A 112,866-nucleotide genomic window follows, 5' to 3' on the forward strand; every position below is an offset into this window, starting at 1 on the left:
GTCAGGCTCAGCCCTCGGGAGGACTGGGCCCTGTGACCTTGCCCACCCTCATGCTGCAGATGCCTGGGCTCGGGGGACTGGGGTGAGCGCAGCCTCGGCCCTGGCTGCCCCTTCGCACCTGTCCTGCCCTCTGGGCCATCCTTTGGGACCGTCCACGTTCTGGGGTCCAGAGGCGTCTCAGCCATGATGAGCGCACTCTGCAGCCTCAGCCGTCTCCTGATGGCACCGTGAATTGAAATACGCCCCAATTCCACTTGTGTGGCACCCGCGTCCCTGGGAAGGGCCAGGTGCCTGTCTGGGCCTCCCCGGCTCAGGGAGGTTCCTGTCTGCTGCCTGGGTGCTGGCTGGGCCCCTCGAGGAGCCCACGTGAGACCAAGTAAAGCAACAAACACACGGGCTTACCAGGAAGCCGGCTGCTCTTTTAACTCACTGGGTTTTACATGGCACCTGAGCCTGCGCCTGGAGACCCCCTCGGGGGCCCTGCAGACTCGAGCCAGGGCTTCCTGGGGTGCCGCAGGAGACAGTGGGCAGCTTCCAGCTGATCCAGGGCTGTGGCGGGCACGTGCCACTGCCCATAAATACCTTTACATAAATATGGCCGGGCTACGTGTCCAGGTAAACAGTCAGCTGAGCGTAGCAGTCCAGGGCCGAGCACCAGAAGAAACTGCCCGAGGGCAGCAGCCCCAGGCCTGCACGTGCGCCCACACCTGCCCTCAGTCCTGATCCGGGGTGGGGTGGGCGGGGCGTCCTCAGCATAGGGTGCCCAGTGCTCCTGGCGTGGCCCGAGGCCCGGCCCACTCGCCTGCGTCCCACAGAGCCGGGCTGGGCAGGGCCTCTCTCCTCAAGGGCACGACCCTCCCAGCGCGAGAGGCTGCACGGCTGTCCGCAGAGAGAGAAGGGTGGGGCCGGGAGTCCTGGGCCCAGACAGTGTCCCTCCGTAGTCGCCACCGAAGAGGGTCCCCTCGGGCTGGACCCTGGGGGCTGTCCCTGAGCTAGGGCCCCGCTGCCCTGCTGCTGCGCACGGGGGCCGGTCTGGCGGAGGCCGGGAGGCCAGCTGCTGGGGCACAGAAGAGCGCATCAGCCCAGGGTGTGGGGGTGCTCTCAAAACAGCCGGGGTCCTGGACCAATGCCTCCCTCTCTCCCACGCCCTCCCCAGGAGCGAAGCCCAGTGGAGGGAGGGCCGCCCACTCCTCCTTCCAGCGTTGGCCCCGCCTGGTCTCTGAGGTCCAGAGGCTGGGGGTCCCAGGACAGCAGGAACCTCCACTGCCCCGTGGGGCCCAGACTGTACAGACACACCCTCCCTGGGACTCAGCCTTACAGCAAGCTCAGGGGCATTCCCCACCCCCTTACCTGCACCCTGGGCTGGGGCCAGGCTCTCGGGCAGCCGGGGGGGCCCACCTGGAGGGGGACAGACAGCAGCTCACGTGAGTGTCCCACCCTTGGGCAGGAAACAGTAATGGGCAGCAAAGGGTAACCCGACCCAGGCCTGCGGGGGCCCCTGTGTACCCCAGCGGAGCCTCTTTCCCTTCCCACTCCCAGGTCATGCTGGGCCTCTCCCTCTCCCCAGTGACAGCTCCAACCCTCCCTGCCCCACCCTGCAGCACCAGGGGTGGGAGGCCGGCTTTGGGGTCAGACGGGGAAGGGCTTCACCCAAGGCCAAGCCAAGTCCACTCCAGGGCAGGGCCGGGGCCTAGGACTCCTGATGCCCAGCGAGGACCTGCCCATGTGGACCCCAGCTTCCGAGGCCTCCAGCTGAATGTCAAGGCACACCCCTAACCCTAATCCTAACCCCACGCCCTGTCCAGGGGTGCCCCGTTGGCTTTGGTGCAGTACCACAGCTGACCACTAGATGCCACTGTGTGCAGCGCTATGTCCCCAGCCTGCCCCGCCTGCCAGGGGAGGAGGGTCCTGGCTTTAAGGCTCTGGATGGGGCTGCCCTGGGGAGGCTCAGAAAGGTGCACCCACCACAGCACCAAACTAGATCTGGGGCCCCCAGGCCAAGGACCCCATGTGTGGAATCCCTGCTGCACCGTGCCGCAGAGCCCTCAGCCTGGCCCTGGCTTCGGCTCCGCTGCACCTGCTGCTCCCGGGCAGAGGCCACGCTGACCCCGCCCCGCCCCACCCCTCCCCCCAGCAGCCTGGGGAGCCCACCAGGGGCCACCAGCGAGGGGCTGGCCAGAGGGGTGGGCACCCCAAGTTCTGCATGTGGAGAGAGGGCATGTTCCAGCAGAACCTCTGGGGGATAGTGGCCAAGAGGCCACCTTCACGCACATGCTGGAGCACACACGTACCTGGCGCACATGCGTGCTCTGCAGCACACACACCAGCGCACGTGCGCGCACTGCTGTACAGACGTGTGCTGCCAGCGTGCACACATTCATGCACACAGGAGGGGCAGCTCAGCGCCTGTGCACACAGGGGATCGCCCAGCCCTACCACGGGGTTGCCGCCCTCTCAGGGCTCCCACTGCAGTGGCAGCCACCCCTGCGGCTGTCTGGGCCGGGAAGGGGCCCTGAAGCTGACACCCCACCCATCAGAATCCAGCACTGTGGGGACCGGGCAGGGACAGCCGACGCTCACTCCGGCGAGGGTGGCCCAGCCCACGGCGCAGTGCGGGAGGTACAGTGTCCTCCCACCCCTCCCAGGGAGCCCGACTCACCTTCCCGGCACGTGGGCCCCGTGTAACCGTCCACACAGTGGCACTGCCCACTGGCAGGGTCGCAGTCAGCCCCGCCCCCGCAGTCACAGCGCAGGGCACAGCCGGGCCCAAAGTGGCCGGCTCTGCAATCTGCAGGGGCGGGAGGGGCAGAGACACCTCAGCCTGCCCCCCGCCTGCCCCAGGCCAGGGACCCTGGGCCAGGGGTCGCCGGCAGAGCGTGAGGAGGCCACCCGTGTGGGGCTCTCCACGTGCGGGTGTGCGGGGCTAAGACCTCAGGCCTGTCTTCTCTGAAGGGTAGGACAGTCCCCACCCCGCCTTCCTCAGCATGGGAACGCCGGCCCCAGGTTGGCACAGGGGACCTGGCAGTCAGGGAAGCTCCCCCCAGGGCGCAAAGGGCCTGAGAGCCCAGAAGTCAGGGTGCAGCCCCAGCAGGGTGGCCCCTCCTGTCCCCAGGCGGGGCCCTCTGGTCTAGAGGGCCAGCACCCCCCCAGTGCCCCCACCCATAGCTGGTAGGTCGGGGAAGCCTTTCCAGCTAACTGGGCCTCCTCCCACCACTGTGGCCCCAGCCCCGGGCCCGACAGCTCCAGGGGTGCCAGCTTCCTGCCTGGCACCACCTGTCCCAGCAGCTGAGCCCCCAGCCCCACCACGAGGCATGGGCCGGGGTGCGGAGCATGCAGGGGGCACAGTGCCCAGCCCGGGACTGGCACAGGTAGTGCCCAACCAATCCGTATTTGCTACCGAGGGAGACCCACGCTCGTGCCACCCTCCTTGGCAGGACCCCAGACTCACCCAAGTCACACGTGGCTCCTGAGCGCCCAGGTGGACACAGGCAGAGGCCGGAGACGGGGTCACAGGGTGCTCCCCCCTCGCAGTCACACCGCTGACGGCAGCCCTCTCCGAACGAACCCAGCTCGCACCCTGGTGGGGGCGGGGGCTCAGCGTCGTCCTGTCCTGCACCGACTGGCAGGGCCGGGCGGGGGCCGCGGGGGCACGAAGCACTCACCGCTCTCACAGAACTGGCCACGGAAGCCGGCGGGGCAGCGGCACTGGCCACTGGCAGAGTCGCAGGGGGCTCCGTGTTGACACTCACACAGCCTCTGGCAGCCGGGCCCGTGGAAGCCGGGGGGACAGGCTGGAGGAGGACCGTGGTTAGGGCAAGCCGAGGGTGCGAGGTGGCAGAAATGTCCACTTTGCCCGGAGTGAGCAAAGGACCAACAACTCGGGGACCCGTGAGGAGCCGCCCTGCGCGTCCTCACCCCTCCCCCAGCCGGGGCACCCCAGCCCCCACCCTGTCACGTCACTGTGAAGCCAGGTCTGCCCTGCCCCGCACGGCAGGAGTGGACAGCCACCCAAACAGCCCGGCCCTGCTGGGCAGGGGTTCCAGCCACGACTCACGGTGCTCGCAAGCCTGGCCGTAGAAGCCGGGGCCGCAGCGGCAGGCGCCCGTGGCCGGCTCACAGGTGCTGTTGTTGCGGCAGGAACATTCCAGACGACAGTCGGCACCGTAGCGCCCGGTGGGGCAAGCTGGGGAGAGTGGGGAGGACGGGGCAGGAAGGACGGTCCCTCAGGCACTGACCTGATTCAGGTGACCCCAGAAGCCTCACCCCACCCTACGGCAGCCCAGGGACCCCACAAAGGTCCCCACAGCCTGCACCTTCTTTGAGAGCTCAGGGCCACTCCCCCCGCCCCAGAGCATGGCCCTCCCTCCCGTCCATCCAACACGAGAACTGGGACACGGAGGTCCCCTGGCCCCAACACTCACCCAGCTCACAGCGGGGCCCCGTCCAGCCCAGGCCGCAGGAGCAGCTGCCGTTGGCGGCGTGGCACAGGCCCCCGTTTCTGCAGGCGCACACTCGCTCACAGCCCACGCCGAACCGGTCCCGGGGGCAGTCTGCGGGACAGCGGGCGGGTGCTGCTCAGAGCTCTGGCCCAGGGCTGGACACCCTCTGGGGACAGCCCCACAGGCTGACATTCATTCAACAAACACTCCCTGGGGCCTCTCCATGCCAGTCTCTGCCCTCCAAGCACACGTGTGCCCGGGAGCAACACCAGCCACCTGCTCATGCCTTCACCATCTCTGGCAAAAAACGCCTGGCCTGGTTTAGGTGCCACAGATGACTCAGTGATGAAGGGGTGACAGCCCTTCAGGGGCAGGAGTTGCCTGCCCAGCCTGCAGGGAGGAGGCATGGAAGGCTTCCTGGAGGTGGCAGCACACCGTGCAAAGGCTCATCTCAAACCTAGGAGCGAGTGCACAACCTCCAGGCCTGAAAAGCAGCACAGCTGGGCCAGCCACGTGGCCTCCTGCGTGTGGCCTGGTGCCTGCCAGCCTTCCCGGAGTGAGGCGGGGCCAGGCCGCGTCCCAGCTGCAGCTGGATCCCAGAGCTCCTGACCCTCTGCTGCCCCTGGCTCCCGAGGAACCCCCAAGGCTAAGAACAGGTCAGGGGGTGGCAGCCCCTCAACAAGGACTAGGGTGGGACAGGCCACGTGGCTGTGGTCATGTGGACTAGGCCTGCTGTCACGAGCAGGAGCCACCAGGACTGTGCCCTGGGTCCCCCCATTTCTCACTCTGGCCTGAGCTTTAAGCCTCCCTCCCCTGGGGGTCCCTGAGCCCTGGGCCTGGCAGGAAAGGCTAAAAGGATCCTCTTCTAAGGGACGACACCAGCCAGCAGGAAACAGACAGAAAACAGCCGTCCGACCCCTCCTGCTCGGACCACAGGGACTCTGGGCCAGAGCCTGTAGCCACCCCCGGCCACAGGGACGCGTGGACAGGTCACTCAGGCCTGAACCTGGGGGCACAGCTGGTCGAGGCCAGGCTTGGGGTGGCGTGAGACGATCTGTTTACTGTGCAGGGCACTGTTGCCAGCAAAAGCCAGGGTGCTCACGTCTTACCTCCCAGCGTCATGTGGGGTAACCAGTGGCGCCCACCTGTGTGAACATGCCCCCCAGGGCTGGTGCACCCCACCGGCCTCCCCCGTGGCTCACTGGGTGTCATCCCCGTGAAGCACCCTGCTCCTGGAGGGGACACTCACCTTGCTCACAGTGGACGCCCGCCCTCCCCGGGGGGCAGACGCATGTGCCGGTCACAGGATCGCAGGCTGCCCCCTGCCCACACCTGCACACGTGGGCACAGCTGGGGCCGGAGCGGCCCTGTGGACAGGCTGCCAGGAGGAAGCAGGTGAGGGCAGCCACCGTGGCTGGCTCCCCCTCCCTCCCTGCCAGGTCAACCCCGGAAACGGGGTGGGGAGGGGAGGGATGGGGCAGGGGGACCCTGTGTCTGCCCCAGGCAGGGGGGAGCCGGCCAGCTCCTGTGACTTTGCCCCACCGGGCATCTCCCCTGCACCCACAGGCCCCACAGTGACTCACCCCCACCCCACGCCACCCCACTCCACCCACTCCGCCAGCTCTGCCTGGGTGGCAGACGGGCAAAGTCCCCACGTGACTCAGGGACGGGGCCCTTTCTCCGTGGGAGGCTGGGCCACAGCTGCAGCTGCCATGCTGGCCTCCATGACCAGACGTGCACAAGCCCCCACTGGACATGGCCTGGGTCAGGCTGGGCACAGGGGCTGGTGGGGACTCTGGGGTCACACAGACATCCCCAGGGCTGTGGGCCCTTCCTGCCACCCTGGCAGAGGGGACTGAAGGGCCAGGGAGGTGGGCAGTCGGGGAGCTGTCCTCCCCGCGGGCTGGCTGGCGGGGCCCTGGCCACTCACTGAGGCTGCAGTTGGCCCCCAGGAACCCGGCAGGGCAGCGGCAGGCTCCGGTGGCCGCGTCACAGGACCCCCCGTTGAGACACCTGCACAGCTGCTCACAGCCTGGTCCATACCGCCCGGGCGGGCAGGCTGCAGGGAGAGGGGCGGCAGCTGGGGGCTGGGGGCTACCCCACCCCGGTGCCCCTGACACAGCATGTCGGCTCCTGCAAGGCCCCCGCACGCCCCACCTTCCACCCCCCAGGAAGGAGCCTGCCCAGAGACCAAGGTTGCTGGGGGCAGGCATGGCAGGCAGGACCCCCAGCCCCGGGCAGGCGCAGGCAGGACTCACGTTGCTGGCAGCGGGGGCCGTGGTAGCCGGCAGTGCACGCACAGGCCCCCGTGGCGGGGTGGCAGGCTTGGTTCTTGCCGCGACACTGGCACATCTGCCCACAGTTCTCCCCGAAGGTGCCAGGTGGGCAGGCTGGGTGCAGACGGGGCCAGTTAGTCCTGGCCTAGCCAAGGACAGGAGTCTCCCAGGAGTCCCCCCCACTTGGGCCCTCCTTGGGGGTGCAGGTTTGGGGTGCACCCACCCTGCTCGCAGCCGGGGCCTGTCAAGCCAGGTGGACAGCGACACTCCCCGGTGACGTGGTGGCAGGCGGCACCAGGTGGGCAGCGGCAGCGCTGGGCACAGGCCTCTCCGAACCAGCCCCGAGGGCAGGCTGCAAGAAGGGGGTGGGCTGGGGGACGCTTCCTGAGGGGACCGGCGGGGACCTGTGGGCTAGGGCAGGCCCAGGGCAGTCCCTGTGGGCAGGACCCACCCCCACCCGGGCAGGTGGTCCCGACTCAGGCTGAGCTGGGGCTGTGCTCACCATTCTCACACCGAGAGCCCCTCCACCCCGGCGGACAGAGGCAGGCCCCGGTGACAGGGTGGCAGGGGGCTCCCCGCCGGCAGGCACAGTGCTCCTCACAGCGAGGCCCAAAGGTGCCCTGGGCACAGGCTGCAGGAATGACACACAGTCCCTCTCAAAGGGGACCCTGGGCAGCACAGCCCCTGCCCCCTGCCAGACAACTGACCCCCGGGTAAGCCCCAGCCTGGGCGTGCTCCTCGGCCCTGGGGTGAGGCTGAGGCCACCCCTTGACCCCCCGGCAGGCCCTCCAGCCCCCCACCCCGCTGCCCCCTACACTCACGGCTCTGACACTTGTCCCCAGTCCAGCCGGCCGGGCAGAGGCAGCGGCCCGTGTGCCGGTCGCAGAGGCTGCCGTTGCAGCTGCAGCTGTGCAGGCAGCCGGCTCCGAAGCGCCCGGGGAGGCACTCTGCAGGGACGGGATGGGCGTGAGGGTCCCGCCTCCTGGGTCCAGGAGACCCCGGCCCACAGTCCCTGGACCCAGGGCCGCAGCCACAGCCCAGGGTGCCGCCCCCTGGGCTGAGCACGCTGCGCACCTCCCACCTCCGCCACCCAGCGCTCACCATTCTCACAGGCCTGGCCAGCCCAGCCCTCCGGGCACAAACAGTGCCCTGAGACGGGGTCACAGGTCCCTCCATTCTGACAGAGGCAGGAATGCCGACAGTTCTCGCCGTACAGGCCCTCGGGGCAGGCTGGGGCCGGAGGAGAGGGAGCCGCTGTCAGCATCCAGCCAACTGCCCCCCAGGGTGCCAGCGTGCCAGCCCACCCCCATGCTCAACACTGGACGTTGGCTACCCCTAAGGTGACCTGCCACAGGCCCGCCCTACTCACCTGCCCAGCCTGGGGCGGGCACACTGAAGGGCATGGCCCCATCCTAAGCAGCCTCCTTGCCCCTCCCGCAGGTACCCCCGAGAGTGTGCCAGCCTTGCCCTCCCTACCCGCTGTTCCAGGTACACCCTGCCTCCACCCCAGGACACAGACCTGGACCTGGTCCCTGGACTCTTGGGAGGGGCTTACCCTGCAGGCAGGTGGGCCCCATCCAGCCGGGGGCACAGTGGCAGTGCCCATGGACAGGGTCACAGGAGGCCCCATTGAAGCAGGTGCAGACCTGGCTGCAATTGTGCCCGTAGGTGAGGGCTGGGCAGGCTGCAGGTGGAGAGGGGTGGTCAGGGCCGGGGGCTGCAGGGGCCCCGGCGGGGCTGTGGCAGATCTCAGGTGGCTGGGAAGATCCTCCCCTCCCTCCAGCCTGGGCCACCCACTTGGCAGGGTGGCCACCAACAGGAACCAGCACTCTGGCCCAAGTGGGCAAAGCGTCATCTGCAGGGTGGCTGCCTGGCAGCTTTGGAGACCCAGGACAGGCCCCAGGAACAAAACTCCCACAGAGGACCTGGCACCCCCTCCTGCAGCACCCTGGTCTGAGCGGGGACCTCACGCACGCTGGGTGCAGCGGGGGCCCTGGCGGCCACTGGGGCAGAGGCAGGAGCCATCCGCGGCGTCACAGGGGGCTCCAGCGGTGCAGTTGCAGGCGCTGCGGCAGTCCAGTCCGAAGAAGCCGGCCGGGCAGGCTACGGGCGGGGGGGAGGGGGCAGTGATGGGGAGGGGCCCAGAGCGCCCCACGACCCTGGCCCACACTCGAGACCACCCAGCCCACCCCCGGCCTGCACCGTGGCTCACCGCGCTCGCAGAAGGTTCCCCTCCAGCCGGCCAGGCAGGTGCAGGCCCCGCTGATGTGGTCACAGGCTGCTCCGTGCTGACACTGGCACCGTTGCTCACAGCCAGGCCCAAACTGGCCCTGGGGACACCCTGAGACACGCAGCCCAGCCCACTGTGGGAGAGGGCCTTGCTCACGAAGCCCCACCCCACCCTAGGGGGGATGGGAGGTTTACAGGAGCCCCAGGCATCACCTTTAGGATTGGGGACCTCACCTGCCCCAGGCCCACCCTGGACCCACCAACCCAGCCTTGGGGCACACTGAGGGGTGTAGTCCTTGGTCCTAAGCAGCCCTCACCTCTCCCTCCCCCAGGTGTCCTATGGGGATGGGACAGCCCCCGCCACTGCCCCAGGTGAGCCTGTGTCTGGTGCAGGTGGGTGGGAGGGTGAGGCCTTGGCCAAGGCCATGGCGGGAGCTGAGCAAGCTCAGGTGGGCACAGGAAGGCAGGCCAGGGCCCCCAGGGCAGTGCGTGTGTGTATTCACATGTGCATGCATGTACACATGTGCATGCATGTGTATCTGTGTGCATCCATGTACGTGTGCATGCACGTGTGGGGGGCGGGGCACGGCCGAGGCGGGGCCCAGACTCACGCTGCTCGCACCGTGGGCCTGTGTAGCCGGCCTCGCACAGGCACAGGCCACTGACAGGGTCGCAGCTCCCGTGGCTTGCGCTGCAGTTGCAGGGGTGTCTGCAGTCGGGGCCCCAGTGCCCGCTGTCACAGGCTGCAGCAGAGCCCGCGTCACTCCGTTAATGCCAGGTTGAGGCACGGGCATCTTGGGATGGGGCGGGGCCTCCTGCTGCCCCAATCCTCCCGGGTCCCGGGTGGGTGATTCTCCAGGGGCCGGGAGGGACAGCTGGACAAAGGGCATCCAAGGGACCTTGTACCTCTCTGGCAGCTGAGGCCGGTCCACCCAGGGGCACAGCTGCAGCGTCCAGTTCCCGGGTGGCAGTGCCCGTCGTTGGCACAGGCGCACCTCATCTGGCAGCCGGGACCAAACCAGCCTGCTGGGCACACTGCAGGTGTGGAGGGGGTGAGTGGGGGCCTGGCCCGCCCGCCTCAGTCGCAGACTCAGGGGGCTGTGGTGGGGGCTGGAGCCACACTCACCGTCCTGGCAGCGGCTGCCGACAAAGCCGGGGTGGCACAGGCAGGCTCCGGTCTCAGGGTCACAGCGGGCACCGTGCTCGCACGCCACGCATATCTCCTGGCAGCCAAGCCCCCAGCGGCCCTCGGGACAATCTAGTGCCCCCCGTGGCCAGTCAGTCCCCCGACTGCCGTTGCTGGACAGGTCAGTAAACACGTACCTAACACAGCACTGACCCCGTCGTGCCAGCCCAGGAGGGGGACCACCGTGACCACCAGAGCCTGCCTGATGGGGGGAGGGCCATGGGGCCAGCGGACCCCTGGCACCTCCAGGGCCGCAGGCTGCAGGGCGTCCACCCCTGGAGAGGAGCCCCAGCCCCAGGGACGGCTCAACAGGAAAAATGGGGAGCCCGTGAGAGCAGCCGGGAGGCCCCACAGGGTGAGCAGGCAGCTCAGGAGGTGCACGCCGGTCCCGGGCTCCAGGATGACCCACCTCGAGCGCTCAGAGCTGCTGTGGACGAGCCTGCCATCTGCACGGCTGGGCCGGGTGTCCCCACAGTGCAGGCTAGGGTCCCCATCACAGTCCTGGCCCCCCAGGAGTCGTGCAGCTGGGGAGGGGCAGGGGACACCACTGACACTCACCTGCCCCACAGTCCTCCCCCGTCCTCCCCGGCGGGCACAGACACTGCCCAGTGACCCGGTCGCAGGGGGCCCCCTCACAGGAGCAGGAGCCTGAGCAGTTCACGCCAAACGTCCCCTCCGGGCACTCTGTGGAGGGAGCAGGAAGGGCCTCAGCCACCGTGCAGAGCGGCCCCACCCGGGGGTTCCGGGCAAGTGCGCTGCCTGCCCCTCCCCCACCCGCTCCAGCTTTAGCTCCAGCGGGGGCTGCTGAACACAGCTGGGGGCCCCAGGGTGACCAGGGCAGGTCCCAGGAGCAGGTTGGCGGTGTGGAAGAGTGGGCACACAGCTGGGGGCACGAGGTGGAGGTGGAACTTCGACGTCCAGGACCCTGGAGAGTTCCCGGAGGCACGGCTGGCCCGGCTCTTTGCCCACCTTCCCTCAACCTGGGCGGCCCCCAGGGACCTCTGCGTCCAGACCAGTGTCCCCTGCCTGGCCTGGGGGTGCTGGTCCAGGCCCTCCTCTCCCCCCAAGCTGGGAGCCCTTCAGGGACTCGGCCCCAGGGGCTGGGGGAGGGTCTGCATCCATCCACTGTAGCCCCAGCGCGGCAGGCTGGGGCTGGGGCTGGGGCTGGGGCTGGGGCTGGGGCTGGGGCGGAGAGCAGGGGCCTCCTGGGGGCGTGGGGTCCCCAGCCCAGCAGGTGAGCGAGACCAGGGAGAGCAGAGGGCCCAGGAAGGGGGGCCTCGGGAGAGCCGGGTCCGCCAGGAGGGGGCCTGCAGGGGCTGCTCCCGTGCCTGGCAGGGCCTCCGCCACACTGCCCACCTGCCCTGCTCCTCAGCGCCCGGCCTCTGCCTCCTGCCCCAGGACAGCGGAGCGTGAGGCTGGGGCGGGAACTCTGGGCAGAGAAGGCTCCCTGCCTGCTCCGTGGCACGGCCACTCTGACCCTGCCTGTGGCGAGATCAAAACCTCTCCCTGGGCCCATGAAGGTGCCACAGCAGCCTCGAAAGGGTGGGCCACGGGGCCCCCAGCACCACACCAAAGGACCACAGAGCCCACTGGTCAGAACCCCCATGGCTGAGAGCCAAGGACGTGCCCTGCCTGGGGAGGGGCCTGCTGAGGCCTGAGAGAGTTCCAGCGCCAGAGGACACACCCTGGTGGCCCTTGTCACAAGAGCCCATCCCCCGTGGGCTCCCACCCAGGGGGACACCGGCATGTCAACAGTTTTGGGGGTCTGGCACACAGGCCTGCACTGGAGGGCTGGATGCATGCAGCGTGGACCAGGGAGGGTCCCAGCGTCACCAGTCACTGCAGCCCGCGGCCTCGGGGAGCCGCCGACCCCCGCTGGCTGGGGCAGCTGTGCTTGGGGCAGCGCTAGTTTCCAGACTGACACCAAGGGGGATCCTGCCATTTCTACAGCACACACTGTCACTTCCTGTACCCCCTCACTTAGGGCTCTGGTGGCTTTTAAAGAAAAAAGGTAAAGAAACAAAACGGAAGTGGTGGGGGAGGGGCGGGACCAAAGGGCCCCCTCCTGGCCTTGGGGAACAGGCTGGCTGGGGGGGGGGCTTCTCTGGCCCCAGCTGGAAGGGAGGGTCACAGGCACGAGGGAGGTGAGCTGTGTGTGTGCGTGTCTTCACGTGTGTGTGCACGTGTGTGCGTGTGTTTGCAGGGTGGGAAGAAGGCAAGGCCGAGAAGGTGTGGTCAGGAGGGGCTGAGCCCCGAGCCAGCCTGCTCCTTAAGCCCTTGTGACACAGAGACGAGACGTGGACACTCGGCTGCTGAACGCTGGCCCGAGACACGGGCTCCCGACTCCCGGCCCAGCCTGCTCTGACCCTGCGGTGGCTGTGGCCAGGGTGGCCCACGACGGCCGGCCGGAGGGTCCTCGGCAGCCGTTGCCCTCTGAGGGCCCCTCCTTGCTCCCGGAGAGGGGGTGGGAGGGGAAGGGCGGCTGGAGGAGTTTGAGCCGGGGGCCCCCTGCCACGGCCCCAGGGGAGGCAGAGGAGGGGCGCTGGCGCCGGGCTCGCTCGGCCCCTCTCCAGCCCTGGCCGTGGTCATGCGGTCACGCCGCAGGCCCCCGTGGCTGTCATCCGTCCGGGCCAACGGGTGTGGACAGCCCTCACCACACCAAGGGAGACTCCGACCTGCCTGGGCGGCAGGGGCGGCCGCACAGCTCCCTCCCTCACGCCGAGGGCTTCTTTCCTCCCCCACGAGCCGATGATGGCACTTAGGTATTTCCCACCCCGGTCATGAGACTGGGGCTGAAGGCTTGGGAGGCGTCCGTCCTGCGGCTCCGCGAACCAGACAGGCTCGGTCATCGCTTGCTGGGCCGCGACCACATGCCATTGTTCTAGTCATCACGCCTCCTGCCTGCGCGGGCTGGGGAGCAGTGGCCACGGCGCCCCCACCTTCTCAGCCTCTCGGCAAAGCCCCCAGCCCCCCACATGCTGGGCTGCAGGGGGTCGGGGGTGGGCCCCCGGGGCAGCCAGGCCTCCCGGGGACACCTAAGGACGGACCCTGCCGGTCCATCTCCTGGCACCCTCCTCTGCGTGAGCGTGGGCGCCGGAGCTCCTGGCCCGCTCATGGGCCCCAGGCTGCAGTGTCCACCTGGAGGGGCTTCGGTCACTGCCCCCCGCGGGCCCCCTGCCCAGACCTCCCTCCAAGCCCCGGCTCGGGTGGGAGGAAGGAGCTGCTGTTGCCGCCTCAGCACAAAACGCCCTCACTAGGTCCGCGAGGAGTGCAGGAGTGTGCGCGTGATTTGGGGAGACGGCCACCCCTTCTCTGGGCCAGGCCCGGGCAGACAGACCAGCTCCTGCCCGTGACAAGCCAGTGACACTGGCCGGTGAAGGCACCACCTGGGCCCAGGCGGCAGGGGCTGGCCTCCAGGTCTGTGGCCCTTCTGGGGCCCAGCCCTGAGCACAGGCGGACGAACCAGACCCCACACCTAGACCACCCGGCGCCCCAGGGGCCGGCCACTCACCTTGGCCACAGTCCTCCCCCTGGGAGCCAGCGGGACACTGCGTCCGACACTCGCCGCTCACGGGGTCGCAGGCCACGCCTGGCGGGCAGCTGCACACCTGCAGGCACCCCGGCCCGAAGGAGCCCGGCTCGCACTCTGCGGGGGCGAGAGCGGGGCTGGGGGTCAGCCGGCCCTGGGAGCAGCCCCCACCCCCCACCCCCCCGCCACAGCCGCACCCACCTGACACCGCTCGCCCCAAAGCCCCCGCAACAGCCACGCTCACCGTTCTCACACCGCTCGCCCCGGAAGCCGGCCTTGCAGGAGCAGCTGCCGTCTCTCCTGTCGCAGGACCTCGTGTGGGGCTGCACGCACCGGCACTCCTCTGAGCAGCCTGGCCCGAACGCCCAGGGCGGGCAGGCTGCGCCCACAGAACCGTGAGCGGGGCCCGCCTGCCGTGGCGCCCGCCCCTCCCCGGCTGGCATCCCCGCTCGTGGCCGCCCCTTCCGGCCCCTTCCGGGAATCACGCACCTCGCCCCGTGCCTGGGACAGGACGGTCGTACCCGTTTCACAGACAGGCACCAGGACCTCAGCAAAGCTTAGCAACTTGCCCTGGGTCACGCCACTCCCAGCTGGAGAACCCCCCTTCTCCTCCCTAAACAATCCTCTACCCAGTGAAGACAAGCACTGTCTGCAGCCCCCTGTTTCCCTCCAGCCCATTGTCCCCTTTTCTCCCAGCCCCGGGGACAGGTGACCCTGCCAGGGGCTAGGACTTGGCCTGGAGCCAGGGATGTCCGCAAGCCAGGATGAGCCCAGTGTCGGAACCGTCTGCAGAAGGCCCGCCCCGCCCTCGCCTGCAGCCCCCCGCCCCCCAACAGAGCTGGGAGGCACCATGGGGCTGGGGGCCCCCCACCAAGTGCCCTGGATGCCAGCACAGTCAGTCGAGAGGACGTGACTCAGAGTCCACAGACCTGGGTGGTCCCAGCCCCACAGCCAGGCTGGCGACCTCACTAGCCCCAGTGTCCTCACCCAGCCAGACTCTGGGCACCCTCAGCCCCTGCGGCCACCTCAGACACTGGCGGGGCAGTGGGACTCACCAAGGTGGCAGAAGCGGCCGTAGAGCCCTGGGTCGCAGAGGCAGGCCCCGTAGAGGCGGTGGCACCGGCCCCGGTTGGCACAGTGGCATTTCTTGTGACAGTGTTTGCCATAGAAGCCCTTGGGGCAGCCTGGGGGACAGTGGGACCCCAGTGAGATCCTCGGTGGCAGCTGGCCCACCCACACGTGACCCCGCACTCAATGAACCCCCTGGATGTGGCCGTCTGCACCGTCACCTCGACCCCCAGGGTCTGCGGCGAAGGCGGCAGCCAAGCACCTTCCCTGGCACACGCTTGGGGGACGCACAAAGCCCACGTCCACTCTCCCCAGGGTCTGGGCCAAATCAGGGGCACCCAGACTTCCGTCCATGGTGGTCGCCAAGCCCGACCTCAGGACCTCAAAGCAGGACGCCCAGCCCACTGGCCAGCACCCCAGGCCCGAGCCTCAGGCCTCCCCAGGCTGGGAAAGGTTCTCCCCAGATGCTTCCCTCCTGCCGAAGGGGCTGCAGTGGGTTGAATGGTGGCCCCCAAAAGCTCTGTCCATGTCCCAATCCCCAGGAGCTCAAGATGAGACCACCCTGCACTACCCAGGCGGGCTCTAAATCCAAAGACCAAGGCGCTTACCAGAGAGGCAGATGGGGAGGTGAGGCAGACAGAGGGGGACACAGAGGACAGATGGCACAAGCCCAGGGACACAGAGCCTGGGAAGCTGCGCAGGGGCCTCCTGAGCCCCTGCCGAATGCTGGCCTGCCAGGCCCATGCACCCCATCAGCTCACCTGCACAGGTGCACCACACCTGCTGGGGAACCTGGTGACCCCCCCCCCCAAACACACACAGGGCCCTACCTGAGACCCAGGTCTCTACAGTGCAAAGCCGAGCGCTAAAACTCGGATCCTCTACCTGCCAGAAGTCCCCTGTGTCACTCCCATAGCTTCCAACAGGCGGGGGGATCCCAGCCCTCTGTGACAGAGGGTTACGCGTGTTTGCCTGGGGACTGCACTGCCGCCCGGCAACCAGCCCACAGAGCTCAGCTCGTGAGGCTCACAGGCCGCCCCGGGCGGCGGGGACAGGTTCTCCCTATGACACGAGGTTTGCCATTCAGTAGCTACACCCTCCAGCCAGAGGCAGAATTTAAGATGAAGACTTGAAGATGACGCATTAGCCACCTGGGAAAACTTCCTCACGTGGACTAATTCCTCTAGAAATGCTGACACTTCAGAGTTAGAAAGGACATCAGCTTCGTCCCATGCTGCCCACACGTAATCCCTTCTGCAAATCCCACCCAGCCATCATACAGCTCTGCTTGGATACCTCCAGGAACGGGGAGCTCACTATCTCTCAAGGGAAGCCCTTCCAGAAATGCTGTTTTGTAAAGTCTTCACCACCCCCCATAGTCAGGCCCCAGGAAAATCAGCAACAGTGAAAGGCCAACGCCTCTCTCACTACAGGGCCTCGTTCCCTCTCCGCACAGCCGGAGCTCCAGAGGAAGGGAGGCGAGACAGGAACGGAGTCCCCGCGAGGCTTGGCATCACCTTCCCTCGCCCGGGGGAAGCCAAGGGGCTTAGGAGAAAGCTGAGCACAGGGAGTGGGGGGCGGGCCGCCCCCTCCCTTGCACCCCAGAGATAATTCCAGAAGGGCTGCACGCACCGTCCTCGCAATGGGTTCCACTGACCCCCGGGGGGCAGCGGCAGGCCCCGGTCACGGGGTCACAGGTCCCACCGTTCTGACAGCTGCAGGAGAGGCTGCAGTTCTTCCCGAAGGTGTCTGGGGGACAAGCTACAGGAAATGACAGGGAAGCACCCGGGTCACTGGCCAGCAGGACTCTGGCCCAGAGTCCCCACCACAGCCACTCCCACCCTGAGGCCCCTCCTGGGGCTGGAGGTACCGGTCACCCCTACAGCAACAGGGATGGCGCCCGTGCCCAGTGCCCGCCCTCACTCACGGCACACGTGGCCAATCCGTCGCCAATGCTGTCGCTCTGGAGGCCAACACACCCACTGGCCCTTTAGAACCAGCCCATGGAGCAGGCGGAGCTGTACAGACCCCGGCCTGGCTACCCGAGCCACAGGCGCCCCACCCAGCCACCTGCAGCTGACACCCTCGCTGTCCAGCCTCTCGTGTGCTGGGTTGTGCTGCTGGGCCCGGAGACTGGCAACTCGAGGGACAAACGCCTTGGCCTGCTTGTCCCCAGGGTGTCCCACAGCCTAGAGCAGTGCCGGACAGAGTGACAGTCAGCAGGCACTCGGCAGAGGAGCCACACGGACCCCCGCCCGGGGCCAGCGGGAGGAGTAAGACTGAATGTGCCGTGCACCAGGCTTGGGGGTCCCGCCTGGGGCCTCACTCTCATTGCAGATGAGCCCGGTCCAGCCCTCTGGGCAGTCACAGCCGTCCAGGCCTGGCAGGCAGGTCCCTCCGTTCCTGCAGTCGGCGCAGGTCAAGCTGCAGTCGTGGCCGAAGGAGTCGCCCAGGCAGACTGTGGCAGACAGACGGGCCTCAGAGCCTGAGCCCGGCTCACGGGCACAGGGGAAGGGGCACGAGGGTCATCCTCAGCCTGTGAGGCCCCACGGAGCTGGGGCTGGGGGTGGGGGTGGGGGTGGGAGCAGACGCTAGGGCCAGGAGGAGCCCTGACCTGGGGGCTGGGGCCCAGGCCAGCCCCGCCCAGCCCCACCCACACGAGCTGTGCAAACTGAGTGAGTGGCTCCACCTCTCTGGGCCTTGGTCAGACAAGGCCATTGCAGGGGTCCTTCCTGAAGTCCAGACCCTGGCCCAGGGGGTCACCGGCTGCTGTCCCTGGACTGGGCCCGCCGCTCACCAAACTTCTCCACGAGCGTGTGTTCGCCCCGTAGCTCCGCCTCCTCCTCCTCGGCCCCCACGTAGTTGTCCTGCAGGAGCAGCGGCAGCTCATCCGGGAGCACCCCCAGGTGGGGCAGGGGCCGCACGAAGGGCAGCTGGCCGTCCAGGTCCACCGTGGGCTCCTGCAGCGCTGGGGGGCACAGGGGCCCTTAGCCCCCACCTGCCACCTGCTGCCCCGCTCCTGGCCCGGTCACAGGCCCGGTCATCCCAGCTGCACCCCAACCCACTTCTTGGACAGAGAAGGTGCAGGCCCTGGACACCTGGCCCCTGCCCCCCTCGCCCCCAGCCCGGCTCTAGGAGACAGCTGGTGTCAGTCTGGGGACATCACCTTGGGGCCTGGTTCCTTCTCTCACCTGGTGGTCAGGATGGAACCTGGACCCCTGGGACCCCCTGTTCCCCCCCACACACTGCTGCCCATGGCAGGGGCAGGGCCTCAGGGGGTTCCCACGGGGCCCCCCAGCCTCTGAGTCGGTACAGGCCCAGCGGCGAGGGCACGAGAGGCCCCAGGCAGGGTGCGTGTGGGACCGGCAGGTGTGCGAGCAGCAGGGGCTCCGGCGGGCAGACCCACGAAGGCAGGGACTCACGGGAGCAGCCCCTGCGGTCCTCGTCCAGCCGGAAGCCGGCCTCGCAGGAGCAGCGGAAGGAGCCGGGCAGGTTGGTGCAGCGGTGCTCACAGCCGCCGTGGCCGGAGGCGCACTCGTCCACGTCTGCAGGCAAACAGGGCTGTTGGGCCTGGGCTGCAGGGTCAGGAGCTCCCCTGGCTAGACGGACACCCAGGTGGCCATGCCGGGGCCAACGCTCACCTCCTGAGCCAGCTGGTCAAGCCCCCCTGCGGCCACAGTGGCCTCCCCAGCTGTCCTCCCACCCCCAGGGTCACAGCGGCGGTGGACGCCTATGGGGTGGGGGCCAGGCTGGGGGCAGCGGGTGCAGCCCCAGCCCCGTGTGAGAGCAGCCACCGACCCCAGGCTGGGGGGAGGGAGTGGGCAGGTCAGCATAGCCCTGCATATAGCAGGCACTCAATGCACACCCTCAGAGGGCCAGAGCCAAGCCCGTGTCCCTCCCTAGGGCGGCCCTGCTGCCCTGGCCACCCCAGCGGCCTGCCGGCACGCGGCGCTCACCCTCACAGCCGCAGCCGTCCGTGCTGAGCCGGTAGCCGGCGTAGCAGCCGCACTCGTACCCGCCGGGGCTGTTGGTGCACACCTGCCGGCAGCACGGGGAGTCCGCACAGTCGTCCACATCTGCAGGCACACGCCATGAGCCCGCTGGCACACGCCATGAGCCCGCTGGCACACGCCATGAGCCTGCTGGCACACGCCATGAGCCCGCTGGCACACGCCATGAGCCCGCTGGCACACGCACACGCCCCCACGACCGACACCCGCACACACACAACCCCGCCGATCGCACACACACCCACCTGCAACCTCATGCATGCACACCCACACGCAATGACACACACACCCACGCATGTCCCCGGTGCTGCATTCACAGGCACACGCATGACATGTCACGGCCCCTGGGCCACCCTGCCTGCCGTGAACAAGGTGCTGGGACTGACAGGCTAGGGGGTGGGATCCACCTGGGAGTCAGGGTCTCCTGGGAAAGAGAGGACCCTCCACAGCCACAGCGTGGCGGGTGCTACCCCCGGGTGATGGAGGGTGCCCGAGAGGGGCTGAGGGGGCTGAGGGGGCACGGGTGGGTGCCCGGCGGGCCGAGGTGCTCCGGGGTCCTCCCCGGACCGGGACGCTGCCTCTCGCCAGGCTGGCCTGGGGCAGCCAGAGCGGGACTAGGGAGACAGGAGGGATGTCACGCCAGTGCTAGGACCCCAGGTTGGGCGGGGACGGGCATCTGGGAGGCGCCAGCTCGCACCCACGCAGGTCTTCTGGTCGGCGTCCAGCTCGTAGCCGCGGGGGCAGGTGCAGAGGGGCCCCGTGCTGGTGTGGCTGCAGCCGTGGGAGCAGCCGCCGTTGTGGGCCTCGCAGCTGTTCACAATCTCCATCTCGATCCCTGCCGTGAGACCAGCTGCCGTCACGCGGGACAGGGCCGGGGTGACCCCACCACACAGTCCTTCCTGGCCCCAGCAGCCAGCCAGGGGCCCCTGGGACACTCTGCATCCCCACTCAGCCCTCCCCCTCCCCGAGAGTGAAGCCCCTCGTCACCCACGCAGGCCTGGGGACCTGGAGAGCCTCGCCGCCACCCTGGGCACCTCCAGCCCGGGCCCGCTGCCCGCTGCCCACTCACGGTAGCACTGGCGGCCATCGGCACCCAGCTCGTAGCCCGCGTGACACACACACTTGAAGGACCCTGGAGTGTTGAGGCAGCCGTGGGCACACTGGGCCAGCCCCGTGGCACATTCGTCCACGTCTGGAGGGGAGAGACCAAGGGGAGGTCTCAGGGGTGCCAGGAGGGGCCTTTGCCCCACTGACACCCAAGGCCTGTGGCCGCGTGACCCAGGCGGTCAGGACAGAATCCCGCTGTCCCCAGCGACTGCCAGTCACGCCCCCACAGACTCCTTGGGACGAAGAAGTTGACCCTCAGTCTGGTCTCACTCTGAGCCCACAAAGCCACCTGCACTCAGAGGGACAGGGGCACCTTTCATCTGGGCGAGGGGTTCCCAGTGCCGGCAAGGCGTGGAGCCTCCCGCTCCCAGGGGCACTCTGCGGCCATCCGGCAGGACGCCTTGGAAACTGGCCACCGCCTGCTCAGGACGCACCTCGCTGCTTCCGAGACACCCTGAGGGTCACCAGGCCAGGAGAGACCCTGCCCCAAGGCCGCCCAGCCCAATCCAAACATCCCAAGGCCAAACGCCAGAAACACCCGGAGGTGCGGGCAGGCGTTAACTCGCAGCCCGGGCTGCGGGAGCGGGTTCCAGAGCCCAGCACCCAGCCTGTCAAGAAACAGCTCGGGGAGCGCGGAGCGGCGCTGCAGACGCCCCGGGCTGGGTCCGGCTGCCCCTTTGCTCGCGCCCTCTCCTCGTTCCCTCACGAGCAGCCCTTACTTCAGTAACACAAGGAACATTTTTAAAGACAAAAGCGAAGCCCGAGATCTCACACGTGCTCCTGCAGAAACGAGCCTCGGTGGGAGGCGGCTGTGTGAGCCGTGCCCACCCCCGGCAAGGGGTGAGACCAAGCGCCGTCCCAGGTCACCCAAGGGCAGCCAGGCGGGGCCAGCCCTGCTCCCAAGGGACCAGTCCAGCGGGTTCCATGGGTGTCCCCAGAGTGGGACTCAGTCCCTCCGCAGCACCGCAGGTGCCCCTGCAGACCCAGGTGGGTGGGGCGGGGGAGGGGCGTCCTACCTTCGCAGGCCTTGCCGTCCGCTGCCAGCTGGTAGCCCGCGTGGCACACACAGCGGGCGAGGCCCTGGAGCACCTGGCACGTGTGCATGCAGCCACCGTTCCTGTCCGCGCATGGGCTTCTGCCTGCGGTCACGGGCCCAGAGGAAGAGATTAGGGCAGGGGGACCCCATGGATTGGGGCGCCTGCCCCAGAGCCCCTCGTGATACCTCCACCCAGTGCTCTCTCCCCTCCCTGCTTCAGGCACAGCTGGGGGTGGGTCCCCCCCGGACATAGGAGCCCCCCAGGAAGACTCCACGTCCTCGGGACAAGGTTGGCCAGTCCCAGGGCTGACACCAGGGCTGTGACCCCCAGCTCAGTGACCCCATGCCATCCTGCTGGCAGGACCCAGGCCAGGTGGGGGGACTCTCTCAGCACCCACAGCCCCCTATTTCCACACTCTGGGGGGCTCTGAGCCTGCCCCACCTTCACCATCAGCAAAGCCCCGAGATCCCAGAGCAAAGTGCCCACGGGGCCTGCCTCCTCCCCTGAGGCCTGGGCCCGGGTCCCAGATGCCCACAGCAAGCCCTGGGGGACGTCTACGGAGCTGAGGCGTCACCCCTAACCTGAGCTTCCTGCCCCCACAGATGTGTGATCCCAGAGCACAGCCCTGCCCCCCCCACCAGGCCTCCCAGTAGTCTCAGGGCCCCCCGAGATCCCCTCCCAGCCCCAGCGGCCCAGGTGGGACAGCTCGTCCTGCGCCTGCCCTGGGCTCCGGCTGCGGGGTCCTCCCTCCCTGCCCAGGCCGGCAGCCCACTCACGGACGCAGCGCCTGCCGTCCTCCTGGAGCTGGAACTCGGGCCGGCACTGGCAGCGGTGCCGGGTCGCCGTGAGCTGGACGCAGTGGTGCTGGCAGCCGCCATTGCCCAGGGCGCAGGAGTTGATGGCTGGGGACACGAGGAGGATCCCAGCTCAGCCCAGGAGGACACACAGCCAGCAGTCCCCACTCCAGAGCAGATGGCACAGCCACCTCCTCCTGTGGGACCCTCCAGGTCCCCTCCTGGCCACTCTAAGCCCTGCTGCCATCTTTCCATCTCCATCTTTGAAGCTGCTCCCTGCCCGGCCCACGGACAGGACATGTGGGGCCCTGGCCCAGCCTCTGCATCCTCCGGCCCAGCCTGCCTGCGGGCCGGACTCAGGAAGGCACTGAGAAGGCCCAGTGAGGGGGAGGTTCCCATGTGCCGGTGTGCTCCCTGGAGCCGTCTCACTGCCTTGGTCCCCAGGTCAAGGCAAGCGGTGGGGGTGGGGCTGCCGTGGACAGCCACCATGGCACACAGGCCTGGCCCCAGCTCCTAAGGTACCAGAGCAGCTCCTGCCCACCCCGGGCCACGCCACCCCTCATACCCAACCTCACACGGTGCCATCCTCCCAGCCCCTCACACGCAGGCCCCGCAGGGCACAGGCTCTGTGGGGTCAGGCTGGCCCCATGGGAGCCTGTGTGCCCCATGGGTGGACGGACACAGGGAGGTGGGCAGAGGGCGCTGGGCCAGGCTGGGTGCCCAGGATGGGCACCGGGCCTCCGCCAGAAGCAGCAGCCGGCTCCTGGCCAGGATTTGGTGACGATCGAGTCTGCGGCAATCGCCTCGTGGTTAGCAAGGGAGTCGGTCTGAGCTGGGGAAGCCACAGGAATGCGCCGTTGCCTGTGCCCCGGCAGGGGAGGCCGTCCGCCCGTCCACCCGCCCGCCGCCTGCGCCCGGAGCGAACCTGAGCCCTGCCACTAAAGCGCCAAGATTTGGGGGTGGGGAGGCTTCACCCTGAGATGCTGCTACCTCCTGGGGGTGTCTCGGAACAAGTTTGGGGACACAGTCACCATTGCACATGGGATTGGAAACCCGGCACCACTGAGGAGCAGGCGCTCAGCGGCCGGCAGAGCGGGCAGCGGCAGATGAGAGCTGCCTCGGGCTCTGCGAGGCCAACAGACCACGCCGCTGCCAACGGCGAAGCCTCCTTCAAAGCGAGTTTGAAACCCGCAGTGCTCACAGCACCACCTGTCTCCCTGCACGTCAGCGAGGAGCGCGTGTGGAGGGTCCCCCTGCGGCAAGGCCAGCCCTCCTGGGGGAGGGCGCCAGCAGTGGCAGTGACCACCTCCTGGCTCCACCTGGGCCTGGCACACGCGGAGGGAAGGGTCCAGGGCAGAACTGAGGGGGCGCATGAGCCTCCGAGCCCCCCTCCCCACCCCCCCAACTCTGTGCTGACCCCCGGGCCAGACGGAAGCTGCCCTGCTGCCTCCCCCGAGATGGCTCTGCTCAAGCCACTGGCCGTCACGCCAGGGGCTTCCAAGCACGGCCTGAGCCGGCCCCGCATTCCTGGGGGCTGTTTGTTTATGTTCGCGACACCAACTGCATCCCCGCTTGGAACACGTAATAGAAACCAGAACCCGTTTCTGGCAGGGCCCGGCAGGCACGGAGGGCGCAGAGCCCAGGGCTGGGGAGCCAGGCTGGGCCGCACGCGGACAGGGCCCCAGGGAGCCGCGGCAGGGCCAGGAGGGAGCGACGCTTCCCCGTCTGCCCTCCAGACAGGCGGGGCCGAGAGGGACGTCGGGACCAGGCACTAGGCCCCCTGGAGCCCAGCAGTGGGGGGTGTCAGGGGCGGGGTCCCTCCAGAGCCGTCCTCTCCTCGTCAGACAGCTATGACACTCCAGATGCTCCCAGGCTGCGCACACCAGGAGCTCAGCCCAGAGTCACCCTGCACATCTCCAGCCATGGGTTCCCGGAAAGCTGAGCGAGGCAGATTTTCTCAGGCACTGGGCCACGGTCTCTATGTGACCAGGGCCAGTGCTGGTAGGGATGTTCCCAGGCCCCTCCGGTCACCGTGGGACTCAGCTGTGGCACACACAGCCCAGCGACTCCTGCCCAGGCCACAGCCAAAGGCTCACACCGGGCCGACATCCTACAAATCGGACCCAGCCCCGAGCAGAGAGGCCAGCAGGGGACGGGGATTTGGGATTTGCCTCCGAGTGGGGGACAGATCCTCCCACTGTACTCACACAGCCGTCACCCGACTCACCTGTGGAGGGACAGACGCAGGCGCCACAAGCCCCACTTTCTCTTTCGCTTCCACTGCACGGTGGCACCGAAGGGGCTCAAAGGAAAGCCCCAGATGGTGCGGGTTTGGGGGTCGGTGCGAGCAGCCCTGCCTGGCGCTTTGGCAAGCCCCCTGGCACCCCTGCCCCTCCTGGCCGAGCTTTCTCTGCCAGGGCCTAACTTGGGCCCCTGCCCACGTCCAGACTAGATGGAGTGACCGCAGCTGGGCGGCATTCTGTGTTTCGGACGGAATGTTGGAGTCCCCGTAACCACATTTGGAGACAGGGTCTTTACGGATGTGACTAAAGATAAATGAGGGCAGGAGGGCGGGTCCCTGATCGGATAGAATTAGTGTCCTTGTAGGAAGGGACACAAGAGACCCCTCACTTGTGCAAACGCTCTCTCTCCCTTTCTCTCACGCACAGCACACAGCCGCCGTCTCCAGCCAGAAAGGAGGCCCTCGCTAGGAACGACATCGGACCAAAGAGAAAATTAACTCCCGTTGCATAAGCCGCCGGTCTGCGGTACTGGGTTGTGGCGGCCAGAGCCGAGACGCCCTGACCGCACAGTCTGCAAATTCTAGAACATGTGCCCGGCCGGGGCCCTGCAGGGTCCCTTAGAGCTGGGCTGCAGCCCTTCCCTCTGCCAGCAGGAGTCGCCACCATGCAGGGAAACCCGTCAAGTGCGCGGCCTGGCGCTGTCCCGAGGGAGGGGCCTGCCTTGGGTCGGAGCCACATTCAGGAACCAGATTCCGCCAGGGCCGAGGGCCTCGCTCCCCACCGTGCACCTCCCCACCGTGCAGGTGCCGCGCTCCTGGCGAGGGCTTGAGTGAGGCCCCAGCGCCGAGAGCATCGCATGTGGCCGAGGGCCTCGGAGGCAGCGGCAGGTGGGGCCCTGGCAGCAGACCTCGTGGGCGGCTCCGCTGGCCGCCTCTGCCCCCAAGCCACCCCGCCCGAGTGCGCCAGCTGAGGGCTGTGCCGCGGCAACTTTGCCGGCACCCTGCCAAGGCCACCGGCTCACTCTGCTCAGGCTCCAAGCCCAGCCCCGGGCTGTCGGGCTGGCTCCAGGGACGATCTGGTCCCCGGGCGTTTCACGAGGTTTTGTAATTACTGCCCCCAGACTGGGCTGGTTTCTAGGTCCCCAGAGCCTCCCACCACGTGTGGTCAGTGGTCACCGCAGCCCTTCCTTCTAGGAAGCCCGCTGTCGGGGACAGGGCTGGGACGGCTGGGACGGCTGGGACGGCAGAACCGGGGGGAAGCGAGGATTCATCCCCAGCCTGGCCACGGGCAGCCCACAGTCCGCCTCCTGCTCGCTGCCTGCCCACGCCCGCTGCACGGGTGCCCCACTCACTCAGCCACGTAAGCGCTGTCCCCGCCCACGTGCCACGGCCCCAGCAAGAGAGCCCAGGCCAGCACAGCCACCAGGCGGCCGGAGCACAGAGCAGGGAAACGCCACCACCCCTCCACGGACCCAGGCTGAGCTGACCCCGTGGCCCAGACGTGGGCAAGGGCTGGGCCACCCTGCCCCCGTGCCAGGAGCTGACTGTGCTTCACCCTCTGGTCTGACCTCTGCTCCCAACTAACCCCAAGGGCACCAACTCCCCTCCTGCCCTGGTCTGCCCCGCCTTCGCCTTGCGTTTCTGGGCCCAGCCCAGGGTCTGTGGCCACTGCCCCAGCCTCCCTGGATTGGGGTGCCCCCATCCCACGCCACAACACCACACCCAAGCTCCCCCCGCCTCAGCCCACACCTCTGGGGTCCTGGACTCAGGCACGGCCAGGACAGACCCCTCGCCCTGTGCAGAAGGCTGGGGGCTGCTTCTTCCTGGCAGCTCCAGGCGGGGAAGGCAGACTGGCCTTGTGCGGCTGCAGCCGTGCTGGGCTGGGACAGATCAGGACACACTGGCAGAGCTGCGTCTGCGGCTTCACAGGGTGGGTTTTGCAGACGGGCCTGGCGGCCTGCACATGTGTGCGCCGGCGGCACCGGCCCCAGCCCCAAGACGCTGCCAGCAGCAGCCTCCCTGGGGCCTCCCCTGCAAGCAGGAGCCGAGGGAGCATTGTGGGGGGCCCTGTGCAGCCCCCCACTGCCCTGCTGCCCTGACAGGGAGACCCAGGCCTGGGGAAGGGAGGGTCACCCCGAGGCACACGGCAGGCTTGTGGCAGAGCCAGGCAGGAAGGCGGGACGGGGAGGCCTCCTCCAGCTGTGCACGCACGAGGGCCCATCTGACTCTGGGGGGAGGGGACATGGCGGGGGCAGCCACGCCACCAGGGGATGTAGCTGACAGCAGAATCCTCACCAGGGTTCACCCCAAAGGCCTGACGGGCATGAGGCCAAGAGAAGGAGGACAGAGAGCCTTCCCCTCTGTGGGGCCGGCCCCATTTTGTCCGGAGAGACCCCCTGCTCTTCCCACCCCAGAGACTGGGGGACACGCCCAGGAGGGCGCCTGGGTGACAGAGTGTCCCAGGACAGGGGGCCAAGGCCCCCGGTTTGGCCACTTCTCATGGAGTAAATGGCAAAATCCTTCTCATAAATTCTCACTTTTAAGAATGGAAGCTTTTTGTGTTTTATTTCTGTAAGCTCATTTGGAAGGGAGGATGCCTGGAGGTTGTGCATTTCCTGCCCTCTCCTGCCTCGCAGAGGGGTGCAAGTGTGTTTCAAGGCCCCCCTTGTATGTTTCAAGGCCCCCTTCAAGCACAGCCTCCTCTGGGGTCTTCCCAGATTGCTCCGGGCCCTGGACATTTTGATGTCCCGAGAGCTCATCCCGTGCCGAGAAAGGATGGCCACACCCCGCGGCAGCTTCTCCTTCCCTCCTGTTCAGTCCAAGCTGCTGGGGGGAAAGTCCGAGACTTCGGGGCCTCAGGCCTGCGCTGCCCGTCCCCGGTCCACCTGCCAAGCCCCAGGAGACGTCACGGCGCCCTCCCCGCTATGAGGGTCCCAGCAGGCCTGGGGAGGATTCTGCAGCAGCTGTGGCCCAGCTGTGCAGCCTGCCCCCTAGCTGGCCCCCAGGGGCCTGGGGGGACAGTCCCTGAGGCCCTACTGCAGTCTGGGCCCAGAAGGGGCCACTGTGAACCAGAGGATAAGGCCACCAGCCCTCCCCACACCCGACACCCTGGGACTCCTGAGGGGGAAACAAAGGGTAGGGGAGGGTCCCCTTCCCAGGGGCTGGAAGTCCAGCTGGACCCCTCAGAGCCCTGGCAGAGTCCAGGCAGCCTGGCACGGACCGGGCAGTGCCCAGGCCACGCTGTGGCAGGAGACCCCTGCAGGGCAGCCCCTCAGCCATGACCCACCCCACCCGTCCCAGCCTGTATCTCAGGCCCACTGCCCAGTGGTACCTTGGCAACAATAAGGGGCTCCCGATAGCAGGGCACCCCCAGAACAAACCCACCTGGCTCTGCCTGGGAAGAAGCCCTGAGGAGACCCCATGTCCACTCTGGAAGCTTCTCAGGCCCCCACAGGGAAGGTAGCACCTGGTGGGCCCAGGCCGACAAACCCTCACCGTCCTGGACACCCCCAGGAGACCCAGGAACCAGCAGCTCACCGGCTGGTGTCAGCTCCCAGGAATTCCTGACACGCGGAATCCGCTACCAATAGCCCCCACGCAGAGTGAGTGGCCACTATGGGCAGGGGACAAACAGGGACAACATGCCCCAGGGAGTGCTGGGAAGGGGTGTGGGTGGTGCCCAGGCAGGGACGGCCTGGGAACGGGGCAATCCTCACGGGCCCCCAGGCCAACACCAGGGAAGGCGCGGGGAGAGGAGGGCGATTCCCCAACTTGACTGGCCAGAGGCTGGTGGAACCCGGGTCCCCAGGGCGGTGCTGGCCGAAGTAAGGGTGGCCACCCATTCCCAGGGGAAACCAGCCCAGCGAGCGGCCGCCAGCGTCTTTTCGTGTGAAACAGACTGTGCTAAAGGCCCCGGCTACATCACAGCAGTGAGACTGTCACTCCGCAAAGTACCGGTGTGAAGTCCGTGCTGGCACGTGCAGTTGAAAGAAACAGGAAGTGACTCTGAGGTCACTGCTCTGCGTCCAAACACGGGAGTAGAGGAAAGCCCTGCCGGTGACAGGTGAGTCTCGCCGGGGCCCTCGGGTGGGAGCAGCCAGGAGGTGGCCCCACACCCGAGAAGGCTATGGAGGCGGCTGGAAGGCCCCCCGACCACGCACGGTGCGCACTGTTGGGGGCTGACGGCCAGAGGGGCTGGGGGGACTCCCAGCCTCCTGCCAGGCCCAGCAGACCCTGCCCAGGGGCCCCAGCATCTGACTCTGAAAAGACCCTTTCAAATGAGTAAATGCCACCAATCAAGACTTCTGGGCCCCGAGTGTGCAGATGTCTCCCAGGAAAGGCTCCCGGGAGGCGGCTCCAGCACGGCAGTGCGGGGGGTGGGCAGGGCCCCCCACCCCCGGGCTCAGCAGCCAGCGGGGGTCACTCCTTGCCCTGCAGAGCCTGCCCCCTGCGCACACTACTACTCATCCCGTCCAGGCCCTGTCCCTGCCAGGGCGTCTCAGGGAAGGCCACTGTCAGCACAGGCGGTGGAGAGGAAGATCAGGGAGTGTCCCAGCCCTGGGGCCCTCACAGCGGGGGCCAGCAGGAAGGACAAACACCCCCACCCTGGACGGGACCCCAGCGTCTGCCTTTAGCAGAGCCCTGCCTGAGACGAGGGGTAAGAGAAGGACATGCGCCCCAGAGCCACCTCTTCCAGGGGGCCTGAGGGGACCAGGGTGCCCAGGGCTACAAGGCCCCCGGCCACAGGCTCCCAGAAGCCCCCCGCAGTGGGCAGCGGCTGGGACCCCTCCCCACCGCCCCGTCTCAGCCGTCCTGAAGCACATCACATCCTGCATCTGTTTCTACTTTCTGACCCAGGAAAAGTTTACGGGGCAGCTGCCTGATTCCCACAGCGGCCGGAACATGTGAGTGTGTGTCGGGCCCCCCGGGGCTGGCGGGCCGCCCTGCCACAGAGCAGGCAGGACCGGGAGGGAGCAGCTCAGAGCCGCCCGGGCCTGCTCTCTAAGGTGGGAAGAAGTGCCCCACCCCTAGGCCCCCAGAGAAGGCACCTCCCAGGCACCGGCCAGCGGGGAGGGGTCTCCAGGTGTCACTCACCCAGGCAGGTCCTGCCGTCCGTGTGGAGCCGGAAGCCGGGCTTGCACTCGCAGAGGTAGGAGCCCGGGGTGTTCACACACCGGTGCTGGCAGCCACCGTTGTGCGCTTGGCACTCGTCCACATCTGGGCAGGAGCAGGGACACGTTAACAGCCAGCACTGCCACCTCACTGAGGACCTGCCCCCACCCAGGAGCCCAGGTGTTGGGGCCCGGGCCCAGACCCAAGACCCTCCTTGGAGCGCAAGGCTCCCCAGACCCCTCACCCACTCCTGCCGGAGCTACAGCAGAGGACACAGGGTCTGTCCGGCCACCGTGGCCACCTGCTCAGGCGGGGGACAGCAGAGGGGGGCAGGCTCAGGTGGGGGCAGCCCGGCTCCCAGAGCCTTTCAAGACTGAACTTGGAGCACGTGCTGTTTCCGTTAAGTCCAAATACAGACAGTGTCCCCAGGCAAAGCCACCGCTCCACAGGGGCCCAGGAGCCCAAAAGGAGAAAGAGACGACTTTGGAGATGACCCTGCACAGGCCCCGGGGGTGGGAAAAGGCGAAGAGCGGGGAGGGCGGCAGGCGCTGGCGCAAACGGCGTCTGCTCCAAATTCCTGTTCATCTGGAATCTCTGAACGTGACCTTAGCAGGAAACAAGGTCTTTGCAGATGTAACAAGTTAGGGATTGAGATGAGATCATTCTGGACAAGGGTGTCCTGACAAGACACACAGGAGGCCAGCCAGGCAGGAATGGCGCTGAGGCGGTCGCAGGCCAGGGACAGCCAGGGGCCTCCAGAGCCAGAAGGAAGAGGCAGGAAGGACTCTCCCCACGGGTCCAGAGGGAGCACCGCCCCGGACACCTGGAGCTGGACTCGAGGCCCCCAGAGCGCAAGAGAAGACGTTCCGTCCCGTGTGTGGTGCTGCAGCCCTAGGGAACCCACGCAGGACCCCCGCGCTGTGCCCTGTCCTGCAAAGTGCCAGCCGCCACCCCGAGCACCCAGACCCCCCAGACCCCTGCCCCGAGGCTGGCTCAGATGGAGAACTGTGCACTCACAGGTTCCAAACTCGGGGGCCCCACTCAAAGAGGGCCGGGAGGACGGGTGCAGGAAAGAGGCAGGGGACTGCGTTGGGACCGGCCTGGTGTGGAGGCTCCAGCGGCATCCACACTGCCGTGACTGCCACGGCCTGGGGACACCGGCCAAGGGGAGCAGAGCAGCAGCCTAGGGCTGTGGAAACCCTGCAGGGCCCCGTCAGCCCTGCTCACCAGCACAGCCTCCTGCCCCCAAGCGCCCTGGGCATGGGGTGGGGAGAGGGGGGCAGGGACGGGGCAGGTCCCAGACGTTCAGCTTCTGGGAGGAGCCTCGTAGCAGGACCAGCAGCACAGGACACCCTGCCCACCTGCCCCTCCCCCGGGACCATGGCTCCAGCCCAAGGGAAAGTGCTGACTCTTCCCCAAGACCCTTCGGCAGGGCGGGAGGCACCCTGCTCCCAGCACCCCAGGTGTACACCACCTCCTGCAGGAATGAAGCCGGACAGCGCAGGTGTGAAGAGGGCTGGGGATGCCCTGGCCTCCCCCACCCCAGGCCCACACAGCTGAGCCAGGCCCCGGGAGGCCCAGTCAGACAGACGGGACCAGAACGGCAAGACGGCAAGACGCAGCTCCTGGGCCCCGGGGAGCAGCCCTGTCAGCCAGCAGAGCACCCCGCACACAGGGGCTCTTAAAGCTGCCCTGGCCGGGAAGAAACCAGAGCGGGGACAGACGGGGGCTGCACGTGCCCAGCACTGCCCAGAGGACCCCCAGTGACCCCACCCTGAAGAGCCCTCCTCGGGGGCACAGCTGAGAAGCAGCCCATTCCCTGGCCAGAGAGGCTGGGACCAATTCGAGAGAGAGGCTTCGGTGGCGAGTCCTCAACTGCGCAGGAGACTGGCAGGGACACCTCACTCCCAGCGGCTACACAGAGCCCAGCTCTCACTCTAATTCCGCTTGACAATCCGCCAGGTCCCCACGATCGGCTGTGACCTCTCCACCACCTCCAGGCCCCCTCTGCCATCCCCATGCAAACGACTGCGTGAGAGGCGCCCGTCCTAAACGCCAGCCGTTGGAGCTGGAGGGTGCCAAAGGCGGCACACAGGCGAAGCTCTTCCCAGCTGTCCCCCGAGCCTCTTCAGTGGAGGCGCCACCCACGGTGTCTCCCCCGTGCAGAAACTCCGCCACCAGTCCAGCTCTCAGAATGTGCCTCGCAGCCGGGAAATGGCAAACAGCCCCCGGAGCCAGAGTCTCTGCCTGCTCCACGCACAAGCCACGCCCACTCTGGGGAGACCCCTGGGGTCCCTCCTCCTAAGCCCCAGGCTGCCTCCGGGAGTGGGCGGCAGACAAACCAGGAGCCCTTTCCACCTGCACATGATGTCCCTAAGTCACAGCAACGTTTTTTCAGAAAGAGACCAGGATGGTTTGTGGGAGGAAGCTTGAAAACAAAGGGTTAACAGACCCTACAGAGCCCCAGAGAGGCTCCTGGGAACAGAGGGTCCCAGGGCCCTCTGGTGGGAGCATCAGCTGGGGGGACAGACCTGTGCCCGCTGGGCAGGGCAGGGTGGGCAGCATCTGCCCGAGGGGCTCCAAGAGAGACTCCTTTCCCCTGAGCTTGGATCCTCACTCCAAGACCCCTGGAGAGGGCCCCTCAAAGGTAACGGTGTGCCCCCACAGAGCATACTGCAGGGCACACAGTAGGTGCTTAGGAAGAGCCGGCTGGTTCTGCAAAATCCCAGCCCTCAGCCGGTGACACTGCGGCCATCGGGGGACACTCCTGACTCCTCGGCTAACAGGAGGCTGACCGAGGTGACACTGGACAGAGAGCAGTGGGCGGCGGGGACAGAGCTGCCCCGAGCCCTGGCTGGGACGCTGGGCCCGGAGGCTGAATCGTGGCCCACACAGAGCAGTCTGGGAGCAGGCGCGAGGCAGAGGCCCGGGCACGGTGCAGGCCTGCGGCGAGCAGGGCCCCTGCAGCGGCACCATCCTCTCCATGCGTGGCCAACCCTGAACAGCCCGGGCCTCCCTGCTCCCACCCGCCTCCACACGGCTGCATGAGGACGGGACAGGCCCAGGTGCCAGGCCAGGAGCTGGCCTTGGCGCCCCTTCCCCCACCGCACGCTCGCAGGAGGGGCTGGCACACTGACCCCGGCCCACACCCTCCCACCCCTGAAACCGCAGCGTCTGGCTGTCAGAGGCTGCTGTGGTGGGGAGACAGGTGACGGAGGCCCAGGCAGGGGGCACGGAGGCACCGCCACGGCTTCCGGCGCCCGCTGTTTGCTGTCAGCCAGGATCAGTATCTGGACACAGCGAGCCGGCTCAAGGCGGAGGACTTGGGGCCTCCCCTCACCTGCTTATGGGCGGGGCGCTCGGCCAGACGCCCTCCTGCTGGGGTCCCCTCCAGCTCTGAGATCTCGGCCCCTTTGAACCGAGCAAATCCCCTTTATAGAAATGATTTCCCCTTAGCAAGGCAGGGGGGTCACGGAAACCCTGCCCACCCCACCCGCAAGGAGCCCACGTGACGCCGGAGCAGCACTGCTCTCAGACAGCTCCAAGGACCTGGGCGGGGGCTGTGGCCGTGACCTGAGGACATTGTGGTCAGCCGAATAACACCCCCAAAGATGTCCACGCCCTCACCCCCAGAACCTTCCATGGCTAAAGGGCCTTTGTGGATGGATCATCCTAAGGGTCTCGGGAGGGAAGTCATCGTGGCCCAGCCGGGTGAGCCCGACGTGACCACAGTGTCCTCATAGCAAGGGGGCAGGAGGGTGGGAGGCAGCGGGGACGTGAAGTTAGGAGAGTCAGAGGCAGGGACTGGAAGGTGCTGGAAGACGCCCTGCTGCTGGCTGTGAGGACGGGCGGGGCCGCGAGCCCTGGCGCCTCCGAAGGACACAGCCCTGCCCACACCTCGATTTCGGCCCACTTTGGACTCCGACCTCCAGCACCATCAGATAATGAATCTGTCCTTGGAAGCCACTGAGTGCGTGGCAAGTTGCTACGGCAGCCACAGGGCGCGAACACAGAGCACGGCCCTGCTGTCTCAGGAGCCACGGAGTCCCGGGCCGTCCCAGCTGGAAATCCGGGGCTCCCAGGCCAGCTCCGGCCAGCCCGGCCTCTGACTCGGCAGTGGGGTCCACTGTGCCTGTGGGGGCCGGTCCCACGGCCAGGCTCACAGGAGCCATCGCCCATCTGGCGGCTAGACTCCCTGGGGACCCCCCCACTGTGCCCAAGGGCCAGGCCAACTCCAGATGGTGCTGGATGGGGTCAGGCGAGCTCGGCAGTGGGACCAGTGCCCAGAGACACCTCAAACGGCAGGGCCCCAGCAGAGCATTGGCACCCGAGACTCTGAAACCCCAGCAGCAGAAACAGTCGTTCTCCCAAGCAAGGACAGGGCGGGGGCAGCCTGAGCCCCGAGGCAGTGAGGGGACCCCCAGCGGAGGATGGAAGGAGCTCGGAGGCCTCTCCCCATGCTCACCCAGGAGAGTCAGGGGATGAAGCCAGCTCATTCCAGGGACAACAGGCTGGCCTGGGGACAAGTCCACTCCACCCTGTCCAGCCCAAAGCCAAGCCCCACACCCAGGGAGGGGTCAGGTCAGGGACAGCCACGGCAGCTACGACAGGTACCAGGAAGGAGCCACCAGGCGGGGAGCTGGCGGGTCCTGACTGTGGCTGTTTCAAGGAAGAGCTGGGCCAGGGTCCTGCTGCTGCCCTCGGTGAGGTGCACAGCAGCCCAGGACAGGGTCAGCAGCACACGGTGACCTCGCTGTGCCAGCATGGCCGCTTCCCCGGGGAGCCGGGCTAGGCCTGCAGTGCCTGCTGAGCTGGGGGCTGGCGGAGGCTCGGGCAGCCCACAGGGCCTCCGTCACCAGCACCCAAGCCCCCCAGCACCTGCTGGATAGGCACACCGGGGCAGATGGGCACGCCTGGCCTGCGTGAACCTGCCGTCTCTGCAGAAACCACCTGACAGAAACCCTTTCTGCAGGTTGCCCTACTTACAGGAAACTCAGAAAGCTCCACTCGGGGAAGCTTACCAAGTTCGGAGCCCTGTTTTGCCCCCAACATGCCAAGAGGCCCTCACCCCGGGAGTGCACACCATGACCCACGGGCCCTGCTCTCTCCCCCAAGAGCTGCAGTAGGCCTTGGCCCAGGAGGGGACTCCCAGCTCCCCAAAGCCCAGCCACTCCCAGCCCAAGGGCTTAGATGCTGCACAGTCTCATGGCACTTAGTGCCACTGTTGGTGGAGTGACAGCGCCGACCTGGGCCGGGCTGAGCCGCCGAGTGGGAGGGAGGCAGGCAGCCTTTGCCACAATCCGGCCTTAGTGTTCTGGGAGCCCTTCGGGCAGAGCCTCTCGCCAGGCGACCGAAACAGCCGGGCAGGGTCAATGTCTCTAAGGAGCCGCCTCAGGGCACTCGGAAGGCTTGGCAGGGATCAGCTAGCTGCCAGCCCCCACTCTACCCGGGATGACACAGGTGCTGACTCCCCAGGAGCCACACCCGCCCGCCCCCCTCGAGTTCCTGAGGATGCCCAGCTCCAAGCTCTGTGGATCCCAGGAAGCTCCAGGGAAACTCCCTGTAGGGCGGCCGGCCAGGGCGGGCACCAGATCCCAGCTGCAGAGAGCACGGGCCCAGGACAGGGTGCGTCCTGCTTCGCGCGGCCCTGGGGCCTCAGGTGCGGGCCTCGCAGCTGACCTTGCGGCTGCGGAGCTGGCAGGAAGGACAGCACCTGCCACGTCCCCACACATGACCTCAAAGGGGCTAGGCTCTTGGGACCCTGGAGGCGGAGACCCAGTGTCAGGGGTCCCCAAGGGCCCCTCTCTCCAGCCTGTCTTTTTGCTCCCCTCCCAGAGCTGCCAGTGCCCCAGAGGGAGCACCCCCGGAGCCCACAGGCAAAAGCAAGAGCCTGTTTTTCTTCCCTCCGGTCAGGGGACCTCCCTGCCATCAGCAGCCTCTGCTGCCAGGCCTGAGAGGGTACAGGAGTGTCTGAATCCTTAGGGCACAAGGGCCCTGTCCCAGAGGCAGGGGCCGCCCGCCCGGCACAGCCCCGCCCTGCTCCCCCCAGCTTGGCACTGTGGGAGGCGCAGGCAAACTTTAAAAAGAGGAAACAAAGGGAGCTGCGCCTCGGAGCAGCACCCTGGTCCCACCCGCCCGTGCCCGGCTCGCCCACCTGGCCTCTGGTCACCGGCGCTCACGGCGTAGCCGGCCTGGCCCAGGTGGCACGGGTAGCAGCCCCTCCAGAGGTAGCGGTAGTGCGTCCCCGCGACGCGCGCCAGGCCCCCCAGGAGCCCCAGGCACCAGAGCGCCGCCAGCCCTCCGCGGCCCCGGGACGCCTCCATGGACCAGCCGCTGTGCCCCGAGCTGGCGGCCGGCGGGGGGTGCTCGGGCTCCACTCCCTGCTCCGGGCGGGCGCGCTCAGCCGCTAAGGTCCGCTCTGCTTGGCGCCGCCTGGGAGCCTCTCTGGGCCCCGCGTCCCGCCCCCCTTTAAGTTCTCAGCTTTCCCCCCGCCCCCCGCAGGTAAAGGCCAAGTCCGCAGACGCCCGAGGGGGCCGGCTCCGCCCCGGCCCCGCCCCCGGCCCCGCCTCAGGGGGCCGAGCATTCCTGTGCGCGCGCGCTCGCGGCTGCGGACCCAGAGGAGGATCCCTGCACAAAGGCAGGCACCCACGTGCAGACACAGGGCCCGAGTCAGAGCCACGTGTGCAAACGTGCACACAAGGCACACACAGACAAAGTCAGGCATACAGAGACATGCGCAGACACACACATGCACATACGAGTGCATGCACAGACACACACGCAGACAAACATGTGTTCTATCCTGGCAAGGCAGGAATGCCCTGCAGAGGCAGCTTGGTGGGCTGAGCGCTGTCAAGGGTGGGCAGCTAGAGGCAGCGGACCACAGCACCGAGGTGGAAACCCTGGGGGTGCGGACTCCACCCCCAGGCCCTGCAACCAGTGCCCCGCACTATCCTGCCCTCCCCTGGGCCAGGGCCTGGGCCAGGGCCCAGAGGAGCCCGGACAAGAGAACCGTGCACCCCCATAGCAGGCCAGAGGGGTCAGAGGGCAGGGAGAACCGGCTGAGGCCACAGAGGCACCTCCAACCCCAGCCCCTGGGCACCTGCTCTGCTCCAGGCCACAGCTGGAGGCCCAGGGCAGCAGAAGCAGCCCTCCCCAGGCTGTGCCTCCACAGGGACCCCATGTCTGGTGCCTCGAGGAGCCCTAGACCTGCAGCCCTGCCTCTTGTGGTGGCAGAAGTGGGTCTGGGAGTCCAGGTCGGGCCAGAGACCCTGGAGCCTTCACCCTCTCTGAGCCCCGTCTCTCACCTGTGCTGGGGATCAGTGGGTGCCCCCACTCCCACCCCCGGCAGGGCGACATGAAGTTGGAGAGCCGGGCCCAGTGGGTGCTCGGTGACTGTCAGCAACGATCCCTGCCTGGGACAACCCAGCACCAGGGCCCAGGGGAGCCACAGAGAGGCTGGGTGCCCACACTCGCTTCAGGAAGCCCCCCAACATCTCCCTGTGAAAGGCAATGGCAGTGTTCCCAGAGCACAGTCTGCTCCCCCAGCTGCCATGTGTCCCTCTCTGAAGACTCAGGTGGGCAACAGACACAGGCCATGTGACTGGGGCCACTTCAGAGACACAGAGCTTGGGACACCCCCCCACTGCCCGGAACCCGGAGGGCCAGCACCCCTGGGGCCTCCAGGCCATGAATCTGGGCGAGTGGGGCTGGGGCAGGGCTGTGGGCACAGCTGCAGTCACCGAGCTATTTAGGGGCTGGCACCCTGTGGGACAGACAGACACGGGGTCGGGTCGGTGAGGAGGAGTGAGGAGGTGACCACAGCTGCAGCCACTGGGTGCCCAGTGTGTGCCAGGCCCTGGGCTCCAAGGAAACACCTGCCATCCTCTCCATGTCCCCGCTGCGGAGGGCCACTGTCCCATTTTAGAGGTGATGAAACTGACAGACTAAGACACTGTCCCCAGACAAATCCAGGCAAGCAGGGCCCCAGCGATTCAGGTCCCGCAATGCCGAGGGGCTCGCCTGCGTCCGGCACCTGCCCCCGGAGAGCCCAGCCCAGTGCCCAGCCCATCTGGGAGCAGGGACAAGGGGGCGACCTTACGCCTGTGGGAAGAGGCAGCCTCACCCAGTTCCGGCACCGTCTCACCTTGCCCGGTCCTGTCTGTGATCCCCGGGCCAGCCCAGCCCATCAGCCCCACCCCCAGCACCCGCCAGCGCAGAAAGGGCCTGCCTGGTCCCCAACCGTCCACCAAGTGCTCCTGGTGAGCCCCCTCCTGACCTCCCCCTGAGTGACACACAAGCCGACTCCTTGCCTTGGGGGGCCACCATAAAACTCGCTGATAGCAGGACAAGCTGTGACCTCAGTTTGAACAGCGCCTTCCCCGTGCTATTTACGACTGCAATGCGCATTTCATTGCCAACAGCTCCCAAACAAGTGCTAACAGAAACTGGAGGGTCCCACCCTCTGCAACCAGCAGGGCCTTGGCCCAGCAGTTTCTTGGAGAGGCGACAGGCTTGGGTGGGGTGCAGGGGTGAGACACCAGGGGCCGCCATGGGGGCCATGTCTGTCTCCTGGGGAGGTGCAGAGACACAGAAGGAACCTCCAAGTCAAGTCACCGATGGGCAACAGGGCTCCTCCATAGACACCCTCCTGGAGGTGGTCTCCCTCGGGCGGCCCTCCAGGTGACGATGCCAACGCCCTGTTCACGCAGACCCCACTCTGACGCCCTCCAGGCCCAGGCCATGGAGGAGGACAGCCAGGGACAGGAAGTGGGGAATGGACACCAGGGAGCCAAGTCGGGCAGCACCCCCACCTGGCCTCCCACTTGGTCCCCATGTCCTGCCCGCCCTGGGAAAGGGCTCCTGCCTTGTCCTCTGTCCCTGGGGAGAGGGCCCAGGCAGGGAAGGGCAGGCGCCCAGGGCTGGACCACAGCCCACAGGCCCCGCAGCTACTGAGCCTGGAACCCGGCTCCGCCCAGGGGAGACAGACGCACGCGGGACAGGCACACCACGTTCTCAGTGAGAGAGGCGGGAACCATCTCGTTAATCTTTTTTTATGTAGATTACGTGCCAAAAAGATCTTATCTGCATCCATCACATCAAGTAAAATAGACTATTAAAATCAATTTCACCTTTTTTAACGAGGCTACGCATGTACGTGGTCCCACGTATGGCTCACGTCCTGCTCTCGCAGATGCCCCAGCCCTGCTCCTGGCGGCTTCGGTTTCCCGCCAGCCACGGGGCTGACACTGAGCCACCTCCTTCCTACGGGGAAGGGCCTGACCCAGGGGCTCGACGGAGTCCACACGTGGGAGGCTGGGTCTGGAGGCCGGATCCCCCACCGTCCCTGCACCCAAGGCAAACACCCAAAGGCTGAACATGGGGACCCACAACAGGGACAGTGTCACATGTGTGGGTCTTGGCCCTCTGAAGCACCGTGTGGCATAGACAAGTCCCAGGACCCCTCTGGGCCTCAGTTTCCTCATCTGCACAGTGAACGGGGGCCTGTGGCCCTGAAGCTGAGGGACACACGTGACTGGGAAGGAGAAACAGGCCGGTGTGGGGTCCAGGGAGAGGAGGGCGGCCACGAGAAGCCATCCGAGCCTCCAGGACCAGCTCACAAAGCACAAGCTAGGCCTTCGGAATGCCCACGACAAGTCTGGGCAAAAGAAACTGTCCTTTTTGCCCTGGAAGCCCTTGACAGCTATGTGAGGCCTCGTGGGGTGACATCCTTGTCCCACCCTCAGGGCCGGCAGGGGCTGCCCCACCCCACGCTCGCCCAGCCCCTGTCATTCTGCCCAGAAGGGAACCCAAGTGCCCTGTGCTCTGCACACAGGCCCCGGGACACTGTCCTGTGGTCTCGGTTTCCGGAGGAGAAATGACCTGTCCAAGGTCACACAGGAGGGAGAGGGGCAGCCCAGAGGGACCAGGCGCGACTCAGACCCAATTACTGTCCTCGCCGGGCCACCCCCTTCAGGGTCCTCAAGGTGAAGGACCCTGGCAGGCCCTGCTGGCCCCCGGGCAGGCTCTCAGTTTCTCCTGCGGCAGTGGGACGGCCACCCTGCCTCCCGCCTGCCGGCCGGGGACTCCGGCACCTACTCAGGGAGCCACCTTGGAGGCCACTTCTGCAAAACCTCCCCAGCCGGCCTGCCCACCGCAGCACCAGCGGCCGGCACCTCGGGCCTTCCCGCCACCGGCCCATCCTCTGCTCACATCCCTCCGTTCATTCCCTCCCTCGCTCACTGGTTCCTTCGTCTTTCCATCCAACGACGACACGTGCCCACGACGGGCAGGGTGTGGTTCTGGGCTGTGACGACGTCTCCCCACCTGACCGAGACACACGTTCAGGTCCACAGGGCCTGGGACACTCGCTGCAGGGTGCGGATGAGCTGCGGCGGCCGCACCTCCGGGAAGGTCTGGGCCCTCCATCCTGCCAGGCCTGGCGGAGGAACCCGGGCGTGGCCACGGGGTCAGAGGCTGCCAGTGCAGATGGCCACCAGCGGCCCAGGCAGCACCCGTGACAACCACCCCCCTCGGGGCTGCTGAGCACACGCAGCCCTGCAGCTGTGGGGTCTGGAAGCTGTTTGGGAAATGCCTTCCCGATGCGGAAACGTGGCCGCGTCTCTGCCCGGGAATGTCTGTGTGTCAGCAGAGGCCCTCCCCACCCCCGTGGGCTCCGGCTTTCCTCTCCAAGCAAGGCTGCCACATACTCCTCTGCCAGGGCCCGGGCTGGGGCGAGGGCCAGTGCCACCCCGAAATGCCACTGTTCCCCCTCTGTGCGGGGCCTGTCCCCCACAGCCCTGACTGTGGGGCTCGGGGCAGAGCTGGAGCCCAGAAGCGGAACAGGGCCCAGCTGTCCCTGCCGCTCAGTGCGGCATCTGCCCCTCGCTGCTCCCCGTGGACACCCCCCACGAGGCCCTGCCCGTGGCCTGTGGTTCAGGCACCTGAGCGAGTGCTGCTACCCCGAGAGGGAGGCAGTGCCCGGCCGTGTGGGCTGCCCCGGCCCCTGAATGCAGAGCGGGTGTTGGGCGAAGTTTGGGTGCCTGTGATGCACACAGGGGACCAGTGGATCCCAGGAGGCCAAGGCCCTGGCACTTTCTCCAGCCCAGCCCCCGCCGGGCAGGCTTCCCCCAACCTCCCACGTGGCCAGGCCCCAGGGGAGAACGTGCAGATCTGGCACCTGGCACGAAACGGGGGGAACTGAGCCCTTGGCAGGTGAGGATGGTGGGGTGATAGACAGGAGGGACAGTCGGAGAAGCCCCCAGAGGCCGCGGCCCATGATCCTAAGGTGCCCGTTTTGGGAGCAGAAGGTTCGTGGGCACAGCAAGGTTCCAGGCGGAGCAGCAACCGCCGACTGTCCGCGAGGACCCGCGTGTGCCCTCTGCGCCAGGCCAGGCCGGTGCGTCCCAGCCGGGCGGAGGGACCCTGCATGGGCCGAGCAGCGGGCACCAGGCCCCGGCTCTCCTGTCACAGGCACCTGCATCCCACTTCCCTCCCTCCCAACAAAGGTGGGCTTGGTCACGTGACTGCTGCCGGCCAGTGAAACGTGAGCAGGGGCACAGGTGTCACTTCTGGGCGGACACGTTTAGGAGCAGGTGGCAGACTCTGGCCCTGTCTCCGCCCCCTACCAACGCACAGTGGGCCCTGGGCACACAGGAGAGGCCGCTTGGTCTGAGTCTGGATGAGATGATGGGGACACGGGGAGGTGAGGGCGTGTTCCCAGCAAAAGGGCCACCCCACACACAGGCGGGGACGGTTCCAGCTAACACCAGTGGAGGGCACACAGGGGACTGGGAGGGGCAGGGGTCCCAGAGCAGGAGGTCAGTTTGCGGGCTGGGGTCACACACAGTCCATCCTGCCCCTGACGGAGATGCGTAGAACCGGCCTCCAGAACGTGCCTCCCACACCTTCCTCTGCGGCCACCATGGAGTTTGTTTTAGGAGCGGGGCCCCCGCTGGCCTCAGAGCCCAGGCCTGGCTTGGGCCTCACTGACCATTCCAGCATCAGCCTCATGGTAAACTCATTACCCCGTCTCTGCTCCGCGCCTCAGCCAAAGGAAGGAAAATTAAAACCACGGTTGTTTCCGCAAGCCCAGCTGCCATTCCCGACCGCAGCTGTCCCTGGCTGGGGCCAGGCAGAAAGCGGGGAGCCCCTCCTCTGGTAGACACCAGCCCCCAGGAGAGCCCAAGATGGAGCAGCTCCGTCCTGCACGCTCTACTTGGACCAGACGGCCCGGGCCAGGGACATCAGAGCCCCGCACGGCACTGAGAACCCGCTGTCCCGGGGAGCTGCCACTGCAGGCCAGCCTGGAGTCATGTGCACGTAGGTGTGCGCGTGACCAGGCTGTCTCGGTGGTGCTCTGTGTCCCCATGTGGGGCTCAGGCAGGCCTAGCTGCAGAGCTGGTGGAAGCTGTGTGCCGGGGAGCCCAGCGCCCGGCCCGCGGCAGGGCTGAGTGAGCCCACTCCCGGTGGCCGGGGCACATCACCCACTGGCTTCCCGTACCCCACCAGGGCTGTGGGCCCCGTCGATCTCCCCTGCTGAGCAACCTCTCATCCACCAGGGCTTCCCAGCTCCCACTCGCAGTCAGCCCCTGACCGTCCACACCTTCCCCTCCAGCCCTCCCATGGGAAGACGCTCAGGCCCAAGGGCCCTCGCCAGCGCGACAGCCTCTCACAGGCCTCCGCCCTGCCCGGAAGGGAAGCTCTTCCCCTCTGCGCTCCCCCCCCCCGCCGCCCCCCACTTCTGCCAGCCTGGGCGAGGGGAGGATTTGAGGACAGAGCTCTGGGGTTTGGCCGAGGGTTTGGGGGTCAGGGACCCAGCTGCCCAGCTGGGTCCAGCAGTGAGGGGTGCGAGAGAATGGGGCAGGGGCCTGGGCCCAAATCCCCCTCTCAGGGGTGCTCTGGAGAAGAGATGGGGTGCGGTGGGGAAGGCGGCCCCGGGTGGCCAGGCGTAGGGTGCAGCCGTCCCTACACACCAAGGCAGCGGCCAGAGACACAGGCAGCAGGAGCTGCGACCAGAGGCAGGAGCTCAGACAGAGGGGGCCCGGCCTCAGTGGGTGGGCAGAAATGAGCAGAAAGGGGCCGGCTGGGTGGGGGAGCAAAGCAGGGGCTCGAGGCGAGACAAGGCACAGGCAGGCTGAGCAGGGCCTGCCCTTCCCAGGAACGTGCCGTGAGGGGCCAGACCCTGCCAGGCCCAGCCTGGGCCGCACACACCCGTCTCTACTCCTCCGCCTGGCCAGCAGGGCCTGGTACCCCCGAGGAGGCAGAGGGGGGACACAAGTTGGCCCAGGTCAGGCAGGACACCCCTGCCTTCCTGAGGCGTCCGACAGCTCCAGCCAGCTCAGCGTCCCCGGCCTCTGGGGCCCAATCCCCCCCAGCCTCCTCGGAGGGGCCTGGACCACTAGGAAACAGGGGTTGCTGAGGTCACAGGAGGACAGGAGAGGGGCCATCTGGCACTTCCATTTCCTGAGCCCAGGAGGCCCCCAGCTCAGTGGCAGAAGCTTCCGGGACCAGGCGAGATCCGCCTGAATTGTCCACTGGGTGCCTTCCCCGCCCAGATGGCCGCCGGCCAGGCCAGGGTCCTGGGGCGCATTGGGGTGCACCATCGAGGGTGTCCACTTCCTCTCCAGGAGCCCTGAGTCCCAGGCCTGTGGCTTCTGAGGGTCACACCTGTCCTAAACGATGGCTCCGGGATTGAAACCCAGGCCTTCCAGGCCCACAGGTCCCTCAGCCGGCCACGGACATCGGGAGATCGGCTGCGTGCAGGCTGCAGGCTGCCCGCACCAGGGTGTCTTCCAGGACTTGGGGAGTCGGCGCAGGCCTCCTGCCTGTCCCCGGGCTGGCGCTAGCTGCTGATGCTGAGGGCTGCGTTCCCGCCCTGGCGTTCACCGAGAACACAGCTGCCAGGGTTTGCTCACGAGAGGCATGAACGTGAGCAGAGCAGGAAACAGAGGCTTTAGCGCTCGGAACCTCCGACAGAGGAGGCCTCTGGCCACAGATACCTCGTCGGAAATGCCACCATCCTTCCTGGAAGGAACACGGTTTGCAGCCAGGTTTCCTCGCTGCGTCCGGAGGACGGCCCGCCACAGGTGCCGGCCCAAGGAACGAGGCCACGGCTTTGCCACCAGCAGGCCCAAGTGTGCACCAGGGCTCTGGGGCCCACAGGTGGGGACCCCGAGGCCTTGTCTCGCTCTCGGCTGCTCTGACAAAATACCTCAGTCTGGGCAACTCACAGACGCCAGGATTTATTTCCCACAGCTCCAGAGGCTGGGAAGCCCACGCCCGGGGCGCGGCAGGGCTGCTGCCTGGCGAGGCCTGTGCCTCCTGCGTGCAGGAGGGGGGCCGGCTCCTGCCCCTCCGCTACGGGCACTGGAGCCTTCAGGCCCCAATCCCCCCCTCCCGGGGGCCGCACCTCTGCAGAGCCTCACACTGGGGAGCGGGTGTCAGCGCACGTTCCGAGGGACACCGCCACTCAGGCCGCAGCACCTGCCATGCACCCCATGCCCACTCTGGCCCGGCCCCGCTGGCGGCGAGTGTAAGCGCGTAGGAAGCCCCTTCCAGGTCCCGGGAAGCCGCAGGCGGGAGGGACGGGAGACCCCTCTAGGTCAAGCAGCCCGTGTGCCGGGGGCTCTGTCTGGACTTTACCAAGGGGCTCTGGGCGTCCGTCCCCTCCGCCACCCCCAGCTGTAACTCTGCAAACACGACTGCCCCTCCCTGGGCCTCTCCCTCTGCGACAGGGGTGCAGCCCTGCCACAGAGTGGCCGTGAGCACTGCGGGGCGGCTGCCGCCCAGGCCCAGCACGGTGCGTGGGCCACGCAAGGCGCGGGAGCTCCTTCTGCCACCACGACTGCCCTGTGGTTCAGTGAGCACAGGTGACCCCAGAGCAGCGCTGGAACCTCCAGAAAGGCCTCCATGGGGGAGTCCTGCCACGGGTGGGACGAAGTATTGCCCCCCCCAAGGAAGGTCAGAGAAAAAGCTCCACCGCCAAGGGCCTCATGAGGTGCCAGGCACCTGCCCTGGGCTCCAGGACGAGGGTCTGGATGAGGCCAAGTGCGCCCTCCCCTGCAGGGCACCGCCGGGACGGCACAGCCGGGACGGCACAGCCGGTCAGCCCGGAGGCTTCCTGATCTCTGGCTCTAGGTCACTTCCCACGTTCCTTCCTCTCCCTGGGGACAGCGAGGCCCTGGCAGCGCCCTCAGGCCGTGAGTGTGAGAGACGCACTTGTCAGACGGGCCAGACTGGAGCCCAAGTGACCCGGGTACGGGCGGGGGTGGGCGGCAAGGCAGCGAGGGGCTCCCAGGGCCTCGAGCCCCCATGGGCTTCTCACGGACACCCAGTGAAGACCGCAGCTCCATGCTGGAAGCCCTCACAGCCACAGAGCAGCCAGGGGGCTGGGGTTGCTCACTGAGCCTCCCCCAGGAAGAGCCACCCACTTCCCCAGAAAGAGCCCGGCTCCCTGCCCAGACCCCGTTGGCTGCCACCCGCCACCGGTTCCCAGGCTGCCGCCTTATCTCCCGGAGGAGCAGGGGCAGCTGGGGGGTTGGGGGGGGCAGCAGTGTCAGGGCAGCCCACGCCGCGTGGGAAGGCAGCCTGGGGGCCCAGCCTCGGGGTGGGCAGGCCGTGAGGGCGACGGGTCCTGAGCCTCCATCTCCCCACGGAAACCCCTGGTCTCCTCCGCCCGCCAGCATCAACTTCTCCCTCAGACAGGACAGCACCGTTCTCCCGGAATGTCCCTACGTTTAACGTGAGGATTGGACCCACCTTACAGGCAGGAGTGTTTACGAGACTGAACTCCGGACCAGCGGGCAGTGGAGGGAGGAGGTTGGGCTTCGTGGAGACCTGCCATGGGTCTCCCAGGCCTGGATGTGGGGTCCTGACTGCCTCCCACTCTGGGCCTGAGGTGAGATCCTTGTCCCCGAGAGCCTTGGTCGAGAGAAGCAGGAGGAGGGCAAAGGGACAGAGGTGGTGACCCAGGCCGAGGCAGACAGCGGGTCCGGCACAGGTGAGGCGGCTCTCTCTGTCCCTGTCTGCCCCAGAGCTGGCAGGGGCTGGGGGCCCGCTCTCGCAGGCTTCTCTTCCGTCGCGGAGCCCTGGGCCATTGCCCTGAATCCAAGCACCTTAGAGGTGAGAGCATTACATGTCCCACTCCACAGAGGAAGAGACCGAGGTTCAGAAGGGTACAATTACCTACCCAAGGCCACACAGTAAGGAGCTAAGTAGAAGCTCAACCTGGTCCTCACTGACACCAAAGTCTGGCCCTGGAGCGGCCTCCCCGAGGGGCCTAATGGGAGGCTGGGCCGTGCTGGAGCTGAGCGCGGGGCCTGCTGGGAAGGGCATCACAGCGGAGCCCCTGCTTTGCCCCAGGGCCAGCAGCTGCGTCACCCACAGGCATGAGCCCACCTGCCCGGAATGGGGTCTGGAAGGGAGCCTGGCACGTGGCAGAGGCCGCGCTCTGCCCCGGAAACGGCGGAGGTGGCATTTGGCGCCCAGCCTCACCTGGGAGACGTGCCCACACTGCTGCCCAGCCTGGCACAGCGGAGCTCACTCCCGCTCAGGACGCCTCCCAGAACACGACACACAGACACACACCGGGCTGGAGACGCCCCAGAGCCAGGGCCAAGGCACCCTGCGGCCAGGCTCCCGTGCCAGCACTCGGCTTTACGGCGTCGATTCATCACTCTGAGCGGTTCTGGGCTCACCCCACCATCAACTCCTCGCGCGCCGCCCTCCCTGCGAGCGAGCGGGGCTGCTGGCCGCTCCTCCTCGGGGCGCCCCGAGTCCCTGCGCCGCGTGCTGCGCTCCCACACCCGCTCGGCCGGACCCTGCGAGCCCACGCGTTTGCTCGCTCGTACGCCAGAGCTGCGATTTCGGGGGAGGCTGGGCTGGCAGGGGACGAGAAAACACAGCAGGCTCTTGGCAGGGCCCCCTCAGCCATGCGGTGACTTGCAGCCCCAGCCATCCCAAACACGCAGAGCAGGGGGCAGCGAAGCCCCCGGGGCTGGGGCCAGGGAGGGGGCAGGAGGGGAGAGGAGCCGGGCACTGCTGGGACACAGGCTCTGCACCCCTGGCTAGACACCGTCTAGCCTCCCAGCTGGCCCTGGTCACCTGGTCCCTGCCCCGGCCTCCAGCCAGCTCTGCCAGATGGCGCGGACATAGCCTATCCTCAGGGACCCCCAGATGGAGAGAGTCCAACACCTCCTGCTGGAATGTGAGCCGAGTCCAGGACTGATCTGTTTGCCGATGCTGTGCCGGGCTTTGCGGGGCCGTGTTGGGGGCTGGACATGCCAGGACCCTCAGCCGCATGGCCCGCCATGCCCGGGCGGCACTGGGAGGCCAGCAGCCCCAGAGCACAGTCACAAGACCCCAGCTTCTGGGGGCAGCCGTGGGGGCCCCGTTCACTCCGCCAGAGCAGCTCCATCCCGGGAGGGCCTCTGAGCCCACCTCTCTCTCGGCAGCAGGAGGCTGGAGTGTGGCAGCTCCGTCTTCTGGGACCCTCCACGGGCTCTTTGGGGAGCCCCCCTTCCCCAGGCCCGACACACACCTGCCTGGGACTGAGCCCCTGCACCCACCAGCCCAGGCTCAGACACCTGGAAGGCGGAGCCGTCAGTTTACCCTCCCCTCCCCCACCGTCCCAGAAGCCTGTCCCTCCAGAGTCCTGGAGCCACAGCCTGGCAGGGATTCCTGGGGCTGCAGGGCAGCACCTGTCCCTCCTCCCGAGTGCCATCTGCCTCTGACAGTTGCTCTCAAACCCAAGCATGGTCTCTGTGCAGAGTCCCAGGGCCTCTCCACTGGCTGCGACGCACCGGCCTGGGGGTCAGCCGGAGCCCTGGGCGTCTGCCGCGGGCAAGGGCGGCTGGAACAGTGCAGACGCCACAGGCGCTGGCCAGCCCCTAGGGACACTCCAGAGCCTCGGGACGCCACGGCCTCTGTGGGACTCAGCAGGGCCTCAGACCACCTGCTCCACTCTGCTCCCCCTGGTGCTGCCGCCAAGGGCACTGAGGCCACCTGGGGCAGCCACAGCACGCCCCCAGGGCCTGGCGCCGCCTGGCCAACCTGGGGCTTCCCAGATGCCATCAGGGAGTCGAGGTTGGGGACCCCACTCGGTGCCAGGTGAGGCGAGGGGCTGAGGCATGTCAGGGGACGGGAGGCCCAGGCCCAGCCCTAACCTGAGTGCCCGTCATGGGGGACCCCAAGTCTATCTCAAGCTGGGAAGAGGGCTGCCAAGTGGGAGTGGGGCACTTGGGGCTGCGTCAAGGCTGACACTCGGATGACACGGTTCATGCCTGCCCAGGGCCCAGAATGTTCTAGGCCCCTGAACTCGTTCCTCACACCAACTCCGCCATCACTCCGCTTTAGGGCGGACTATACAAGGCTCTCAGGGGTAGAGGAAGCTGCCCCGGGCCCGTGACTGGTGGGGGACACTCAGCCTTTCCCCGGGACACACTCACACCATCAGCCACGGGGAAGGGGAGTCTGTCCACCGGGGTCTCGCGCTGTCTTGGTGGAGACTCTGGGCCGCAGCAACTCCAGGCTGGGAGGGGTGGGCTGCTTCCCCAACGTCCAGGTGATATCCGTTCAAATCACCTGCCACCCACAATGCCAGAGGCCAGGTGTGGGGGGTCCTGGCCCAGCACCTGACACCCAATTCCTGCTGGCGAGAAGCCCTGGGTGGGGCCAGGCAGACCCCACAGGCAAAGGTCTCAGTGAGGCCGAATCATGCCTTAAGTGACCACTCACATGGCCCCAGCTGAGGAAATGCAAACACCTGCACCTCCTGTCTGCCACCCCAGTGTGGCCTGCAGTCCCCGGGTCCCTAAGTATGGGGTGACCAGGGCCTAGGGCTGTGCCACACCTGCAGCAGACAGGGCCGGGCCCCAGCCGGAGAGCCGGTGCCAGCCACCAGGCCCCCTTCTAACCCTGCACACCCAGAGGCTCCTCTTCTCCTCCCCACCCACCTCCGCCTGCACTCAGTGTGTCCTGGGGCAGGGGTACGGGCCACAGGTGGTTTCTGCCACCCCAAAGGAGCCCATTTCACAGAAGGGGAAACCAAGGTGAGGGCCAGGACCAGGGTGGTGTCTGGGCTGAAGGCTATGCCAGGTGGAAGACACACGGAATCTGGGTGTCCAGGGCATCTCAGGCAGGCGGACTGCACCCCACCTCTCGGGCACCCAGCCCAGCAGGCTGGCCCCTGCCCCTGCCCCAAAAGAGGCTCCCAGCAGGACAGCTGGAGACAGCGCTGGGTTCTCCAGAGGAAGTTCCGAGAGACGATGACAGTGACCGTCTGACCCAGAGAGCAGAACAGAGGCCGCCAGCCCCTCAGCCCCACCGCCCGCCCTCTCCCAGGGACCAGCTGCCCAGACACCCGCCAACGGGGTCCGGGGCTGGGTGGGGCCAGAGCAGGCAAAGGAGAGTCGGGGGAGAGGGGCCGCCCTCCTCTGCCTCCTTCCTCTCGATCCTGATCTGGTCCCGTCTCTCCCAGGGGCTTTCCTTCCTGTCTGCTCTGACGCTGCTGATGGCTGAGTTGCAGGGTCCGCCCAGAGCTGGGGACACTTCCAGCCTCAGGCCTCGGAGAGTCCCCGCCTCCTCCCCGGCAACCCAGCCAGGGCTCCGGGCCCACGGCCTGCGTCTCTCCTGAACACAGTGACCAGCTGTCCCCACCTGCCCCCCTAGCCCCTGCTCAGCCCCAGGGCATGCCCCACCAACAGCAGGTTCTCCGAGCCCCTGCCAGGTCTCTGCGGAGCAGGGGTGAGGGTCAGGTGAGCAGCTCCCTGAGAACCTGGGCACCCACCCAGGACCCCGAGCGGACCCCGTGGAGCACCCAGGGCGGCAAGGAGGCCGCCCAGCAGACGAGCGGGGGCAGGGACACCAAGGGGGGTGCTGGGGCCGGGGCCAGGCCGCATCCTACCTTGGCACGTCTTGCCGTCTCCCTGCAGCTGGCGGCCGGGGGGGCACCGGCAGTAGAAGCCCCCCACGGTGTTGCAGCACGGCCCCTCGCAGCCGCCGTTGGCGCTGGCACACTCGTCCACGTCTGCCAGGGGAGAAGCAGGTGAGCGCCAGCCGTGGCGACCTCCTGCCCTGCGACTCCAGGTGGAGAAAGCCCAGGCCCCCCACACCACAGGGGACACCGTCTGGCAGCATGGGCCTCATGGGGAGGGGACCAGGGGTGTGAACCGGCAGCAGGAGGGCCACGTCCCTCCCGAGTGCCCAGAGAAAGCAGCCTCTGCCGTGGCTCTCAAGTGCCGTGTGAACGGGCGCCACAGGGTACGGCTTAGCAGGGGACCCGGGCCCTGTCCCCGACAGCAGCCGTGCCCGCTCTGGCCCCAGAGACCCGCTCCTGTGCGTATCCCGGTCAAGCCGTCTGCACACAGCTTTGGGTCTTCCACGGAAAACCAGGCTTCCCTCAGCTCTGAGGCCAGGAGAGGCCCCGAGGTCAGCCCCACAGCTACCTGGACCTGGCCGGTGGGCACACCACCTTGGCCCCACCTCGGACAGCCCCACGTCCCCTTGGCCCCTCCCAGCTGGTCTGTGTGGAACAGGTGGCATCTGGGTCAGCCTGGAGCAGGTCAGGCGCCCTGGACCCCAAGCCAAGTGGCTGAGCCTCACCTGCCGGGACCCCGAGACCACAGCGCCCGTCCTCCCCACCCCTCCCCTCCGTGGGTGCAGGAATGTGGGCGATTGCCCTGGGGCCACGTGTCTGCCCGGCTGGGGCAGCAGGACTCCCACCAGGGCTCCGTCCTCCACCCACAGCCAACCCAGCCAGCCAGGGCCTTGGGGAACAAGTGCTGCCGGTGGGGTCAGGTGACCTGCCTCATGTCGCAGGACGCCTGGAACATGTGTAGGGCCCAATATGGGTGACACAGGGACAAGGCACCTCTGCCTGTGCATCCCTGCCGAGCTGCCCCATCTGAGGTCCGAATGGGAGGTGGGCCTCCCGTGCCCTCAGCCCTAAAGCCAAAGGCCTGACCCGCCCGGCTGCAGGGGACTCGTAACCGGAGGCCAGCTCAGAGCCAGTGGAGCCCCACGTGCCGAGGGCGCAGGTGGCCCAGCACCAGCCCAGCCCACAGGTGCTGCCCCCGCAAGGCTGGCAGGACCCTTCCTGGCCAGCCTGGGAGGCAGATGGGAGCAGGGGCCAGCGCCCCCAGACCTGACCAGCCCACGGCGCCCCCGGTGGCTCTGGCAGTTCTCCCTTACACCTCCTCAGGAAGGTCCCTGGCAGGCCCCTGAGCCGAGTCAGGGCCCCAGGGGCAGCCACAGTCCCACGGGAAGGAGTGTGACGGATGCAGCTGCCAGCACAGCCCCGTGGAGGGTCAGGCGGGGACTTCTGGGGAATTCCTAGAGAGTTACTCAGGGCAAGACAGAGGCCGGCCCAGGCCAGGGGTCAGAGCCGGGGGTGCCCAGGGCTCTCCGTCTGCCTGGCCTGGGGAAACAGCCCTGCTGGGCAAGTGGCAGGCCACACAAGCTCCGGGGTCTGTGCTGACATTCGGGCCGTGAGGCCAGGCAGCGGGGAGGCAGGTGGGGCTGGAGACCCAGCGAGGCCCCCACAGCTGCCCGGGCACCGAGCCCCACCGCCAGGGCAGGAACAGCCTCGCAGCGCCCCACTCTGCCCTGGCTGGGCACCGGGGTGAGAGGGGCCACTGCGGCCTGGAGCCTTCAGGGGCTCCCACGCCCGCAGGGACAGCCCCTTGGCCTGGCCTGGCACTCACCATGGCCCCCACTGCCCAGTCACCCTCGAAGCTGCTGTGATCACCCCTCCCCCTCATCTCCCCATCCCCGGTCTCTCCGCTTGGGGGCCCTGCCTTGGGCACCCCAGACAGCCCCCTCCTTCCCAGGTTGGACTGGGCCCTGTGCTCTGCACTGGTGGTCTGCCCGTAGCTGGGCCGTGGGAGCCTCAGGCTGGGGTCTGTCCCCGCTAGTCTTGGGGGCCCAGGCCAGGCCCACAGGGGCGGCAGGAAACCCTCAGGGGACGTTGAACAAACAGCACCTGCAGGAGTCTGCAGGACAGAAGCCAGCACACAGCAGGGCGGCTGAACATCACCCTGACCAGAGCAGCAGGGGATGCGAGGGAAGGGGACCCCATCCTGGGCGGTGTGGAGGGGTGCTGAGGAAGCGCTGGACACTGAGTTTCAGGTTCACCTGTTTAAAGCTGCTCCCCACCCCCACGCCCCCTTTGCGGCCCATCCCACAGCACCTGCGCAAGTGGCACGTGTCTCCGCCACCGCCAGCCCCCCGGATGCCCGCCTGGAGGCAGGGCTCCCACCACTTGGGCTCCTCGCTGTACCCCAACACCAGCACGTGGCCCCACACTGCGGGCGCTTCAGCCTCTGCTGAACCGATCTGCTCTGCGTGCACGAAGGTGGTGCCCGTGGCTGCCTCCGGGGCACTGGGCACCAGGGGAAGGGGGAGGGGAGCTTTCTCCTCCCTTCACCCTTCAGAACTGCAGCCCTGGCTGGGAGTCCCTGCTCAAAACCCACAGTGAACAGTGTATCTTTCTGGGGGGGCAGCAACCCTGCACTGGGGGGCTGTTGTGGGTCCTGCTGGCGTACCCCAGGGTGATCGGCTCAGGGTGGGCTGGAACTCCAGGCATGAGTGGCCGACACCACGTGGCCATTGGGAGACAAGGCTGGGAAGGAGAAGTTCAGTCCCAGAGCAGGCGAGCCCCCACCCAGGACCAGGGTACTCAGGGCTCCGCATCCGGGAGGGAAGGCTGGGGGCTGCCAGGGGGGCTCTGCGGGCACAGGGCGAGTCCTGGCTCAGGTTGGCCTGTAGCATGCACCCCATTGCTTGGCTGCTTCCAGAATGATCCGACAATTCACCAGCGACTCTGGTATGAGTACCCCAGGGCCAAACTCCCGTGTCCCAAACTCTCCCGCCCCACTGTTCCTGCCGCTGACCCCGCTGGCGGCTCCACACGGACTCTGGTTCCAGCTCTGGCCTGTCTTGCGAACTGGCCTCGATACTGCCGCCCAGGAACCCACCCGGGGCTGACTGTCTTCCCGCTCGCAGGGCGTGTCCTGGGGCCTGCAGCAGCCTGGGCATGAGCCGGGCCCTTGCTCCGGCTGTCGCAGGGGGACCCGGGCCCAGGTGGGGGCGTGCAGGGAAGGTCAGGGCCTGGCCCCGCTCTGGCTGGTTTCCCTTGGAGCTGGAGCCAGGCCTGTCTGGCTGTGGCTGGAGACGCTCACCAGGCAGGAGCTCGCACCCCCACCTCTGTGCAACCGGCGGGGGAGGGCAGCGTTCCCAAGGGGCCCTGGGATCCCCCCCCCAGGGTGACTCAGCTTCCTCCACTGGGCAGTGAGGGGGGCACTGTCCCCACTTCCTGGAGGAGGCGGTGTGCAGGGTTGCCTCTGACCCTGAGTCAGGCCTGGCTGACGCACCAAGGCAGCCCCCCTGCTTCTCATCAGCCCCCAACCCGGGGACCCCTGCTGTGCCCAAAGCTGCAAGCCCTGGCGGAAGCCACCCGGCTGAAGGTTGGTGAGGGGCGGCTCCATGCCCCAGCCCTCCCCCACGGAGAGCTTCCTACCAGCAGAAAGCTGTGCCTCCCTCAACAAGGCAAACCCAGGGCCACCGCACGCACGGCTGTCCCACTCTCAGGGTCTACGGACTCACGCCCATGCCCGTGCACACCTGTTCACAACACCGAAAAGCGGAGGACAACTCACACGTCTGTCAGTGGGTGGTGAAGAAATAAATGCGGTCTGTCCGCGCAACAGACTGTTAGTGGCAGGAAGGAGAGAAGGGCCGCCACCTGGGGTGAAGGACGGTCACGTGGGGTGAAGGATGGTCACGTGGGGTGAGGGATGATCACGTGGGGTGAAGTGCTATCACGTGGGTTGAAGAGCCTCCGCATGGGGTTAAGGAGTATCAGGTGGGGTGAAGGATGGTCACGTGGGGCTAAGGGCTGCCACGTGGGGTGAAGGAGTATCGTGGGGGGGGGGGGTGAAGGATGGTCACGTGGGGCTAAGGGCTGCCACATGGGGTGAAGGAGTATCGTGGGGGGGGGGTGAAGGATGGTCACGTGGGGTGAAGGGCCGCCACATGGGGTTAAGGAGTATGGTGTGGGGGGGGGTGAAGGACTATCACGTGAGGTTAAGGGCCACCACGTGGGGTTAAGGAGTATCATGTGGGGGGGGTGAAGGATGGTCACGTGGGGCTAAGGGCTGCCACGTGGGGTGAAGGGCCGCCACGTGGGGTTAAGCAGTATCGTGTGGGGGTGAAGGACTATCACGTGAGGTTAAGGGCCACCACGTGGGGTTAAGGAGTATCGTGTGGGGGTGAAGGACTATCACGTGAGGTTAAGGGCCACCACGTGGGGTTAAGGAGTATCGTGTGGGGGTGAAGGACTATCATGTGAGGTTAAGGGCCACCACGTGGGGTTAAGCAGTATCGTGTGGGGGTGAAGGACTATCACGTGAGGTTAAGGGCCACCACGTGGGGTTAAGCAGTATCGTGTGGGGGTGAAGGACTATCACGTGAGGTTAAGGGCCACCACGTGGGGTGAAGGAGTATGGTGTGGGGGGGGGGTGAAGGACTATCACGTGAGGTTAAGGGCCGCCATGTGGAGGAGCTGGAGACATTGTGCTGGGGAAGAAGCCAGGCGAGCAGGGGTGTGTGTTGTAAGATTCTATTTGTATTAAATGTCCAGAAGAGGAAAATCCAAAGAGACAGAAAAGAGGATAGCGGTTGCCAAGTGCTGGGGAAGGGGGAACGTGGGATGCCGCTGACGGGCACGGAGTCTCCTTCGAGGGTCAGGGAAAAGTTTTGGAACTAGACGGAGGTGACGGCTGCACAGCACTGTGCATGTACTAACTGCCACCAGAGGGTGCACTCCAACAGGGTCGAGAAAGCAATCCTCGGATTGCACCCCACACCTCACTTCTCCAGGGGTTTTGGTGCAGAAGGAAGACGGGTGCCCTAGGCCCTGGCTCTCTGCAGCTCTGGCCTCATCACGGGGGACTCACTTAGTGGCAGCAACTCTGAAAATGTCTCAACTACCCAGCAGCCACCCAGCCTGGGCAAGGGCTCCAAAAACACGGTCCTTACAGCACTCCAGCAACCGCAGGCTGCAGAGTGAGGACCCGGCACCAGGCCTGGGCATGGCCCCTGCACACGGCAAGACCCCGTGACGCTCCTCTGTCCTGCAGGGAGGCCGAGCGCCACTCAGGGCCAGCCAGAGGCCAGCAGGGCTGCGGCTTCCACCAGGCAAACCAGCCACGTGGCGACCTGCCCTGCCCAGGGCCACCCTCTGGGCTCCACCGGGGCTTGTGAAACTCACGGCCACCTCCCAGTCCGTGCCAGAGGCGGGATCCTGCGGGCCAAGCTCCCTCCAGCGTCTGCTCTGGGATGGGCAAGTCCAGGCGCTGGGCATCTCAGCCCCCGAACCCACAGGCCCCAAGTGGACATTACATCAGCCCGGTCCCAGGCGAAGACCATTCCTGTGGACGGGTGGAACTGTGGCCCAACTCCGGGTGCACTTTGTCATGCAGCCCTTGGAACCGATGCGGTGGCTCTCCACTGTCCTGGGATTCCCAATTCACCATGAGAGCGTGGCCTCCTGGGGTCCCCGGTGCCGGCACAGGGCAGGACATTAGCACTCAGCCCCGAAGGGGCAGCCCCCCAGGCAGGGGCCCTCTCCTTCTCCAGGCTCTGGGGACACTGGGAGAGCAGGTGTCCCAGTGGCCAGGGGACACACAGGCACACGAGCCACGTGGGGCCGGGCCGGATGCCAGGAGGGCCCTGGGGTTGGGGCCCAGGTCCGAGCCCAGAAAGGGCTGAGGAATCCCGAGAGCAGCCCTGGGAGATGCCCTGCGGCCCGGCGGTGTGAGGGGAGGGGAGCGTGTCCTCGGCAGCCGGGCTCCATCCTCCACCCCCCACCAGGGGCTGGGCTGCCCCTCCCCGAGGCCTGGCCAGGGGGCAGCCCAGAGGCCACAACCCAGGTCCTGGGCATAGCTCAGGCTCCGTCCCAGAAGCCAGGCCCAGCTGGGCCCCCAGGCCACCCTGCAAGGTCCCCGGTGCCTCCAGACAGACCTAGCTGCCACTCAGGCCAGGTGGACCTCAGGGAGAAGGCACAGCCCTCTTCCGAGCCCCTGCGTCACTGCCAGGCCCGGGAGCCAGGCTGCCCCCAACCCCACTGCACTCTGTCCTCTCCCTACTGGTCTCCACCCCAGCCTGAGTGTGGGTCCAGCCTGCCCTGGCTCCTCTGGGTGCCCCAGTGACCCCAGGAACCCCAGCAGTACCCGGGCATGTGTCCCTGAGCATGCTGGGTCCCTTCTTGGGAGTTCCCAGGAAGAGGCAGACAGGGAGGGCACAGTCAGGAGCCCCCCGCCCCGCCCCGAGAGGAGAAGCTGATGAGGAGGGGAAAGACGCACATGTGGAATCGAGGCTGAACCCACCTGAAGAGAGGCCACCCTGTGCCCAACAGGCAGGGGAGGTGGCCGGGGCCTTGCGGGATTGGTCTGGGGGAATGATTATCCCCATCCAAGTCTCCCCACCTGGGCTTCCTCCAGGAGCCAGGATTTGCAAGGTCCTGCCTGCCCGGGAGGCCAGGACCCTCCCTGCCTGCAGCCAGGTGCCACCAGGCAGGCCGAGGCAGGACCGGAGCAGGACCGGAGTCCCCGCGGGCTCCAGACAGCAGAGACAGAGGCACTGCAGGTATCGGCCTTTAGTGCCCAGTATTTAATCTGTCTGGGTCAGAAACGAAAGCCTGGGGCAGCACAGCCGCCAGGGCCTGCTCTGGGACCCAGGTCCTCCACAGCAGAACCAAGACCCTGTCACGCTCCATGCTGCACGGGAGCCCCGGGGAGCTGGGCCTGCAGACAAACACCAGGACCCGCGGGCGGAGTGAACGGTGCTGCCAGGCCAGGACCCGCCGCGGCTTGTACCAGAAGCTCCTCCTGGGGTCCTGAGCCAAGGCCATGTGGCGTGGCTCCCAGGGAAGCATCTCCAAGGCAGGACAGGGACCAGGGCTGGCAGCCCCAGGCAGAACCGCCCCTCCCCCGGCTGAGGAGATGAGCTGTCCTGGAGAATCTGGCCAGCACCATTTTGAGCACCTGTCCAAGAAATATTACCCCAAACAAGCCCCCAACTCAAAAAGCTGTCCCACCACTGCCCAGGGGAGGGGTCCTGAGGGCCCCGCCTGTGACTACAGCCAGTCTCTCACTGCCCTGGGACTGGCAGGACCCTGGCTCGTCCCAGAACCAGCAGAGTAGGGCGTGTGGCCAGTGGAGCCCCCTCTGTCACACGCAGAGCGAGTGACGTTAGCTGTGCCAATGGCCATCCCGTGAGTCCACCTCCACTCCCCAGCCCTGGCAGGACTTCCCAGGCCGGGGCGGGGACTGGGGGCTCCACAGATAACCCTGAGCTCTGTGTGAGGCCAGGTGTCCAGTTTCAGGATCAAACTCCATGGTCTGGGCCCCAAGGGACAGCACAGCCCCCAGGGCCATCTGGGACCAGGCTGCCCGCGCTCCCCGAGGCAGAAACGTCACATTCATTTTCCGGGAACTGACACGTTTGCTGGATGAAATTAAATTCGCAAAGGTACCTCCTCCTGGGGCGGGGGGCGGAGCAGGCAGGGGTGGGAGAAATTCCGAATTCCGGTGCAAGCTGCCTATGGGCCCCGGCGCCCCCGCCTCCTGCCCCTGCAGCTCACCCGCCCTCGGAACAGGCCGGACCACCCAAGGCGCAGGCAACGCTCTAGACCGAAAGTGACCTTAGGGCGCTGTGGCGGATGGGGAGGCAGCATCGAAATTGTCCTCCCCAGTGGGACACAGGGAGCAGAAGGGGCCCGAGAGGTCCTGTCCCAACATGGCGGAGCCCACAGGAGCTCTGGGGGCGGGCGTGGGGAGGCTGCAGTTATTTCCCTTCTTTTTCTGTTCCAGTTTTCAGTGACTGTGGTGGGCAGCAAGACGCTGGCACCCTAATCCCCGGAACCCGAGCACGCTCCGTCACGGCAGAGGGGGGTTAAGGCAGCAGAAAGAATTAAGCCGCTAATCGGCTGGCCCCGACACGGGGAGACAATCCGGATTATCTAGGCGGGTCCCTGCAATCACGAGGCCGGCCAGTGCGGGGCGGGAGAGGAGGTCACGGTCCGGGAGCAGGGAGGGTGTCGGGGGCGAGGAGGGTGTCGGGGTGGTCGGAGGGTGCAGCACAGCTGCCTCTGAAGACAGAGGGGGGGGCTGCGAGCCGAGCTACCTGCGAGAGCTCCAGAAACCGGAAACCGCAATCCCACAGGCCCCGGATGGAACCGCCGTGACCCCACCTTGGCCGGTGTTGAATTCTAAACTCCAGAACTGTGAGACAATAAACCTATGCAGTTTTAAACCAGGAAGCTGCTGGTAACTTGCCAAGGGAACAAAAGAAACACGAGTACAGTTACTAGGCATGTAGCACCTTTAAATTTTGAAAATAAAATCACAAAAAACTCCTTCCCTGGAGGAGCTGGGCCGGCTGCCCTGGCCGCAGCATGCCCTGGGCTCCCAGGCCGGCGGGGGGCATCCTGCCCAGCTGGGCTGGTCCAGAGGGGCCTCCATCTCGGGGCGGGGGGAGCTGCTGCCTAAGCGAGCCCTGGGACGAGCACCCACCTTGCCGGGTGGTTATCGCGGCTCCTGCAGCCCAGAAGTCCTGAGAGGCACAACCAGAGGGTGGGGACCCCGGTGTGAAGCTCAGAAGGCCTCCTGGAAGAGGCGTCCTCTGGGCGGACGCTGTGCACACAGGCTCAGAGGAAAGCATCTGTTTTTCCAGCCCGGTGCCGCCAGAGCAGGTACAGCTGACCCGGGCTGGGCTTCCCCACACCTCTGAGAACACACATGTGGAAAGCCCGCCCTCTCCTGCATGTCTTCAGGTGCTTTGCTGCCTGAGGGATCACACAGACCCTCTGCAGGGGGGAAGCGCTCAGTGCAACAGCCCCTCCCTGCTCCGTGCACTGCCGTGCGGGGCCTATGGTCTGGATTTGCGGCGCGGCATTCTCCTCTGGGCCCTCAGCACCGCCGGAAGGACACGCGTCCACCCAGCTGTCCTGGTCCCACGTCACCCTCTCGTGGCAGCGCCAGGAACTGCCTGGCCGCTTTTCTCGTTCTTCCCCACTGCGGAGTCTGAGGTGCCCCTCCCTCGTTGCCCACTCTCATCCCAGGCTTTGCTCACACACAAACGCACGCGTGACTCTGCCCACCTCCCTTCTGATTTCTTCGAAAGCTGAATACCCTAGACCGCTCTCCGCCCCTCAGCCCACCCTCTGCACCTGGCGGGTCTGGAGTGAGATCCCCCTCCGAGCCAGGATGGAGAAGGGAACCCGTGGGCCTCGGCCGTGCGCGGTGGGGCCGTCCCGAGTGCCAGCTGCTGTGCCCTAGTTAAACCTCAGGACCCCAGAAACCGTTTCAAAGCCACCACCACCCACGGCGATCTCCCCTGGTCTAAGCAAGTGGCCTTGCCGCAGAAGGGCTTCCTCCCGCCAGGCGTGCAGAGGCTTTGCCGATGCCACCGGGAACCGCAGCACGTCGCCAACCAAATGTCAACTTGTGAGCATTTGTGACGATCACAGTTACAAACCACACTAGTGTTTGCTGGGAGTGGTGGGGGCTCCAGGCCCCGTGGCGCCCACCCCGAGGGCAAAGCAAAGGAAACAGGCATCTGAACACGCCCGGAACACACAGGCAGAGCGATGGGCTGGGCAGGGCGGGGGCTGGGCAGGCAAAAGCTGGGCCTTTTTTTTAACTAATAGATTTTAGCTTTTAGAGCAGTTTTAGGTTTATGGAAAAATTGAACAGAAAGTACAGAGCATTCCCACATCCCCTCCCCGTCACGTCCCATAACTTCCTCCGCCGTTAGCGACACATTTGTTACAAAGAATAGACCGATATTAATACATTGTTACTAACTGAGGCCCATGTCTACACTAGGGCTCGCTCTCGCTCCTGGTGTTGTACATTCCATGGGTTTGGGCAAATGAGGAATGACATACACCCGCCATCACAGTGTCACCCAGCGGGTTTCACTGCCTTGAAAATCCTCCGAGCCCCACCCAGTCGTCCTCCTCCCCGACCCCCGGCCACCCTCATCTTTTCACGGTCTCTGTAGTTTTGCTTTTCCAGATGTCACATAGTTGGAATCTTGCTGCGTAGCTTTTTCAAACTGGCTTCCTTCCTTTGGCGAGACACATCAGAGGAGGCTGCGCCGTTCACCACGTCCAGGAGGAAAGCTCACGGGGGCAGGGCGGGTCCCCCGGGCTCAGGGGATTCCTCCCCAGGCCCCGGGAGGCTGGACGCCACCAGCCTCTCCCCATCTGTGGTTACCAGGGCAACCCTGGAAACCAAGAGTGGGTCGCCTGGAAAGGGTCAGACAGGCCTCACCCACCCTGGATTTCCAGGGTCACCCAGCAGTGCCCTCTGGCTGCCACGGGAACAGCTGGCGACACTCACGGGCAGGCCGCAGTGGGTCCACTGCTGGGGTCCCTCACCCAGGCCTCTGCCACTCGGGGGCTGCACCTACCCAGGCCTCTGCCGTGCTCCACGGGGCAGGGAGTTAGGCACAGAGGTGGCTCGGGGTCGCCCTTGCCTTGGCAGGGGCTGCTCTGAAGGGAAAGGCCCTGCCCAGCAAGAGTGGCAGGCTTGGGCCCGCTGGGCAGAGGCTGCTGCTGACCACAGAGCCCCGTGGCCCCCACGCCCCGCACAGGTGCCTGCCCCAGAGAGGTGGAAGCAAGAGGAGACACAAGCCAGGGAGGCGAGTCCGCCAGCGGGGCCGACCGCGCTCTCCCCCTCCCGGCACCGTTTCTCTGCCAACTCTGACAGCGACCGGTGGGTCTGTCGGCACAAACCAGCCTCCAGAAATGTGGGAATGGGGCTTTTCTTTCTCACGTGTTTCCCACAAAACAGGACAAAATGTCAAAGGCTTAGAAGGAAGCCAAGAACATTCCTCGGTTCCCCCAAAGATCCAGGTCTGCACTCCCCTCTGTGGCCGAGTTTCTGGGACATTCTGTGTGGGGAGGCCCTTACCGGCCACTCAGCTTCCCCGAGCAGGGCCAGCCAGGCACGGAGCCGCACACTCCAGCCCCGCCTCTCCTCTGCGTGCGTCTGCCTGTCTCTGCCTCTCTCTGTCTCTTTGACTCTGTCTCTCTGTACCTCTCTGTCTTTCTTTGTCTCTCAATGTCTCTATGTTTCTCTGTCTCTTTGTCTCTCTGCCATGGGCCCTGATCTCTGAGTCTCCCTAGGGTTCACCCAGACCCCTACTACACCCACACATAGTCGAGACCCACACAGAGGAGCCCAGAGGCCTTGGAGGGCCCCAACCAGGTGAACACTGCGGTCTGGGTGACAGGACATGACACGCTCCCCTCGTCGCTTGCTGTTTCTGGGCCAGCAGCAAGAAGAGCTAGAGGCTCCGCACCTTCCTATTACTCCCTCGAGCAGAGCTCAGGCCGCTGCCAGGGTGGGCTGGGCCTCACGCTGGGCCTGGAGCCCTCAGCCAGGCTGGGCCAAATGTCCCCTCACACCTGCCTGGTCTGAACCAAGAGTTGGACATGCTGGAGCCTCTAGTCAGCCAGGCACCTGCCAAACAGCCCCTTGGCCAGACAGCCCTGCCCAGGACACGCAGCGTGGCGGCAGCACCTCCCTCTGGCCCGCTCCAGACAGGCGGTGGCTACAGTGGAGGTGAGGACCTGGCCTGGCCGTCCCCGGATCCTCCCTGCACCCACCCCTGGGAAGGGGGCTGGCTGTCCCCAGGAGCCCCGGGGACGTGGCTGGAAGTGCTCTCAGAGCAGGCGCCCTCTGCCCAGCGGCACAGCATCAGTCCAGTACGGATCTCCGTGCAGAGGCCTCCTGCTCTGACAGCTCAGCCCCCGCGCCCCCCACAAGTGAGCCCGGCCCAGCGCCTCCTCAGTGAGGGGCACACGTGTCCCGCCCACTCACACCCTCAGCAGGACTGTCACTGTCCCCAGGTCCACACCTGTCTCTCCATGGATCACTTCAGGCCACAGGGCTGGTGGCTGCAGACCCCAGAGTCAGGCCCGTGCTTGGCGCCTATGGGCACCCCAGAGCTCTGGGCTTGGGGGACAGAGACTCCCCCATGGAGCACCTGCTCCGACCTGGACCAGGCCGTGGTGCAGTGAGCATTCCATCGGGAAACCCACCTTGTCGTGGCCACCAGACCTCCGTGGCCAGCCCTCCACCATGCTGGCCACCCTGGCCACGCTGGTAGCGTCCTCGACCTGGACCCGCCAGGTCCTCACACAGACTTGAGCCTGTCTGACCTCCCCTCCGCCGAGGCCCGGCAGCCCCACGAGTCCCTGCAGTCTCGTCTCTGTCCCCTCGTCCTGACTGTGTTCCACACAGCACAGGCCACCCTGGAGTCATGACCTTCACTTCCTGTTCTCTCCCCACCGGGTGCAGGCCCCTGGCGGGCAGGTTCCAGCGATGGGGGATGAACGAACAAATGCACACACAGACCAGTCCCTGGGACCCTCCTCGCCTGGGTCTCATCCCCCCAGCACACTGTCCCCAAGGCCTGGGCAGCTGGGCATCCTCCGGCTCTGGCACAGCACACGTGGCACAGAGGTGGTGTCGGGAGTGGATGACGGGGCCCGGCCGGGCACATCCTCCGTCCCGGCTCTATCCTCCGAGTTCCGCACAGTTTGCTTCTTAGCCTGATCTCAAATCCCAGCAGCCCGTGTCCTGCTCTGGTCTCTCGCCGCCACCAGGGGGCGCCAGGGCCCTGCCCTGAACACCAGGCAGGGCGGGGAGGTGGGGACCCCGCCCGGCGGCAGGCGCTCCTTCCAGGGGGTCTGCGAGCCTCTATCCCTGTCTGGGCTGCAGGAGTCTGGGGTCCGCCAGCCCCAGGGAGGGGAAGCTCTGGAGCCGCGTCTGCTCGGGGCCTGCAGGCTCCGCCCAGCACAGCAGAGTCCACAGAGCGCCCGGCCACGGGAGGACGCCTGCCACGCATGGGGGAAGCCCCAGTGGCCCCGCTGCCTGCCCTCCCGTCCCTCGGGGCCTGTGCCACTGCTGTGGCATCTTCCCAGAGCCCAGCCCACCTGCCCCTCCATGGCCCCCACGGGGTGCTGCCCACCCCAATGGGTGCAAGGAAGAAAGGAACAAGCCCAGGAGGCCCCGGAGCCCCCACTTCATTCATTCATGGGTTCATTCGTTCCAACAGCACAGAGCCCAGCAGGGACCCGGCTTGCTGTTGCACTCACAGAGCACACAGCTGGGGGCTCCTTGGACAGATGTTTCCCCTCTAGGCCACGGTCTGGGAGGGGTGCGGACCAGACGGCCCACTGAGTCCCCTCTGACCACGCGTGGCCAGGCCGCTCCCAGGCTCAGGTCTGGGAGCCTCCCTGGAGCAGTGCTGTCCCACAGCATCTGGGGGAACCAAGTCCCCACCCACCCGGGACAGCCAGGCCTGGCCAGGCAGCTGCCAGGTGTGGGCCCGGCGCCCTCTTCCTTGGACACAGTTGGGGATGGCTCCTCTACCCCTGCTGCCCCGGGATGTGTGGTGTGACTGTCCACAGGCCACAGCTAGACACACGCCCTGCCCAGGGCCCCGTCTGAGAGCCCGGCCTGGCCGAGGCTCAGAAACGAGGTGCTCTCTCGACGCTGCTCCCCAAGACAGCTGTGCCCAGGCTTTGCCCCCAGCCCAGCTGCCGCCCACCTCCCTCCAGCTCACCCTCCACAGGTGCAGCAGGTGCGTCCGATGCCTCCCGGCCAGGGGAGCACCCAGGCTGCTGGCACCCCAACGGGCCACAGGGCCCCCTCCCAGGAGGCGGCAGAGCACAGAAGGAGACGTCAGGGGACATGTGACCTCATCCCCATGAGCATGGACGTCAACTGTCCTCAGGACGCAGCGTCCAGCACTTCAGCCGGAACGGAGCTGCGGGGCAGGTTCTGCAGTCCCAGCAGGTTTGCTAGCGAAGCCCACCCTTCCCTCCCCAGCAGGGAGCTCCTGGCCCCCCTTGGAACTGAGTCCACAAGTGACAAACACAAAGCCAGTCCATCCCGAAGGTCAAGGCCACGCTGGGCAGTGTCAGGCCCCCCCAGGAAGCCGTGACAGTCAGAGGCGGGCCGGGGGCAGGGGGTGAACGGATAGGGCAGGCGGGCGTGACAGATGGGGACCGGGCTGGGGGTGCTTTGTCCACAGTGGGACCCAGGCTCAGCACCAGGTGCCGGGTGCGCAGGAACCTTCCCAGCTGCCTGGTCAAAGCGCGTGACCACAGGGCCGTCCAGGTTTCTCTGCCCCGGGGCTTCAGCGTGGAGCCCACCCACCCTGTGGTTCCCAGGAGGGCGGAGGATCCCCAAGCTGGGACAGCCACCTCCACAGAGGACAGGCATGTGCAGGGGGTGCACGGGACACCTGGCCCCACCCTGCTCTGCCCCGGCCACGCCTGCTCACTCTGTCCCCTATTATTTTAATATATATTAGGAAAGATAACACTAGCACATCCCACGTGTTATGATACACGGTAAGGCCGATTTAAATAAAAATGTTAATAATACTTTGTGGCTAGAACCAAACCATCAAAGTGGTGGAGAAATGATCGGGAAACTGCTCTGGGATTTCTGAAAAGCCCCAGGGTCCGGGTCCCCGTCTCTTTCTTGGGGCTCCGTTTCCGGCAGTTGCGCTCCCGGCGCACTGATCCTTCTTTCTGAGCGGGCGGATGTTCCTCGCCGCCCTCGGAGCTCACATAACCGGTGTTTCTCCGCGTCCCATCCCAGCACAAGCTCGGTTCACAGACTTATTCACAGGTGATGGAGGACCCACGGTGGATGTTGATCGTTCGCTGACCCCACCGCGGTGCGGGAACACCCCCGACGCTCCTGGCTGCCAGCAGAGCAGACGCTGGCCCAGGACACTGACCGGGGCAGCAGCTTCCCCGTGGCCAGGGCCGGCACGTTGATGCCTCTCCTGTTATCAGCTGGCCTGGCTCCGTGGGACGCTGCCCAGGCCCCGGCTCCACCGGGCCGGAGGGCCGGGCCCTGCTCCGGAATGCCTGGAGCCGCCAGGACCTGAGCACAGGTTCCAGACTGCCGCCAGCAGCTCCCTCGTTCATCATCCTGCTGGGGGAGGGCACAGGCACGCGCCCCAGGAATCCTGAAAACCGGAATCAGCAGACGTCCTGGAATTCGCCTCGCTGCACAGCTGCGGCCCCGTGCGGCCAGCACGCAGGTAGGGTGGGCACGCGGTGCCGGCCAGCCCCGGCCGGGAGAGCAGGCAGTTCCCGGCCACTCTGGAGAACGCCAGCGTCTTCCTGCTGGAAGGGACCCTGCAGGCTCAGCAAGTCCCTCTGGGCAGCATCGCCACGGACCTCACGGACCAGCTCCCTCGTCCGTTGGAGGGACCGCCAGGCCCTTCTCACCACCCAATCCACGGCTTGTGTGGCTGGGGCCAAGGAGGCCACAGGCAGAGGACGGGCAGCCGCCCAGGCAGACCAGGGCAGGTCCCCAGTGCGGGGGGCTTGCAGGGTCCACAGGAGATACCAGGGCCTGGTGAGTCCTCAGAGACAGTGGCCCACAGAGCTCAGCCCAGACTCGGAGTAGAGCGGGGGTTCTGTCCTCCGACCCCTGCAGTGACTGGCCTGTGCTGTCATCGGGCGAGAGGTTGAGCTCACTCCTTGTGGCGTCCTGTGTGATCCCCTCCGTGGCCTTCTGCACGGGGCTTTCCGCCACACCCGTTTCCCAGGCAGGAAACAGGCACAGAGAGGCTGTTCGGCCTGCCCAGGTCCCAGGCCACGTTAGCGCCCAAACCCACAGGGGCCCCACACCAACAGCAGGTGCCTCTGTGACAGCTGGCAGGGCCCCAGGCCTGGTCGCCCTGGGCTGGCCAACGGGCACAGCTGCACCCACCCTGCCAGGGCCCCAGGGCCAGAGGTCTGAGCGGCAACCCGGCCACAGGGCGAGACGAGCCTGGCGCCTCCTCCTCCCTCCCCACCCCCGGGGGCTCCCCCAGCCCAGACCTGCCCCTCGGGCCCTGGCTCCAGGAGGCCTGGAGACCCTGCCCTCCCCACAGAGGCCCCCCACTTCAGGCTCTGCTCCCCAAAGCGGGTCCCCTGGCAGACTGGCGGTGGCAGGAGGCTGTTTATTGACTGCACACGGGCTCCATGTGGTGGGGCTCCCCCTGCACCCCAGCACTGACGCAGAACCCCAAGCCAGGCTCTCCCAGGACAAGCCGGCCACCACCAGCACCCTGAGCACGGGGCTCCGATCAGCACCACCCCTGCAGCAGGGAGAGACTCAAACCACAGCTCCCAGTGCTGGGGACAGTGCCAGCCTGGCCCAGCTGCTCGACTGTCCCATGCCAGGCCCTCGGTGCCTGTGACCACCCAGAGGCATCCGAGCCACATCTGTGCAGGCCCGATGCCCAGGCTGAGGCCTGGGGCTGCAGTGACCCTGACAAAGACACCCCCAGCCCGCCCTCCAGGAGCCAGTGCAGCCGGGAAAGCAGCTGGTGTCCCGTGACACACTCACCCTCCCCGCCTCCCTCGCCCAGGGGCAGAACCAGCCCCAGAAAGCTCCTGAGAGGCTGAAGGCGCAGGGTCGTTCGTGGCAGGAACCCTCCAGAAAGTCAGCCCAGCAGGTGGGACGTGGGCTCAGGGTGAGTCCTGGCACACACCTGCTTTCTCCAGGGCAGGGGTCCATCACCAGCACCCTGAGGGCTCTCCCTAGAGCCCAGGCCTAGAGCCCCCAAGAGTGGGACACCCACACACCATGCTCCCCTCCCTGGCCACCTCTGCAGCCCGTGTCCTGACCTGAGTGCCTGCCCACAGCGCCCCTGACGCCTACGGCACCGGCCCACCCCGCAGGGCTCGAGCTCCCCAAGGGCGGACGCGTGTGTCCTCCGAGCCTTACAGACCCTCCTGGGTGGGGTTGGCCCCTCTGCTCCCTCCACCGGCCAGAGGCAGCCTGAGCCCACCAGGGTGTGCGGGGCCCGGGGTGCAGGAGGGCCAGGGCGGCTCCACACCCAGAGGAGAAAGCGCCAGGCCTCAGTGTGGCGGTGGGAGCCGTAAAACCAGGCACTGCAGCTTCTTGGCAAGCGGGCCCAGGCCTGGCCTCCCTGCACCAGCGGCTGCCAGGAGAGGTCTGCCAGCGGCCTGGGCACGACCCCTCGGCCCCAGACCCCAGACACTCCCAGAGAGAGCTCCCACAGCTGACTCCAGCGTCGATCGGGGCAGCGACAGCCTCTGGGACCCGACGCCGGGCACCTGGGCCGCACCAACGCCCCCCACACCGTGGGGCTCCCCCACCCCCAGCCCCGCCTGGAGGGGAAAGGGGCCAAGTGCCTGCAGAGCCCACCACTGATCCCCAGCAACTCGGGAACTGCCGGGGCTCAGCATCCCCACCTGGGAAGTGGAACATGCACCAGCCCCGTCCCCAAACGCTGTGTCAGCACCGGGCTCACACCCAGACCACCAAGCTCCAGGGGGCCTGGGACGGCCTCCCGGGGGGCCGCAGCTGAGACGGGATGGCCAAGGCAGGCCCAGGGACTTCAGAGGATCCTGGGGGCTGTGGCTCTTCTCAGGTGTCCAGCTTGGGGTGGGGGGCCGTCCAAGGAGACCGCCCAGGAGACTAGGGGCCCACAGGGTCTCCAGCCAGACTGATTCCCGGGGAGCCAAGGGGGGTTCATCCTTCTCTGAGCACAGTGCCGGGTGGTCTGCCACCGAGGTACGACTGCCGCCTGCACAGCGCCCTGCCGTGGGCAGGCAGACTGGACTCGCCGAGACCCTGGCCGGGTGGTGTGAAGGCAGGTGGGGTGAGCCAGACCCCCTCCCCTGCCCGGAGGGCCTGCCCCTTAGTGTGTCCTGCTGTAATTATGTCATTAAGGACCACCCATCTCCGAAGCCAGCCCCTGGGAGAGGCCACACAGCCCCGCTGTGCACGCAGCCAGGGCCAGGGAGGACACAGTCGTCCCAGCAGAAAGACAGAGGCGCTTTTGTGGGGGGCGGAGCGGGGAGGGCAGACCTGGCAATTACATGACGGCTGAGGGAACGGGGACACCCTCCCCCGAGTCGGCGCTGGGAAAGGCGGGCGGGAATCCGCGGCGGCCCCTCTCCCCGGCTACGCTGCAGAGGACACAGCCCGGCCAAGCACAGCAGGACGGGCCTGCAGCAGCCACACCTGACCCTGCCGACTGTCACGCCAGCGGGGGCCGAGGCCAGAGTGGCAGCGTCAAGGCGGGCAGGTGGCCCCCCTGGGGCAGCAGGGAGCACCCGGAAGCACCCCCCGGCACTGGCTCCTGCAGGGCAGTGGGGCTCTGCGCACTCGGGCGGGGCAGGCAGGGAACAGGGCAAGGGCGCCTGACGGGGCAGGGGCCGCTCTGGGCCACCCCACAGGGAGGGGACAGTGCGGGGTCATGGGGGTTCTGACTGCCCAGACACAACGCAGAGCCCAGAGGAGGCCTGGAGCTGAGGCAGCTCAGATGGGGCGGAAACCAAGGGGGTGTCTCCCGACCCAGGGGCTCCATCCACCCCCCCATCTGCTCCAGCCCACTCAGGGGACAACTGCCATGCCACCAAGCTTGCCTCAGCAGAGGACCACATGGGCCTGGGGAAAGAGGGACCAAGGGGCTCCTGGAACCAGGACCAGCCATCACACCCCATGGCAAGCACCAACCTTGCACTCTGTCACCTCCAGGGAAAAGCCACCTGGCCCTTGCCCTGCCCTGGGCCCTCTCTGCCTGCAGGGTGTGAAGCCCTCCGGTGAGCTGCAGGGGCTCACCCCGGCCCCCGCCCACACGGAGACCTGCTTAAGACCTGCCGGCCGTCCTCCCCTTCCACACGGCGTGGACCCAGCCCAGCCCTCCGATCCTTTCTGGGTGTCCCCGGCCTGAGCTCCCCATTGATCCCCAGGGACGAGGTCCCAGGGTCCCGCACTGCCCAGGAGCACGTGTCAAAAGCCATGACCCAGAACACAAGCAGCACAGCCCTTCCTCCCCACTGAGCCACCAGGAACCAGCCTGTCTTCATGGCCAAACACCTCCACGTCCCTCGGGGGGCTCCAGGGACCCCGTAACCGAGAGCACAGGCAGCCACAGCCATAGGCAGGCAGGGAGCAGGGCGCAGGGAGGGAGTCTGCTGGGGCCCGGGCGGCTCTGGGCTACCCCACAGGGAGAGGACAGCCACGGTGGGCCGCATGGTCACAGCGACCTCTGATTACCCAGAAACGAGACAGAGCTGCTCCAAGGCCTGGCCCGAGGGCAGCCCGGATAGGACAGGAGCCAAGGGGGCATCTCCCGGCGGGGTGCCAGCTGCTCACGAGGAACTCAGCCCGGCCGGGTGAGAAGTCCAGCGACCTCGTGCTGGCGGCCAGCACGGCCCTGGAGGTTCCTCCCCAACGTGGGGCCACCTGTGTCCCTCCAGGGCCCTCAGACAGTGGGGGACGCCGGGTCCTGCTCTCAGGGGACCTGCCCAGAGGCCAGAGACCAAGGCTCGCGGTGAGCCTGCCAGGTCCCCACGCGAGGCACCCTCTGTCTTCCCAGGGTGTCTGGATCCTTCCCCACACCAGACCGAGGGGCCTCCCTGGGGTGGGCCTCCTCACTGAGCTGGCTCCAGACCCACACGGAACCCTCCGCTCGGCTGAGCCAAGGAAGCGCGCAGGGAACAGTGTGGGGAGCCTGGAACCACACCCACAGGACAGAAGCCTGGGCCGGGCCCCTTCCAGCTGCAGGCTCAGGGCAGCGCCCCCCAGGGGAGGCGGCAGGAAGAGAGGTGCTTGCAGGATACACCCCAGCTCCAGCCACCGGGGTCCCCTGTGTGCAAGACAGCACATCCTGCCTTGGGGCCCAACCCCTCCAGAAGCCCTCCACCCCGGTAGGGGCAAGGCCGGCCCACCCTCCCTTCCCACCGCTCCCTGGAGGGCCGGAGTCCCAGGCCTGGCCCTGGCTGGGGGCCAAGAGCAGCCCTGGGTGGCGTCTGGACCCGGGGCGAGGGGTCGGACTCCCACCCTCAGACACAGTGGCAGCATTGACAGGCGCTGGCAGCAGCAGCCAGTCATCCCCGTTTAGAAACAGTCGCCCTGGAGCCAGGACCCGCCTGGCCCTGCCCCTGCCCTGGGCCTGCCCCTCCCGGCTCTGCTTCCTGGTGTGGCCTCCGGCCTCCAGCAGCCGCAGCTGCCTCCAGCCCACTCCCCAGAGAGCCCACCGGCCTCCTGCTGAGGTGAGGGAAACTGAGGCTCTTTCGGAGGAACAGACCTAAGGAGACCCCAGAGAGGGCCTGGGCTCGGGGCCCCAGGCAGGCCCCCAGCAGGTGGCCAGGAGCACGGCCAGCCCGGCTCAGTCTCTGGGGGACAGGCTGAGGACCCCTCCCCTGGTCCCTGCCCAGCTCGTCAGGGCCGGGCTGACTCCCTGCTCCTCTTCTTGCTCCTGCCTCTGCCGTCTGGAAACTTGCCTGGGACCCATCTGCATCTCTCCAAACCTTCCCCAGCCCACTGGCCCACCTCCTCCAGGAAGCCCTCGATACCACCACCCGGACCCAGGCGTTTCGTGTGGAGCTGCCTCAGAGACCCACCCAACCTGCCCATTTCTCAGGTGAGGAAACCGAGGCCCACAGCGGAACCAGTGCCAAAGCTGCTTGAACCAAGAAACTTCCTAGAGGTGACTCAGGCCTCGGTTCTGAGTCCGCCCTTGTCCCGTGAGCTTGGCTGAGACTGGGTCAAGAGAGACGACAGTGGTCATTCTGTCACGATTTGTAGCACGGAAGACAGCTCTAGTAAAAGGACGTGTTCTTACGTGTGAGTTTTTCCCGCCCGTCTTTCCCCTGGAGACGGCGATGGCAGGGGCGCTAGCCCAGTCACCTGCACGTGTGGCAGGGCCGGGGCATCGGCCACACTCCCGGAGCATCGCGCACAGCTGGGACCCCGAATGCCACGCTGGGACCAGGCCGTATTTTCAGCCGTGAAAACCACTCCCGGGGGGTCGGATGGAATCGATGCTCTGAGGGGCCCTGGGAGCCCCGTGAGGACTGGGGGTCCCCAGAGTCCCTCCCCCCTTTGCCAACCCACAGCACCGACCCGCAGGGCAAGGAGACTGGCAGTCCTGGGGGTCTTCCCGACCCCAGGCCACCCGAGGGAGAGGCCACACGGGAGCTGCGCCCCACGGAAGCACGGGGGTGCCATGAGTGTGGTTACCCCAGGAACCAGGGGCAAAGCCTGCCCCCGCCACCCAGCACCCCCTGCACTCACTGTGGTTGCCCCGACAGCGGCCCCACATCCTGACACTCCCTCCAGGCAGGCTCGGGCCTCACCAACACTGACTCAGCCTGCGCCCACCTCATCCCCCCAGCAGAGGGGGGCCGGGCCCGAGCGGGGAGATTGCCCTGGTCACACAGGCGCAGGCCTGGGGGACACCAAAGCCAGCTCTGGGCAAACCACACAGGGCCCTATGCAGGGCTGGGCGGGGGCTCCGCCATGGGCTGCGCCCAGGGCCGGCCCCCAGGTGCTCTGTGCCTCTGCAGAAAGGCTTCAGGTGGCCGTGGAACAGCTGGAACAGCGCGGCTCAGCTACCCTCCTTCCGCAGGCCCAAGCCCTGACTCCCCATCTTGGGGGGAGAATGGCGGAGGGGCTCTGTGGAGGGGGTTCCCCTCCCCCACTGCCTGCACAGTCCTCACCTGCCAGTCCCTTCCTCCCCTGCCATGCTTTTGTTCAAATGAACAAATTTGGGGGAATCAGAAAATATGGCTTTTAGTTTCAAAACTGGAATCAATTATAATTGGGGAGTTAGCTAAATATTCCCAACTGTGTTTGAGCTCAGGTCTGCGGTGCCCAAACCCAGCATGGAGGAGGGACAGGAAGGTGACCGTTACAAGTCTGGGCAGGGACGCCAGGGCCAGGGACTGCGCTGCAGGTGGCGCAGCCCTTACACCTGGCCCTGCACACTCAGCCCCGCACAGCCAGCCCTGCACATTCAGCCCCGCACAGCCAGCCCTGCACACTCAGCCCTGCACACTCAGCCCCGCACAGCCAGCCCTGCACACTCAGCCCTGCACAGCCAGCCCTGCACACTCAGCCCTGCACAGCCAGCCCTGCACAGCCAGCCCTGCACACTCAGCCCTGCACAGCCAGCCCTGCACAGCCAGCCCTGCACACTCAGCCCTGCACACTCAGCCCCGCACAGCCAGCCCCGCACAGCCAGCCCTGCACACTCAGCCCTGCACGCTCAGACCTGCACACTCAGCCCTGCACACTCAGCCCCGCACACTCAGCCCCGCACAGCCAGCCCTGCACAGCCAGCCCTGCACAGCCAGCCCTGCACACTCAGCCCTGCACGCTCAGACCTGCACACTCAGCCCTGCACAGCCGGCCCTGTACAGCTCAGCCCTGCGTGCCCAGCCCTTCTTCCAGGAGAGAGTACCCAGGCAGGAAGCCAGGCAGCCACCCTCCAACTTGTCCACCACACCCTGACAGCCACATCTGCCACCGACCAGCCACTCTCCCAGGAAGCCCACCACCTCTAGGGGGGCAAAGTGGTCCCAGGGGAGGATGCTCCTGCTCTGCCTGGGGACCTCGTCCCTCTTTCCCACAAAGCAGATCTCAGCAGGCTCCACCCTGACCAAGGCCCGGCCCTGCACCTGGAGGCAGTGTAGCCAGAAGGTTCCAAGCGCTCCTTCAGACAGACCTGGCTTCAGCCCAGCTCTGCCACTCAGGCACCAAGTGGCCGGCAGCTGTCGGGCCTCCCCAGCATTGGTTTCCTCTCTCACAGGCAGCCCAAGTGCGGATTCAATGAGGCACCGCAGGCGGATCGTGGCTCAGAGCCAGGAAGGAGCTCCAGGCCTCCAGGCCCTCTCCCAGCCCCAGGGCCGTTCCCACCACAGCTGTGGACCAAGGCTGCCGCTCAGGTACCTCGAGAATCTGACGCAGAAGTCAGGGCCCCAGAGGCTGGCGGGGCGCAGGGCACGTGAGCACAACCAACCCTGGAGCACCCAGTGCGGCCCATTCAGTGGGTGCTGCCTGGGCCTGGACAAGACAGGCCCCTCCCCCGGATGCCTGCCCCCGACACCATGCCTGCCCCCCACAGCCATGCCCGCCCCCAATGCCATGCCACCCCCACAGCTATGCCTACCCCCAGTGCCATGCCCGCCCCCACAGCCATGCCCGCCCCCAATGACATGCCACCCCCACAGCTATGCCTACCCCCAGTGCCATGCCCGCCCCCCACAGCCATGCCCACCCCAAACGCCATGCCCACCCCAAATGCCATGCCACCCCCACAGCCATGCCCACCCCAAACGCCATGCCCTCCCCCCATACCATGCCCACCCCCACAGCCATGCCCACCCCAAACGCCATGCCCTCCCCCCATACCATGCCAGCCCCCCACAGCCATGCCCACCCCCACAGCCATGCCCACCCCAAACGCCATGCCCTCCCCCCATACCATGCCAGCCCCCCACTGCCATGCCAGCCCCCCACAGCCATGCCCAGCCCCAGAGAGGCTCCCCGACCCCCCTCCTCTCTGGATGCTGAGCCCCACTGGACATCAAGTTCCCCCACCAGGTGCCCAGGCCCCCCAGGAGCCCCCGCAAGCTTGTCCCCTCTGGCAGCAGGAGGCCGGGTATGAGGCTTTCAGGGCAGGTGGCTGCTCAGCACAGAGGGGGGCTCGGAGCCGGGTACCCCAGCAGAGAAGGGGTGGGGGGCATGGTGGGCAGAGACAGGGCAGAGGAGGGGGTGGGCAGGCAGCTGGCCCTAAGGGGGGAGGTCAGGTGTCCTTGGCCCTTCCCGAAGGATGTGACCAGGACAGGCCACACCCCAGGGTCACCTCCTCCTCACCCTCCCCCAGGAGCGGAGACCACGGTGTGGTCTGCTTTATCAACCGTCCAGCCACAGCCTTGCTCTGGAAACTTCCCCAGTGACTGCGAGCGCCAGGAGGTCCCTTCCCCACGCAGCCCAGACAGCCCAGGCATTTCCGCAGAAGCCAAGCCAAGCAGCGCACGTTTCGAAAGATCAGGCAGCTGAGCCAGAAGGGCCCTGGGGCACTGCGCCAGCCCCACCTGTGCCGCTGTTCCAGTTCCCAAGAAGAGGTGAAGGTGGTCAGAGCCCCGCCACGCTTTGGGGACCCCAGCCTACCTTCAGGCCAGGGTGGCCACGGCCAGCCAGCCCACAGGGACCACAAGGAGGCCTGGCGAGGCGTGGAGCCTGGATGTCACTGGGCAGTGACGGGCCGCAGGACCTGGAGGGGCCACACCCCACGGCCAGGGCGGCAGCTCTCCCAGGCCAGGAGCCAGGAAGCAGCAAGCCTGGCGCTGTCCCGGCAGGGACCCAACTGCTACCGGAGGGCAACCAATAGCCCCAGGCCCCGAACCCTCGCACGACCACAGATCACAGGGAAGCTCCTGTTCCCTCCGACTCTCTCCTGTCGCCTGCCTGAGCGCCGCTGGAACACGAGTCCTGCCTGCCACGGCCCCTGCTGGGAAGCAGCCCCCGCCGCCCACCCCAGGAGCAATTCCAAAGCGCAGCGACCCGCTGGGGAGAAACTGGGCGGAGCAGAACATCTCAGAGGAAGAGAAGTTCCACCAACCGGCCGGCATCTGTGGAGTTCTGACCTCTTTCCACTCGTCTGACACGCGTTTCTTACAAAAACTCTACCATCAAATGCTTATTTTTAGCCCATCCCGTATCTGTCCCCCAAATATTTCCCTCCATCATGACGGCTCCTGCTGCTGCCTGACTCAGTTCACGGCGTGCCACAGTTTGTGTAACACGTCGCCCCGGCTGGGACCCCAGGCTCCCGACTTCCCACAGCAAGGACGACGGCTCCGGCACGGTGGCAGTGCAGCCGGGGACCCTAAGACCCCAGCCACCCCCTGCCTTTCCCAGGGGCTGGAGACTCTGTCCATAAATGGCAGGGATGGACAGGGTGGGCTCTGAGAGTCAGGGGTGCAGAGCCAGCTGCTGAGGGAGGTCTCTTGGGGGTCACCCCCTCCCGACAGCCTCAGATGGCTGCAGGGAGCTGGGTGAAGGGATGCGGGATGTCGCCAGGAGAACACGTTTGTCCAGGGACAGGCAGCCGCCGATATGTCCCCTGCCCTCCCCCCCCACCCCCCCGCCTTCCCCCGACAGGCTGGGCACAGCCGGGGCCTTGGTGCCCGAGGGGCCTCCACTCACCGTACTGACAGCGGGGACCCTGGAAGCCTCGGGGACAGTGGCATGGCTGGGCTGAGCCTGGCACGCAGTGGCCACCATTAAAACACAGGCCAGGGCTGCACTGGGCTGTGGAGAGAATGAGAGACGGTCCGTGAGCAGGGACAGGCGGGGAGCAGGAGGCACGGCCTGGACAGGGCCCCCAGGTGCCAGGCGCTGAGCCTGCCAGGTCACTGCCCCCGCTCCCTCTGTCCTCGGTCACACACTGACCCGGGTCCGGCTGGAGCCTGAAGTGCCCCCCAGCCATGGCCACCACCAGTCAGAGCTGGGCGGACCCCTGAGTGTGGTGAAAACCCTCTCACTTCGGCCGAGGCAAGAGTGTTCGAGGGCATTTCCTGGGGAAGTGGGGAGGGGTGCGGGGTCGGGAGAGGGCAGGGGTCAGGGGCAAGGAGGGCAGTGGCGTGCACAGGTGCGGCCCCCGGCTGCAAAGGGAGCTGGGAGCCTGGCTGAGGAGCCCCCTGGAGCCCCAGTGGCAGAACCTACCAGGCTGGTCCTGAGCCCAGGAAGGGCCAGTGGCAGCCCAGGCCCGAGGGACCCGGGAGGCGGGGTGGGCACTGGATGGAGCAGGTCAGGGCAGGGGAGGGGCTGGCCTCCTCCTCCTCCTCCACAGAAGATCCTCTGCTCCTAGGCCCTCCCCCCAACCCCTAGCTGCCTAGGGGCTCCCTCGGGCCAGTGAGCGAGGCCGGGGTGTGTGAGTGGAGGCCACAGCCGGGCAGGCAGCTCCCCAGCTGACCGTCCCAAGCTGCCTCACTGGCCCCCCACAGCGGGTGCCCCGACCAGGCCAAGTGCCCGCTGGGGGCTCAAGCACCAATTGCCTTGACCCTGCGTCCCCCGCCCTGCACTTGGCTACAGGGCGGGCCGTGCCCCACCCCTGTGGGGAGCTCACTGGGACAGTGATTGGGCCACCCCCTGCCATCCGGAGCCTGGATGACCCATGGGCTCAGCGGGCTCGCATGTCACTGACAGCATCCCTGCCAGGGGCCTGGAGAAAAGCTCTGGACGGAGGGGACCCTGCCAGGTCGGGGACACCTGGGATTCCCGGAGCACAGCGGGGTCGGCCAAGGGGAGGGAGGGCAGCCAGGCTTGCGGGTCCGAGCCCGGCGAGGAAAACCGAGATTCAGAGAGGATCCGTGCCTGGCCGCAGGTCACACGGTGAGGGGCGCCCAGGCCCAGGCCAGCGCTCAAGCCCAAGACCCGCCAATGTCGGCGTCTGGACTCAGGAGGACCCGGCCAGTGCAGAGAGACACTGCCCTTTACGGACGCGGCTTCTCCTGCCATCCGTGACCACAGCCATGCAGGCGTCCCAGCGGGTCCTCACTCACGCCTGGCCAAAAGGCCCCGCCAGCCACTTCCTTCCAGCGAGCACCTGCAGCCCGAGGGGGCTGTGGCCGCAGGGAAGCCGGACGGACGGACGGAAGCCACTGTGACTGGAGTCGGCACAGGGAAGCCCCCCTGGGCAGAGGGGCTGACCCAGGCCTGTGCAACAGGAAACGTCAGGAAACATCAATGTCCCAAGTACCCAGGGCCTGAAACCTGCTGACCCATGCGATGTTACTGAGAGAGAGTGGCCATCTGTGTTTATTTTTCACCATGAAGAAGGTTTTCATGGTCCTGAAGACCTCTGGCCCCAAACGGCCAAGACCGGCTGCCTTCAGGTGGGGGGCTGGTGCCGGCCCGGAAGCCTGCCCCGGGGACTCCACCCTCCCAGGAGCCCCCTGCTCTGCCCTGAGGACCTGCCTGGATCTCAGGGTCCCTCCTAGAGCCTGAGCCTCAGTCCTCAGTGCCCTCCCCCATCCCACACCCTCTGCCCCCACCCCCAGAAGCATCTGTCTGATTTGGAGCCAGAGGAAAAGGAATGCCCTTCTCGTATAACACCCTACCCTGCTCCTCCTCTCCCTGTGGCCCGGCCCCATGGTGGTGTCCACAGCTGTCCCAGCTAAAGACACCGTCTCTCCAGCCAAGGGGAGGGCAAGCTCACGGACACCTCCACACACGCAAGCCAGGACCCCAGGCCTGGGGCAGCCGCCGCTCTCTCTTCTGTGTCCAGCAGACACTGGTCACCAATCTCCACCCTGGGCTAGACACGACCCCAAGATGCTCCCAGGACAAGTGGAGCCAATGGGAACCGTGTCCCTCCTGGCGACACTGTCCCACGCACTCTGTCATCACTCACCTACATGCAGTCCAAAGCCAGTCCAGCTGGTTCTGCCCTCAAGGTACCTTGAACACATCCCTGTGTCCCCACCTTGTCCCCACCATGCTGGTCACCCCACGGCCATCTCTGCCCCGGCGGATGCTGAGCTGGCTGCAGCCTTCACTCCCTCCCCAGCCCCCAGCCCCCTCCCTACAGCCACACGACCCAAAACACGAAGTGGGTCTTGGTGCCCCTGGTTGCGAACCTTCCAATGGCTTCGGTTGACTTGACACAAAACCCCATGGCGCCCGGACCCTGTGCCTGGACCCTCCCCTAGCTCTGGGCCTCACCCCTACCCCAGCCTTGCCTCCCCCACACCCCTAGGCACAGCCCTCCTGCCTGGAGGCCTCAGGCACCCGTCTCTTCCCCAAATGTCCCTTCCTCAAGGAGCCCACCTAGGCCCCCAGTGCAACTCGGGCCACAGCGCCCTGCTCCGTGGCCCTGGCAGGCCCCCTGCCTTGGTCACCATCACGTGCCCAGCTTGCCGAATGAGTAGAAAGAAGATGAGAACAAACTAACTAACGGCCAGGCCAGGCCGCGTGCGAGTCACCTGCACACCTGCCGCGGGGAAGGGCAGGCGCCCGCGGAGGGCGGCGGGCGGCATCGCGCCCACGGAGGTGGGAAAACACTACAAAGCTTTAACACAAAGGCTCTGAAACCAGGAGTCGGATGCCATCTGAGAGGAGAGGGGAGGGCATCTCACATACGTGAAAAAAGAACCAAGTGGGAAGCCTGAAAGTGAAAAATGAAGATTCCACACCTGAGAGCAAAGAAGAGACGGGCGGATGCTTCTGCAGCACAATTTAGAGATTTCTAAGTAACAACTTCATTTTATTTCATACTTAACATTATTTTTTAGCCACTAATGAATCTTACGGTGCCTACTATGCTCCAGCCCCCAGGGGTCTGCGTGGGGAGCCGCCTCGTGCGGTCGGCTGGGCAGGGACTGCGCCCATGGGACCCTGGGGCCCTGGAAGGAACCATCCAAACATGCGAGTGTGACAAATGCCAGGTCAGGTGGAGGTGACGGGCCGTGGTGCCCTTGGGGTCTGCTGCAGCCAAGAGGCCGTGTGTCCCCCGAGGGCCCAGACGGGGGGAAAGCCTGGGGCAGGGCCCATCCAGGCGCGGCTGGAGAACGCCCCCGAGAACCAGCCGTCCACACGGCTCCCCTGCCCAACACCCCCGTCCCCGCCCCCAGGACCTGGCCAGCGCCTGGGCAGGGCAGGACACCTTGGGTTTTGGGGACACACTCAGGCTCCAGAGCTGACAGTTTTTAGCGGGCACATCACAGGACAGTTTTTAACCTGTGTGAGCCTCAGTATCCCCTCCAAAAAATGGTGATGTTCAGGCTAAGCTCCATCATGGGCGGTTTCTACTTGTCAATGTGACATTCTGGATGACCCTTGTCCCCAAGCTTGGAGAGGCCCAAGGACTCCAAGGCACCATCGGGCTTCCAGCTCCAGGAGCCTGCAGGACAGCTCTCACGCGGGGGGCAGGGGAGCACGCGCTGGGCCGGGTATGAGCGTGAGCGCGTGTGGGTGTCAACACGTGTGCCTGGGGCGTGATGGACACATTTGTAACGTGCACGTGAGTGAGCACAGGGATGTGGGCATGTGTTTGAGATGAGCACATATGGGGGCCTGTGCACACTCAAGTGAGCACGTGGGGGTGAGCACGTGTGGGGGTGACCGTGTGAGTGTGAATGCAGGCATAGGTGTGAGTGCAGGCGTGCGTGTGTGTGTGCACAGATCTGCGCAAGGAAGGGCATGGATGAGCTCTGTGTGGGCCGTGGTCCAGGTGCACGCGTGTGAGTCCGGCTATGACTCCATGGTAGGGGGTGGGGCGCAGTGGGACCACAGGCCCTGCCGTGCCACCTGTGGGTGAGGCGCTGTGACCGGCGGAGGAAAGGGAGCCCAGGGCCTGGGCCGCTGGCTCAGCCGGTTCCCACGCTGGGGCGCGGGGCTGACGTGCGGCCAGAGCGGAAAAGGAAACGCAACCGGCAGAGGCAGGAAAGCAGAGGGCAGCCCTGGGGCCCGCGGTGGCCTCCTGCAGGCCAGAGGGACTCCAGCCAGGCCTGGAGGGACACAGAGGGGGCAGCGGCCACAGGGTCCGGGACGACCAGGAGAGGAGGGAGACCTGCAGGGCCCTCCTGCCTGGTGGCCCTACAGCCGGAAACCCGGCCCAAACCCAGGCCCCGCCCCAGGCACCCGGAGTGCAGACGCCAAGGGGGACACACTGCAGAGCCACCAAGAGGTGGAGGCGAGGCCCTGACCTGGTCCCCAGTGATCACTGCTCCACACAGCCCCTGTGCCCAAGCCCTTGACCAAGGGACGCTGTGGCCAAGGGGTCCCCGATCACTGTGTGCTGCCACCACCACCACCGCTGTTAACAGGAGTCACTGTGGCCCAAGACGGCTTTATCCAGACCTCCTCTTCTAACAGCAGGAGCAGCTGGCACTGCTTGAGCGCTTACTGTGTACCAGCACCACATGAAGGTGCCACATGAAGTCACTCGTATAATCCAAGGGTTTGTGACGGGCGTTGCCACCCCTGCCATGGTGCCAGAGCCGGAGGCCTGAGCACGGGGAGGCGGTTAACCAGCCCAGGCCCCGCAGCTCACGCGGGGCAGGGAGGGACTGAGTGGTGTTTTCCTCTCTCGACTGCTTGGACAGGACGGGCGCCCGGCCCATCGATGGACACTGGCCCTGCTCCTCACTTGGGCCCGGCCAGGGTCCACGAGGCCACCCATTCTGCCCTGCCCTGCTGGGGCCCTCCCGTGGGGCCCAGGGAAGCCCCCAGCCCAGTGACCTCAGAAAGACGCCCCTGCACGGAAGCCGACCCAGACAGAGGCCGGCACAGTGACCGAAGGCCTGCGGTTCACGGCAGGTGTCCTCGCCCCAGAGAGGGGCCGCCGGGGAAGGTCCTTGCCGGCTTCCCTGCCAGGACTGGAGGCCCCATGGCGTGGCGTGGGGAGATCCAAAGGCCTTGGCCAGGCCCACCCGGCTAGTCCAACTCAGCCCTGGACACTCCTGCAGCCCCCAAGCCCCCGCCCCCGCTGGCTCTCGCCTGCTGGCCACACGCTGGGACCAGACGCAGGCAGACTGCATCCGGAGAAGCCAGACCACAGAGCTTTCCGGGGATCATTAAAATAAACAAAGAAAAGTACAATACATAAATAAGTAAATCCTGCGCTAAAAATGAATTTTTAAAAACAAACAACTGGCCGGGCGCAGTGGCTCACGCCTGTGATCCCAGCACACTGGGAGGCCGAGGCGGGAGGATCGCTTGAAGTCAGGAGTTCTAGACCAGCTCGAGCAAAAGCAAGACCCCATCTGTACTAAAAATAGAAAAATTAGCTGGGCGTGGTGGCGCCTGTAGTCCTAGCTACTGGGGAGGCCGAGGCAGGAGGATCTCTTGAGCCCAGAAGTCTGAGGCTGCTGTGAGCTGTGGTGACACCACTGCACCCCAGCCCAGGCAGCCCAGTGACACCCTGTCTCCAAAGACAAAAACCAAAATAAACAACTGAGAAAGCCAAAGCTCAGGCTCAGGATCCAGTGGGGACCCTGCCAGAGTCACAACCTAGACCCCCAGGATGGGGCCCAGTGGCCGAGGCCTCCTCCCTGATTACCCCACGCACCTGCCCAGCCCCGTCCTGCCCAGGGCAAGGCCCCCTCGCCCGCCTGGTCACCGCCCCTGCTGCAGAGCCCCGGCTGGAGCAGACCTTCCCGCCAAGCATGGCCGCCCTGGCTCCCGTGCCCCTCCTGCCAGCAGGGCCAGCCCAGGGCAGAGCCACCAGGCCCTTCTAAGGCCTGAGGGTCCTGTGGGTGCATGACAGCCTGGCGCCTGGCTGGCAGAGCTGGCAGGACAGGCCCAAAGCTCATGCCAAGCCAGACTGGGGACGGAGAGAGACCATCACATTCACTGGGCCCTGTTGTGGCCCCATCGTGATGTGATATTGGCCTCGCGTCCCCAAGTCTCCAGTGAGGAGAGACCAGCCCAGCCTCCAGGGACGGGCCCCACCCCCAGACTCGGGATGGTCACAAGGTGACCGTGAGGGTCCCGAGACCCAGGATGGCCAGACGCTGTCGCACCATCCTCCACCTGAGAGGGCTGTACCTGAGCCCCGGCTCCTCCTCCAGCCCCGACGCCAAGCCCGGGGCAGCCCCAGCCATGCCCCTGCCTCGTGCCCTCCCCAGGCTGTTGGCCCACCTCCTCTCCCGGCCGCCGCCCCCGTGCCAAGCCCCCTCATTGTTTCTCCCCTCACTAGGGCCACCTTCGCAGGCCCAGGGACCGCCTCTGCCTCAGCAAGGACACCAGGCTTTGATGTCTGCCCTGCCCCCACCCGCTCCCCCCAGACAGGCCCTTTGCTCCTCCAGATGCCGGAAGCAGAGGGCCGGGACGCGTCAGGGCCGCAGTCACAGAGCTGGAGAGGAAGCCCCCTGCTTAGGACCCTCGCGACTGTGGGGCTGGTACGCCCTGCTGGGGGGCACGGCTGGCGGTCACCCCTCCCCGCCCTGCTGCCAGCGCCGGAGCTGCCTCCTTCTCCCTCCTGCCTCTCCTCCCTTCCTGGAGAGAACTAGTCACTTCCTCCACTGGAAAAACACTGCCCCGTCCCTTCTCCTCCCCTCTGCCCGCACCTTCTCATGGCAGACGGGGACGCCATCCTCCTCACGCCTGCCACGTGAGGAGGGATCCGGGGGTCATGGGGACCACCGCACGGACCCTGGAGTGGGAGATGCCTGAGCCCAACGCATGGCCCCAGGGGCCCCTCGGGTCCTCCCCGATGCCAGGCACTCACACCCCCTCCAGCGGAGCCCCCACCCGACCCCCGCCAGCCCCCCCGCTCTCCCTCCGCGGCTCCTGACAGCCTCGGCCCCAGGAAACTCCCTGCTCCTTCTCTCTTTCTATTATTTCACTTTAACAGCCTGTGGCGGGCGGAGTGGCTGAATGCGTGGCCCTGGGAGGTCTGGTGTTGCTATGGGAACAGGCTCCTGGGGCACAGGGTCTCCCTTTGGGGTGGCAGGTGGGCAGGGGCGGCTGCAGGCACTCACCCGAGAGGCAGCCCTCCTCGCCGGGCTGCCAGGTCCACCCTCGGCAGCACCTGAACACGGTCCGGGCCTCCGTGGCGTAGACCTGCCGGTAGCCCATGTAGTAGATGGTTCTAGAAAAGAAGGAAGAAGGTTCAACATCACAGGACCAGTGCATCTGGCAACTGCCAGCCCCCAGGGACCGACTCTGCACAGTCCCATTTCCCAGCCAGGCAGGCTGAGGCCCAGGTGCCCGGTGGGGGGTGGGGGGTGCCTGTGAAGCCCAGGGCGGCGCCTGAACCCCACGAGCGAGGCGCAGGAGCCGTCCTGCAGCCACAACGACAGCCCCACACCCACTCACCAGGCACACGCTGCCCCTGCCTCTGCCCAGCCCTCCCACGGTGGTCCCGGCTCCAAGCTGGGGTCTGGGGTGGAGACGCACAGCTAGCCCCTCACCTGGCTCTTAGCACCAGGCCAGTCTGGGGGTGTCTGGGGGAGTCAGGCTGGAGGAGCCCAGCCTGGGAGCCAGAATCACTTCTGGAATGAACCAAATGGGCCCGAGGTGCCCAGCGTGGGCCGGGCATGTTCAGACCTCAGGTGCTCAGTCCATCAATGAGCTGAAGCTGTTTCGGCAGTGGCCGAGGCCCCGTGTGTGCCCAGGTCAGAGGGGAGACCCCAGGGTGGGCAGGAGGGAGGGCTCCCCAGGGCTGCGTGGCTGGTTCGTGGCTCAGGAAGTGGCCATAGGAAGCAGGTGCCCACGGCCAGAGAGAGCAGCTCACCCAAAGTGTGGGGTCCTCCCATCCATCCCCCTCCCCAAGTCCAGAGGCTGCACCAGACCACCAGCACCGGGGGGCCCACAGAGGCCCCGCCGCTCGGGCTACCCTGTGCCCAGTGCAGGCTCCACGCCGTGTCTGCAGACCTCGCCAGCCCCGAGGCGGGCAGTCCTGGCGGAGCCGTTGGCAGGGCCCTGCCCCCGCTGCCCTGGGCTGGCCCTGCGGCTGCAAACCCGAGCTGCGAGCAGGCGGGGCCAGGGCAGCCGCGCACACCCCCGCAGGCTCCTCTCGCTGCACCTCACCCAGGGCTGCCGTGTCCTTGCTCTTCCTCATATGGGCTGGGGTTTTAGGGGGGCCTCTGCCCTTCTGGGAAGCTCCTCTCCTGCTTCCGCAGAGCACGGGCCACCACGGCCGCAGGATCTGCCCGGCACCCCGCCTCCCTCCCACCCCAGGAGCCCCGACACTCGGCTCTTGCCCCTCCCTGACTGACCTCCCCTCACTCTGAGGGCCAGCGGGACGATGGCCAACTGCCCACGGCGTGACGCCCCGTCTCTCCCTGCTGTGCTGCAGTGAGTGACGTCCCCCAAATCCAGGGCCACCTGGAACGTGACCTTATTTGGAAATAAGGTCTTTGCTGAACTTCTTGAGTTAAAGTGAGGTCACGCTGGGTGAGGGTGTGCTTTAACCCGCTGACAGTGTCTTTAGAAGAAGAGGGACATTCGGACACAGAGACACAGGAGCAGGCCGCGTGGGGACAGCGGCAGAGACTGGGCCATGCGTCTGCCGGCCACGGCATGAGGACTGCGGCAGTGCGAGCAGCTGCGGGGAGGCCGGGGACAGGCGCTGCCTCGCGGCCACCAGCAGGAACCAGCCCTGCCCACACCTCGATCGCGGGCCTCTGGCCCCTGCGCTGAGAGAAGACAAACGCCTGCTGTTTCCAAGCCCCTGGTTTGTCCGGATTTGTTACAGCAGCGGCAGGAAACTCATACCTGGTCACCGCCTGGCACCGGCCCAAGTCCCATGGCGACCAGGCCTTTGTTTCTGCAATAACAGAACCAGCCGCAGGATGCGGGCGGTTGGGGGAGGATGGAGGGAGATAGAGACAGGGAGAGACAGAGGCAGAGAGAGACAGAGACAGAGACAGAGAGAGTCAGAGAGGGAGACAAAGACAGAGACAGAGAGAGACAGAGACACAGAGAGACAGAGGGAGACAGAGACAGAGAGAGATAGAGACAGAGAGAGACAGAGAGAGACAGAGATACAGAGACAGAGAGGGAGACAGAGAGGGAGACAGAGACAGAGAGAGACAGAGACACAGAGAGACAGAGGGAGACAGAGACAGAGACAGAGAGAGACAGAGAGGGAGACAGAGACGGAGGGAGACAGAGACAGAGGGAGACAGAGACAGAGACAGAGAGACAGAGAGAGACAGAGAGACAGAGAGAGACAGAGAGAGACAGAGAGGGAGACAGAGACAGAGAGAGAGAGAGACAGAAACAGACCTGGAGGACGGAAGACAGGCTATCCCCGGGCCTGCCCTGCAGCCTCCAGACCCCACAGCCAGCAGCCCTCCCCACCCCCAGCCGCTGTCTCTAGGGACGGTGACCAGGGGCCTGGCCAACAGCCACTGGGTCAAGGGCCCTTGAGCCCTGGGAGCGGCCGTCTCTGGGTAACAAAACACCTCCCGGCTGGAGCGTGGGAAGCCGGAGGTGGCCCTGAGGACCCCAACCCCACAAACAAACAGGGCGGCGGCCGGCGGGGGAGCGTGTGCGCGTGCACGCACCGCACACACAGCCACTCTGGGAGCGCCTTGCAAAACACCACTTTGGCAGGACATGAAACCACTTGCCTGGACAGAAACCGACCGCGGCGGTGAACAATATCTGGCGGCTGGGAGCGACGGCCCTTGCGTCGTAAATATTTATCCCCTCTCCCCGGCTGCGGCGGTGCTGGGCTACGTGCCACTCCCTCGGTCACCGGCCACCCCCATCCCCCTAGAGGGAAAGACCCACGGAGAGCGCCATTCTGCCTGCAGCCCCCACGGCCCCCCGAGGAAAACCTCGGTCCCCTGCAGCCAGCACCAGCTCCCTCAGGCTGCGGCCGCCACAGGAGCTGCTGCACGCAGGCCTGGGGTGCAGGGCGGGGGCACGAGGCTGCCAGGCCCGCACGGCGCCCACTTCTCTGCCTTCCGCAGCTGCCGTCCCACCGTGGAGGCTGCAGTGCAGGGAGTGTGCACCTAGCAGGAGGGACACGTGTGGCGGCTCCATGCCCTGGGTCCCCTCCCTCCTCCACCCTTCCTTCTCTTGGACTTCGTTCCTCGCCAGGAGCTCCCAGCCTGGGAAGGCCCGTGCTGGCCGTCGGGCTTGTTGGGAAATGCCTGCCAGGACTGACAGTGAGACCCCCGGGCGCCGCGTCTGGCCTCTCGGGTGTGGTCACAGCCTCTCCTGTTCTGGGCCAGGCAGAGCCCCCCGCACCCCGCACGCCCTGCCTGTGGCCGCAGCAGCCTCCACGGCCAGAGAGCAGCCCCAACGCCACAGGCCACTGCCCTTTGGACTGCAGGGGACACGGCGGCAGGAGCCACCACACAGCAGCCAAACTCGGGCCTGGCCGGGTACACTTAACCCACACCCCAGCTGCAATCCGGGTGGGGAAACTGAGTCGTAGGCAGGCTCTGCACCTTGCTGGGGCTCACCCAGCCTGAGGACCTGGCTGGGGTCCTTCCTGTGACCTCCCCCCCCCCACAGAGCTCAGGAGAAGAGGTGGCTCCTGTCTGTCCAGGGGCAGAGTTGGGGTACACTTGCTTTGTGGGGTACAGAGCTGCCACCTCTCACCCTTGGCTCCCAGCCCCTTTGCAACTTGCTCCAATGCACCAGAAAGTTCTCTATGCAGAAGGGTCGCTAAAGAAAGTGGAGCTGTGAGCCAAGCAGGCAGGGACCCGGCCCTGACAGCAAAGCCACGCGAGCTGGCACCGTCATGCAGTGGGCAAAGCCCGACATTCAGAGCCACATCCGTGGCGTCCTCCAGGCCTGGCTGTGGCACCTGCCACACAAGTCCCAAGCTGGCCTTGCAGGCTGAGTCACTGGCTGCCGTCACCAGCAACGGAGAGGCCTGGCTGTGGTGCCAGCCCAGGCGTGAGGCCACGAGGCAGAAGAGGTGATGCGTGTTCCTCGTGCCAGTGCCTGGGGAGTCCCTGCCCTGCCCTGCAGGGGGGACTCAATGACAAGGCCCCGATCACCTGGCCCCTGGCTGAGATAAGCACCTGCTACACTTGGGCCAAACCCGACCGAGTCCCAGGGACACTTCTGGAGCCAGGTCCTAAACCAGTGCTGACTCTGAGGAGGCAAGATCGACCGCAGCCCCCTTCCCTGCCATGCCCACCCCTCCCCTGGAGGTTCATCACTGCTACGTACACCCCAGCCCAGCCGACCCAGCTGCTCCTTGTTCCCTGGGGGCCTTCAAGCCTTGGGGTCCCCTGGAGAGAGATGCAGGGACATGAGGGCAGCCACTGGCCTCCGAGAGGTCAGGAGGGCTTCACAGAGGAGGGCATATGTGAGCTAGGTTTTGAAGGGTGAATAGGAGTTCAACAGGAGGCTGTGTGCCTCACTGCCAGCGCTCAGGCCGTGGAGTCAAAGAGAGCAGAGTTGACATTTCAGCCCTGCCACTCACTCCCTGCATGACCACAGCCACGACGCCTGGACGCTCTGGGCCTCAACTTCCTCATCTGGAAAACAAAGCTTAGTGGCTGCCTTGCAGAGGATGCAGAAGATGCGGCCAAGCACAGGCAGCCGGACCCTCCTGAGACCCAGCTCTCTCCAAGCAGGCGGATCCAGGGAGGCAGACCACATCAGTGAGGTGCACTGGCCAGGCGAGAGGGCACCCAGCTTCCAAGCCCTGCTCTGTGCCAGGCAGCCTTGGAAGGGTGTCCTGGGCATGGCCCCTGGCACGGGAGGGGCTGTCAGCCCAGCTCACGGGTGAGAAGAGAAGCTGAGACCAGGCTACTGGGCTGGAGCCCATGATAAACCCACGAGCCCCCAGGGCACCAGCCCCCCTCTTGGCACCACTCTGTGCCTAGCGTGTTCCTGGGCCCCGTGGGGCTGCCCACCCCGGGCCCTCCCCAGGGATGGGGCTGGGCGCCCTCGCTGAGATCCAGCAGTGGCTCTCCGTGTCCAGGACCTGCTGCGTGGCTGCGTGGAGGCTAGGATGGCACGCACCCACCTCCTTCACACCCCCCAGAGCCCAGCTGGGGCCACGACCAGCTCCACGTGGACTCGGCTTGTAAGCACTGGGGACTCACGAGCAACAGGCAAGGGCGGGGCTCCGGGTCAGGGAAGGGGGCTCCCAAGGGGCTGTGCAGGGGGCCGCACTCGGTCTGGACAGACGGGAAGTGGGGAAGGAGGAAGCCCTAGACACAGCTGCTCCAGGGCCCACAGGGACGGCTGCCGGAGGGACGTCTGGACAGGACACTTGGGGAAACATCCCCCAGGCGAGCATAGTGGGACTCAGCTCCGCCAGGGGACAGGAAGAGGAAGCACGGACGTGAGCCTGGCTCACCCGTCGCCACTTGGTGCTGGTTCTGGTGAACCACACAGGGCACCTCGCGGGCACAGGGTGCTGAGAGGACTCCGGTTGGCGGGGGTGAGAACAGAGCGAAGGGGACCTCAGCCACACCCCAGAGCCAGGCGGATGGGACAGCTGTCCCCCAGGGAAGCCGAGGCAGAACAGCCGTCTTGGGGAGGGAGGGTTGCTGAAGGGTCCCAGACACCTCGAGCAGTGGCCGGGGATCCCCTGTCGACACGTGGCCTGGGCAGCATGGGACTGGGCAGGGGGACATTCCCCACGGATGTCCTGGACACGCAGCCAGGAGGCTGGGGCCTCCCACGCTGCCCGCAGGCCAAGGAGTCACCTGCATGGCCGGCCCCGGGGAGTTCCCCAGCCGGGGTCCCAGAGGCTTCCGGCTGCTTCCAGAAGTAGCCCTTTTGCTATGAGTCGTGGACGAGCTGTGGTTTACGCGGCCTCATTTCCCCTTTGCAAACGCACATACACCCACGGGCGTGTGCGGCTCGGACACACATGCGTGTTTGGGGGAAAACAGTGAGGGGAGATTTCTTCTTTTGCTCAGGGTCGCTCAACCTCAGCTTTCCTCACACTGGGGCTGGGTCACTTGGTGGGGAGGGGCTGTCCTGTGACTGCGGGACACCGAGCAGCACCCCCAGCCCTCCCGGCTCACCCCTCAGCAGCCAAACCTGCCCAGGCTTTGCCAGTGTCCCGGGGGAGGGCAGAACCGCCCCAGCCGAGAACCACTGTTGCAGCCCAAATGCGTTTTCTCCTCCTCTCCCCTGAACACCTACGAACCGTGCAGCAAACAACCATGTGCCGCGAAAGCCGCGTCCCGCAGCGGCGCCCGGAGAGGCACAGCAGGTGTGGGAGCCCCGCACGGGCCACGCGCCCACGGCAGCAGCTCGGAGCGGGCCCGGCTACTCCCCAAAGCCCTGGCCGCGGAGCGGAACACACACCCTTATCTGAGGCCACGCATTCCTGCCTCCCTCCCCCAGACACACGACAGCCTCCGCCTAACACGGGGCGGCCGCCAGCTTCCCTCACCCCCTCTGCCATCGGACAGGCCCGGCAGAACCGGAGCCTATGAAAGCGGAGAGGTATGCAAAGGCACTCCTTAAGTTTGATTTTGAAATAAAATCTTGAGCAATAAACGCTTTCACACGGGTTTGGGAACCAGGCCGGGGGCCAGGCAGCGCATCCCCAGCAGGACTCGGCAGGACGTGCACCCGGCTCACCCTCCGACGTGGCCCGCGCCCTCCCCAGCAGGGCACCCTCCTTCCTCACGGGGCCCCCACCCTCACAAAGGGCCCAGGTGCACGGCTAAGCAGGACAGTGCCACAGCCTGGGAGTCCCCTCCAGGGCAGCCTCACCCCAGGGGGCCAGGAGAGGCCTTGTCCTCGGGGAGGGGCTTCAGATGAGGTGGGGGGGGGCAGGTGTCCCTGAGATGAGGACGGGGCCCCAGCCCCAGGCGCCCAGCTCCCAGGAGGTCAGTGCTGCCCTTGGTGTGAGCAGAGCCCCACCCATGGGACCAGGGGTCCCCAGCACGTACCTGCGCTCCTGGCCGACGCACCACGCCTGCGGCCCGCAGCCGGGCTTCCACACGGGCACCACGCGGCTGAAGGCCTGCACACAGGGCTGGCGGTGGCCCACCAGGGTCAGCTCCTGTTCGGCACACACGTGGGGCCTGGGACAAGGACACAGACAGTCAGCGCCTCAGCCACCAACACCCGGCTGGCAACCGCCCCTCCGGAACTCCTGTCCTCGATGTCGGCCCGTCTGGGGTGGGGTCCAGACTCGTGGCCACCCCAGGCCCACCACGGAGCCCAGGCTCAGGGGGAAGGGAGCTCAGAGGGAAAAGGAACGACAGCCACAGCATGCCCCACGTGTCCTGTGCACTGCCTCGGCGCTGCTGCTAGCCCCCCGCGGTCCCTGCCACAGACCCCCCTGCCCTCACTGGATGGGCAAGGCGGGGATGAGGCGCAGGGTGGGTCCCGAGTCCTCCTGCCCTCCCACCCCAACCCTCCCCACATCCCTTCCACACCCTCCCACAGCCCGGGAGCCTGCCCTGACTGAGGGCAAAGGTGTCTCCACAGAGCAAATTCCGGAAGAGGACAGGGGCTCAGAGCTAGTGTCCCTGTGCTGGGTGAAGTCTGGGGGCCACAGGACTCCACGTGGCCCCTGAGGGAGGGAAGAGGCTCGTCCTGCCCAGCCAGGCTCTGGGCTCACTCCCCAGGATGAGGGCTGGTGCACCCTGCAGGGACCAGAGTCTGCCTTCCATGCTGGGGACACAGCCAGCCTGGCAAGTCCCCCACCAGAGCCCCTCCCACCCCCGGCCACCCCCCTCCCCCAACTTCCCTACCTGAGGTCCCGGCTCGCCTGGGGATACAGGGGCACTGTCCCACCTTGTCACCACCCTCCACGCATGCCCTGTGTGAGGTCCCCTTACAGGCGGGCCGGCCCCCTGGCTCAGCACTTGGACTCTGCCTGCCCCATCCGGCCACCCTGGCCCGGGGCCAGCCGCCCCCAGACGGATGCTCTCCAAACGGAAGACTTTATTTTTCCTCCTTCCCTTGGGCTCGTGCTGGGTGGGGAGCTTGTGCCCTCTGATTGCAGCCCATCCCACCCTGCAGAACAAGTCGGGAAAGCGCAGACCCAACTCGGCAGCCAGCGAGATGAAAGCAGCAATGGGCAGGAATCTGCCCCCTGGGCGGGCAGGGTCTCCAGCTGCCCACCAGTGAAGGGGACAGACGGTGGCCAGGATCAGAGGCCAGCTCCAGGCCCCCAGTCAGGTCCGCGGGAAGCCAGGGCTGCTGCTGAACACATCCTGCCAGAGACCTCCTGCGCCCGAAGTCCTGCCCTGGCCCCTCCCACAGCTCCCAGGGTGGAGGCAGCGTCATCCCTGGAGCCCAGTCCAGGTGGCTGCAGAGTGAGGGCCTCCGGGCACAGGGCAGGGCAGAGCCACCTGGCCAAGCGGGGTCAGGCTCCCCGTGAACTCCCCGATGGGACCTGTGACTGCAGCCTCGCAGCCTCCATGGCCACCTGGGCAGGAGGGATGGGGCTCTGCCACCGCAGAGTGGGGTCAGAAAGGCTCTGCAGTTGCCTCTTCCTGCACCAGGGAGAAAACCCACTCTGGGGTGAGAGCGGGACTTCCACAAGCCCACAAGGAGAGACAGGGAAGAGGCAACTCAGCTCAGAAGAGCCTCCTCAGTGCCCAGCACCGGCCCTTTCTGGACATTAGATGGTCAAATCACCCCAACTCCCCAGGGAGGAGGTGACAGTGACCCCTCGTAGTCTGCTCAAAGTCACCAGCTACTGACAAGTAGAGCCAGGACTAAAGGCCAGACCTCTTCTGCCTTCCCCAGGGGCCATGTCGAGGGCCTAGGATCCTAGGTGAGAATTTGGGGAGAAGGGCAGGGCAGGAGGGTGGATCATGGACAGAGGGTCCCATCCCCAGGGAAGGGCCTCCTCAGCCTTCCTGGGGCTGGGTTCTGGCCTGGGGGTCCCTGCCTCCACCCTTCCTGGCCTTATTCCTGACCCCAGCCTACAGCACTGACAGACAGAGCCACAGACCCCCAGGGCCACTCTCTCCTCCCCCACCCTGCTCTGTGCTCCGGGAGGCTGACTTCTGTGGATTACATCCTGCAACACATACACACACGCACACACACACACACACACACACACACGTGCACACATACACACACACACACACACACACACATACACCACTCTCAGGCTGCTGGCTGGGTTTGGCCAATGGGAGGCCAGCAGGAGCTGGGGGCTGGGAGGAGAGCAAAGCCATGGGATATGTCCCTCCTGGGGGGTGAGGGGTGGTTGAGGGGGCTGCCTCCCCAGCCCAGGCCGCAACTCCGCTCGCTCTGGGTTCCAGGATCCGCCCCCCCAGCACCCTTCCCCCCAGGGCTGGAGTCTGCGCCTGCTGCGGTTTCGCACCCGCAGGCCACCGCACACCTCTGTGCAGACCCCGCCCTGGCCCCTCGTGGGAGCTGCTGCTCTGTCTCCCTCCCACCGACAGATACACTGTCCGCCTGAAAATCAAAAAGTCAGGCTTTCGTGTGACAGTATCGAGTTTGGGGCAAGAGCCAACTTTAAAGAACTCACACGTGTTACAGGACAGAACGCGAGATGGGTCCCTCCAGCCCCCCGAGCGACAGGCTCTGTGGCCGGTAGCGTCCTGCAGTGGTTCTCAAAGTGGGGTCCCGGGGCCAGAACCAGCAGCCTTTCCCAGGAACTTGTCAGAAATGCACATTTTGGGGCCCCACCCTGGACCCAGAAATCTGGAATTCTGGGGGTGGGACCCGGCGTTCCATAGGGATTCAACAATGACTTGTTTTTAACAAGCCCGAGGGGGGATTCTGATGTGTGCTCAAGTTGGAGACCCTCTAGACTAGAGCTGGCAGCAAGGTCCCCGTGCCAGAGCCTGGGCTTGAACCTCGCTCCCCAGTGACCGTCTGCAGGATGGCAGGTTACCGAACCTCTGCCACAGGGCCGGCGGGAGGAGGAATGTCCCACCTGGCCCTTGGCCAAGCCGGGGAGTGGCAGGAGACGGGGAAGGGCTGGGGGCCCTCCCGGAAGGGCCTCCTTGTCCCTCCTGGCCCTCCTCAAACCTCAGTGACCTTGGCTGCCGCTAACCCGTGAGATGACAATGCGGAAGGACTCCTCAAGACCCCTTGCGCACCCCACCTGGGCCTGCCCTGCAGCCTTCCAGCACATTCTCTCCGGTCACTCTCCAAGCCCTGCCCGCCTGGTCCGCCCTGCATGTCCCCAGGAACTCCTCCCCCACCACGGCTCTCCCCAGAGCATGAGCGCCCCTGCCATGCCCAGGAGGCCTCTGGCTCCAACCACAGTCAGCGTGGACCTCAGAGACCTCAGCGAGCCGCCCCGCCCAGAGGCCAGGCACGGCTGCCCGCTCTCACCCCGTCCCTGCACACGGCCCCTGGGCAGACTCAGACCCCTACGGCCCTTGCCTGAGCCCAGCAACATTGAGGATTGATGTTCAAGGGAGGAGGGTGAGCACTGGAAGGACTGTCAGACGCACAGCATCGCCGTGGCGGCCTCCCCGTGTGGGAAGACGCGGGGAGGGTGGGCAGAGGAGGGGAAAAAAAGAAACCTGACCACAGCCCCACGTAGGTCCAGGAGAGCCCAGTAAGATACTTCCCCGACCTCTGGCCGGGTCACAGTCACAGGCCTTTCTGCCCCTCGTGGCTGGATCCTGCTCCCTGCCCAGGGGAGGAATGACAATGCCCAAACCACCAGGCAGACCCAGCGTGGCCAGAGGGGGACTCAATCCCTGCTGTTGGGCCATCTGCTCCCTGCAGAGCTGGGCTCCTGCAGGGTGGGCAGTTATCCTGGGCCCCAGTGACAGCCCCCAGGGTGAGGAGGACCCAGGACTGGCGGCAGCCAGCCTCACTGGCTCCCAAGCCTGGCTGATGGCAGCCCTGGACACACCGCAGGGACAAGGGTGGTTCGTTCAGGACTGTCTCCCTCACGTTTGCTTTTAAAGGCTCCATTTTTACCCCCAGATCGCCTCCAAACACCCAGGCCTGGGTGCAGCCAGCATGGGGGGAGCCCAGTTCCTGCCCTCGGCCCCCCCGGACACTGTGGCTGACTCCCACTAAAGGAGACTCCGCCTGCAGTGCCCCCCACACACACACGCAGTGCCCAACACAGCAGCTGGCTTTGGTGGGGGGTCCTGCCCCTCCCCTGCACCTCACAGCCTCGACACCCAGGACAGGTGGGGCGCAGGGCCTGCCCAAAGGGGAGCCCCAGGATGGCTGCTACGGGCCACTCAAAGCACAGGTCCACTCCCTGACTCCCCAGCGTGGTCGAGCAGCCTCTGAAGGCCCCCGGAGGATGCCTCAGGATCAGAGAAAGGGGCTGTTTCAGCCCTCGGGCCAGTGGGTCCACAGAGCTACTTGCAAGACAGGACTTGCGTGTGGAGAGGCCCGGCCTGCCCTGGGGGGGAGTGGGGGGGAGCCCTCAATACAATGTGCTCATTGCAAAGCACAGGCGGTTTCTCAGCACAGCCGCAAGCCCAGTGCCATGAAGCAGACACATCCCCGAAATGTCCTAGCCGGGCAAGCCAGAGTGTCAGCACATGGGCGATCTGTCTCCCTGTCCCAGACCTGCTCCTGGAAGCCCGGCCAGCTGCCTTGGGCCGGCCCCGCATGTGGTCAGCAGACGGCCCAGGCCCCAGGACAGAAAGGCAAGCCATTCTTCCAACGGCAGCAGAAATTCACTTCAGAGGCAAAAATAAATAGATGGATAAGCTTTGCCTCCTCCAGGGACAGCGCTGAATCCGGACATGCGCTCCACCAGTGAGGGCCAAAGAACCATCCGCACCACCCTGGCAGACTCATCAGGGTCCTGGGGCATCTGGGCTTCCAGTAAGTGGGACACCCCCCACCGCACCCCCTGCCTCCCACACAGGCCCGCGACTTCTAGCACTCACAGGAGGTCAGCACTGTTTAAACTCAGCAGCCAACGTTCGGGAAAACCGCCAGCAGGGGTGCAGCTGCCCCAAGCCAGGCTCTGCCGGCTCAGATCTCTCTGGAAGGGAAGGGCGGACAGGACCCGCAAAGACCAAGCACATCCTACGTACGACCCTCGCCTGCTCCTCTGGAGTGAGGGGAGCAAAAGCAACTCTGGCACCTCTCCCGCCCACGGCGCCCACCTCCTCCCTGCTCAAAACAGCCGCCGCCCACTGCAGCCCTACTGCGTGTCCAGGCACTTGCCAGGTGCTTGTTTACGAGACAAAAGGTCTGTGGATGACGCACCTGCAGCCGTTGTGGAACTCAGACTCACACACGTGAGGCCAACAGAATAGAGGCCCCAGGTGGATAGACCATGAGCCAAGACGAGGGGCACAGCCCCAGACCGGCAGCTGCCACTTCACCGCGGAGGGGGTGGGAGGAGACCCAGGAGGGGCTCGGGCAGTGAAGGGCAGGGAGAAAGGAGGGCAGGAAGCAGGAAGAGACGACTCTCTCACACCATCCATTCCTGCTGGTTCACTGAGAGCGTCCCGGGGCCCCGGGTGCGCAGGCAGAACACGGGAAAACAGACCGCCGGCTGCCCTCGCAGAGACCCCGGCAGCTGGGCCAGTGGGTAGGGGGCCAGGAAGGGCCCTTGGCTTCCACAGCACACTAGTGGCAGCGGCCTCTCTCAGCAGACGTCCATCCACCTCTGCTGGGCATGTGCCCACCCTGGGACTCCAGGGTGCCTGTGCCCCTGGAAGCCCACGGCCAACGGTGTCCCTTCTGAGCTGCAGTGCCCCTCCAACAAACTCCTTGGGATCGCAGGACAGAGGAATGCCCCGGAGAAGTCACCAGGAGTCAAGACTCAGGCCGCTCACATTTCTGGATGCAAAGGCCCCAGCCCAGGGACAGCACTCCTTTGCAAAGGCCACAAGGAAGTCTTCCTTCTTGGAGTACAGTGGGACCCAGAGTGGGGGTCCTGGGGGTGCAGACTCCCCCAGCTCCATGTGGAAGCTTGTCCTCTCAGCCTCCAGGGAGCTACAGCTCTGTCCTGCACGGCCAGGTACGTGGCTGGGGCCCTCCGGGGCCAGGTCCTTTGGGGCAGTGCTGGAAGGGGGCGGGTGGCCAGAGAACACCTCCGGTGGCCCCTGAGTGGGGGCGGGGCTGTCAGACAGGAGGCCCTGCCAGGGCCTTTGCACCACGCCGGCAGTCTCCCCACTCCTCCTCCTCCACTCCAGTTTTCTTTTGAGGCAACACAGGGCTGGTTTGCTGTTTGAGAGAGACCGCCAAACGGCCCCACCGGGGAATCGTCTTTCAAAATTAAATTCATCTCGGCTGGCGCCCTGACCCTCTCTTCCTGCCCATTCTGGCACCAAATTCCGTCTCCCACAGCCCAGAGCGCACGTGTGGAACACACAGACCACCTCCCTCCGTCCTGCTCCCCGTCTGGACACAGCCTGCCCTGCGAAGGCCCCCAGACCCCAGCAGGCTCGGGAGGGAAGTGGGAACACGCTGCTCGTTCTGCCTCCTCCAAGCCAGCTCCGGAGCGGGACCCTGCCCGGAAAGGGGCCCAGATTCCTCACCTCTCCCGAAGCGCAGCATCTGCCTGAGCCTGCAAGACCCACCCACATCGCAGAGCAGAGGAGGGGGAGAGCAGGGGGAGAGGCGGCGAGGGGCCCCCGCCGCAGAAGGGCCCCAGACCCAACCCTGGAACCTTGTGTCTCAGCCACCCCCTCCCCAGTTAAAGCAAAGAGCCCATTGTTCTGGGCTCCAGGGGACAAAGCCTCGAGCCGGGTCCCGGCGGGCCGCCCAGGGGCCGGGGGCTCCACGCCCCGCCGAGCCCTCCCAGCTCCCCTACTCACATGCTGGGCTGCAGCGGGGGCAGCGGCGCGCGGGCCGGCACGGCAGGGAGCAGCGGCAGCAGCAGCGCCAGGGCCACCGCGCGCCCCGCCGCCCTCGCCTCCGCTCGGACAGGCATCGCGCGCGGCCCCGCGCCGGGTCCCTGCTCCGGCCCCGGCTCACAGGCGACCCCGGCGGCCCCTCAGAGCCTCCGCCTCCTCGCGCACCATGGCCGGGAGGCGCACGAGGGCAGCCACAGGTGCCCGAGATCGCTGCAGGTGCGGAGGGCCCAGCCTCCCGCCTGCGCCCGGAGTGGCAGAGCCGAGAGCTGCGCGCCTGGCTCCAGCCCGCGGGACGCTCGCAGGGGGCGGGGAGAGCGGAGAGCTGGAAAGGCCGCCCCGCCCCCGGCACGCCCCGAGCCCGGACCCCAGCCCGGGCCCCGCCCCCGGGACGCCCCCGACCCGCCTTCTCCCCGCAGCGCCCCGCCCCCGGCTCCTCTCCTTGGCTCCAGCCAAGGCCTCCGCTTCCAGCCCCGCCCCGGCTCCTGGCCCCGCCCCAACCCCGGCCCCGCTCATCACCTTCACCTTCCCCGTGTCCACCCGCCACCCCCAGACCCCTGCGAGGCCGGCTCATTTCAGGCCGAAAGTCCCAGGTCCCGACCAACCCAAGTAACCAACCCAGACGGGCCGAGTGCCAGCAGCATGTCCCACGCGCCCCTAACAGGGAACTCTCAGCGGGACGCACCCCAGTCCTGGACCTGGGGGACAGTCCTCAGCCTCCTGTCTTAAGTCCCACAGGGCAGCCAACCTGGGCTCGCCCACCCTCACCCCTGGCACCTCATCCTCTCTCTCCCTGGGTGGGGCTGGGGGGCGGGTTTGGGGAAGAGGGTGGGCAGCCTCTGCAGCCCCCTTCTTGGTACCAACATTGCTGATCCTCAACCACCTCCTGGGCATTTTTATTTTCATTTGTGTGCAGTGTTGTTGGACAGTGGCCTTGAGTGGGTGGGTGTGGGGGTCCCACCAGTCACAGACTGGGGAGGGGTGCTGGACAAGCCTTGTGGCTTGGAATTGACTTGCTCCAGGGGTGAGGGCCAGGTCTGATCCAGAGGCTGGACGAGGGGTCCCTGGGGTCCTCCCTCGGCACTTCCAGAAAGGCTCCTGGAAGTGCAGAGTGAGGATCAGTCCAGGCGGGACCAGATGGGGGCCAGGAGTCGGCCCTGCATGAGCCATGTGGAGGGGAGCCCCTGCCTGCCCCAGCTGGAGAGGGCAGGGCCATCAGCCCCCGGGCAGCCCTCCCCCACTGCCACCGCACATGGCCTGAGTGAGGGAGGCTCACGATCCCCTGCTCCCCACAGCACTGGAGGGAGCCCCTGGCCGGGAGGGGCTTCGGAAGTGTCCAGATGCAACAGGGCTCCCCGACAGCATACACAGGCTATCTGTGCCCTCTACGATGCCTGGAGGGTTACAGTTATTTTAGGGGCGGTCCCTGTCAGGCCAGCCTGCATTAGTCCTGCTTTACGGGGGCACCCCGGGTCACCCCACTTGCAGACTGCTGATCTGGGACTGAACACAGGCCTGGCTCCAGGCCCTCTGCTTGGCCCCGTACTGCGCAGCTTGTGAGTCAGAGGAAACACTGAAGGGCACAGAACAGCCAGACGTCCCGTGGGGTGAGGCCGCTGTCACCTGGAACGCCAAACTCAGGTTGGCGCCCAGCTTGCTGAGCTCCAAACTCTACTGCCCGCCCCTCCTTGGGATCAGGGCGCAGGGCCCGGCCCCAGCCGAGACTCCAGGCCCACTTTCCTCCCGGTCCGCCCTGGAGCACTGGCCTCCCCAGAGAACCTTCCGGCCCCACCTCAGCTCAAGACTGTCCTGCGGGTGTTGGCGCAAATCTGTGAGTGTCCCCTCGCCCTGAGCACCGCGCACTGCTTTGCCATCTCCACATCTCATCCTTCCTCTTCCAGAGACAGCCAGTGTGCTCTGAGTGACCGATTAACACCTTCCAAAAGTTCACCCTCCCCTGCTGAACTCCATCCTGCCCCGGGATGACTCATTGTTTCAGAAAGTTCTCCAGCTTATCGGAGGAAGAAGGAAAGAATTCGGATGGATCCCGTGGGTTACAAAGGCGGTGTCTGGCCAGGGGAGCATTCAGGTTTTTGTGTGAAACATAAAATCAGGGGGCCCTGTGGAGGAAAAGCAACACAAAGTAAGTGATTTTGCTAATTTTACAAAACTACGTGCCCCCGTGTGTGCCCTTCCAGACCCCGCTCCCGGCCTCCACCTTAAGGGCCGCTGAGGCACAAGCTTTACCAGACTCACGGGGTTCTGCCTCGTGAGCCCCTCTGTGCCGGGCGCCGAGACCAGCTGCTGGGTGAAGAGTTCTAGGCAGGTGCGGGGTGAGCAGGCAGGTGGAGGAGGACAGGTGCTTCCTGCTGGAGGTCGCTGTGCCTTAGGACCCCTGCTCTGTCCCCCAGACATGCACAGCCATCCACAGTGGCAGTGCGGATCCACTGGGGCGGGTTACGGTCTTTCCAGCAGCCACACACAGAGCCCAGGCACAGGTGTGGGCGTATGAAACCCACCACGCAGAGCCCCTCTCAAAGCAAAGCCCCTCACACAGGCAGGTGCAGGTGGGCAGGCCCCCTCCCTAAATCTCACCCCCCTGCACCCCCAAGCCCATCTCCTCTGCCCAGCCCAGCACCGAGGGCAGGAGCAACAGCCAGGCATCTAAATGAGAGGTGTGTCTTTTTGCACACGTGACCGACCAGCCATAGAACAGGGTGCTTAGACTTCATATTTGAAAAAGGCTATCAGACCGTATGAATGTGTTGTTCGATACACTTCTACATGTGGGTTTAGCTCGCGATAAACAAGTTTTCTTTTACAGTAATCAAACTAAATAGCATAGTGAATATTCTCCAAGAGCGATCCATCTTTGTCCATTTTCATAATGAGCACTTAGCTTAGAAAGTTCACTAATGTTTTATTCTTTCTTGTTTATTGAATGTTTTGCATTTATTTATTTCATACCGAATTCTCCCTGCTGTGTGCTGTCAGGGGAGGATCCGACTAGTTAGCCGGCTGTTCAGGTTCACGGCCAACCCGCTTCCCCTGCTGTGAGACAGCATCTCAACCGAGCTCATCACACATGGGATCTGTCTCCGGGTGTCCCCACTGGTTCCGGTTCTTACTTCAACCCCACACAGCTTCACTGTTTTCCTTGCACCACTGGAGCGAGACAGAAGCCCCTGCACGGTGATTCTGACGGTGTCGTGCCAACACCACGCGTCAGTGACGGCACCTCAAGGGCCTCCCCAGCACGCCCGCTGCCCCCAGCACACCAGTTATGTGGGTGATTCTTGCAAAGGAGTTCTGAGTCACTTTACCCAGTTCCTTCAAAGTTGCATTGGACTTTTAATTGCAATTGCCTTAAACATATGCGTTAATTTCAGAGGAAGTGGCATCCTCACAGAACACACTTCAGGAAGGGCAGGAGGTGCACTTTCTGATCGGCCAAAGGAGCAGCAGGAGGGAGAGGGGGCAGAGCCCGCGGTGCAGGACGCAGGTGTTAGGACCCGCCGGCCCCCACACCAGACCTGTCGGGCCTCCGTATTGTCCTCTTCCCAATGGTGGCACCCCATGGCTTTAGATGCCCACTGGTGACAGCTGCGGCTCGGGACGGGCCTGTGGCCCAGCTCGGGTTCCGGTCCCAGCCGCGACTCCTGTCCCAAAAGCCTCAAGCGAAACTGTAGCCAAACATGCTGATTCCACCTTTAGGACTTGCTGACTCCACTGCCAAGGTACAGACACGATCTGGTCATCACAGTCCTGAGCATTCTTGGGGTGTCCGACCCCTAATGTATGACGCCCACGCCCAGGCCTGGAAGCGGCCCTGAGCCTGGTGCCTGGCGGGGGAGCCGTGGCCCCCCACCGCACACACACCCCTGTCCAGGGTCTCAGCCCTGCCTCCCTTCCTCATTCGGCCGGGCAGCACACCCAGGTTGCCATTCCCGGGTCACATACGGAATCGGCTCCATTGGGAGCCTCACCCCAAACAGACGTGAGGAGTAGACACGCTTCCATTTTTACATCTGGCAAACGATTGCCCCAGCTCACCTGAAAAGCGTTATTAAAACACACTGCTTTTCAACCTTGTCTCATTCTCTGCCGGAGATAATAAAAACCGCCTTTGGACCGAGGGAAGCAACGTGGGGGGAAGAGGACCCAAACCTCGGGCTTGGCGGGTAATTCCCGGCGCTAACGCGCAAAGCACACTGCCCCCACCCCCAGGGCACTGGCTGCTGGCTCCCCCTCCAGTCGGCTCGGACCCCTCTGAGAGGGGAGGCAGACCCACACAGGGGAATTCAAAACATCTTTTGAAGCTCCCTGAACTAACACGTCTGTCTGTCAATCCAGGAAAAACTCCAGCATCCTGTCTGAATTATTACGGACACTTCTCCCGTCAGGAGACGGAGCAAACGAGTTAATGCTGAAGGAGCTTTCAGCCCCTCGGGGTGCAGGGCCCACGGCAGCCTCTGAGGTCAATCTGCACGGTGGCACCTCACCGACTCCTGCCACGCGCCACTGTGGGACGACAGCGGGGACAGGGGACGGTCCAGGGACAGCAAAGCATCACACGTGAACCCTGCACCCAATTCCACACTGGTTCCTCCAGAAGTCTTTGGGTGGCTGAAGTTCATTCTAAACCTCCAGATTTGCCCCGGAAGAGAAACTAAAACAAAAGGACCGATCTAAGGGCAAACTTAAAGTGGGCTGTGTGACCCGGCCTGGAGTGTGACCTGGGTCGGAGCCCAGCCTGTCCTGCCCGGCCGCGGGCCTGGGTGAGCCCCCAACCTTCCTGTGCCTCGGGACCGCGTGGGTGCAGGGGGCACAGCACAGCGGCCTCGGAAGCAGGTTCCTGCTCCGCACTTGGACCAGCAACCTCCCGGTTCCTGTGACCAAGTGGCATCCGAACACGCAGGCCCTCCCCTCCCCCAGCCCTGCCCTGCACCTGGGGCAGCACCAAGGACGGAGTGAAGGTGCTTTACTTCACCTACAGCCCTGAGAGCACAGATCCACACCCGTTCACACAACGGTGCCAGGTGTTGGGGACACAGCCATGTATGGGTTGAAGAGGGTCCCCCAAAGAGACAGGTCCATGTCCTAACCCCCAGTACCTAGAATGTGAACTTATTTGGAAAAAAGGTCTGTGCAGACATAGTGAAGGACCTGCAGATGAGATCATCCTGAATTACCTGGGCAGGCCTAAACCCAATGACATTTGTCCTTGTACGAGGACGGAGAGGGAGATTTGGGAGCAGGCTGTGTGCAGGTGGAGCAGGGATCGGGGTGACGCGTCCCCAGGGGAGGAGTCCCAGGGATTGCCAGGAGCCACCAGAAGCTGGGAGAAAGGCCTGGGACAGATTCTCCCTGGAGCTTCCAGAAGGAATCAACCCTGCTGGCACCGTGATCCCACACTTCTGGCCTCTGGAACACGGAGGATCAGTTTCTGTGGTTCTAGCCACCCTGTCTGTGGTCCTCTGTCACGACAGCCCCAGGAAACTCACGCGAGCTGTGAAGGAGCAGGTCAGTGCCTGTCCTCGGGGAGCCCCCGGCCAGACAGGAGACGGTGGCACGGCGAGGCCTGCCCTGCCCCGGGCACAGCGCCCCACGGGCCGTGTCTGCGGCACCCACGTGTGGGCGCAGACAGAGGCTCTGCCGGAGCTGGGCCTGGGGGACACGGAGCTCTCCCGGTGGACATGCTTGATGCAGTGCAGCCCCTGCACTTCTGAGAGACAAGAGGTGTATGCCCACCCTTGCCCCCCCTGCCAGTCCCGGGCAGCACCCTTGCCAAGCTCTCCTGGTCCCAAACTTAACCTGACGTCCCCCAGCCTCCTCCCGGCTCCCACTCAACCAAGGGAGGCCCATCTTGGAGGCCGGCCCTTCCCGCTGGGGCCTACAGATGCTGCCATGCCTGGTCAGCAGCCGAGAGAACACCTCTGTCCCCAGGCCCAACGAAGCGAGTGGCAGGTGGGAGGCAGAGCAAAACCATCCCCCTGCTTGGCTGCAGGATTTGTAGAAAGTTATCAAAACAGCTCAGTCTTGGCCAGGAGTGGCAGCTCACGCCTGTAATCCCAGGACTTTGGGAGGCCGAGGCAGGAGGATTGCTTGAGCCCAGGAGTCTAAGGCTGTAGTGAGCTACGATGACACCATGGCATTCCAGCCCAGGTGACAGAGCGAGGCCATTGCTTTGTGCGAGTGGCCTCTGCTCTGTCTCGACTCGCCACACCCCCTCTGAGAGCTAAGGACAGCGAGTGGGGAGCCCAGCAGGCAGCCCTGGGCCCCTGGGCCCTAACCCGCTCTGTGGAGGAGGGAGAGGCAGGGAGCAGCCCCGCACCGCCTGTGGCCTGTCTGGAAGGCGAGCTGCCACCGGGAGCGGGAAGACCCTCCACGCCCCGCGCGGGCTCCGACTGGGGCTGGTGTGGGGACCTCCAGGACCTGGCAGCGCTGAGGGCCTCCTTGGGGCTCCCGTTTGGCACATACGTGGCCCCTGACCCACAGGGCCACCGGAGACACATGTCAAAGGTGGGGCCCACCGACTTTGTAAAATGCTAACATGCAACGCACAGAACTTCCCAGCTGAGACTTCAGTAGCTGGAAGACAAGTAATGATGTCATCTGGGGCTTAGGGATATGCCACATGCCTCTGATTGGGTGGCCGTGAGTGGGTGGTGCTGCCACCTGCTGGCAGGGAAGGCCACTGCCTCGTTAGAGTCCCAAGAAGTCAATGATGCCCGGGCTCCAGGGACCGCACAGCCAGACCCCGTCACAGGTCTCTGCCCTGCCCTGGACCAGCCTGAGCGCCGAGCGCAGCCCTCCCCACTGGAGCTTGTTCCTGTCTGCACGTGGATGACCCATCTGTCACGGGTGGAACTGTGTCCCCCAAAAAAGTACATTCGAGCCGTAACCCCAGTACTTGTGAATGTGGCCACAGTTGGAGATAGGGCCACTGGGGTGGGCCCTCATCCAACCGCTGGTGTCCGTGTAAGAAGAGGCAGAGGCCCGCGAGGAGAAGGCAGCGGTGAAGGTGGAGGCAGAGATCAGAGCGGTGTATCCACCCATCGAGGGGCGGCGGGCGCTGCCGTCAGACAGCAGAAGCTGGTCACCGGCGGGGGGGAAGAGGCTCCCCCAGAGGTGTCAGAGGGGGCCGGCCCGGCCCACACCTTGATTTGGACTTCTGGCCTCCAGAGCTGCGAGAAAGTGAACTTCTGCTGCCTTAAACCAGCTGGCGTTGCCATGGCAGCCCAGGACGCCCGGCATCAGAGTGCCATCTGTCCCATTGTCTCATACGCACCGACCACCCGCCCCTCCTGCCCCTCCTGCCGCCTCTCAGGTGCTCGGAAGCCCAGGTCACTCCCCACACCACGGAGGCTCAGGCACCTGGGGCCGTGTCCCCGTCGTCCTGCCTGCTCTGGCCAGCGGCCTGCGGCCTCCGCACCCTCCACGTTGACCGGGCCTGGCGCCTCCCAAGAGATCCTCGTCCCCTCCGGGGGCAGCCTGTCCCAGGACCGCAATCCCACGCTGTGCCGGTCAGACCTCGCTCCCCGATTCTCTCTCCCTTCCTCCCTCTCCCTCTCCCCGCCCCCCCTCGCTGGCCACGGCGCCCCCCTGCCCTCAGCTCCTCCTCACCACGGCCTCTCAGCTCCCCGCAGGCCTCTGTCCTTCCTCCCTCCGTGTTCTGTGTCCGCTCCAGCCGCCATCAGATCTGCCATCATCTCCAGCCAGACTGGACGCCTCGACGCCATTGTCCCCGCAGTGGGACGCTGGGAGACACTCCTCAGCAGCTCTCCCCGGGTCTTGCCGGCTGTGCCCTGATGGCTGTCTCCCGGGCCGACTCTCAGGCCTGCGTCTGTCCAGGGCATCCTGTAGGGGGGACGTCTCCCTCTGGGACAGAACCCACACACTCGCTGTGGGAGCAGCGCCCAGCGGGGCACACCTGTGAGGACTGGGGCTGGGGCCACTCAGCCGCCGCTTTCCCACGAGTGGTGGTCTTTCCTCTCTGACCTGGGGGTTTCGTGTCTTCTGCTGGCACCGTGCACCTGCAGCACGCTGGCCTGGCCACTGCCAGGGGGGCGACCCCCTGTGGGGTCTTGGTCTCCCCTTTCTCCCTTAGTGACCACAGCTACCCAGGGACGCCCTCATCTAGCCCAGGCCCGGGTTGGTGTCTGCCACGCCCCCCAGCTGTCATGCCGGAGGCTGTGCCGCAAACCTCCCTGGGGGGTTCTGGCTGCTGAGTGGTCCCCACACCTGTCCCAGATGAGCTCCCCACCCGTTTCTCACCCCTAGTCTAACCGTCCGTCTTTACCAAAACCCCACTCCCTCCCCAGCCCAGAGGCCTCCTTCCCTCCCACCTGGCCCACCCTCACCTGTCTGTACCCAGCCCCACGGCTCTTCGCCATGTCCCCGAGCAGAGGGGTCTGTCCTCCTGCCCAAAGCTGCCCCCTGGACTCAGTCCTCCTCCTCTTGGCCTGTCCTCCTCCACAGGCTGTGGGCACCTCTGAGAGCCGCGCCGTGCAGGGCACAGACGTTCTGCTCCCAATGCAAACACTGACGCTGGCCTTGGGCGGGTCCCATCCGTGCACATCAGCTCATCAGCTCATCGGAGCCTCATGACAGCCTGTGATCTGGGCTCCGCTCCTCCCGCCTCCGCATGAGGGCAGGGCAGGAAAGCTGGGGAAGGGGTCAAGGGCCGCCACAGGCACCGTGGGTGAGTCAGAGAGCAGCCCACGGGCCCTGCCAGGCCCTGCTGTGACCTGTGGAGCAGACTGGGCCCAGGGGCTGGCTGTCCCCAACACCTTGGTCCACAAACAACTCAGGACCCTCCCCCACGGTTTGGGAAAACCCTGGGATGGTGTAGAGCAACCTCCCTCCCAGCTGAGACGGTGACGAGAGATGCAAGGATCAGTCGGACAAGCCCAGCCTGCCAGACAGATGAGTTCATCGGAGGCTACTCGCACAGGGCGGTCACTCCCGGGCGGCACAGGACTTCTGCGAGGAGTGAAATCCGTGTGGCCTACCTGTTGTGGCGCCTTAAATTTCTTTTCATCAAATGACGTGGAGTTTTCCCCATGTCACTGCATGTGTACAGGCTACACATTAAGCCTGTGCGAGGCCGGGCGCGGTGGCTCACGCCTGTAATCCTAGCACTCTGGGAGGCCGAGGCGGGTGGATTGCTCAAGGTCAGGAGTTCGAGACCAGCCTGAGCGAGACCCCGTCTCTACTAAAAATAGAAAGACATTATATGGACAACTAAAAATCTATATAGAAAAAAAAAAAATTAGCTGGGCATAGTGGCGCATGCCTGTAGTCCCAGCTACTCGGGAGGCTGAGACAGGAGGATCGCTTAAGCCGAGGAGTCTGAGGTTGCTGTGAGCTAAGCTGACGCCACGGCACTCACTCTAGCCTGGGCAACAAAGTGAGACTCTGTCTCAACAAAAAAAAAAAAAAAAAGCCTGTGCGACATACCCACCATGTGTCTTCATACGACCCGTGTTGCATTAATGACATTAAGATTTTTCTCTAGGTGGGGATTGTAGTGGTAAAATGAGCTACAGGGCACAGTGGCACAGCAGAAGGGTGACAAATCGTCTCCACCGCGGACAAGGACGAGCTTTTGGTGTCCTCGGGGCCTCGTGGTTCTCCTTCCGTATTTTCTGTGTTTATCTTAAGCCACTGTTTACCTTTCCTTTTTTTTTTTTTTTTTTTTTTGAGACAGAGTCTCACTCTGTCACCTGGGCTGGAGTGCAGTGGCTTCAGCCTGGCTCACAGAGACCTCAAGCTCCCGGGCTCAAGTGATCCTCCTGCCTCAGCCTCCCGAGTAGCTGGGACTACAGGTGCTGCCACCATGCCCGGCTAGTTTTTCTATTTTTAGTAGAGATGGGGGTCTCCCTCTTGCTCAGGCTGGTCTCGAACTCCTGAGCTCAAGTGGTCCTCCTGCCTGGGCCTCCCAGAGTGCTGGGATGACAGGTGTGAGCCATTGTGCTTGGCCCAGCCATTGCTTTTCTGTCAACCCTTAGGTGTCAGCTTGTCCCTGTGGGGCACCTCTTTCGTTTCCCTCACTGTCCCAAACACCTCCTGAAACCACCATCGAGCTCCCTCCATCCCTGCTGTTCCGCCTCTCCGCCCCCGACTCACCGCCCAGCTGAGACCCCCTTGATGGAAGTTGCCTCCAAGCCCGGCTTCTCCCCTCATCGTGTTCGAGAGCAACTAAGGGGACCACGTCGGTGTGTGGGGGCAGGCGGCGAGCATGCAGGTGAGGCAGAGCCTCTCCCCTGTGTCTGACCCTCCCTGGAGCCCCTGGTGCGGGACATCAGGTGGTGGCTGGGGCACAGTCTCTGGCCTCCGAAAATCCCCGGTGAAAGTCTTGGCCTGTCCTTTGTTGATACGTGACCTTTGCAAAATGACAACCTCCTTGGGGCTCAGCTTTCTCCTCGGTTAAAAGGGGCAATCCTGGCCTCCATCCTTGCGCGTGCCGGGGGCAAAGGCAGTGCCACATGCCCGGCTCTTAGGAGACGCTCAAGGAACAGCACAATCAGAACTGGCCCTGAGACAGCTCTGAACGGGCACCAGGCAGGACGCTAAGCACGTCACAGGTGTTGACTCACGCCATCCTGCCAACAGCCATAGGAATCGGGCTTTATGATATCTCCACGCAACAGACAAAGAAACTGAGGCACAGAGAGCTGAAGTGTCCAAGTCCGTGTGGACAGAGGCAGAAGAACCGGGATTCAAACCCAGGAAGTCTGGCTCCCAGGTCCATACTCGCAGCTGCCACTGTGGGTGGGTCTCCAGTCCTGCTCCTTAGTGAAGGGGGCACGGGAGAGAGAGATGACCCGGAGCCCAGTGGGCCCAGGTGCTCCTCAGAGAGCCCCAATCCAGGCCCACCCAGCAGGGCCTGGGCAGAATGGAAAAGAGAGGCTTCCTCCCCCTGTGGGGGTGGGTCTCAGAGCGGGGGTGACACGGGCCCTGGTCTATAGAAGGCAGCAGCAGCTGTCCTCAGCCCCCCAGCGGGCCAGTGGGTCTACAAGCACCCTGCTGTGTACATTCCCACACTCACTTGGCACTCTTAGTTTCCAGGAAGCAAAGTACTAAAGCTATGTCAGTGTCTGTGGCATTTTAGAGCCTCCTGTTTCTAACGATGTTGACATCCAAGTAGACGGCGAGCGGCTGCCCAGGCATTCTCCACCAACGAGGGCCCAGGTCTTCCCATCCCACAGCTGTGCCAGCTGTGTGGCCTCAGGCACGCACCACAACTCTCCAGACCCGTTTCTTCCACTGTGGCATGCGCACAGCAGCGGGTTCACACCCTGGGCTGCTGTGAAGTGTAAAGGAGATTCTGAAAGCGGCTATGAGGCCCACGTGCCACTCACACCTAGCTCCATGGACCTTCCCCACAAATACGGCTCACAGCACACACACACACAGCAGAATGACCCAGTGCACATGGAATGGAAGAGCAAGGAACAGTGAGTGAGCCCTGGTGAGTGGCAAAATGTCTCCTGGGGAGGTGAGTTTTAAACCAGGTGTTGGAGATGAACACAGCAGAGGTAGGGCAAGATGGCCCTATAGAGACAGCAGGACTCAGAAGTGGACAAGTAAGACCAGGTGAGGTGGCTCACGCCTGTAATCCCAGCACTCTGGGAGGCCGAGGTGGGAGGATCACTTGAGGCCAGGTGTTCGAGACCAGCCTGAGCAAGTCTCGGCTCCCCATCTCTACAAAAACAGAAAAATGAGCCAGGCATGGTAGTGCCTATGGTCCCAGCTACTCAGGAGGCTAAGGCAGGAGGATCGCTTGGACCCAGGAGTTTGAGGTTGCTGTGAGCTATAATGACACCACTGCCCTCTACCTGGGGTGAGAGTCTCAAAAAAAAAAAAAAAGTGACCAAGTGGTTGAGGACCTGTAAACTGTCCTTGATGTACAGACATCAGGTCCCGTCAGGACGGTGCTGAGGGGGATGGCAATGAGGCCAGGGCTGCGAGGCCTAAGCCTGTCACGCTGAGGCCCTGGTAGGGAGGGCAAAGTGCAGGGCCTGCAGAAGCTCCTGAGCAGATCACTCGCCTGGGAAGGACCGGTGGCATTCTATTCCACCCCCCTCCCAGGACAAGAGCAGGGCCCAGGAGACATCCCAGAATGAATTTTGGCTCAGCCCTTGATAGTGTAACCTTGGCAAGTTGCCAACCCTGTGCCTCACTGTCCCCTTTTGACACACAGGGTGGTGACAAGGCTGCTTCCTAAGGTGGCTTGCAGGACTCAATGCACGTCTGTATTTAGCACAGCGATGGGCCCAGAGCAAAAGGCTAAATCCACCTAAACCCCACCATTAAAATGGTTGTTCATCATCAATTGCCTTGTTTGAAAGCAGTGGGTCGGGCAAAGTGCTCTCTGGAGGGAGAGGAGCTGTCAGTGTGTCAAGTGTTGTGACCGCCAGGAGGCTGGGGAAACACTTCTCTGCCGGCGCCTAGGAGGTGCACGCTGTCCCACAGACACCCCAGCCCACCATTCCATGAGGTGGAGGCACACACTCGTGCACCCCAACTTGCAGACTCCCTGACCGGGAACACTGCGACTTGCAAATGCCCAACCTGCACACACACCCTGACCTGCACACACACCCCGACCTGCACACACACCTCCACCTGTGCACATGCACCTGACCTGCACACACACCTCAACCTGCACACACACCTTACCCTGCACACACACCCTGACCTGCACACACACCTCGACCTGCACACACACCTTACCCTGCACACACGTACCCGACCTGCACACACACCTCCACCTGCACACACACACCCGACCTGCACACACACCCCGACCTGCACACACACCTTCACCTGCCACACACGCACCCGACCTGCACACGCACCCAACCTGTACACATGCACCTGACCTGCACACACACTCTGACCTGCACACACACCACAACCTGCACACACGCACCCAACCTGCACACACATCTCAACCTGCACACACGCACCTGACCTGCATACACACCCCGACCTGCACACACACGTTACCTTGCACACACACAATCTGCACACACGCACCTGACCTGCACACACACCTCAACCTGCACACACGCACCCAACCTGCACACACACCTCCACCTGCACACACACACCCGACCTGCACACACGCACCCGACCTGCACACACACCTCGACCTGCACACACACCTCGACCTGCACACGCACCACACCTGCACACACACCCGGACCTGCACAAACGCACCAGACCTGTACACACACCTCGACCTGCACACACACCCCGACCTGCACACACACCTCGACCTGCACACACACCTCGACCTGCACACGCACCACACCTGCACACACACCCGGACCTGCACACACACCCTGACCTGCACACACGCACCCGACCTGCACACACACCCGGACCTGCACACACACCCCGACCTGCACACACGCACCCAACCTGCACACTCCGACCTGCACAGGCCCCAGCCCGCGCTCCGGAGGGCGGAAGGGGCACTGGGCACAGCGAGCGTGTGGGGGCACCCACGTGAAGGGCGGCCGTCGCCCGTTTCACGCGGGCCAAGGGGCACATCTCCCAGCCCCTGCTCCTTCCACCCCTCCGCGTCTCCTGGCAACCGACTTCGGCCCCGCCCCTTCCCCGTATCATAAACAGGAAGTGGTCCTGCGCACGGAGGTCACTTCCGGCGCTGCGAGGGGAGGGAGCGATTGTCAAGGGCAGCGGGGCGGAGCCAGGATGGAAAAGAAGAACCAATCCCGAGGGTCGGCGGGCGCCGGCGGGGGCGGACCCCGGGGCGGGGCCTGTGGGGAGGAGCCAATCGCGGCGGCTCGCGGGGCGGGGGGTGGTCGGGGTGCGGCCGGGCGGTGGCTGTGGCGACGGCGGCCGGGCGGTGGCTGCGGCGACGGCTGCCGTGTCTGGGTCGGGGTTGAAAATCGCGGCCGATAAGGGGAGCCGGGCGGGCGCGGCGATGCTGCAGCTGCGGGACTCGGTGGACTCGGCGGGCACGAGCCCCACGGCGCTGCTGGCGGCCGGCGAGGACGGGGGCGCGGGCGGCGGCCCGGGCGGGGGTCTGCCGGGGGCGGGCACGCCGCTGCGCCAGACGCTGTGGCCGCTCAGCGTCCACGACCCCACGCGCCGCGCCCGCGTCAGGGAGTACTTCGTGTTCCGGGTGAGGGCCGGGCCGGGCAGGGCCGGGGACCGGGGCTGGGACCGGAGAGGGGCAGCAGGGGAGGGGGAGGGGCGGCCCCGCGGACTGTGACCTCTGCCCTCACCCAGCCCGGCACCATCGAGCAGGCGGTGGAGGAGATCCGCGTGGTGGTCCGGCCGGTGGAGGACGGCGAGATCCAGGGGGTGTGGCTGCTGACCGAGTAAGCCGGGGCTGCCCGCCCCCCCGGGGGGACCGCCCCGAGGCCCCGCCCGCGGCCACCTTGCTGGGCCCTCCAGGCGGGAGGGTCTCCCGGGGAGCCGGGGTGCGCCCGCTCGCGGTGCGGGGTGTCCCCGCATGCCCCTGCTGTCTCCCTGCGGGGAGGACGCGCTGGCTGGCCTCTGCCCTGGCGGGTGGGCCTTGGGGTGGCTGACCAGACACAGCCGCTTAGACTGAGGCCACTCCGCTTCCAGGGTGGACCACTGGAACAATGAGAAGGAGCGGCTGGTGCTGGTCACGGAGCAGTCGATGCTTATCTGCAAATACGACTTCATCAGCCTGCAGTGCCAGCAGGTGGTCCGCATAGCGCTCAACGCAGTGGACACCATCTCCTACGGGGAATTCCAGTTTCCCCCTAAATCGCTCAACAAGTGAGTCTGCTCAGAGAGTCCGGTGCTGCTGGACTTCAGGGCCAGAGAAGACCCTGTAATTCAACCCTTTAAAATCAGCCCCCATGTGGTGTTCTTGTATCTGCCATTATCTAGAAACATAAAGGCCTTCGCTTCAAAAATCAATGGGAAGTTCCTTAAAATAGAAGTGACTTCTGGGCAGTTGAGTGCATTAAAAGGAATTCTGGCACAAAAGATAGCAGTTAGGCTTGTAGTAAAAATCACTTATGGGAGTTAAGGATCTATCGAAGTATGACCCAGCGTGTTAAAAGCGAACTGGCATATTCTTCAGGTAGGGGCCAAACTCTGCATCTTACCAGCTGGGAAAGGATTGCAGGGTGTGTCCTGTCCTGCGGGGGTTAAATTTTAAAAGAAAAAAGTAAAATGCCATTTTAATGTATAGGTGTCACTAAAGCTTAGATAAATTTGAAAATATTTAATGGCCAACTTTCAAGAGTTGATCTTCTCTCTTTGGGAGAATTTTCTGAAATATGAGAAACCCAGACATTAGTTAACTGTAAAACTTTTTGATGTAGGGATTTGGATAGGGAATTCAGAGAGCTGAGCTAACATGAATAAAAATTTTAACCAACATTTTAATATGACATTAAGGAAAAGGAGGCCGGGTGAGTTGGCTCACGCCCATAATCCTAGCACTCTGGGAAGCCGAGATGGGAGGATTGCTTGAACACTGGAGTTTGAGATCAGCCTGGGCAAGGGTCAGACCTTATCTCTACTAAAAATAGAAAAAATTAGCTGGGTGTGGTGGTGCACTTTTGTAGTCCCAGCTACTCGGGAGGCTGAGGCAAGAGGATCAGTTGAGCCCAGGAGTTTGAGGTTGCTGTGAGCTAGGCTGCACTCTAGCCTGGGCAACAGAGCAGGACCCTGTCTCAAAAGGAAAGTTGCAAAAATGTCACTCATTGGGCTAGCCTATCTATAATGTATTCCTATTAATTTTTAATGATCACGTAAAGGTTGTTTATTTTTTTATTTTTTTTTTTTTTTGAGACAGAGTCTCACTCTGTTGCCCAGGCTAGAGTGAGTGCCGTGGCATCAGCCTAGCTCACAGCAACCTCAAACTCCTGAGCTCGAGCGATCCTCCTGTCTCAGCCTCCCGAGTAGCTGGGACTACAGGCATGCACCACCATGCCCGGCTAATTTTTTCTATATATATTTTTTAGCTGTCCATATAATTTCTTTCTATTTTTAGTAGAGATGGGGTCTCGCTCTTGCTCAGGCTGGTCTCGATCTCCTGAGCTCAAACGATCCGCCCACCTCGGCCTCCCAGAGTGCTAGGATTACAGGCGTGAGCCACCGCGCCCGGCCAGGTTGTTTAGCATAACCAAAACAATGTACTTAAGAATGTAGTAACTAAAGCAATTGTTAGTGGAGTCTGTAGTTACTATTAAAATCCACAAGCCGTTTTCAATTGTGGAATATCAGGTCCTTTATTTAAATGTGGAACTGCTTTTTACTGCCACAGCCTCGTAACTGACGAGACTGTCGGTGACAGTGCTGTGCCTGCCGTGTTCAGTCTGGCTATTTCTTCTGATTTGTCAGGCGAGAAGGTTTTGGGGTTCGGATTCAGTGGGACAAGCAGAGTCGCCCTTCCTTCATAAACAGATGGAATCCATGGTCCACAAACGTCCCCTACACCACGTTCATAGAACACCCGATGGCTGGTGCCGATGAGAAGACAGCGTCTCTGTGCCAGGTGAGAAGACAGACCCGCAACGGCTGCACTGCCCAGCAGTGACAGAAACGTTCTAGATGTGCGCTGTCCAGTATGGTGGCCACACACAGCACTGAGCACTTAAATGTGGCTGGTAACAGTGAGGACATAAACTTGTAATTTTCAAAAATTTTAGTTAATTTTTATTTAAGTGGCCCCATGTGGCTACTGCTGGTCAGCACAGCTCCATAAGATGACCCCTTGCTGCTGGCGATACTCTGGGGGAAGGGCCAGGCGGGCTTCAGGGAATGGCAGCAGATCCCCGGGCTGTGCCACGAGGCCATCAGACTAGCTGGGCGGGTGGTGCGCACCTGTAGTCCCCGCTGCTCAGAGGCTGAGGTGAGAGGATCACTTGAGCCTGGGAGTTGGAGGCTGCAGTGAGCTGTGATCTTGGCACCACACTGCAGCCCAGGTGACTGAACGAGACCCTGTCTCTAGAAACACTAAATAAAAAGGACAATCAGTATGGACGCTCACCAGGAGTGGAGGCTTGGGCCAGTGCTGGAGCAGAGCCCAGAGCCAGGTGGGTCCTCCACTTACCCACTGTGTGCCTGGCCCGGTCACTAACCTGGGAGGCTGTGATAAGGACTAAGTAGGTTAAGTTGGGAGAACCGCTTGGCTCTGCAAGGGCTCTGCAAGCACCGGCTGCACGGTCAGCAGTGAGCACACGGCAGGCTCTCGGCCTGTATAGAGGGCTGTGCTAAGGAGGTGAGTTTAGGGGCCCTAGGATGTCCTCAGAGGGGACAGAGGGCCCAGCAAGGAGCTATGTGGAGTTTGGAGGATTTATGTGTCTCAAAATGCTAACTTTTCATAGTCATGGATTACTCTTATCTTGCCTGAAGGTTAAAGCTCCATGTTTTTTCTCTCTCTTTAAAGTTGGAAAGCTTCAAGGCTCTGTTAATCCAAGCTGTCAAAAAAGCCCAAAAAGAAAATCCGCTGCCGGGACAAGGGAACGGCGTACTGGTCTTGGAACGGCCCCTCCTCATCGAGACCTACGTGGGACTGATGTCCTTCATCAACAATGAGGCCAAACTGGGTTATTCCATGACCAGAGGCAAAATAGGCTTTTAGCCGCTGTATTCTGGGAGCTCTTCTCTGTCCCAAGAAAGCCAAGGTGACGTGGAGACTGGGGCCTGCCAGTCCTCACGCAGCTGCGCTGCCAGTGGGCAGGACGGTGGGGGTGGGTCCTTTACCTTTGGAGGTCTGAGTGCAATTAGAATAGTAAAGTGAATTATATCTGTTCAGTCGGATATCGGACATCTGCTA

At 65.4% G+C, this 112,866-nt stretch overlaps 2 protein-coding genes across 2 annotated transcripts in view; one reads left to right on the forward strand and one right to left on the reverse strand.

Annotated features, from left to right (window-relative positions):
* Nucleotides 1–946: 946 nt before the first annotated feature.
* MEGF6 (multiple EGF like domains 6) lies at nucleotides 947–95,143 on the reverse strand. The gene is made up of 38 exons (XM_069477262.1): nucleotides 95,028–95,143; nucleotides 88,224–88,358; nucleotides 81,369–81,478; nucleotides 48,933–49,055; nucleotides 29,012–29,134; nucleotides 21,658–21,783; nucleotides 20,861–20,983; nucleotides 19,807–19,929; nucleotides 19,435–19,572; nucleotides 18,684–18,803; nucleotides 18,150–18,272; nucleotides 17,525–17,695; nucleotides 17,054–17,185; nucleotides 16,360–16,488; nucleotides 14,715–14,843; nucleotides 13,904–14,038; nucleotides 13,642–13,776; nucleotides 10,689–10,814; nucleotides 10,071–10,202; nucleotides 9,851–9,979; nucleotides 9,556–9,687; nucleotides 8,928–9,056; nucleotides 8,690–8,818; nucleotides 8,271–8,399; nucleotides 7,817–7,945; nucleotides 7,537–7,662; nucleotides 7,218–7,346; nucleotides 6,939–7,067; nucleotides 6,698–6,829; nucleotides 6,370–6,498; nucleotides 5,689–5,817; nucleotides 4,422–4,550; nucleotides 4,055–4,183; nucleotides 3,663–3,791; nucleotides 3,449–3,577; nucleotides 2,660–2,788; nucleotides 1,351–1,398; nucleotides 947–1,057 (listed from the first exon to the last, which is right to left on the reverse strand). The coding sequence occupies exons 1-38, from the start codon at nucleotides 95,141–95,143 to the stop codon at nucleotides 993–995; spliced, it is 4,758 nt and encodes a 1,585-aa protein (XP_069333363.1). The 3' UTR covers nucleotides 947–992.
* A 13,799-nt stretch (nucleotides 95,144–108,942) lies between these two features.
* Nucleotides 108,943–112,866, forward strand: part of TPRG1L (tumor protein p63 regulated 1 like) — a 4,891-nt gene continuing 967 nt past the window's right edge. The window contains exons 1-5 of the mRNA XM_069477263.1: nucleotides 108,943–109,224; nucleotides 109,332–109,423; nucleotides 109,674–109,850; nucleotides 111,429–111,582; nucleotides 112,477–112,866. The exon at nucleotides 112,477–112,866 is cut by the window's right edge and continues 967 nt beyond it. Of these exons, the coding sequence (XP_069333364.1) occupies nucleotides 109,024–109,224; nucleotides 109,332–109,423; nucleotides 109,674–109,850; nucleotides 111,429–111,582; nucleotides 112,477–112,671 (819 nt within the window). The 5' untranslated portion in view covers nucleotides 108,943–109,023 and the 3' untranslated portion in view covers nucleotides 112,672–112,866. The remainder of the gene's footprint in view (nucleotides 109,225–109,331; nucleotides 109,424–109,673; nucleotides 109,851–111,428; nucleotides 111,583–112,476) is intronic.

This window comes from Eulemur rufifrons, chromosome 8, assembly GCF_041146395.1.
Source record: "Eulemur rufifrons isolate Redbay chromosome 8, OSU_ERuf_1, whole genome shotgun sequence".
NCBI lineage: Eukaryota > Metazoa > Chordata > Mammalia > Primates > Lemuridae > Eulemur > Eulemur rufifrons.

Excerpts from the sequence above, each read along its gene's own strand:
- MEGF6 (XM_069477262.1), bottom strand. The coding sequence starts at position 95,143 with ATGCCTGTCCGAGCGGAGGCGAGGGCGGCGGGGCGCGCGGTGGCCCTG. Across the intron at positions 16,489-17,053 it reads CGGGCTCATCTGCAATGAGA|CTTGTCCCCCAGACACCTTC; the intron begins GTGAGGCCCCAG and ends CATTTCCTGTAG. Across the intron at positions 3,578-3,662 it reads TGGCCAGTTCTGTGAGAGCG|GGTGCGAGCTGGGTTCGTTC; the intron begins GTGAGTGCTTCG and ends CGCCCCCACCAG.